General features: G+C 46.6%; 11 protein-coding genes, 1 long non-coding RNA gene, 1 other non-coding gene and 1 pseudogene across 15 annotated transcripts; 6 read left to right on the forward strand and 8 right to left on the reverse strand.

The window, feature by feature from the left end:
• Window positions 1-6,761: 6,761 nt before the first annotated feature.
• LOC100843649 (sphinganine C4-monooxygenase 1) lies at window positions 6,762-9,617 on the forward strand. Its single transcript, XM_003566905.4, has 2 exons — window positions 6,762-7,094; window positions 8,872-9,617. The coding sequence occupies exons 1-2, from the start codon at window positions 6,864-6,866 to the stop codon at window positions 9,430-9,432; spliced, it is 792 nt and encodes a 263-aa protein (XP_003566953.1). The 5' UTR covers window positions 6,762-6,863; the 3' UTR covers window positions 9,433-9,617.
• Window positions 9,618-24,641: 15,024 nt separating this feature from the next.
• On the reverse strand, window positions 24,642-30,521 carry LOC100841034 (G-box-binding factor 3). Of its 3 annotated transcripts, none has more exons than XM_024458214.1 (12): window positions 30,285-30,521; window positions 27,722-27,798; window positions 27,328-27,372; window positions 27,140-27,232; window positions 26,923-27,006; window positions 26,571-26,698; window positions 26,402-26,447; window positions 26,283-26,316; window positions 25,878-26,077; window positions 25,575-25,655; window positions 25,291-25,416; window positions 24,642-25,183 (listed from the first exon to the last, which is right to left on the reverse strand). In XM_024458214.1, the coding sequence occupies exons 2-12, from the start codon at window positions 27,779-27,781 to the stop codon at window positions 24,974-24,976; spliced, it is 1,107 nt and encodes a 368-aa protein (XP_024313982.1). In that variant the 5' UTR covers window positions 27,782-27,798; window positions 30,285-30,521; the 3' UTR covers window positions 24,642-24,973. The 3 variants fall into 3 exon arrangements, with proteins under 3 accessions (XP_024313982.1, XP_024313981.1, XP_010232100.1); XM_024458213.1 differs by having other exon boundaries at window positions 26,268-26,316; window positions 30,285-30,514; XM_010233798.3 differs by having other exon boundaries at window positions 25,575-25,652; window positions 26,268-26,316; window positions 30,285-30,507.
• Window positions 30,522-37,184: 6,663 nt separating this feature from the next.
• Window positions 37,185-41,449, forward strand: LOC100841638 (V-type proton ATPase subunit E). The gene is made up of 6 exons (XM_003569441.4): window positions 37,185-37,478; window positions 38,716-38,816; window positions 39,644-39,800; window positions 40,085-40,281; window positions 40,472-40,571; window positions 41,118-41,449. The coding sequence occupies exons 1-6, from the start codon at window positions 37,377-37,379 to the stop codon at window positions 41,142-41,144; spliced, it is 684 nt and encodes a 227-aa protein (XP_003569489.1). The 5' UTR covers window positions 37,185-37,376; the 3' UTR covers window positions 41,145-41,449.
• Window positions 41,450-45,973: 4,524 nt separating this feature from the next.
• On the reverse strand, window positions 45,974-46,163 carry MIR319B (microRNA MIR319b). The gene has a single exon (NR_126955.1). It is a non-coding gene; the product is annotated as a microRNA MIR319b (primary transcript).
• Window positions 46,164-53,782: 7,619 nt separating this feature from the next.
• LOC100842238 lies at window positions 53,783-55,492 on the forward strand. The gene has a single exon (XM_003569443.4). It carries the CDS (start codon window positions 53,895-53,897, stop codon window positions 54,813-54,815), a length of 921 nt encoding a protein of 306 aa, XP_003569491.1. The 5' UTR covers window positions 53,783-53,894; the 3' UTR covers window positions 54,816-55,492.
• Window positions 55,493-62,750: 7,258 nt separating this feature from the next.
• Window positions 62,751-65,911, forward strand: LOC100842550 (F-box/kelch-repeat protein At3g61590). The gene is made up of 2 exons (XM_003569444.4): window positions 62,751-63,041; window positions 64,463-65,911. Exon 2 carries the CDS (start codon window positions 64,488-64,490, stop codon window positions 65,703-65,705), a length of 1,218 nt encoding a protein of 405 aa, XP_003569492.1. The 5' UTR covers window positions 62,751-63,041; window positions 64,463-64,487; the 3' UTR covers window positions 65,706-65,911.
• A 4,748-nt stretch (window positions 65,912-70,659) lies between these two features.
• LOC100841943 (acidic endochitinase) lies at window positions 70,660-71,894 on the forward strand. The gene has a single exon (XM_003569442.4). The coding sequence runs from the start codon at window positions 70,773-70,775 to the stop codon at window positions 71,676-71,678; it is 906 nt and encodes a 301-aa protein (XP_003569490.1). The 5' UTR covers window positions 70,660-70,772; the 3' UTR covers window positions 71,679-71,894.
• Window positions 71,895-75,270: 3,376 nt separating this feature from the next.
• LOC100841333 (plastidial pyruvate kinase 2) lies at window positions 75,271-82,914 on the reverse strand. The gene is made up of 12 exons (XM_003569440.4): window positions 82,604-82,914; window positions 81,461-81,748; window positions 80,962-81,127; window positions 80,054-80,188; window positions 79,872-79,982; window positions 79,690-79,778; window positions 79,439-79,501; window positions 78,955-79,130; window positions 78,181-78,283; window positions 77,946-78,094; window positions 76,935-77,043; window positions 75,271-75,743 (listed from the first exon to the last, which is right to left on the reverse strand). The coding sequence occupies exons 1-12, from the start codon at window positions 82,844-82,846 to the stop codon at window positions 75,636-75,638; spliced, it is 1,740 nt and encodes a 579-aa protein (XP_003569488.1). The 5' UTR covers window positions 82,847-82,914; the 3' UTR covers window positions 75,271-75,635.
• A 1,562-nt stretch (window positions 82,915-84,476) lies between these two features.
• Window positions 84,477-85,181, reverse strand: LOC100844263. The gene has a single exon (XM_003566907.1). It carries the CDS (start codon window positions 85,179-85,181, stop codon window positions 84,477-84,479), a length of 705 nt encoding a protein of 234 aa, XP_003566955.1.
• An 8,561-nt stretch (window positions 85,182-93,742) lies between these two features.
• Window positions 93,743-94,751, reverse strand: LOC100844564 (Werner Syndrome-like exonuclease). Its single transcript, XM_003566908.3, has one exon. The coding sequence runs from the start codon at window positions 94,641-94,643 to the stop codon at window positions 94,032-94,034; it is 612 nt and encodes a 203-aa protein (XP_003566956.1). The 5' UTR covers window positions 94,644-94,751; the 3' UTR covers window positions 93,743-94,031.
• A 1,513-nt stretch (window positions 94,752-96,264) lies between these two features.
• On the reverse strand, window positions 96,265-96,736 carry LOC100844873 (annotated as a pseudogene).
• A 6,561-nt stretch (window positions 96,737-103,297) lies between these two features.
• Window positions 103,298-104,354, reverse strand: LOC100845179 (Werner Syndrome-like exonuclease). The gene has a single exon (XM_003566909.4). The coding sequence runs from the start codon at window positions 104,219-104,221 to the stop codon at window positions 103,616-103,618; it is 606 nt and encodes a 201-aa protein (XP_003566957.1). The 5' UTR covers window positions 104,222-104,354; the 3' UTR covers window positions 103,298-103,615.
• A 3,122-nt stretch (window positions 104,355-107,476) lies between these two features.
• On the forward strand, window positions 107,477-110,690 carry LOC106866256. The gene is made up of 2 exons (XR_002963746.1): window positions 107,477-108,457; window positions 108,935-110,690. It is a non-coding gene; the product is annotated as an uncharacterized LOC106866256 (long non-coding RNA).
• Window positions 110,691-120,956: 10,266 nt separating this feature from the next.
• LOC100845789 (Werner Syndrome-like exonuclease) lies at window positions 120,957-121,541 on the reverse strand. Its single transcript, XM_003566911.1, has one exon. The coding sequence runs from the start codon at window positions 121,539-121,541 to the stop codon at window positions 120,957-120,959; it is 585 nt and encodes a 194-aa protein (XP_003566959.1).
• Window positions 121,542-134,284: the final 12,743 nt, after the last annotated feature.

Consider the following 134,284-nt stretch of genomic DNA (forward strand, 5'->3'; position numbering starts at 1 on the left):
ATTTTTCTTAGCTGATCCGGCCACCTCTGGCCGAATTAACATCTTTTTCCCTTGCAGCTCCATAGTGTTCATAGGAAACGGCTGCTTGCCAATTTGCATATCGGCAAAGCTTAATCGTCCATCATTGATAGCCGATTGTATCTGTCGCCGAAAAACATTGCAATCATTAGTAGCATGAGAGAAAGAATTATGATACTTGCAATAAGCTCGCCGTTTTAACTCTTCAAACGGCGGTAAAGTATGAGATACTCTAATATACTTATCTTTCAACATAGCATCAAATATTCTATCACGCTTAGCTACATCAAAACTGAATGTCATCTCGTCTTCTCGATTCTTGCGAATCGGCTTAAGAGCATCACAAGTATAAGGTTTGGCCTTTGAGGACCAAACAAACTTAGCAGCATAAATCTCAGCTTCATCGTCCGAATTTTCACTATTATATCCAACCGCGTTTATATGAGGACGATCAGATTTAGACCTATGCAAATCTTTTGTTTCTTTGCTTCGGCACTCTTGAGCCAAAGGCTCTTTGCAAAACTTGGCTCACACTTAAAAACTCATAACCTTCAATCCTTTCTCTAATGTGAGTTCTCAAACCATTGAGCACTAAGTCTGCCATGTTCCTTTCAGTTATCACCAAACTATAACATCGGTTTTTAGTATCTCTAAACCTTTTAATGTAATCGGTAACCGATTCATCATGTTTCTGTTTAACCGATGTAAGATGTGACAACTTAAGTTCATTATCACCGCTATAAAAAGGCTCATGAAATTTCTTCTCGAGATGATACCAAGTGTTAATAGAACCATAACGCAAAGCAGAAAACCATGAAAAAGCGGTACCGGTCAAAGATAAAGGAAACAAACGCACTTTCAGTTCATCACAATTACTAGCTTCTCCTAGCTGTGCTAAATATTGGCTAACATGTTCCCAAGTTGTTTTGCTATCTACCCCATTGAATTTAGCAAAATCAGGCACCTTGTAACCTAGGGGATATGGCAAAGCATCAAAATATTCAGGGTAGGGTTTATGGTAGACCCGACTGGCTACTTTAACTCCGTATTTCTCAAAGAAACTTTGATCCAAATCTTCTCTAAATTTGGCTAGCCTTTCCTCTAATGTGGATGACTCTATAGATGGTGGATTTGCAGCGGGCGCCGAACTAATGTTCGGTGCTATGCTAGCACTTGGAAAACGCACACCTGAATTCGGCGGGGCGGCCGAAAAAGGGATGGTCCTATTTGTAGTAAAATACTCTGACGCACTCACGACTTGGTTGCTTTGGACATGATGTGGATCAATTGGCATGTTTGACGCCGATGGTCTAGACGGTGGTGTATTCTTTTTAGCCGTGTCTCTCTCCACGAGTACATCATAAACTTGCACGTTACCACGAGTAATAAGGCCTTGAATTTCAGCGATCTGCTCGGGAGTAAAAAGGCTTTTACTTGCAGAGGTACTTACAGAGGTCTCAGCAGATTTGCCGAGAATTGGCGGTAGTTTGATTTCCCCAAGCGGGGTGACAGTGCCTTGGCAGTCCTTCTTGAAGCTTGCAAGGTAAGCCGCCATATCTTCCTCCTCTTCCTTCTTCTGCAGAGCCATGAACTCCTCTTGTTGTTGCTCTTGACGATGCTTCTTGAGCACGTCAAAAGCTTGGCGTTGATCCTCCGAAAGATCATCGAAGCTAGGCTTGATGATGTTTTCGGCGCTGATCCTGGAGGGCCGGGGTATGCCGCCGTTCGTCATGATGATCTTCCCCTGCGGAGTCGCCAAAAAGTGTGTTCGCACACGAAAACGTCACGTGTGCCCCTGGCGTCGAGCGCGATACGCAAGACACGTCGCCGGAGGAGCCTCGCCGGACGCGCGATACGCAAGATAGCCGGTGAGATCTTTTGAAACCCGAAACCCCACACGCCCGGGAGGGACCCCGTCTGGACGCACGGCGGCAATGGGCTGCCCTAGGTCAGTTCGCCTGCCCCTAGGACTTCGTGGATCGAAGCTCTCCGGTTTGAAGAACGACAATGAACGAGAAGCAGAGAATATGATGGGATAGGTTTGTAGATTGGTTTTTTGCGATTGTGTGTGTTGTTTCAATCGGCTGTCACCCCTCATGTATATAAAAGGCGGCTGGACTTCCCGTGCAAGAAAAGGACTTGGATCCACGTCCAAAACCCTAATTTGAGTCTAATTCGGACGGTTGGATCCGAACTTTTCAAAACTGTTTGGTCCAAAATCTGGCTACAACTTCCGATCCACTTTTGACGTAGTAAACGGCCTCAGATCGTGATGATTCCAAAAGAAAAGCTATTTGTCTGACAAAACGAAGAACTTTCATGTTTATGACTTTTCCATCCGAGTAGATCTTAATTACTATTTCTCTCTGTTTTTAACTTCGATTCCCAGCACCGGAACTTCCGAGTGAACCTCCGGGTGCTCTCTGTTACTCTTCCAGAAATACGCGGAACTTCCGGCTGATCATCCGAAACTTCCGGTGAAGTTTTATTTGTAAGCCAACATTGGTCGCGAACAAACGGATATTGCATTATTATCCAAGTACGTAGTGCTAATGTTCAATAAAAACAAGTACGTGCACACGAGGCAGATCCGCCCAGCTGCTGTTGCCCAATGTGCTACGCGGTGGGGGTACGTGTCGGTGTTCCGTGCCGGCGTTTGCCCAAAGTGGGCCGCTAACGTATGTCAGTTTCTGCACGTTAACGCAGGTTGTACCCGCAGACATGAAGCGACAGGGGCACTATGGTGGTCTATGGTTACAACCCAGGAAAGTCAGGATCGACGCATTTACTCGCCGCCACGCCATTCGCGCACGAGCGCGCTAGGCCCTGCCGGCCGGCCGCGCGCCAGCTCCCATCTGCCATGCCGCGTCGGGTGGCCGGCCGGCGATCTCCTGCCGCGGCCCACTCGCCGCCAGTTTTGATTCATCAACTTGAACTTGTACCTGTACAAGCAAAACGTCGTCATGCCAAAGGAGTAGAGACAAACAAGGCGCAGGACGGCAGGAAATGGAGACTAACAAAAATAGATGCGCAGAGAGTGAGAATGCATACATGATTACGGTACTTTCTCCTGCCGGAATTACTTGTCGAAATATTACATGTATTTAGACGTTTTTTACACATAGATACATCCGTATTTTGATAAATTTAAGACAAGTAATATCAGTCGGAGAGAGCAAGTATATTCAGTACTGATAAGTACGTTAGCATCCGACCATTCCTACTACGGAGTACTACCTCCGTCTAACAATAGGGAGTGTATTAGTTTTCCTTTGACCAATGTTTTGACCACAGATTATTCTATTAATATATAATTATATGATATAGATTCATATCCGTTATATTTCTACCCAACGATGTTTGCTTATGGTTATGATTTTGATCACATTAATCACATATTCATGAAGTAATTTGTGATCAAAAACTTGATCAACCGAACCGTAATATGTCCCGTATTGTTGGACGAAGAGAGTATCAAAAATTCTCCCAAGAGTCAAAGGAAGTCCATTTGCAAAGTACAGTGTCCTTGAACGACGAGGATGGAGTTGGACAATCAGTGGACATCCATGATGCCATCATGCAAGCTTACATTATTGGTAGATGGAGCCGCCGCGTTGGACTTGGTACAGTTGGGCCAGGCCAACAGACGTCAGCATTTTTCGCCAGGGCTCAGTTTGGCGTTGGTGTTCCGAACTGCAACGAACATTATAATTTAGTACTCCACCATGTTACTAATTTCGCAAGTTTTTTCTGTTGGACTTTATCAAAAAGTACTTCTAACTAAATGCTATGTCCATACAACACAAAAGAGCTTTTGAAAAGTTGCTGCGATACCAAATGGTATTTGGAGCCCGACTGCGACACTACTCCCCTGATATATCTTACTCCCTACATTCTAAAATGTAAGATATATTTTATTTCTTTTGACTGAATCTTTAGGTAACAATTAGTTTATCGGTTTCGCTATTGAGAAGTCGCTTGTTTTTTAGTTAGAAATCAATCGATACGTTAGCATCGGATTTTTTAATCCAACGATAGCAAGTGAGAGACAAGAGAATGTAGATGACCCTTAGATCTTAATCCAACGGTTCTGAAACATCGATTGATATTTATGGCTCATTTCTTGAAAATCAGGTGACTTAGAAATAGCTACACCCTTAGTTTATTAATATATATTTTTAGCAAATAAAACTAATATCATTGCATTCATACTTTAAAGTATTTGTTTATCTTTATGATTTGCATCACATAAGTCAAATACTGAGAAAATTGCATGGCAGGTCATTTAACTTGGCAACGATGTTCACTTTCATTCATTAACTCGCAAATTTGAAAAGCGGATCCTTGAACTTCGCAAGTTGTTCAAATTAGTTCAAATTGACGAATTCAGTCCAAACTCAGCCATACTGGCAACCGACGTGAAGTTGGCCAGCTCAGGAGGGGTCTTTTCGCTATTTCCTGGTTCTGCAATTTTCCACTTAAACCCTTGGAAACCCTGATTCCCAATCCATGGTCCATCATGCCAAAACCTTAAATTCCTAACCCTACTGAGAAAAAAAAAATCCCCAAATCTCAAATCTTTCCCCGATCCACCACTCTCTGATCATCAAAAATCTCAAACCAAAAACCCCAACCATAGATGACGAAGTGAGAGGACGAGAGATCAAACCTACCTAAATATGGAGGTTCATGTCCCGGTTGTCGACGCCGTGGCTCTATAGCGGGACGTCGGGTGTTCAACGGTGGTGCGTCTTGTCGTCATTGTTGGCGATCGCCTTCCGTCGCTTCGTCTCCTCAAAGCGGTGGAACGAAAGAAGAGGGGTCAGATGGTGGAGAACAACTAAGAAGGGTTTTACTGCAAAAGTTTCGAGCAACGTAGCTGGCTGGACCGCGGATAGACAACCTAGGTATAGCGAGGGTAAGTGCAAAGTTCCGTCGCCCGCAAAATTGCGAATAACAGCCCACATGTCCACATCGGCAGCCATGCTTACGTGTGAATTTGACCGTTTGGACTAAACTGAATGTCCCCGCCAAGTTCATATGGATCTGCTTTTTAAATGTGCGACTAATTCTTAGTCAAAGCTTTGGTCAAAGTAAATGAAATACACCTAACATTTTGGAACGGAGGGAGTATCTGGTAGGGATCCTACTTATATCTTGCTTCTAGGCCAATGACTGGATTTCCAATGAATGATATTGATAGAGTTATAAAAAAGTTAGAGTGTCATTTTTTCAAGTCAAGTTTTTTAATGTCATATCTCCAACCGGTGGAATAGATAGTGGCATAAATCCAATTAATCCATTAGAAAAATATGAAGCCAATGATGTGTGAATAGCGAGGCAGTCACATTACCTATGGACCAAAATACAATATGCTACCGAATGATACAACCAACACATTTGGCTCTGCAAGGCCAACTTCTTAATGGGGCATACAGAATGTCCAGGGGCACTTCTCGTGCACAATATCTTAAAATGTATCATATAAATAAATAAAGCCATACGTTGATTAAGATATGGTATATATCTCTTGTTTATCATTAACATTTAATAGGATGGCACATCAGATTTTTGTCTAAATGACATGTCTTAAATACAATGTTTGGTGAAACATTGAGACTGTCCTAGCAGAAATATACAGGGTAGTTCCCCAAAGTGTGTCTGTATCAAAAAAAAAAATCGAGGAAGTGTGTCTGTATCAGTTAAACCAAGGCGGTGCTATTAAGTGTTGGTTGTACCGGCAAAATTTAGTGCTCCGCGATTTCGCATGTTGTGTCCATGACTAACGACTTGGCTACTCTCGGCGTACGTCCGCATATTTTCTCTTTCTTTTCCCTAAAGACCAAGGACCAAAATGTTCCAGCTTTACTAAGGAACGGTAGCACGATACCATAAAAAAACGGTTGCACGACACACGTTGGCCGGATGGACACAGCTTTGCAAGAGGACAGAGGAGGCACGGAACAAGAAAACGGCAAGTGACGCATCTTGGAGTTATCGACGTGCGCCTCGCTACCTGGCCTTTCTTGTGGCGCTCTGGAGCTGCGGTTGCGCGCGCATACATACATAGAACAGGTCTAAGACGCGTCAAGAAGCAAAACATCGATCAAGGGATCTGCATTAACATTGACTACGAATCTCCGTTACAAGGATCTGCGTTGCAACGAGTATATAGTTTGTGTTTTTTATTCAAGCTATTTTCTCGTGTCCCCTTCATGTCGCCCGTACGTAGCCGTGGCCCGTAGGCCGTAGGTGGTCTCCTTCGATTCGACCACTGTCTTTTCAGCTTCCATGACTGCTGACTTCTTCTGTTAGAAGTTGTCATCACATGGCTCTCTGGAGAAGCCGCGTCTCGGATTTATAGGTGTGTTCCAAAAATATTTACGCCGAACTAGTTTGGTAGTTTAATTAAATTTAGTGTGCGTTTTTTTTAATTTTTAGAACCGGCTTCTCCTAAAAGCTGCCCTCGCCTAACTTTCTGCAGAAGCCGCATATCAGATTTCAAAATTGTTTTGGCCAAACTAATTTGGTAGCCTAATCAAATTTAGGTGACAGCTTCTTCAGAAAGCTGGGGGAAGGCAGTTTTTCGGAAAAGCCGGTCCAGAAAACCGAAAAAAACTAGCCAACGTGACGGCTTCTCAAGGAAGCTGAGGAGAGCAGCTTCGCGGAAAAACCAGTACATGAAGCCCAAAATAACTGGCCCATATATACCTCCCGCGAGCACAAAGAATCTCCAGGGGCGAACTTCGATCAATATCGCGCTTGCTAGCACAACAGCTGCAAGTTAAACAGACCGGCCGCAATAACCGGGCAGTGCAAGTGTGCAAGCAGAGTGCCGATCGATCATGGGGTTCATCGGCGGCGAGGAGCTCCTGGTGACGCTGGCGCCGGTGGCCGTGTACTGGCTCTACTCGGGGATCTACGAGGCGCTAGGGAGCAGCGAGGCGCTGGACAGGTACAGGCTGCACTCCAGGAGGGACGAGGAGACCAAGAACATGGCCTCCAAGAAGGACGTGGTCAAGGGCGTGCTGCTGCAGCAGGCCATCCAGGCTGCCATCTCAGTTGCTGTGCTCAAGGTTAGTCGATCGATTCGATCCTACGTATGTTGAAAAGAACTGATTAACAACGCTAGTCGCTAGATATGCCCTGCATCTTGCTGCCTTCGTCTTCCTGTGTTTCGCTCATTCGCTGCATGATTTGGGCACTCGAGAATAAAACAAGAGCTTGCATGGAGCCATGGACACATTAATTTTTCTCTTGGGAAAAATAAAGTGCGCTGCTTGGCATAAATTAAGTATCCTTCCATTTCATTATTTCAATGAAGCGTCGATCGGCATGGTACTTGTAGTACTACATGTCTCAACAACATTGCCCAAGCTACGAACTCTCCTTTCTTCGATCTTGGGAGAAAGATATGTCAAACGTCGAGAGCGAGCGGCTAGCTAGCTAGTGTCCAGAAGTGGAATATGTTAGGCCCTGTTAGAAAGCACGCATGAATGCATTCAATCTTCTGAATGCCTGCGGCGGGGTCGAAAATCTTTTGTATGTGAAACTCGTACAGAAGTTTTGTGTTCAAAACATGCCTGGAAATTATGGCTTTTCGGATGAGTAGAGAAGTAGTACGAAGGTATACGTACACGTGAACCGTATGGTCTCTTCAATTCACCGGATTTTAATAACGTAGAAAACAGGAATATTGTAATTAAACGTTTGATTTATAAGAACAAAAAACCACATGGTTCTTTCTTCACACGGTCAAATCAAAGTCAACCCAGGTGGATAAGTATAATATATAGAAATGCTATCATACCGCCGGAGGCTCTCCCTCTCGTTTCTTGTCCTTAGAAATTAATAAAAACAGGTTCTAGCGAATTGATATATTCCATTTTTATCATTTAAAACAAGGTCAATTGATCCAAGGAGATTTTCTCTATATTTTTCTTAATTTGCCTATTTCTCAGAATCAAACGAGTACATAGTTCTGCGGTGGAAAAAACTTTTTCCCCACCGAAGACGCTATAGTGTTGTGCTTGCGCACCTTAATGCACGACAAGACGATAGGGGCTAGCTAGGTCGGCTGAATTGATATCTGATCAGACATTAGAAAAGAGAAGGTATATGCCTACGTACCTGTAGGTGCAGCTGATCGAAACCGATTATATAAACATTCACCGGAGAAAAGAATGGTACTCACCGCTGAGCGCGGAAATCACAAAATTGGTAGTCAAGCAAACTAGTGTACTTACAAATGACGGACTACCATGCATCAAACGATAATAGTGCAAAATGAAGTAGTACGCATGGTACAACTCCTGGTACGTACTCGTACCTCGTCTGCTCGGCTGTAGCCTGACAACCATTGAGGAGTGAGTGCTGTCGTACGTAGTGTGTCAATCCCTCGGAAACTGCACACATTTACTTACACAGGCATCTCTCTCGATCGGCCCTGACACACAAGTACTACAGTCCTCTCTTTTTTCAACAAAGTACACACCTCTTAATGCTGAGGCGATGCCTCAACGACCGCGAGTGGCCGGATGCCATGTACATATTGGCAGCAGCCACGCCTGTGTCGACTGCAAAGCACTGTCGTCCACGCGTGCACCGTGCGGCACGTTCAATTTACCGCATACATGCACACATGCACGGCCCGGATCAGCCTTTGGATCATCTCTCACCGGCCGTCGACCGACGCAACATGCATGCATGGGCCGGTCCAACCCACAGCGGCCGCTCATTCACGAGTTGTTGCAGTATTTCCGACGCATGCATGCATGCACGGACTCCCTCTCCCTCTACTAAATTTTGCATTGATGGATGATCAGAGTTCTCCGTCCTCTCTTTTATCCACAGCTGACAGGTGGTGACGAGCAAATAAGCGGTGGCGTCAAGGCCCATGACTCGTCGTCGTCGTCGTTCCTGGAGGTGGCGGCCCGGTTCGGGGTGGCCATGGCGGTGCTGGACGCGTGGCAGTACTTCATGCACCGGCTCATGCACTCCAGCAGGTTCCTGTACCGCCGCTTCCACTCGTGGCACCACCGCGTCGTGGCGCCATACGCGTTCGCGGCGCAGTACAACCACCCCGTGGACGGGGTGCTCACGGAGACGCTGTCCGGCGCCGCGGCCTTCCTGGCCTCCGGGATGGGGCCCCGTGCGGCCGCGGTTTTCTTCGTGTTCGCGACCGTAAAAGGGATCGACGACCACTGTGGGGTGCTGGTGCCGTGGAACCCGATCCACGTTGTGTTCCGGGACAACAACACGGCGTACCACGACGTGCACCACCAGCTCGGCGGAGGGCGCCGCAACTTCTCGCAGCCGTTCTTCGTTGTCTGGGACCGGCTGCTGGGCACCTATGCCGGTTACGCCGTGGAGCGTCGGGGTGGCGGCGGGCTCCGAGTCAAGATCGTGAAATAGTATTTACATGTGTGGTGGTAGTACTACGTACCAACATAATTATGTCAGGTTAGTTGCACGGCGCCTCGTGCACGCCAGGACGGGTGAGTCCACTATGGGTTGACATAGTATGTCGTTTAGTGACTAGGTGTACTATTTGTCAATGTTGTGTGGATCACCTCAAAAGAAAAATGTTGCCGGGATAAGAGCACCTCTAGCGGTTACTGAGAAAATCGAGTCGAAAAAACACGTATTCGGTCGGTGTTTTTTGGATTGAAAAGGACCCGTGCAGAACAGAATTCAAAAACAGACCCAAAAAGACGGGTCAGTTTTCGGATTCTGTTCTTCCGGTTGCGCAAACTGGTACCTCAAATAGAAATTGACAGTTCAACAGTTAAAAATCGACAGTGGATTCAGTTCATACATTTCAGACAATGTGAAAGCAAATTGAATCAAATTTAAATGTGCAAACATCACAGGAATAAAACAATAATTCAAATTACATCAAATTGTTCAAATCTGACGATCAAACAAATATATAATGGTCCAGCAGACAAATACAATGTTCAAATGTGACAATCAAACAAATAAAACATGAAAAATTTGGGAACCTATCTCCCATACAATTGCCCCTGATGCTCAATGAGATCTTGTTGAAGCTGCGTGTGCGTCTCCCTTTTCTCAATGTCTCGGTAGGTCTGAAGAAATGCTTGGATCCTGTCAGGGTTCCTTTGAAGTTTGACCCTTTTGCCAACATTGTCAAAGAAAAGCTCTAAATTCATCCCCTCTCATCCTTGATGATCATATTGTGCAGAATCACACAAGCAATCATAATGTTTGAGAGGGACTTCTTATCCCAAAAATGAGCAGGACCTCGCAAAATTGCGGACGTGCTTGCAAAACACCGAAAGCTCTTTCGATGTCCTTCCGGGCTGCTTCTTGTGCTTTGGCAAAAATAATTTGTTTCTTGCCGACAGGGTTCTGGATTGTTTTGACAAATGTAGCCCAATTCGGATATATATATATATATATATATATATACATATATATATATATACATATATATATATACCCCGTTAGCTAGATAGTACATCATGTTATATTCATGGCCATTGACGGTATAATTGCAAGCCGGAGCATCTCCTTTTGCTAGCCTTGCAAAGAGATGAGATCTTTGCAGCACGTTGATGTCATTTAGGAATTTTGACAAACCAAAGAAGCAATGCCAAATCCACAAGTCCTGCGAAGCAACTGCCTCGAGCACAATTGTTGGCTCGCGGTGATGGCCTGTATACTGCCCATGCCAAGCCGCTAGGCAGCTCTTCCACGTACGTCCAGTGCATGCAATCTATGCTCCCAAGCATTCCAGGGCATCCCATTGCTTCATTCATCGCCATCAGTCGCTTCATGTCCTCCTCATTAGGTGCTCGGAGGTATTGCTTGCCGAACAACCGGATCAACACCTTCACAAAGATGAGGGAAGATTTAAGTGTCGTATCTTCACCAATGCGAAGATACTCGTCAGTGTAATCCACCAGGACGCCATAAGCAATGACCCGTATGGCTGCGGAAATCTTTTGATACGCACTAAACCCAAGAAGCTGGCCACGTTTCTTCGGTGAGTGAAGTAGCGACAGTTTGCTTCACATGCCTCGACAATTTTCACGAACAGAGGCCTACGCATACGGAAGTGCCTACGGAATAGGTGTGCCGGGAAGGTGCATGGCGAAGTAATCCCGCATCAACATGGAATGGCCGAGCCCGCGATTGCGGGGAATGTGGTAACGACCAACCTTTGATCCTTGCCTCTTCTTACACTGCCCCTTATCTTCCACCTCTTTCATCGCGAGAATCATCAAAATGTTCTCGAGATCCTCGTAGCTCACTTCTTCATCGGAGGAATCCTCGGACGAAGAGGAGGACGCAAATTGCAGCGTGGATAAGGACAACATTGATGACTGCATCTGAATTCGGCAATTCAGAAAATCAACAAAGCCCTAATTTCATGAGATCCCCAAATCCGAAAGGCACGAAATCAATGAGAAATTTACCTTGTCCGGCGGGTGGGGAAATATTTGCTTCTAGATCCGACGAATTAGGCCTCTTCTGGCTAGACAGCGTCGGATTTGGATCCCTCCGAAGCTCCTAGACGGCGGCTGCGGCGACGGCTGCGGTTTTGGTGCTCCTGGCTCGGGGGGAACTAGCAGCGAAAGTTCAGGGGGCAGCGGGCAGACTGCGTAGATGCGTTGGCGGTGTGGGGGGGATAAACGGAACAACGACCGGCGGCGGGGATGCGGTGGCGGCGGCGCAAAATCGTAGGAGCGGCGTGTCGGGGAAGACAGGGGAAGACAGAAGCGTGCCGATGCGGGCTGAAATACCCCATCGCCAATTGTTTTCCGAGGCCACATCGGTACCAAGACGGGGGGAAGACGGGAGCGAGCATATCCATAATCGAGGGCTCCTTTTCGGTAAATCCGAACTTTTATTGTTTCCGCAAATATTCAAGTTCTGGTCCGGACGTTTTTTTGCCCTAAAAACCGATAACTGGCGGTTATTTGCCGGTTCGGCCCTCTTTTCGGTATCTGCTAGAGTTGCTCTAATAAGTAACACGTACTTACAGAGAAAGGAAACGGTGTGATCAAATACTGAAAGCGTATCGATCTGGAAATTTTGCATCTATTGTGCCGTAGCCGTGCTCTCGGCCGCCGCCGAGCCCTTCCTCTTCCTCAACCATCATGTTCGCTTCCTCTCAACACGCCACTCTCCACCACCGGTCCTCCCTCCTAGCTAATCTCGACAGTACGAGCCCCCTGCCTGGCCTAGAGAAACTCTATGTTGTTCCAATCGACCAGTCCTCCGCCACCATGCCCCGCTTTTCCCCTGAGGACCTGCCATTCGCCACCTTGCAACCCCCTCCCCCCATCCCCATGGGCCATCTCCTCAGCGGTCCTTGTCACTCGTCTCAAATTCATTCAAGACGAGTTGACGGGATTTTTAAGTTCGCCACAGAACTCTAGTATGCACCCGCCCAACTTAAAAGCTCGTTACTGTATAAACTAAGCTATTACAAGTGATTACCGAGGCGTAATGATATGGTTAGGGACGCAAGAGATTGACGCAACACTCTCTCGTATGTAGACCTCGAAGCTGGTGGGGGCATGACGCAACAGGTAGAGTGTGCAATACTGTCATGGCGAAGGAGTGTCATCCTGCTTCAAAGATCCTCAATGGTAAAACCAAACATATTAAATTCAAAGAAAACAAAGTAACCAAAAAAAAAAATAAGTAGCTCAAATAATTTTTTTTCCACAAGTAACGTAGCCACCCCCCCCCCCCCAGTTTTGGAAAATCCTTATTAGGTGTGCGCATTTTTATGTTTTGGTCCTCCCTATAATCGTATTTCTTTTTTTTTGGCCCTCGATATATTTCTTTGGCATAGTGGCCTAAATTAAAACCACCCTGTAATCCCTATGATTTTCTAGATAGCCCATAAACCTTTTCTTAATGGAAGATAGCCCATATACCTCTACATCTTTAGCCAAGACAAAAAAGAAAGAAAAACCTAGTCCAGTACTCCAGTATTTATCTGAGTTTTTGGATGAAATAACTGGGCTGAAGATAGCCCATATACCTCTACATCTTTAGCAAAGACTTCCTCTCGTATATGGATCGCTAGCGAGTATCGATTCCATCGGTAACTCCAACAGCTAGCCCCCGCCCATCCGTCCGTCCCGATTCTCCATGGGGAGCTCCACGGGGAGATGGCCCAATGGGGAGGGCTGCAGCAATGGGTTTAGGTTTTTTAGACTTTTTCTAATGTGAAAAAGTGTGGGAATTCAAATATGGATTTCAAAAGGACAATGCTAACGAGTGGCCGTGCACTATTAGGCTTACCAGGGCGCACACCCAAAAAAGGTTAGCATGATCCCCACTTTCCTAAAAAGGGCACTTTTGATCCCTTGTTCCTAGACACGCGCGTGTCCACCCCCCCCACCCCCACCCCCCCCCCCCCCCCCCGCCGCCGCCAACCCCACACGTTTTTGGCCGCGTTAGCTTTCCCATCACCCCCACGGCAGCTCCGACGTCCGACCTCAGGTGGAAAAAGTTGCCCCCTTAATCCTCCCCCGATCCCATCTTCTCCAAGGTTGGAGCAACTTTTGATCCCCTGTTTCTATTCAGGCAAGCAAAACCGTGAAAAATTAAAAGCATAGGAGCAAAAAACAACCCCAAAATCCTCCCCCCACCCCCATCTCCTCCAAGGTCTCGTGTCTCTCCCACCTCCTTCACCAATTTGCTGCAGCTCCTCCCTTGTTGCCTTCATGAATTCTGCAGCAAAAAATAGGCAAAGAACACACAAAAAATTGCATTTTTCTGAGATTCTTGGAACACTAGAATTGAAAAATCTGCTCATTCAATTAACCGGTATGCTGCAAGTAAAGAACGGTTAAATCCAGAAAAAAGGCAGGAAAACATTTTGACTCCTGCAATGTAGCACTGCGACTGCACATGGCACACCACCTACTTGCTTGCTTCCCCAAGAATACCCCTCTTGGTTTGATTCCGCAGAGAAACACACACACATATGGTTCAGCAACTTGAAAAGCAAAAAGAAAAAAACACAGCAGATTCTTTAGAACACTACGGTGCGACATCTTGAAACTTGCCAAGCTCCTGTTCATTGGGGGGGGGGGGGGGGGGGGGCTTCTAACTCCTTGTAGTCAGCATCCCTATTTCTTCACATCGTTATCCAGCATGTACAAAAGTACAAAAGAAACTTGCCCGAAAAGCTCCTGTTCAAAAAACAGAAAAAGATAAACAAAATGGACGCCGATGTTGAAAAATATGTGGTTTGAAAATAAAGATGTTCATGTTTATTTTTTGGGCATGCAAGTATATTAGTTTACTGCCAACTATATATTAAAAAAAGCAACTATAGTCTATAGTGTGAGCAACTAAAATAGTTCAAAGAACCTTAATTAGCTAAGTTAGAAAAGCGACTTCAGGTGTTGGAGTGGGCAAGTATATCGACAAGAAGAAACGACAAAATAATATAGATAAGCAACTAATTAAGGTTCTAAAAACGAACCTAAAAATAAAGTTGCATTAAAAAAAGCAACTACATTAGATAAGGCATGCAACTATATTAGCTTACCATTGACTATACTAAAAGAAGCAACTATAGTTTGTAGTGTGAGTAACTAAAATAGCTCAAAGCAACTAAATTAGCTAAGTTAAAAAAAAGCAACTTCAAGTGTGGGGCTGGGCAAGGATATCGACAAGAAAACGCAACAAATATAGATAAGCAACTAATTGAGGTTCTAAAAACTAACCTAAAATAAAGTTCATTTAAAAAGAGCAAGAACAAATGACTTTAGACGTGGGTGTGGGCAAGTATATCAACAAGAAGAAGCAACAAAATAATATAGATCAACAACTAATTAAGGTTCTAAAAGCTAACCTAAAAATGAAGTTGCAGTTAAGAAGAACAACTACATTAGCCATGCAACTATATTAGCTTACGACCAACTATATTAAAAAAAGCAACTATAGTTTCTAGGTGTCAGCAACTAAAATAATTCAAAGCGACAAAATTAGCTAAGATAAAAAAAGGGACTTCAAGCATGGGGGTGAGCAAGTATATCGACAAAGAAAAAGCAACAAAATAATACACATAAGCAACTAATTAAGACAGTGAAAACTAACCTAAAAATAAAGTTGCATACATTAGATAAGGCAAGCAACTATATTAGCTTACTGCCAACTATATTAAAAGAAGAAACTATAGTTTCTAGTGTCAGCAACTTAAAATGATTCAAAGCAACTAAATTAGCTAAAATAAGAAAGCGACTTCAGGCATGGGGTTGAGCAAGTATATCGTCAAAGAAAACGGGACAAAATAAATCTAGACATATAGATAAGCAACTAATTAAGAAAAGGTCCAAAAAACTAACCAAAGTTGCATTTTAAAAAAAGCAACTGTATTAGCTAAGGCATGCAACTATATCAGCTTGCTGTCAAAAGGAAAGCAACTATAGGGCGGCATGTGAGCGAGTATACTGGAAACCCAGTGCATTGAGTCTCACGAGAATGGGGGCGGGGAGATCACATCTTGCCCCCGTGCCTCTGGGGTGTCGATACTGGATCTCAGTATTCTCAGGCCCCTGCGCACAATAAACAGTGTAAAACAAGCAGAAAAAAAGCGATGATTAGCAACAAGGGCTTAAAAAAAGCCAGTTTAGGAGAGCTCGCAAAAACCAAACATGTAACATGTTGCCGACCTTTGAAGCACCTACAGCTGCATTTTTCAACTAGCTGAATTTGGACCCGTTGTGATTTTCCTCAACCGTGTCAAAGAATTAAGTCTGTGGATTTATCTTCTTCATGATTTCCCCCTGCTTTCGTCAAAGAAAACAGCACCCAAAACTAGCTACAAATTATTACATGCAGATACAGCAGCAGCTGAACTTCACCGGGAAGAAAACATTTCCATGGCTCCATCCTGTTACTCAAATCCTAGGACAATCTATCTTGGACAGAACTATGGGGCGACCGTGTCCCCGCTAACTAGCATATGGCGTCCCATGGTCCTCCCTTGCGCGTGCGTTACGTCTGCGTCTACTCAGCTATCGTGCATCAGGCTCCAAGCTGGCCCATTATCTCCCCCGTGTGGTGCGGCTAGCCTTCTGCATGCGGTGCCAACCTGGCCCATCAGCGTGAGCGAGGCCCAGCAGCACCAGCTCCCCCAAGCGTAATGGCACCAGCCCAGGTCCCGCTAGCTGATCGCACTGGAGAGCAATGCAATACCGCCCTGACATATTTTGTGCCACGCATAAAAATTGATGGACCGAACTTATATCAACAGGCTAATTGTGTGTACTTAGTTTATCCAAGGCTACGTCACGCGATTTAGCGTTACATACTTGTCGATTTATTCACACATATTTACTGGTTAACCCATGTCTGCTTACCAGGTTAGCTGCATAAACTTATCAGGTTAGCTAATCCAAACCAGCTTACCTGTGAGTACTTATCAGGTTAGTTGTGCCTAGTTATCAGGTTAGCGGTGCATACTTATCAGGTTAATTGGGCCTATTTATCAGGTTAGCTGTGTGTGCTTACCAGGTTAGACGTGCCTGATTACCAGGTTACCGGTGCCAACTTACCAGGTTAGCTGTGTGTACTTACCGGATTACCGGTGCCAACTTATCAGGTTAGCTGTGTGTACTTATCAAGTTAACTTTGCCAACCTATAAGGTTGATTGTGACTACTTAATTACCAGATTAATTAAGCCTGCTTACCGGGTTACTCGTGTCTAATTACCAAGTTGATTGTGCGTGTTTACCAAGTTATGCATCATAGTGATTAAAGGAGGAAAATATGGCAATTGAGCAGGGTAGAACAACAACAACATGACATCTAGGTAATACACGGCATCGTAATCAAGACTAAACAACATGCAAGTACTAGTTAGTACACGACATGGAAATAAGGAGCAAATGATATGGCAACAACTTCATGGAACACATTTGCGTCTCTACATGTAGCGGATAATGTAGAGACCACCATGGGCTCATAGACATCCGATTACAGGAGATAACATAACAATGACACAACACAACACAATGATGGGGAAGCTCGTCACGCGCCCCTTCTCCACAATCGCTGCCGCCACCGTCGCGCAGCTGCCGCCCTTCATCGTCGCCGCCGCCGCAATAGCAGCAGCCCAACCCCGTGCCGCCAATCGAGCATCCTCCGCCACCGTCTACCCTCCTGTACGGCGCCACTGCCTCGTCTGGCCTCTGGTACAGAAGCAGCAGCGGTAGAATGAAGGGAATCGAGGGAAGCCAGACAGAGAGAAGGGATTGGGAGAAAGAGAGCGAAGACCGCCCGCAGGATAGCTCCGTCCCGAATCACGGCACGCGCCGCACGGTAAGACAAGGCTGGGCACATCTGCCCATTAGATTGTCCGATCTATCTTACAAAGCACAAAAATAAATCTACAATCTGAGGTCTTCTTCAGCTGCCTGCTGCAATCTGTAATCACTTATTAACATCACCGATTTGAGTCAATTTCAGAGAAAATGAAAACAAAACAAAGAGAAAGAGGAGAAGGAACAGAGAGTGGAAGTCAGGACAGCAGAGGGCTAAAGTCACGGCCTGGGCAGTGTCCACCTTGCCGGCATGCACGGGTGGGATAGCCGACGAGTCGCTCTAGCCGTCGATTGGAGGCAGAACGTGGCAGCCGGACCTCAGGGGCGCGGTGGGCGGCGGGAATTCAGTAGAGCAGGGGCACGGCTGGAGCATGGGGCTGAGGGAGCTTGGGGCAGCATCGAGGGAAGGAAGGGAGGTGTCTGGGGATCCGTTCCTGTGCCAGACGAGGGCGCCGGTGACCGAAGATCGAGGGCGGTGGCCAGAGCAACCAGCTATGTCTCCCGGCACTGATACGGGGGCGTGATCTGCCCCAAAATTCTGCCCCCAAAATGGCAGAACAACAACCAAAAAGCAACTACTGAGGGATCGGAAACAACCGGCCTAATCTGCACCCCCTCCCGCAAAAAAACCAACTACCGCAAGGGATCAAACACTGCGGGATTTGCACGAGAGCGACCTAAAAACTGCTAGGTAAAACAGGCTCAAATTCACCCCACACTGCTCAAACTCCCATAGCTCTTCTCGAAAACACAGCCGAAGACGCCCCTTGACCTCCCCTTAAACATGCAGACGCCCCACCCCACCAAACCCTATCAAACTCACCGGAGTAGCTCCCATCGTTGCTGCGCAGAAAACGACGCCGACCACGACCGAAGCTCATGGTACCCCCGCGACGCGCGCCTCTCGCGTACAGCACCTCGTTCGCCACAGCGGCATCCCCTCGCCGTTGACCCAGAATTTGCCACCGAAATCACCTGCGCGAAGGAGGAGAATGACGAAGGAGGGAAAGATGTGGGGAAAATTGGGAAGAGGAAGACGAGCAAGTAGGACGCTGGCGGATGGGTCCAGTCCTGTCTGAAAAGCGGCGGTGTGGTGCGGACTCATCGCACGGTCCGCTTCACCCAAGATACATCGGATGTCCGTGAAGCATGTGCGCCGGGCGACCGCATAAAGTGCATAAGCACTTTTAAGCATTTAGGATTCAAAAATTATCCCGTCCTCCTCCCCCCGGTGAACACTACGAACATGTAAACTGATACTCCAACATCAGCGCAAGAAACCACAAGAGAAAACAAACAGCTAGGGTCATATAGATCGAAAGAACTCTCTAGCGCTCGTCTGTGCCGCGCGGACGAAGCCGACCACGCACGAGCTCCTTTCCATTTTCTCTTTCTGTGCCATTTCCTTTTCTGTCCCTGACTCCCGTTTTCAATTAGCCTCCCCAGGCGTTGTCTTCCCTTTTCCTTTTTTTTTCCATTTTTTTTCGCATCGGCCTCGTTCCTCCTTGCCTCCTCGACTCCGCCACTCTCTTCCATCACGGATTCTCTCCAAAGGTCTTCCAAATCCTCGGCGTTGTGGACGGAAGCTGCCTTCCTCCATCCGCCAGATTTCTCGGCGGCACGGGTGGGGGCAGGCGCTTGGTATTTTTTCAGTCGACTCGGCGTCATTGGGTGGCGGTCGCCCCATCCAGGCTAGTTGCCGCCGTGGGTCGCTGCCGACTCCGCGATTCCAAGAGCGGCGCGAATCCTCATCGTCGCCGCATCTGGGGCTTCTAGCCTGCTGGATTCGCGAAGCTTCTCGTCACCGGATTTTCTCGTGCCCGGCCATACCAAGGTAGGGGGTAACACACTTGGAACCCTCCCTTTTCGATAGCTGCTGCGTCGTTGGTGTTTTACACTCGGTTTTACCTGGCACGTTGTTCCTGTGCGTGCAGGACGTGAGATTGAGTTAGCTGCTCGCAGACCCAGGTGTCGAACGCGACCACACGGGGAGCATGCGGCTGCAGTTATTTTGCGGTTGAATCATCAGCAGGTGACCACTCCTTTTCCATCCCTGGTCTCCCTTACCTCTGATATGACTGACCTCTGAATAAATCCTGATGTTTGGTGTAGAATAATACAGCATGAGTGTTTGTCTTGTGGGCAGAATGAGTGTTCCAACACAAATTACATTGGTTTTCAGTTACGATAGTACTCGGGATGTTTCGTTTGGAATGATAGTAAAAATTTATTACCCATGCTTTCTGTTGTGGTTCTTGTTTTTTCCTGAGATGTCAGTGATCTCTGAATAAGTTGTCTATGTAAGTTCACTGCTGTTGCAAGTGCTCATGTTTCAGTTCAGGCTCTAACACTTGTATAGCTAAATAAACAGATCACTAGTCTTTTTTTGTTTTGAGTTAACTAATGTTTTTGCATGCTGGGACTAGCAGCAACCAGCAACAAGTTTCTTATTCCAGTGATTCTGTTGGAACTAGCAACATTAGAAATTATAGCCATAACTGTTTGTGGTTTGGATTTTCTATTACTTTTAGATTTAATTTTTATGGTTGCAATAGAGCAAATAGTAACTTGTGAAGAACTGAACAATCAATTAGCATTTGCTGAACCTCAGGGTAGTTCCATGTTGAGAAGCAAAATAAACCTCGACGGATGGATCACTAGAAATAGAAGAGATGGTGCTTTGGAAAGCGAAATAGCCACGCTAGCTAGGTGGATGATGAGAGGATAGGTAGATTTTTTGGGTGTTTACCTGATTTTCATTTGTTCTTCAGGATGTTGCCGATGAGGTCTAATCAATTGGTTAAATGCACATATCATATAAGTTCTTTTTTGAAGTGTTATTACTTTACTACCTATCAGCCATCATGATTTGGTGGCAGAAACCATTACCTTCTCATGATTTGTCGGTTACCTTTTGGTTGTTCCAGCTTGTGACCTTTAGTTGAGGAGATACATATATAAGTATGCTTGCGGCCTAGTGATCTGTTTATTTAGCCTAACTTACAAGTAGTTGATTCATGATACATGTTCTAGTGTCGTTCTAGATTTCTAACTATAGGTCCCCAGTAAGCATATAGTGATTTCTATCTAGATGTGGCTTTGGGGCCATTACACATGCTAGATATAATACACGGACGTGTCTGTATGTCTAACCATATAGTGATTTGTATCAAGATGTTCCTTTGCGGCTATTTTGCCACAAGTGGTAGTCAACTTACATCATGGTAAGTGACATTTGATTCAAGAAGCTATATTCCCAAATATTACTCATAGTTATGGCCTCACGGTTAGCTGAATCAACTAGTAGGTGCAGGTTGGGAAGTTTGTTTGGGTGAGCTTCATTTTAGTCAGGACTTCAGTGGGAAGTGATTTCCCTGTGCATTTCTAACAGGGAGATCACACAATTCTGCCACATATCTTGCACACTGCATGATCATGTTAGCCTCTGCTGCTGCTATTTATTCGTGATATCACATCTATTTTTAGACGAATCTTGATTGATAGCACTGCAATTGAGTGCAAACCTCGAATGGGAGCAGGTACTAAAACCGGTGAAATTAGCATCACGTGACTACGTGAGCATTGCTTGGCAGATTTTTTCAACTACTAAAGAGATGACCAGATTTTTTTCACTCCAAAGCTATGTTACTACTGTAAAGCCCACACTCTTGTCAAATTTCTATTTGACAATTTTCTCATCAAAACAGGGGTAGTGTTTCAAACAAAACAACATGGTGCATGTAAGATTTACAGGGCTATCTAGCAGTGGCAACCACAAATCAGAAGGGCGTGTTGCAAATATCATGGATGGCAAGGTATGCTTTGTGTCACTATTTTCTACTACTCCTGCTACTTTGTGTCTGCACTTAATTAGTACTAATACACACTTTTCATTTTCTACCGGTTTCATATGAGATCCCTATTTTTTTTGTCAGGAATAGAAGTTTTTATAGATCCTGGAATTAGTTGACTAATCATTGATTAGTTCCAAATTTCGAAATCAATCAGGGCCGTCAGTTCACCATCTTCACTAGCAGCTGTTGGTTATCCTCAATAGCTGAGTGAGCGAATCGTTATGTTTCTGTTTTAACTGAAACTTCTCAAGAATTCGACACTTGCACCAATATATGTTAGGATTAATCTTGTAGTTGGTTAGTTGTTTAGGAAAATCATGAGTTGATTAGTCAAGTTGTAATCGGCTTGTTTGCCAGCCATGTCCGAGTAGTAGTAGTTCCAGGTGTTTGACATGTATACGAGCGTGCATGAGTTTAGGTAGGATTAGTTCATGGATTCCTAATCTGTGTAGGTCTAGTCCTAGCTAGTTGTGCGTGTAAGCAGCCTAGCTTGTGATCAAGGTTGTAAGTTTTGTGAAAAGAGAAATAAAAAGAAGAGAGGCACTATCCAGTTCAGGTGTTGCCTGCTGCACATCTTCACTCTTTTTGTCCTGCGTAGTGAGTAGTGACCATGTGGAAACCAAAATTATCATGCATCCTCCGCACAAAGTTTCCAGCTGGAGCCCATTTCCACTAGTGGTAATTAAATTAGGTTTCTGGGACAGTAATGTCTGTGTACCAGGTAGAGTGTGAGTGATGTATGGATGGTTGAGATCAGGAGAATGTGTAATGGGACATATGATGAGCGTTTTAGCATTCTAATGCTCAACTTTCTTAAGGATTGCATGATGAGCTTTTTAACGAACGGATCATGTGTTTTTAATTTCTCCAAAAATCCTTGAGACATGCTTCCAATTACTTTTCTAAGTTTAACTTTTTCTACTCCATAGTAAATGAGATTTCAAAAATCCTTGAGCTTGTAACGATCTTAGGACGAGCTTTTTAAGGATTCCATGATGAGCTTTTCAAAGAGAGCATGATGCTTTTCGGATGCTTTCAATTAATTTTCTAAGTTCATGACGAACTTTTCGATGATCTCACCATGAGCTTTTTAACTTTCTCATGCTGAGCTTTTAATTTTCTCATGATGAGCTTTTAATTTTTCCTAAACCATTGAGCGTTTTAACTTCGAGCTTTTTAGCATTATAATAATGAGATTTTAAGGATCCCATTATGAGCTTTTAAAGAAAGCATAATGTGCTTTATTTTTTCACAAATCCTTTAGAGTTTAGACGTGCTTTCAATTGTTTTTCTAAGTTCATTTTTTCCTCGTCCATTCTACACGAGCTTTTAACGATATCATCATGAGATTTATATTTTTAACAATCTCATCTTTATGATCTTTTAACATCCTTGAGCTTTCAACGATCTTACGATGACCTTTTAGCATTATAACTACGAGCTTTTAAGCATCCCAAGATGAGCTTTTTAACGAACACATTATGAGCTTGTATACTCTCAACTATTTTTCTAACTTCATGATGAGCTTTCGACGATCTCATCATGAGCTTTTAGCGATCTCATCATGAGGTAATTTTTCCTAAAACCATTGATCTTTTAGCGATCTTATGATGAGCTTTTAAGGATTCTAACGATCAGCTTTTTAAGTGTCCCTTGATTAGCTTTTAACGAACGCATCATGAACTTTTAATTTTTTCAAAACCATTGAGCATTTTAATTTTATGTAATTAGCCTTTTAACGAACGCATCATGTGCTTTTAATGTTCTAATAACAAGCTTTTTATGATGCCACGATGAATTCTTTAGTAAACAAGTCTTGTCTATATATTTTTATTTTGAAAATCCTTGAGCTTTTAGCATTCTAGCGATCAGCTTTTAAGGATTCCATGATGACCTTTTAACGAACAAATCATGTGCTTTGATTTCCAAAATCCTTGAGACATGCTTTCCAATTTATTTTTCAAAGTTCATGATGATCTTTTAACAATCTCTTTACCAGCTTTTAATTTTTCTAAAATCCATTGAGCATTTTAACTTCCTAAAGATGGAATTTCTTATGATCCCACGATGAGTTTTTAACGAACAAGTTTTGTACATTTCATTTTTTTCCAAAATCCTTGAGCTTTTAACTATCTTATGATGACCTTTTAGCACTCTTAACAATCATCTTTTAAGGATCCCATGATTAGTTTTTAACGAACCCGTCACGTAGTTTTATTTTTTTTCCAAAAACGTTGGTCATTTTAACTTTAATTATAATGAGTTTTTCAACGAAAGCATCATGTCCTTTTAATGTTCTAATAATAGCTTTTTTTATGACGCCATGACGAACTTTTTAATAAACAAGTCTTGTCTATTTCTTTTTTTCCGAAAATCCTTGAGCTTTTAGCATTCTAACGATCAGCTTTTTAGGGATCCCATGATAAGCTTTTTAACGAATGCATCATGTCCTTTTGATTTTCAAAAATCCTTGAGACATGCTTTCCAATTATTTTTTCTAAGTTCATGACGAGCTTTAAACAATCTCCTGAGCTTCTAAGGACCTCGTCATGATATTTTAACAATCTTCCTGAGCTTTTAGTTTTTCCAAAATCCATCGAGCATTTGAACTTTCTAAGGATTAGATATTTAGCGACCACATGATTAGCTTTTGATGTTCCAATGGCGAGCTTTTCTTATGATCCCACGATGAGTTTCTAACGAAGAAGTTTTGTACATTTCATTTTTACCGAAAATAATGTTTTCTTCAGATTTTTGTGTAGGACGATGGCTAGAGAATCTGGTAAAAAAATTTCTCTCATATCAGCTTTTAGACTTTTATACACGCTTTTTAGATTTTGTGTTCTGTACTTCCAATAAATTATTCATACTAGCTCTGATGAGCCTTTTTTGTCTTCTTCTAGGAGGTGCTCGTTGGCGTTAGATAAGGTTTTAATTGTTTCGAGAGGAGGATTGCAATCGACTTTTTTGATATGAGATTGAGATTCCGTGACACAAGCTTGCTTTTCGCAGACTTCTCATAGAACTAAAATTTGGAAGTTCTGTGTAATGATTATAGAAGTTTGAATATCGGATCATAACAGTGGGATCTACTAAAATTTGTAATTTTTATGTCAGTATTTTGCATAAAAACCTTCTTATGTGATTTTTAATATCTCAATATGATTTGAAAGTGTCTAGTCTTCTTGATTGAAAGTGCTATTCCCCACCCGTTTTAGTTCCCTGAAAACCACTGTCCCAAAAAGGAAAAAGACAAAAAAAAGCCCAACGAACCGCACTTTTCTGTAGTAAAAAAGACAAAAAAATCAGACTTGTAATTGTTGGGCTTTAGCACCAGGCCCAGCATGGACAAAGCAGAACGCGTGCACGGGAGGAGGAGGCTGAACGGAAGTCGGAAGTCACGGACGAGACAAAAAAACAGGAAAAGGGAACGAGCCGAACGCGGGAGTGCGCGGGACCACACTTGGTCGGAATCGTCCGCCGATACAAAACCAGGCGGAGCTCCGCCACTTAGCTTCGCCCCGTATATATACCGTTGGTCGGTGGAGGTTCCAAAATATCTCCGTGGGGTGGTTAGAAGACCCCATCTCATCTTAACGGTTAATTTACAGGTGTACGACGATCAGATCGATCGTAACTAGCTCCAAACCACATGTTAATCTCGCCAAGCCACATGTGTGCGTTCGGTCGCACATCAGCATGCAGCTACTATAGGTGTACAACGATCAGATCGATCGTAACTAGCTCCACACACATGTTAATCTCGCCAGGCCACATCAGCGTGCAGCCACGGCGTCGCTTGCCAGACGAGAGCCCAGGAGTTGACGAAGCTTGGGCACGCCATGCGCCATGTGCCCGCTGTTCCTTGATGCGCTCGTGCTGTCCATAACTGGCATGAAATTTTTGGCAGCACGGGCTGACTGTTCAGCTGTTTGGTCTGCGGACGCTTCTGGCGTCTGATCTGGCGCGGCCTCTGTTAGTGTCGCCTGCGATAGGAGGTGGGACTGAAGAAAATGAGACCGGACTGAAGGAAAACACAAAACAGGACATCATGTATTCTGGTATTCACATTATCAAAGAATGAATGAAGTACCATTAGAGCAGAGTTCTCTGATCTGAGTTTTTTGGAGCTTTCTGTTAGCCTTCTTATGTCACGTCTAAGGGATGTGTTCTCTGCAGTTAGTAACTCTACCTTTTTAGCCAGTTCCTCAGTCTCGGCCTGAAAGAACAAAAACACGCAGTTCTTATATTAGGAAAGTTTCAGAATTCAGATTGTACTCAGGAAAGCACCCTGAGCTGTACAAGCAGGGTATAGATGTTTTAATTTTTTTAACTCAAGAGAAACACCACGGAACATATGTAACTATCTTAGAGTACCTGCTTCCTCAGCCTTGACCGTCGTGCAGACTCCCTATTTGATTGTTTTCTTCGTTCACGCTTTGACTCCTTGCGATCCTGCTAATTCAAGAAGGATTAATTCTTCAGAAAGCAGAGTGGCATCTGAATGTGCACCACAGAAGAGGTAGTGGTGAGTAGTTGACACCAGTTTAAGATACACAAGAGATATATAACAAAATAAATTATTTATTGCTTTATCCAAAAATATCCAGCATTTCTCACTTCAAAATTTACTAGTAGCAATTAAAAAATGAATGAATGAAAAAGCGAGAACAACGATACCTGGTCTGGAAATTCAGTTGATATTGGTGTGCCAATAACACTGAAATCACTAGCAGTGCTAGCATTCGGTTTGATTGCTCTATCTGGAATGTATAGACTTGGCAGATTCGTTGGTCTTCCTTGTTCTCCAGGTACATCGTTACCCGTCGTAGTCCCACCTGTTTCCAGGGCTGCAGAATAATGTAAAGCCTTCTTGCCATCTGTAAAATTGAAGGAATTATATTGTGATATAATTATAATACAAATTTAAAATATAGGTTGATAAATAAAAAGAAAATTATACTAGCACAAAGTTTGTGGTCGCCAGATTTGAACTGCACGGGATCAAGTAGGCACCAGATGATATGAGGACATAGTGTAAAAGAATAAATGGGTACCAGGGTTGGGTACCTGCTATAGGCGTACCATGTAAGCGCCTTTTCTTGGGAGTTCCACTTGCCTAAACAATGAACAAACACATTCATACGGTAACACTTTGCTCACTGATTCAGAGTATCGTGATGATACTAATCACGGAACGGTACCTTTTGGATGTTTCCATCACTTGATCCTCCTACGCTGCAATCCCAACTGCATTTGCCGCATAAGATGCACATGATCTCAGTTTAGTGAAGAAACAACAGCTATATGCCTATATGCCAAAAATAATTGTCGATGGGAAAAGCAATTCTAACAAAATAAATCCTGTATCACCTTGTTTTTTCACTGTGGCCACTGCCAGTGGACACAGCAGTCCCATCAACTTCCTTCAGTTTCTTATTTTGGTTGTTCTCATCACTGTTCACAGATTTTGCTGGCTCAACGCTCAAAGGGTTCACCATCTTTACATAAAGAAACAGTCAGTAAGAACACCATAATGAAATGTCAGTGCAATATTTAGTTTGTAGGTTGTATGTGGGCTGTTGAATGTTGATCCAAAGGATTAAATATGTGATTGAGAGTTAAGAAAATTCCAGGCAAGTCATAAATGGACAGTCCCTTTCCGAATTTAGTTCTTGGGATGTGAGTGAAAAATAGATAAAGGAGAGCACAGTCCCATACTTACTAGGGGCATGAAAGGATGTGAGAAACCTCCACCATGTGGGTGTACTGCAGTATATGGCTTCGCCGAAGCAGAGGGTAGCAGTGGCTGCAGTGGCAGAGAGAAAGAATTTAGAGATATCACTATACATGTAAAACAGCATCTGATATATGGAAAGAATTTAGAGATATTACTATAGATGTAAAAGAACATCTGATACATGGAAAGTAGACTAAAATACCTGAGGACTCCACATATATGGGGGAGGGGCATGTCCAGGAACTAATCCAGGACAAAAATATGTTGGTGGCATGATCCCTGGGCCATAATATGCCTGCACAGATGATCATGTTTTATGTTAGTTGCTCAGTTCAATAGCACTTGAATTTCAATGATCAGCGGCAAATACTAAAATACGAGGAACTTAACCTGCATAGTTGACCAATCAAGGCATGGATAAAGAGCTGGTTGATCCTGCAAACCAAATTCAGTTACTACTTAGACCCAAACCTTTAACTAGTCCACCACTCCACCTGCTTGTAACCGATATAGTTAATTTATAAAAATTGTGTCTTGGCGTTTCAGGGATATTTGTACAAATCCAGTCACTTTTGTAGTCTCACTAAACTAACTGCTGTGCTAAGCCTTAACATATATTTTTTCCTAAAAGGGAGCTTTATTGATTCTTATCCCCATATCAAGCTGATACAACCAAAGAAGAGTTCATCTAATCATCCACGTTTGCTCTTTTATAGTCTCTGAAATCATGTTTGATCCAGTGATCCAGTCAAATACTGCAACAACTATACTAAATAGCACTTACCTTGGGAGGTGATGGTGCTTTTCCTGAGTTCTGAATGACTACAGCTTCATCATGCCCCATGCCTTTTTTATAAATGCCTGCATATAGTTTTCGTGACAAAGTTGAGATTAACTAAAATCTGTGTTCTGCAAATAATCCAAAATGTAATGTTTCAATTGAAAGTACTGCTCACATAGTTGTGAGATGTTCTTGAATTTCTCAAATATCCCAGATATAACAATTCACCTCCACTGAACTTCAAATTTACCTCCCTTTGATAATATAAGACTTGTTAGGTTTCGTTCAGATAAGGTTTTGACAAAGAATTATTTTCTTAATATATGGTTATATTCCAGGAAATTCACAAAATTAGTTTTAAAAATTACTTACTGATAATTTTGATTTCATATCACATAAATCATGTATTAATGGAGTAAATCTTGGTCAATGCTGTCTTAACGAAACCTTACTAGTCCTGATTGTGATTTTGTGTCACATAAATCATGTATTAATGGAGTAAATCTTGGTCAATGTATTGTCTTAACGAAAACTTATTAGTCTTATATATATATTACGAAATTGGGGTAAACTTTTAACAGAGTAAATCACAGTAATGGCCCTGCTTCAAAAAACTTGAATGTGTTCTCCTAATTTGACATTAACCACACTAGCGTCCGTACACATCATTGGTTCGGCAAGTCAATTATGTGTGTTCAGTTTTTGTCTCAAGCTTCTACCCAGGACAATAGATTGTAAACGCAAAATTGCTGACTGGGACTTTTATTAACAAAAACACACATATTTTTTTAATATCAGGTAAAACAAGACACGGGGAACTTCTAGGAAATTCAGCTCCATCTTAAAACCTAACTTCATGCTGTTGACTTTGTACTAATTTTTTTATTTCTGTAGCATTTCTTCTTCACGTAAAAACTTTCTCAAAAAATAGCAGCAGATTAAGAAATGGATTTTTATCGCGTTAAATGATTTTTATGACATGACTACAATGTTTGTGAAAAAATCTGATGGTAAACAGATGATTATATCAAATGGTTGAGTTTGCAGTCCAAATGGTTTCACATGTCGAGTTTTTTTTCTAACAGGAGACAAAAATTTGCAACATTCCATTCGTTCATTAAGAGACAGGAGAAAAAGGAAAAAAAATAAAGAACATGCTAAAGATTTCTCTCCCGGGGTGAAGTTCAAATGCTTTAGGCCAGCCTTCACCCAGTTAGCCGCCCCATTTTTATTGTTGCGGATATGATTATCGCTATGGTTGATGGGCCATGGGAAATGGACTTCCCTTTGACTTTAGATGTTTGGGATGTGTTTGGATGGTGGTGAAATTATACCCTGCCATATTTTGGTTATGGATAGAGCTGGGCATGGGTAGCTCGGCCCAAAGCCCGGTGTCCCGAGCAGGACTCGGGCTCCATTTTTCTACCCGATGCCTGGTCCGAAAAAAGCCCTATAGGAATAAAAATAGTATTTTTTAAAAAAATAGATATGAAAACTTTTTTATTCAAAAAATGACTAATCTAAAAATTTTAATAGGCAAGAAGTCTGTTTTTCCATGTCTCAGGGCTGGGCAAGGCTTGGGCTTGCCTAGGTCTAGTTATGGCCACAAAATGTTTAGACGGATACTACTAACATTTTGGCAAGCCAAAATAATTTTTTCAAATGTAGTTTTTTTTAACCAAAGTTGGTCAATTTGTGGGCAAACGAAAAGTTGGCCAATATTTTGGCTAGCCAAGACAAATCTGGACCAAAACCAAACACACCTTTCACTTCTTTCTATCTAGTGGAGTACTTGTCCTGTCTGCGGCGTCCAATACCAATAGCAGAAAGTACACGCACCATCCCGTGTTACCGAATCCGTTTCGAAAAAAAAATCCTCGTGTTACCGAATTAACACAGGGCTGCCGGCTGGGTTGTTTTCGAGAATGAACACAGGGCTGGTTGATGTCAAAAAAGTTAACACAGGATTACGGCAACCACTATCCCCACTCCACGTGCCCGCACAACCAGATCAGCCCTCCCCTATCTATCCTTTTCAGGTGCAATTAAGCACGACAGCATCCACGTATGATCGCAGCGAAGAGGTGATTAGACAGGCCGAAAGCTACACCTATCCAAAAGGCCAAGTGACGTCTGGAGAGGACAAACGCGGTGTGAGTGTGACCTGTACTGAGACATCAATTTCACAATCCTTCTATCCTACTACTCGCGTGTGCTGCAAAATCTGCGCCGCGCCCCTTTATTTTCCTTCTTTTTCCTCACCCCACTATCTCCCCAAGCCCAAGGGTGCTTTCCTACGTATGACCGCACGATTCGCCACGTAAACCCCGGTACGGAACTGGCCGGCGCTTCCCACCCCGGCGACGAGAACCGATCGAAAGCAGCAGCAGCAGGGGTACCGCAACGCAATGGTATGCTGCGGACGGAAGGTATACACACAGTTTTCAGTGCAGCAACTACCCGAGGATCAGCTTGTGCTCTAGAACCTTCGGGGACGCCCGGAGGGGACCGAGCGGAATCGTACGAAGAACGGGAAGCGGAGAGATCGACTGAGCTCCGTGCGTACCTGGATCGGCGCTCGCGCACTTGTGACGGAGAGCCCGGCCGGAGAATTCAGGCAGCAGTAGGTCGTTTCCGTCGTTATATGAAGTGCAACACGGATGCGAGGGAGCGGATGCAGCGAGGGGTGGGAGGCGTTGCTAGCTTTGCTTGTGTTGTGTGTGCCGTGTGCATGCGCCCGGGCGGTGTTTGATTCGGGGGGCGAGGGACGGGGGGGAAAGTCTTGCCACTGAGATGGGGGGCGCGGAAGGAGCTGGTGGCTGCCTCGTCACAGGGCACGCGTCGGCGCCTGATACCTGCCTGCCGAAGCACGTATGGATCGAGGTGGGTAGTTTGGTTTACAGACTAAAGATCGGCGTAGCGTACCCGTATAGTGTACACCGGTTTTTTCATGCGTCCATCTCACCGTACTCTGGGATTGGTTAAGCTTAATTTAGGGAGCTCTTTTACGGTACACCGGAATAAATATGAGCCGTTCATATGTCCTGTTCTACTGGATAATCTTGCTTGGTACTCCATCACAGATTTTGTGGAGTACCGTCCCTGAAACTAAGGAGTGCCTGCGAATTAAGGTAAAATTCATAATCACGAGTTATTTAATTCATTGGGTACGGGCTAATATGCTAGTCATCGTCCAGTATCACTAATCAAGTCTTTGGAAGCTGGCGGGAGCAAAAGGTTTTTCTGAACTTAGAAAGATTGATCTAGCACTACTCGTCTGTTTCACGGGAAATGATGTTGATTCGGCCGAGCAAGTGCGGACAGTTTATTTGGCCGTGGGAGGAGTCGTTGAGAAATGCACTCGGTCGATCTGGGCGCGGCTGCCGGCCGGCGGCACCATGCGTCCTGTGATGGGAGAGCAGGAGGCGGTCGATCGCGGCGGCGGCGGCAGGTCAATCGCAAAGGTATCACAGAGAGATAGTCCAGATTAACGTGGAAATATGACTAATTTACCCTTACAAATGGACGGCTGATTTCTTTGGTACTCTCAACCCTAATAAGGAGTGCCAGGGTACTGTAAATATCCTCTAATTAGGTTTAATAATATTATGATTGTGTGCGTCGATTGATGCAGAGACCGGATATTCACTCCTTTTCGGAAAAAAAAATCCTCTAATTAGGTGTTTCCTGGCTGCTAATCCATGCATGCACGGAAGAAATGCATGATTCGGCTACCACTAGGTTGCCACAGATATTACTAGCATTGAATTTTCTAGTTTAGAGGTGGAACTTTTGGTGACCTGCAGAGGGCTAGCTGCCAACACAAAACAAAAGGTGATGACAATATACCAAGTTTCCAAGTTATTTAAGAGTGTTTTTCCCTTCATCTTAACCGCGCTGGACACAAGACCTGCTTGGAGTATAGTGTTCATGAGCCTGATTCGCGTCTGATTGTCTGAGCCGGGGGGAGGGAGAGTGTTCTAAAAACATGGATTCCGGCCGGAGACTCGGAGGTGAGCTGGGCAACGACCCGGAGTTGTTAATCCTGCGTCACGCTACACGCGTCATTTTCCGTGCCGACCTATATACGCCGTCACCTGCGCTAGACGGCTAGAGGATGGCCAGCTGGGTCACCCGGTCATGTGAGCGTGATGAGGTGTTGTTGCCACTTGGACCCCACCACGGCGAGGGACGATTGTTCTTAAAGAAAGAGAGGAAAATGAAGCTTCTTCGCACTGTACACGAATGCACGAAAGTTTAGGCGCCGTGGCATCCGAGTCTGGCTGATCAGCTGTGAATTTGGTGTCAAGTCAGCTCCCAGATTATCAGCAGATTATCGATCAATCACTCGCCTAGGTGACAGACATGAAAGTACTCCTTCTTTGAAACAACCAACCTTCTTTGAAACTTTATTGGACGGTCAGGACGGCGGTTATACCTTAACAACACGTCGGGGGATCAACCTCTCAGTTTGAAGTCATGTTTGTTTCATTTTGAATTATTCTTTGAATAGCGAGATAACTTTGTAAACGAGTAAAGCCTATTTAAAACCTTAAACTCGTAGACACCGTTGAAGTTCTTTGGCTTCGGGAGGGTGACGCTTGCACGCGCTTCTTTCACCTGCATGCGAGTCACAGGAGGAGGAAGAACTTCATCTCTCACCTCCTCATGGATGATGTGCTGGTGTCGGGGCACGAGGAGAAGGCCATGGCGATGGATGATTTCTTCACCGGTTTGCTGGGCTCGGTCCAGGATCGGACATCCTCTTTGGACCTCGATTTCCTGGACATCCCTAGCTGCAACCTGGAGGCCCTTGAGAGAGATTTCTCGGAGGAGGAGATCTGGGCCGTGGTTAAAGCCCAAGAGCTTGATAAGACGCCTGGCCCGGATGGTTTCACTGGGAGATTCTTCGTTTCCTGCTGGGAGGTCATTAAGCATGACGTGGTGGCGGTCTTCGATGCCTTGGCGAGGCTAGACGTGCGGGGTATGAGGGCCACTAATTCGGCGCTTATCACTCTCCTGCCTAAGAAGCAGGATGCGCATGAGGTGCGGGACTTTCGGCCGATTAGCCTCATTCACGGTGTGGCCAAGCTGTTCGCGAAGGTCCTCGCGACGCGGATGGCGCCTTCCTTGGCGTTGCTGGTTGGCCCTCACCAGAGTGCCTTCGTCAAGGGGCGTTGCCTCCATGACAACTTCATGCTGGTGCAATGCCCGGTGAGGAAACTCCCCCGAGCGAGGATTGACGCGATTCTCCTCAAGCTTGATATCACGGAGGCTTTGACACAGTGGATTGGGCCTTCCTATTGGAGACCTTGGTGCGTCGTGGCTTTGGCCCCCGCTTTAGGGCGTGGATCTGTGGGCTCCTTTCTTCTGCGTCTACAAGAGTCATCCTCAATGGTTTCCCAGGGGCTCCCATTGAGCATAGGAGAGGCCTTCGGCAAGGAGACCCCCTTTCCCTGATGCTTTTCATCCTGTTGATGGATGTTCTCCATTGCATGATGGAGAAGGCGACGGAGATCGGGCTTCTGTCCCTGCTCGCTTCGCGGGGATTTTCTCACCGCACGTCCATCTTCGCTGATGATGTGGTTACCTTCCTGCGACCGACTTAGAAGGATGTGGTGGGCATGTCCGCGATCCTCTCAGATTTTTGTGATGCCTCTGGTCTCCGCACGAACTTCGCCAAGAGTTCCGCTCATCTTATTCGCTGCTCCGAGGAGCAACGGTCGATGGTGGGCAATATTCTGCAGTGCGAGATTCGTGCCTTTCCTTGTACCTACTTGGGCCTACCGCTTGGGCTGAGGAAATAGTCGGCTGGGCAGATCAAGCCGCTGGTGGACAAGATTGAAGGCCGGCTGGCGTCGTGGAAGGCCCCCCTCCTGTCCAAGGGCGGCCGGCTTGTGCTCATCAAGTCCACCTTGATTGCTATGCCGGTCTACGCTATGATGTCGCTCGATTTGCCGGCTAAAATCTTGAAGGGCGTGGACAAGGTCTGCCGTGGATTCCTCTGGAGGCGACAGAAAGAGGCGAAGGGCGGTCACTGCATGGTGGCCTGGAAGGTTGTCTGCTCGCCGAAGCCCTTCGGTGGGCTTGGTATCCCCAATCTCCATCTGCTCAACCTTGCCTTGCGTGTTCGATGGAGGTGACTTGAACGAACGGATGACTCGAGGCCTTGGAAAGACTTTTCTTTCGAGGCCTCCAGGGAGGTTGAGGAGATCTTCGAGGCAGCCACGTCTTATAGAGTGGGTGATGGGTCGAGCACCTTGTTCTGGTCCGATAGGTGGTTGCGGGGTGTGCGCCTCCGCGAGGCTTTCCCGGTGCTTGCGGCAAACATCCGGCCCAAGGTGTTGCGCGAGCGCTTGGTTAAGGACACGCTGATTGGTGCGTGGCTGCTGGATAGGGGCCAAACTTATCGACTCGGGCGATCGGCGAGTTTCTTGTGTTGTGGGAGTGGATCCGCGATGTCCGGCTGGTGGATGGGGTTCCCGACTCCTTGTCCTGGAACTGGTCCACCGATGGGCGGTTTTCTGCCAAATCAGCCTATGCGAATCTCTTTGCCGGCCTGACGCATGATCCTATGGCGTCGGTGGTTTGGGGCTCTCGGGCGCCGGGGCGGTGCCGCTTCTTCGCATGGCTTGCGGCTCGCAACCGTTGTTGGACGGCTAACCGGCTGGAGAAAAGCGGCCTCCTGCGGCCCGACAAATGCCCTCTTTGCGACCAGGAGAGGGAATGTATTTCTCACTTGCTGGTGGGCTGCATGGTCTCGCGGCAGGTTTGGCTAAAGGTGCTCACCCTGGTGGGCCATGGTGATTGGTGTCCGAGCGCGGACGCGGACCTGCGTGGATGGTGGACCTCCCTTCCCTCCTCTCGGGGTGAACGGAAAGACGTCTACGATGGTTACCTTGGTCTTCTGGACCATCTGGTGCCATCGAAATGACGTGGTCTTCAATGGGGCGACCGCGTTGGCGCTGCGGATCTTCGAGAGGGTGAGAGAGGAGCTGAGTCGCTGGTTTCAGGCGGGGTTCTTTAGGAGTGGTACCCTCATTCCGGCCCTTGTGACGAGTAGGTGGATTGTTAGCATGTAATCTTTTTTTGTGTTTTGCCACCTTGTGGTGTTGTTTGCCGCTACGGCGTGCGTTGTACACAGCCTTCTGGCTCCTCTTCTTTAATAGATGATGCACCCGCTAGGTTGCATTTTTGAAAAAAAAACTTCTTAATCCATGAAGTGAGCATCCTGAGCTTGCTATCCCGGTCAATCGGTCATTAGCAACCCTTAAGAAGGTTTACAATACCGAATTACTGATGTGACCATGGTCAAGCCTCGGATTGCTGACAAACGCTAACTCATCTTGCCACGCTTGCTATGAAAGCCCCGTTACTAGAAAAAACATTGTGGCTATTTGAATCAGAATAGTCGGAGGGCGAAATCTCACATTCAACATCTTGGTTGGGTCCATGAATAACCGGAGCAAACTAGAATACAAACCGGAATATAAATTATTCATGTGTAATTAAACTAAGCAGAGACCTAAACCATCTTGAAGTTCAACGGACAGAACATCTTAAGATAAGTTACCATCTTGAAGTTCCACATACAGAACATCAAAGACAGAACATATCCAATGTCAATAAAACACCCAATCTATACCTATCTAAAAAATACGAATCGTTTCCTTCACCACGCGTTTTTGTCGTCTGTCTAACCCGCTTCCTCTGCCCGGTACCGCTTCGTCACGAGTCACGACTCGACAGCGCCGGAAATAAAACCTTCGCGCAGGGCCTCTTCTCTCTGTTGTTGCCGCACTCTACGGCTTTGCCTTAGCCCCGCGCGGCTGCTTCCTCCACCGTCACCCCGCGCCTCTCTCATCTGCAGAGGACGCCGCCGCCGCAGAGTAGTCCCTGCCCTTCGCCTCGAGGGAAACGAGGAGCCGCCCATCAAGGAGAGCCGTGGCACCCGTAACCTTCCCCTACCCCTTCCCGACGCCGCCTTCAAGGTCGCCATCCATCGCGACCCCGATAGAGCCCCACTGACCTGCCACATCTCATGCTGGCTCTCCATCCTGTGCAGCCACAACCACAACCGCCTGCCTGCCGCAGCCTCGCGGTCAAAGTCTTCCCAACCTGTCGTCCCCAAACGATGGCCGGGGCCAGGGGCCACCCCCAAACTTTGGTTCCTCCTCATCTTCTCCTCTGCAAGGGCATCCCGACCACCAGGCTTCTCCCTTCAATCAGATGGGACGGGAAGTAACAACTAGCTACTGCAACATGTAGATGTGATTAATGGCCTGCTGCAAGCTTATTCATGCCAACAAGGTGTTCGGTGAAATCCCAACAAGGATATAAACGTGAGTGAAAAGGGTTTTTTTTCATTACTTGGTATTACTTTGATCTATTGATTTCTTCCAAAATAGTACGATAGTAAATTTAAATCAGATAGTGTTTTTTCGCTTCAAAATAGTAAATTTATAGTCACCACTAATAATAAATCTGATTTTTTTACCCCTGCTTTTGCTACTAGAATATCAGTCTAGAAATAATGTGTGTTGTTTCTAGCTTGGGGATTCATGAATACGATATGTCTTGAAGTTTATAGTGAGAATAAAATATGATCAATAATCTTGCAAAGAGTTCAATAAATGCCTTCCCTTCTGCAGTAACTGGTTTATCCATGGAGATTTCAAGCCTTCTAATATATTCTTGCCATCCTTGTCTGAACTATAGTTTCAAATGACATATCCCAAGATGTGCCAAATTATCTGCAAAATAGTTGGTACCGAGAAAGAAGGGTTGGAGCTCAAGGAAAAAAATCAAGGATGAATATCACGTGAAATATAAGGACTATATATTTATTATCTCAGTTCGGTTCATGTGGTAAATGTCTTACAGGGTTTTTGACTTTTAGTTACGGAGTATATGTTGCACGCTGCTTTTCGTAACCTTTTTTATCAAACTGTAAGTGGGATAGAACATGGCACCATGAACTGTTCAATGTGCAAAATAAGGAAAGACAGGCGAAATGCCAATGCATAACGATGGAGAATTGCTGGAAATATGCTGCGCTAGGTGTGCCGCGGCAGCGCACGGGCAAAACGGCTATGAGTAGAAAAATCGGAATTCATTTTTATCTCAAAAATTATTAATTTATTGTTTTAAGAATTAAGAATGATCAGAAAAAAGCTTGTTTGGGCCTCAGGCTGGACCGCCAGGCCTGGGTTTTGGGTTTTGCTACCGGGCTTTATGAAGCCCGGACCGAAACCCAGCCCGTCCCAGGGTATGCGATGATCTTTCCCCTCTGAAATCCGCCAAAAAAAAATATTGCCCCTCTGAAACTGGAAAGGACATAATTTTAGACGCAATTTCTGCTTGAATGCTGTCAGGGAAACAGATGATAACCACCCAAAAGCAAGAAAAATCACGGATCTGTGAACCGGGTCCACGAAATAATAGCGAGCAGACAGACAGGCACCGGCAACGAAGGAACCAAACCGATCACGTTGCCCCGCGGCTCAGCCTACTAGCCCCCACGACTCCCTTCCTCCCCTCGACCACTCCCGTGGACTCCCTCCTCCTGCCGTGTCCTCCTCCGATCCCCCGCGCGGCGGTCTCCGGAAGCCGAGGAACACAGCAGCCGCCGGCAGTCATATACGCCGCCGTCACCAAGATGAACGACGCCGATGTATCCAAGCAGATCCTGCAGATGGTGCGGTTCATCCGCCAGGAGGCCGAGGAGAAGGCCGGCGAGATCTCCGTCTCTGCCGAGGAGGTCAGTCCCCCCCCCCCCCCCCCCCCGCTCCCATGCTGAAGCTTTCCAAAGCTTCTTGATCCGGTATTCCCTGTGCTTAATGGCTTGATCTGTTCGTTGCCCCCTGACACCTCGAAGTATCTAGAAGCTCCCGCCTTGCTCTTTTGTTTGAGCCTAACGCTTTATTTATTTATTTCTGGCTTTTGAGATGCTAAGGTTCCAAATTGTGATCCGAGATCTATGTCAAATTGAGGAAGCGCCCTAGTTCCGAGGTAGATCGACAAGCGTATAGATTCGGGTGTCGGTGAGGTTGATGCGCAGAACAAATCTAGACACATCAAGATCGCGGAGTTAACTTAGACTTGAAAGTACGCTGATGGTTTGCGCTCCACTTATATCCAGTCGCACGAATTTACTGAATCCATAGTAGGTGATATGTCACTTACGCTCTTACAGATAGTTAGCAAGCAAATTGAAGCTGGAGCTAAATCGAGAACTTATTGTTGTGTATTTGTTCTTCCATCCGGTTCTGATGGTGCTACAAACAAAAGTTGAGCTCAAGCTCAATTATAAAAGGCTACATGCGTAAAACTTGTCACAAAATCTTCGAAGCAGCTGACCACATGTAGTTTGGCATTCGCTGACCTCCGATCCACACCATACACTTGTAGTCCCTACAATTAACCATCCCAAATCAATTAGGTAACTGTAACTGTGACTAGATGTTCAAATACAATGCCACAAGTACCAACATTGTTTAGTTGCATGATGAGTTGGTCGTGTACACTGTACTGGATGTTGGCCAACAGACTTGCCAAATGGTTGTTAACTTGTTATTACTCATTAGTATTATGCTTTTCTTTATTTGTTTTAGTTTGTTTTGTACATGAATAGAACGAGTATGCTGAAGTTGTCTTTTACCATCCCTGGGTTTTAGTAAATTATGCCATAGGGAATACACTATCTTTAGGTCTAGGAGACATGATTTGTGGGCATACTGAGTTTCCCTGAGCTGGAGAACGCTCTACCCAGCCTTTTGTAACTGAATTTCTGTTTCATTTCCTGAAGCCACTCACCTCTGGAAAGATACGTTCGTTTTGTGTCACATTTCCATGCTTTGTGCCCCACCTATCATCAGTATTGCCATGTTTATGCTTGTGCTTTGCCAAAATATGATTGCTATTTCGTTGGAAAAAAAGTTGTTCGGTCGTCTTAATTTTCTTCTTATGGTTGACTCATCTGTCTAAGTACTTTCCAGGAGTTCAACATTGAGAAGTTGCAACTTGTTGAAGCCGAGAAAAAGAAGATCAGGCAAGAATATGAGCGGAAAGAGAAGCAGGTTGATGTCCGGAAGAAAATGTGAGGCTTTAGTTTTCTGAATGATCTCTTTCTCCTTGGTCATTGTGGAATAGTACAATGCTATCAACTGCATTTCATCTTGAGATTTTTAAAAACATATTGTACACTTTGTTTATATTACAATATGTTGTTGATAGAGTTAAGCAACGTATCGTAGCAAAATTATATCAGTGATGTTAACCAACATGGTAAAAGATAAATACAAATTGCTTCACACTCAAAGCTTCATTATTGGTAACCACTGGCACTGGTTAACTTTTTGAAAATTTGGGACACTTATATTCTGTATTAGTAGAATAGATGAAAATATGTGCGCATGCAAGATTTAAAAAAAAGATAATATGCCTACTTTACAAATAACGCAACAGATTGTACTCCTACTGAAGATATACAGAACATGACATATTATGCTTGACTATTATTTTTCAGAGTGCCATGTCTTCATATCTTTTGTAAGTTGTGTTCTTCTATTGTATGACTGGTGCTACTTACTAGTGAAAGAGCTCAATGATGTATGCCATTTAAAGTATAGTATGCAAAGGCCATATTTTAAAGTTAATAACCAATGATGAAAAGAAAGCTACTGCTGGCAATAAGGTAATGTACAAAGCAGCACAGGCAGAGTAACATTATGTAGTACTAAAAGTAGTATCATGTTACAACTTGCATACACAATTGAGTGTAATGCTGACTGTTTAGTATTAGAGTTTCCTTTTCCGTGAATGTAAACAAAACAATAGGTAAGTGCATGATTCACTGCAACCAGCATTGGTATTTCTGAGCTTATCCTTTTTTGACCTGATGAAGTGTTATTTTCCTTTTGTCAGTGAATACTCTATGCAGCTGAATGCTTCTCGCATCAAAGTGCTTCAGGCCCAGGATGACTTAGTTAATAAGATGAAAGAGGATGCAATGAAGGAGCTCCTGAATGTCAGCAGCAACCACCATGAATACAAGCACCTGCTAAAAGAACTCGTTGTTCAGGTATGTTTGAATATAACGTAGACAAACCTTTCTCCTTTGTTCCTAATTAAGAAAAGAATATCAGATTCCAACGCCCGTGTGTGTTGATCTATTTAAAATTCAAAATCCAGTTGTTTTAATGAATCAAGGTCTTGTAAGTCACATCTTAGGTGCTCTCTTGTATTTTTTTTATAAACTCGTGTGAATTTGATTTAGAATTGAGTAACCAACATGCCTCCTTATTCCTTCCTATTGTTGTCAAATTCATTTTTTATTAATATATTCTGTTACTGGATAAAATACAGGGTTTGCTTCGGTTGAAAGAGCCAGCTGTACTGCTCCGCTGCCGCAAAGAAGACCACCATCATGTAGAATCAGTACTGCATTCAGCAAAGAATGAGTATGCAGCAAAAGCAAATGTCCACGAGCCAGAGATACTAGTTGACCACAGTGTCTACCTGCCACCTTCTCCGAGCCGTCAGGATACACATGGCCAGTTTTGGTAATGCACTGCAATTTTTTCTTGGTTTTTTTCGTACTTCCTTATCTGCAATATATTGGCTTGCCCTACACATTTGTGCTTCTAGATTTGTCTGTTTAAGTGTCGACTTAAAATCAGCAGGCAGTCCAACTCCATAGTTTTGCAGTATTGTCATGATCACGCTCTTGATGCTAAAAGTATGTTTATGCAGCCATGGAGGTGTTGTGCTAGCTTCTCGAGATGGGAAGATTGTGTTTGAGAATACAGTTGATGCAAGGCTGGAAGTTGTTTTCCGCAAGAAATTGCCTGAGGTATGCTCATTTAGCTCAGCTTTCAATATTTTTTTTTCCACCACCCCTTGTGTCTGCATAATGCAACCTCCTGCTAGGATTAATCTCATTGGTGGAGAAGCAATATTGTAAATGGTTTTGCATTTCATTATGATCAGTCTACTAATGTCTTGCTAATTAGAAAATGGTTTGAGTATGACATCATCATTTAGTTTGTTGTTGGGAAAATTATACTGCCCCAGAAGTATGACATTTATCCGGATAAGTAACTCCCGGCGGAAATAAAAAAAACATCTTACACCTCTTTGGTGCTAAATCAGTTAACTTGTTTTTTTTTTAAGGAAATCAGTTCACTTGTTCCCTTTAACCACAGTAGATGATGTTTCCTTCTGGGGTTATGTGGAGAAACATACTACTTTTGAGGATTAGAATTTTGCCATGTCTTAAACATAATGAATACTGATGGCCATCGCCAATGGTGTTGGTGTATATTCACCTCACCTTTAGTTGACACCTATTTCAGACGCTTAACATGGAAAATATTTGAACATCCTTATCTCCTTGCAGATCCGGAAGCTTCTCGTGGCAGCCTAGTCTGCACTTCAATTTCGGTGATGGTACAGCTGCTTCTATGTAATGGCTGCCGGTTTGACCCTGCAGCTGTAAAGAACTCCTGTTTTTGCAAGACATCGATTGTTCAAAGTATTCATCCACTATGTAAGACTATATTTGTTCATTATTATCGCCGAGCACAAACTATCTGCACGCAGTTTGCTCTGAGGAATAAGAAATAAAGTACCGTCAGACTTCCGTAGCTAAGCTAGACATTGTGGCGACGGTTAATTTGATGAACTCTCCGGCTTGTGTACAGGTCTTATCAGTGTGAATTGTTTGATTCATGTGTGTTTTGGCTGCTGGTGTAACTTGTAAGGCCTTCCGCGTTGCGGAGCTACGACTGGTTCAAATCATCGCCGTTGCTGTTCAGAGAACGTGTAGGGTCGTAGGGATGCACCCAGCCGATGATCGTACTAGAATGGCACTTGTTTTTCCCTGCAATAGGCAACATTTATGTCAAGATCTCCTCGTCCACACGATAGCTCAAACGAAAGCGATCGGCACGATAGCTTTTTCGACAAAGAACCAATCCATTGAACAGCACACAGGACGCAAGAACGAGGACCGGAAAGGAAGGCAAAGCCCAAGCTCGTGGTCCACGCGAACGTAGCTTTTCGTATACCCCGCGTTGCGCCTTTCAGTGGGCCGACTCAATTCGTCTGGATCATGTGGGTGGCCTTTTTTACACATATTGGGCCGTGTTAGAGCGATGCTTGTTCACTCTGTGATTTTTTAAAGAAAACACAGGTGGCGCTGCTTGCCTGCTTCTGCAACTTGTATTTGTACTCCAAAATTTTATGCGGTACACGTGATCTTGTCCCTGACTTCATACAGGGAGTAGTACCAGCGGAGCATCTCCTTCGCTGACGTGAAGAATTTGAAAAGAGTGGATGCATCTACATCAGGGCTTGAGCTGAGGCCATGACAGCTTGAATTGAAGGACACAAAAACAAAGTTAGCCACTCACCTGCGATCAAGAGCGAATCTGCACGCCCAGCAGCACCAGGCCGCCAGTTCACGACCACGCCCTCGTGCTTGGAAGCATGCCATGTCATCGCCACAATTTTCTATTGGCTTCTCTGCACTTTGCTTACCATCGGTTGGCCACCATTTTTCTATTGGCTTCTCGTCTCCTCGGGAGAGCAGACGAAGTAGTGGCGTGAGAGAAAGAGAGAGGGGTTCCCGACGCGACGAGATGGGTCAGGAGGGAGGAGAGAAAGGAAAGGGCATCATCAAAACAAACGAAACGAAGCAAAGCAAAACCTCTCTCAAAAAAAAAAAAGCAAAGCAAAACAGGGCGGCATGGGGAGGAGTAAACAAACGGGAGGACAGCATAGGAAAAGACCACTACACCACACACACGGCCCCCAGCAGCTCCAGCGCCGCCCCGAGATTCTCCTCCCGCGCCGCCGTCGCGGGATTGGTGCGGCAACGGCCGCGCGCCGGCACGTGTTACAAAACCGGCCGTGCACCAGCCGATTCTTGGCACCTGCCGCGTCCCTCTCTCTCCCTGGCTTTTAGGGTTTTGTTCTTCCGGGAGCGTTCCGAGCAGCACCGCCGGGCGAAAATGTAGTTTTGCGCGTCGCTTTTGTACTTCCAAGCAACTTCTATGAGGCTAGACAGTGTAGAAACAAGAGATATTTAGTTCTGCTGCACAAATCTATATCATCTTTATTAAGGAACGAAGAGAGTATGTTTCATAGTTAAATAACTCATACAAATACAGTGTGCCTTAGACTAATTGCACACAAAAACTAGTTTTGTTTTCATGGACCATGATTCATAATCAAGATTCAATTTCATTTTCTCTTTGTCGTCTCTTTTTAGAATCAGAATTATCCTATATGGCGGGTCGAAGAGTTATGTCACGTATTTGTAGATATCCTAAGCTAGGTTACTCCATGAGTTGCAATGTAAGACACCTATGGCATGCATCTCAATATTTAGACCACTAGACTAATAATTAAATATGGGGTTGAGAGACACAAAAGTTATATTAATTTATTAAAAACAATGACATCATCTTTATCATGTAACTCATATCTTATTATTCTAATTCTTGATCAAACTTAAAGATTGACATGTATTGGAACCTTATATTTTGGAACGGAGACCATGGAATGACTTTTGCCTAGGAATATGTCCTACCATATACCCTAGACGTGCAATGTTTGCAAATGTTTCTCGTACCGAACTTGTATAAACTATCTTCTATGTATGTGTGATGGCTCAAGGGAGGAAGGAGGAGGGGGTGGAAGAAGCGGGAAGGTTGCACCATTGTCAGACATGGAATATATACCGGTGAGTGCCGGCATGGATGTTAGGGAGCCCAAGTTGATTGTGGAAGGGGATAGGGCTGTGGTGAATAGACAACTGGTTTGCTTATAATGCAATGTTAGCATTAGCCCTGACATGTAAATTTTCCGATGCCTGCATTAGAATAGAAGGTAAATTTAGAAACTTATTGTTAGGAATGTGTGATACATGCTATCTTATGACGGTTTACTTACATTTTTGCGTGCTACCCCAAACACAATATATTAAGAAGCACATAGTTAACCTGGTTATGCGAGAAGACTCCTTGGGATGGACTACAAGCACTGATGTTGCCTTTAGTATTATGGTGGATTCCCATAATCCCGTTTATTTCACCTATTTTTGGCTATTTTGTTCATTAGCTTGCTATCTCTCTTTTTGTTTGCTTTTGTGTTTATTTTTTCAAAGCAAATGAAAAATAAGTTTAGCACACAATGCAAAAACTATGCCTATAACTGTTTGCACTTTGGGCTTGCACCACTTTTCATCTCGTTGGTTACGAACGTACGAGGTCACCAATCTTTCCAACGTCTAAAACACCTATTAGATCACTATAGATTTATGCATTAGTTATGTGAAGGTGGATGGGATATTCATAATGCAACGTTGAAAATACATGGAACATATAAAAGTCATATAATTATGGTTTCGGTGTCTCAACTATTTACATAGTTCACTTTTAGCCCCTCAAGTCTTTTTCATATACCTTAGCTTTCATACCCCCCCCCCCCCCCCCTCCCTCCCTAAAAAGAAAACTGTATGTAGGCCAATGGAACACATGAATTAATTTGGTGCTACAAAAAATTGGATCTAGGAAAAGCAACCTAATTAAAATTATTTAATGGTCTCATATATATTCTGACCCCCAAAGTGCTACCATGAGAAAATTCTTACGAATTGATTTCTATTTCTTTAAAGAAAAGAAACGAAAAGGATTTCTAAAGGGCCCTGTGCTAAAAGTACGTATGCAAAAGAACAGGGTGTCTACGACCACAAAAAAAACGGATTTATATGACGTAGTGCACCAAGCAACGGATTCATAGAGTATCATGTAGTAGATCATTCATCTTAAAATCAATAGGGCTAGTTATAAGTCTTACGAATTAGATAATCAGCAGTTCAGCAGTACGAAACACATCCGTGCAAAGGTGCCTAGAGCAAGCAGCAACTAGGTATAGCTAACAGTACTTCTCAACAAAAACAGTGTGCACGCAACATGACAGGACTGTTTGATGTCGGTCATAGTTCACATCATTCGACTCGATACACCTATACTGGAGTCTTACAAGTACTTGTTAATTTAAGATACATTGCATCTTGCTATATTTGCACTAAAATGTGTCGATTTCAAAATAATCCAGTCAACAAAGCACATGTAACAACGAAATTCAGTCCTTATGCAAGTGCGGATCAGCAGATTTGCACAAATCAGACTTGAAATGCTGTCTTGACATACGTACAGTCAACAAAGCATATGTAAGTGTTAATATATATTCTGACACCGGCCTTAGAACAATGAAATATGTGAAATGAATATCATGGAACTTGGGAAGCCTAGCTTTAATCTGTCCCCAGGACTTTTGTGCAGGGGAAAATTCCAAGGGGATTCAAATATTTGGGCACTTCATCGAGGAATAGCATTATATTATACGCTTGAACCTTAATGGCTTCACATGGTCTTTCTTAACGGAAACATAAACACAATCCAGAGCTTGCCCGGCATTCCTCTTGTTCTGCATTGAAAATAACATAGGTAAACATATTTCTCAATTAATAATCTCGAGTAAGATTTAGATAGGGAGATCCTTGGAGAAATTACAGTGTTCCACAGTTCCTGAAAGTTACACAGAAAACTACCAAAATAAATTTACGGGGCAAAAATGCTTTATGTTATATGGAACAAAAAAAAGTAACTGGTACCTAGCAGGACCTCAACATCTAAATTAAAAAAAAAGATCTTTCAAAAGTTACATAAATTACATTGAAAAATATGGTTTTGTAGAAAGTGCAGCAACTACATCGAAACTGGTTTAGACAATCTCATTAGGCCTCCAAAGATGACTCAACAAGTACAGGAGGGTGAGCAAATATCCAATATATTGGCATCATTTCAGATTATATTGGCAACATGCATGATGTCAAATGCTTTAATAATGACATTTGGAAGGCATGCGAGCTCTCGACTTGAACCTTGCATAGAGTACTAGTTAGACAATATCCCTCCTCCAACAACCAAAAAATCAATTCGAATAAATCTGTATACAGTTTCAAATGTAATAAAAAGATGCAGATGGGAAACCTTTCCATACAGCCTAAAACCTTGCATGAATAGTTTTTCTTCTTCGAAGAACAAAGTCTAAATAGTTCACAGACAGCAGATTTCTTTTGGAGAAAATGTTAGTGAAAAAGAACTCCCAAGAATGTGCGGCCCTTTCTCAGAGAGGATTATTCATCAACATGAAAACCATTTCCAGACAGATGATTTTGTGCAGTATTGTAAGCAAGGGAGCACCCTTCAGTCCAACCACAAACAACGAAAAGCTTTTTGTAGCTCCCGTGCCATCCAGTCGGCTACCAAGACATATACGCCCTCATGATTCTTGGTAGGTGAATGGATGAATCGGCAGCTAATAAAACCCTACAGTCATCTGAGAGTGGACTGAAGAGAGCTCTCTTATACATGCATGAGCCACTAAGTAGACAGATCCAACTGCAAGAGAAAACATAAGTATGTTAGGGGAACCAAACAAACACCACTACAAAGAGAACCATGTGCATCTTATAAAATCAGGTATATCATCAAATCTCTCGGAAAGGAATTTTTTCCCAAATTGAACGTTCATACGAGGAACCAAGTTTTCACATCAAAATAGTATTAAAGCGCACACGAAGCAACTAGATTTAAGAGGGGAAACACCAAGAGGAACGAGCAAGAACACACAAGCGGAGAGATAAAACTTTGAGAAAAGAGATGTGAACCGGGGAGCGGAATAGGACTTGTGAGGTCTCCCGTGTTACCGTGTATTCCTCGGGCTAGCAAAGGTGGAGAAATGGCTCAGCTCATGGTTCCCTACAGAAGGGTGCTCCTAAATAGTCAGGGTGGAAGAGCTGACATCATTGCTACACCGCTAGTACAGCCTGTAGGGCTAGAATCCTATAGGACCGCACCTACATCTACGTGGATATGCTTTTTTTTCCGATAAAAGAAGCTTTTTATTAAATTTACAAGGGCGTCTCCAGCAGCTAGCAGCTGATCTGCCGTTACTTAACGTCATGCGTCAGATTTTTGCTTAGGTGAAAGAGAGTAAGTAGGAAAAAATATAGTACTAGTTACTTCAGCAAAAGACTGCTACCTCACGGGTACCAAAAAAAGTTAGAGTATGACAAGTGGGTCCTAATAAAAATATACTTTTTAATTAAAAAAAGAAATGATATATAGGAAAGAGAAGTGATGACATGGAATGCTAAATACCGACTCTAGTAACAGCCCGTTGAAGATGTCCTAAGTCGCATCAAAAAGATACATTAAGCAAATTCGCACATGTAGTGTTGGCATAGATTATTTCTTTTATTAACAAAATTCTATTAGCATATATTGATTGATTTGGAACAGAGGATTTTCACAGGAAAAAAATTGTTCAGGAAAATTTCCTATGATGTCCTTTGGATTGTAGATTGGCTACTTGGCTTTGAAATTTCTGTTGTAGTGCTTCCCTTCATGTTTTGGAGGATTTCAAACATTTGCTCAGCTTATGTTCTCGTTTCATTTGAGAACTCCGATGCAACATGTGTTTCTACCTTTCCTCTTCTCTCCGAGAATCTTTTTTCCTGAAAATTCATGTAAACTATCCAAACACTTCTAGGGCCCACTTGGAACACAAAATATGAAAAACACAGGAACATAAAAATCACGGGAAGTATGTCATGTTTTCTAGATTCGATTTCGCTTGATTTGATCAACATAGAGGATATGAATATCTTCTTGGTTGGCATGCAGTAGGTCCGTTTCCAATCCTATAGATTCGTTAGCAAGTTCCAACAAAAGCGCATAACTCTAAGCAAACTCTTGGACCGTTCAAGGAACTTCCGACGAGACTACTTTACCGTGAAATACCGCACTTAATCAACTCTTGTTGTTGGGTCAAGTCTCTGCGGCCTTCGGTCTGCTAGGAGACTAGAGAATCGCTTAATCTAGTGAAATCATCCGGCTGATCCTTACTTACTACTAGTACATAATAAAGTAAGGCACCGAGATGATGACTAGATGGGGGTCCCTGCTTAATTTGACAAGCCACGTGCAGCTAGGTAGTACTATTTGGTAGAGTAGGAAGCTAGGGCAAGCAGGGATGGAATCAAATCGGTGAATCAAAGAGAAGAAAGAGATGTTGTGTCGGGAATAAAAGCCGGCCGGAGTGACGTCGACATGTGTTTACAGTACACTGCACTGTGTGTGTGTGGGGCATACTACTGCCTCCGTCTCAATACATAGACACGCACGCATTTCAAGATTTTTAAATCTAATTAGCAAAATATAAATTATATTTCATAAAAAACATATCATTAGATTCGTAATCAAATGAGCTTTCTAATGATATATTTTCTACATCGTATAATTTAATTTTTGGTAGTTAAATTGACGATCTTGGAACGCGTGCGTGCCTCGTATATTGGGACGGAGGGAGTAGTTCTCTAGCTACGATTCTTAGCAGAGAGATATGATATCCTTGTTGGGTGATCTCGAATTTTGCCCCCGACCAACGTTTTTTTTTAAATGACCCTCTTAAAAAAAACTTATCGCAGTGTTTGTGCATTTGACTCTGTATACTAAAAAGCTCTTCCATGCGTCCTTCCACCAATGCCATTGGCGAAAGGACCTTTACTCCAATAGCATTGGCGGAAATGCCACGTGTCGCTTTACGGACTTTCCGTCAGACCATTTTTGCCATTTCGTTCGGGAGGGGGCCCATCGAGTAAAAATTCCGTGATCTTATCTTTTTCGCACTGCTCACTCAAATCGCTGTCGTCTCTCGTCTGATCCATCGATTTGATTAGAAGTAAGATTTCATATACTCCTTCCGTTCAACGAAGGATGTCTCAACTTTGACCAAATTTGAATGCATCTATACACTAAGTCATGTCTAGATACATTCAAATTTTGACAAACTTGAGACATCTTTTGTTGGACGGAGGGGGTACATGAAACGACACGCTTCGACCAATATACTGACTGCCGGTGATTGATGGCATCTGCAACAGTAGAGTCAGTACTGACTTTTCACATCATTTAGAGTCAAGGTTAAAATAACACGTGCAATGGTTTGTGTATTTAAACTGACTCTACATAATTTGTTAGCATTAGATGTGATGTTGTGTAATGGTTAAAAGGTCGACTATTAGTTAAACTCTTCGTTGATTCTTCCCTGAAGAGTCTGACTCTTCATGAAGAGTTAGTTTTTTTTTTCTCTCGTATTTCTCTTTCCTTCACTCAAGCAAATTTTAAACAAGAGTAAGTTAAGAGTCAACCATTTGCGGATACCCTTAAGGGTATGTTTGGTTGGTGCCGAAACTAGGTTTGTCAAATTTTTGCCAGCCAATACAAATTTGGCATTACTGGTTGAGTGCCAACATTTTGGTTGCTAAGGAATCTTGCAACCATGGGCCAACAAAATCTTAGCCAACTACTTGGCAAGCACCTTCCTTCACAAGTCTTATCTTGTTTCCTGCCCATGCATGCATGGTTTCGGTACAATATTTCCTTTTTGATTCAAACAGACGAAGAATTATGTTTCTGTAGAAGTTTTTCTAGAATGTTTTAATGATTATAAGTTTGAAAGGCCATTTCTATAGACTATTTTTTGCGTGCAGTTTCAAAGAAAAAAAAATCTATTGAGTACAACCTCATATAAATTTTCCCTGTGTTTCTATCAGTTTATATAGGAACGAGGGCAAACACCTAATGCTTTGAAAAATCACCGGTTTTTTCTCCGATGCACAACCAAACAGTGCATAGTTTCAATTACTGTAGGATTCAATATAACATAACATCTAATTTATGCCTTCTTTTAACCATCTTTGTGTTTTTTTGAATCATGTGGACCAGTGACTCTTCCCTAAACGGACCTTCAAATCATGTAAAAAGTGCAGTCATCATGGCATGCACATAAAAAAAAACTTCTTGACTATGGACTCATATTGTTATATTCTTAAATTAAAATTTGCATTTTCTTTTCAAAAAAGAGGGGGTCCTCCGGTCTCTGCACAGATCGTCACACACAACTTTCTGTACATTTTCTAAGTACTCAAAATTTTTATAACTTCAGTCTAACCCCAAAATGAAATACTAAGAGGATGCGATCCAAGAAGTATTTTATTGGGCAACAACCCCTGCACTGTTCGAGCATCGCGTAAACATGCATGTCCAGGTTCCCCCTGACTACGTTCATGACGAGATCCAAACGTACATATGCGCCAAACACGGTTTTTTTAGAGTAAAATACACCACTAGTCCATAAATTCTTAGCGAATGCACAGTTTAGGTCCACGAATTCAAAAAACGCACACATAAAACTATAAACTGATATTTGTCTAAAAGCAGTCCGGCGTGGTTAATTCCGGCCACGTGGCAGCCACATTAGCTTAACCCAGAGAGTTTCTTGGGGGAGATTTCGCAAAAATTTAACAACAACCTGCGAGTTTTATGTTAAATTTTTGCTACTTTAATGGCAACCTGCGGAGAATTTTGTTAAATTTTTCCTAGAATTAAGTTAAAATTTTCGGAAAAAAACCCAACAACAACCCATGGTTCTGGCTTAAACTGACGTGGCTGCCATGTAGCCGAAATTAATCCCGTCGAACCGTTTTTAGACCTAGATGTTACACTAGTACGAGTTTACGGCTTTATGCGTGCGTTTTTTCCGAGTTCGGGACTAAAATATGCATTCGCACGGAGTTTATGTGCTGGAGGTGTATTTCACTCTTAAGTTACATGTGCCTCAGCGACTAGAGCGACGATTTAATTGGAACTTGGAGAGCGACGTAGTGCTGGATCCGTGTCATGTTTCCGTAAACAAGTCGTTCGTTTGAAATGGTACAAATAGATCGAGCTCATCCGTTGTTTCGGCACAATCCTAAAGACTATCTATGCCAACACAACATGATGGTAATTAAGTACCCTCGTGATGTCTTTTCTCTCGCTGATCGACATGATTCTGCCACTTGACCATCAATCTGTTCCCTGGACCTTTTCGTCACGGGGAAATTTGGACCACAAACCATTTTCTCAGGCACAGCAAAAGGACTAGATTAAACGCAACTGGTGAAATCATACGAACAGGGACACGAACAGCTAGCTTAGCTATGGCTTTCGGCCTTTTGTAGGAGCTCAAAGCTTTAAAATAACCCTGGTTCTATGCGAGGTAGACTAGTTCATGCATACTTTGGACGGAGCAGCTGCCATATCTGCAATTTTCACAAATATAGTACTCTTCCAGGTTGCATGCAACTGCAAGTTCCCATGCAGCCACATGCACGTCCATCCGCAGGCAAGTTCCCAGAATAAACCCTCAAACTACAGCTGGTTCTGTCCCCAGCCTCCTCTCTCCGATGCATCTTCTTTTCTAAACTAGAGTAATTAAGTTCTACTCACACAGCCGATGCTACTGATCGATGATCAACGCCGACAACTCCTTCGAAGTAGCAATTCACACACTGCGAGAGCCTGACCCCGGGACCAGGAATGGCATGAGGAGATCGATCGATACGCGACGAATGAGCGTGCAGCTTACTATTAGCTTATGAAACTGTTAGTTAAGCAGCTAGAGACAGAGCTCCACCCGGAAATAGTTCACATCAAACCCGGCCAAGCCCTGGTGATCGGCAGGGCAATTATGCTGCCAGTTTATAGTATAATTTGAGGTAGAGGTGGACCCCTGCGAGAAGATCTGTCTAGGACCTTTAACTTAAGGCCGGTGCTGGGCTTGGCCAATTCGAGGCGTCCATTGATCCATGCACACCGGCTCCGAATTGCGCCTGCATTTCGTTGCATGTACTGTCATGTGGGAACGTTCTTGTTTGGATGCATAGATTGCCTATGAGCAGCATCGATTTGCCATTTTGCCATGTAGTGTCTCGTGTGGTTTAATTTGATAATTAGCTCCACGCATGCTGTCTTATTTTTTGTGGCCGAAAACTGACGTGCATTAAATGTATTTTTCTTGTTGATACCAAGCCGCGGTGATTCAGCTGGTACACACGGTGGTAAGTACATTGGCTGCTACCGTGCTCTGCGCGTTACCAAGAGCAAGAGCCCCTGGACAGTGCAATGCAGCGTTGGACACGGATCGAGCAGGCCCGGCCGGACGGGAAACATGTACGCTACCGGGGAGCGAGCGTACGACGTGCGACGGCCTGATTGATGTGAGCCGACGCTGCAGCGGCCTGCAACCTGCCCTCACTCGGCCGGCCGTACGTGTGTGTGTCAATGCACGCGCGCGTGCCGCGTGGCTGGGACGTTGTAGTACTTCCGCGTCCTCCTGGCCTCCCTCCCCGCTCCGCTTTCTCGCAACCGAGAGAATCCCCCGCGGTGTACCGCGGGAACACGGAGTTAACGCTGGAGTGGAGCATCCGTAAAAACGTAGGGCGTGGGCGAGCCGCGCGCGCAGGGGGGCGAGTTGTCCAGTGGGTCAAGTACGTGACGCGGATGGGACGCTGGAGTGGAGTGTGTTCCTTCCTTCCCTCTGCTGCTGCGCTGGTGTGGCGTGGGATTTCCCATCCTTGGTCCGGTCGAGCTCACACGTCCCATCCGGTCGAACGGTCGCGTGCAGTACGTGCCACCACGTACGATGGGCTCCGCTCCAGTGAGATGGCCGTTGCCAGATCGCAAGGCCTGCCCATTTCGACGGCACAAGGGAAAGTAAACATTGGCTGACCGCAAAAGCAACATTAACTGGCCGTCTGCAAAAGAGAAGCCGTGTGCGCTAGTGTTTGGCGTGGCGACGTCGATTTGCTGATTTATCGCCATGGAAGACACAGATTTTGGATGTGTGCCAACTTGATCGGTTGTACAGAGTACAGTTACCAGTGCGCTGATCGGGATTAAAAATCCCAGTTATTGCATCGCCACTAAAACTTCCAAATGACTTCGCTTTGAGTTTGATGGGGGCCCATATGGTCTCACCATCAAACAAGGAGTGGACAGGCTGTAAAAAGAAAAGAAAAAAGGAGGAGTGGACAATGGGAGGATACGATTCTGTATTTGACAAAGATTTTTCCAGTACCTACTCCCGGCCGTGCTTCTCCGGCCCAATATGGCGCGTGAATCTGATATGGCCCGTCGGGCCATAAATCGACCAGACTATACATGACGGACTGCGGCTACCACAAAGGCCCTACTGTGGTAAACATGGCTGCGCCCCTGACGTCTTTGGCCAGTAGGCCGGCCCAACAAAGATCCGGCGTCTTTTTTTCCCTTTCTCTGTTGGCGTTTATTATTTTCTAATTTTTTCTATTTTTAATATAATTATTCCTAAATTTTAACTCCGATATTGCATTAACAAGAGTCTTATTCTGGATGTTATGTTTGACACAAAACAAAATTATTTTGCATAGGGACAAATAAACGTACCGTCCTTACCGATTGATTCAAGAGCAACATTGGATAGTGGGCAACACATGTGGTGTCACGAATAAATGCACGTACCGTCCTTACCGGGGTATGTTTGGATTGAAGCCAAGATGTACCATGCCAATTTATTGGTCCTTGACCAAAATTTGGTCATTGCCTGGATTGTTGCCAATTACTTCGATCTTAAATTCTTGTCGTGTGTCGTGATTTTAGTCACAAATTTGAACTAAAACCATGACAAGAATGGATTGGAGTGAGTATTAGGCATGCTAACTTTAGTTCATTTTCTTGTCCAAAGTTGATCAATTCATGTGCAAGCAACACGAAGACAATATTTTAGGATATGAGATCAAACCAAACACACACTTTTTTTTGAGGAACCGAACAGTCGATCTCCGTCATTTGATTAGACAAACCAAACACACTCCTAATGACAAAATGATGGTATAGCGGGCTCCTGGTTCTCGATGGCAGTTGCATACGGAGTAGTTGCGTATTTCTTCATCGACATGGGTATTCTATCTGGAGAAGAGAGAAAAAATACTAGCTGTCAAGCACTGAAACCGCGCGGGCTCCCGCTCAGATGCCTACTCAAACACTATCGGTTGGCGGGGTTCGTTCATAACCATCGGATCGGAAAACACCTGCGCATCCGACCGCTCGTTCAAAACCCCGTCTCCTCACGACCAGCACGACACAAGGGGGCCGAGCCCCAAATCTCACCCGCCACCCTCGCTTCGCGAGCCTTCTCGTCCTCGAACAAGAAACCCTAGCGCCGCCGCTCGCCGGCGATGGAGGCGCCGGACGAGGAGGCGGGCCTGGGGCTCCCGGAGGACGAGCGGCTTCTGGAGGTCACCATCATCTCCGCGCAGGGGCTGAAGCCGCCATCTGGCCTGCGGCGGCGGCTGCAGGCGTACGCCGTGGCGTGGGTTGACGCGGCGCACAGGCTTCAGACGCAGCCCGACTGCTCCGGCGGCGTCGATCCGGCGTGGCATGAGCGGTTCCTCTTCCGCGTGCACGAGGCCGCGCTCGCCGAGGATTCCCGCGCTGCCGTCACCGTGGAGATCTACGCTGCACCGAACGGGGCCTGGCACATCGGCGGGGACTCCCTGATCGGATCCGCGCGCTTCCTCCTCGGCGACAACTGCCTCCTATCCCGCCCCGTTGGGTCCCCGGCTATGTTCGCGGTCGGCGTCCGTCGCCCCTCCGGTCGTGTCCACGGCCTCCTCAACGTGGCTGCCAGCCTCGTTGCTGCGCCGCCATCTCCGGCGGCCTCCCACGCCCTCAGCCGCTCCCCCGCCGTCTCTCTCAGCGGCCTACCCCCTGCCGTCTCCATCAGCAGCCTCTCCACGGCGCCCGTATCAGGCCGTGTGCTCCGCGTCCTCAACCGCGCGCACCCGACACCCCCACCTTCTCCTAAGGTGATCACGCCCAAGAAGCCGCCGGCTGCCGTGAAGCCTAACAATAAGGGAGTGGAAAACCAACAGGTCGCGGTGAAGCCGAACAACAAACATGGCGACGATGCCAGCGATCAGGACGGGGAGGAGGAGGAGATGGGGTATATGGGCGGGGTGATGTTTTGCGGGCCTTGCGTCTTACCATTCCCAAGAAAGATCCACACCAGCTCCTCTGATGAGAACCTGCAGGCCTTCGCTGGCATCTTCTCCGGCGGAGTTGGCATCGCCAGACAGAGCCTGAGCCCCCGTCACTGAGGAGCCTATGCAAAGCAGGTTCATTCTTTCAGTTGGTTACTCGAGTTGTCATGGAGATAGTCTGTTCTTGTGGGTAATTAGTTTTCTTGAGGCCGAGGATATAGTGCTGAGTTGTATCATAACATCTCTTGCCACTACTGCCAGTATATTACTGTGAATTTAATGGAATTGTAGAGTGCTAGTTCTGCAAGAAATGAATTTGAACTTTAAGGATTGTAGAGTTTTATTCTGTTCTTGATATTGGAAGAAACCTGCTTCTTGTTTAATAGATTGAGGATTTCACTGGGAGCAACACTTATCTGCATTGGACAAGTCTGATTACCTCCATCCATCTTGGCGGGGTTTTGTGGATGTATACCTTTTGCCTCATATCTACAATTCACCAATTACAGTGCTAGCTGCTGCTGAATTGTTGAGTTGGGTAATGCATATTTCTTTTAGCTTTCTTGATGTTACAGAGGTAATTGCATGGTTGTGCTGGTGGATTGGGTGTATTGTAGTGCCATTACACAGATGTCAAACATTTGTTCAAATGATAGGTGGAACTTTGGGCATGATATGGCAACATGTTCTGCTATTTTCATGTGATAACTATGATTTATATTCCTTTTGTTTTTGTTCTTGAAGGCGAAACTTGTTACATACTTACATCATGATTCATGTTTGGTCCTTTTTTACATGTTGAACTTTGTCATTTGCAATTCAATGCAGAACACTAAAACCTTTGAATGGTCTGACATAGATAGCACTGTAGGTGAGTGCATTGTGATCCCATGTCGTAGAAATTGAGCACATCATTGAACTCAGCTTGTTCTGAGGGCATGTTACGTATTTTAACAGATTTATTATGTTTGTTATGGAACGAAGAGTAGATTGCCAAGTCATAGATTACTTCAGACAGTTGTGATTGTTCAATTTGTTCATCTGCCAGCACTATGACATAGTTGTCGAATAAATGCTGATCATGCATCTTAGAATTGTTCGGAGTGATCCAGCGATGAAAGCTATAATCGTCCAATAATCATTCTTACAATACTACATGGAGATGCAATGATACTCCAACGTAAATACATAGTGCATCATTGTACTGAAACTCTGAACCCTGTCCCTTCTCTCCCCAAAAGTTCATTGCAGCTGCTTTAGGTAGTTACTGAAGGTCCATATTTTACCCTGTTCCCAAGAAGAAAGGAATACTATAGTATTGACCTGTTGATTTGATCTTCTGAAAAGTTGAGTTGTTTGGGGTAATGAGCATTGACCTTATTATTGAGTGAGCCAGGAGAGATACAGGATCTTTAATGGCAAGAATGAAAGAAGTTTCCAGTGATTGAGATGGAAGGATGTGTTGTCTGAAGGAGCGACACATTAAGTTCAGGATCTTGTTTGCAATTAATGTTGTCCCACTCCCTTCTATATGAGGTTATCTCAATTCCAAAATAGGAACTGAGTATATATATAAGCATAGGAATTTTTGTTAGCTCGTTTCAAGCCAATAATATGATCCTTCAGGGTGTAATAGCCCATGTTTAGGGCACAAATTCCAGGTGATTTCTTTGGAAAAGTATTGGGCTGCATCTGCCAATTGAGACCATATTCCTCTTACAACTTGCTCTAGGATCTAGATTTTGCGGCACACTGCCATCATGGAGCTTGGTAACACTAGCATGATCTTGTTGCATTTTATTTTAGTATAATCATGTATGATTCTGTGAAGCCTTTAATCCTTCAGGTGAATCTTCCAATTTCTCCTCTAGTTTTCTTCTTTTTCCTTTACATTTCCCATGTTCAATACACCTAGGTTGCACAAACGACATGTTGAATATCCATGAAGCCCACATATATATATATTCTGTCTTAGGCTGGACAGATGGAATTTCTTCAGCATTTTTATTGTACTTCCCAGCTTGACAATTTAAATTTTGAATTCCACCGTCAAACTTCAGAGGCATTGAAATTTGCAGCATGAGTTTTGGCCAATGTCTGCTATAACTTTTGTCTGCCTGGAAAATTTGTGAATGCAATCCTTTAGCCTGTTTTTTTCATTCTGTTTGCAATATACCGAAGGTGTCGAAAAGGCCATCTGAAGGTATTATCCAAATTCTGATATATCCACTGCCTCATGAGGCAAAGAAGATGGAAACTGGCGGTTTCAAGAATTAGGAAATTCAGTTCAGTTTCTTTTGTGATGAAGCAATGGAATGTAGACCGTTTTCTTTTCTCTTATCTTTATTGTTCTAAAAATCGGAGCTGGTAGTTGTTCATGCACACGTCCCAGTTCCCACCTTCCTTTACCATCTTACTAAAAATTCTGTAACAAAAGTAACTGAACTAATAGCAAAACACATGATGCTAGTATTTAGCTAGTCGTGTAGAGCATGCCTGATTTCTTTTTCGAGACCATGCAAGGATGCTTCATCTTATTTGCATGTGACTCAATTGTGTTATCCTGTTGACCGGGCCACTCGGTTTATTTTGTCTATGCACTAACTAATCTTCTGAGGACCTGAATCCTATTTATAATTTGGTTTAGCTTATGAGTTACAACTGCTGCAGCAACATTTGAGCACGTTTCAAACTGATTTCTATTTAGCTGCCAGATGTTGTATTTTGGGGCAATTTTCTAGATTCATCACTTCACCATGTTTCAGTTGTTTGTTGGTACACGTACACACATGAATTGCCTATGGGCCAAGCGCGCGCGCGCACACAGACAACGTGGCCCAACATCAACTATGCACGATCTGTTAGTCGATAAGCTGGGATACAGCCCCTTTCTACCGTATGCCTAATGTCATTATACTCCCTCCGACCGGTATTACTTGTTTCAAATTTGTCTAAATACGGATGTATCTGTGTGTAAAAAGTGTCTAGATGCATGTAATATTTTGACAAGTAATTCCAGCCAAAGGAAGTAGTTTCTTTTAAAAAAACACATTACAAACTGCTCACAACATACGTACACTCACACCCCTAGACACACGAATACACGCACACTCCTACCCTTATAAGCACCTCCGAAAGACTGAACCGGCAGATCTTTAGAGATTGACGAAGTCACCGTAGGCGTCTCGTTGTTGACGGGTACGTCACCTATCACTAAAAAAATATTGCCGGTTAAATCCTGAAATAATTGAGAAAAATGTGACATCCACGTCAAATCTGGGACTTGAACCTTGGTGAACTAGTTACTTCCATCGCAAGGAATCAGACTACCTAGTCAGGATCAGTTCACTAATGCCATTATAGTTTTCAACGGGAGCTGTCCAAAATCTGCCTGGTTTCTATGGTAGCATCCGATTTTCTGATTTCACTCATCAAATAGGGTAGGGTATAAACTGTTTGGCAGTTCAGGACTGAATCAGTCACTCGAGGCCATCAGGTTTATGTGGAATATGCTTCTCCTTCTCTTATTGCGCTTATTGGACACTGCATAAGCATAACCATAAAGTGCTTGGTGATTGTGACCATACATCAATGGCCACTCCTTCCACCTCACATATTTGCTTTATTTTGTAAGTCCTTGCCATGTCCTTCTTCCAATTGCGATCCTCATAATCCTGATTTAATTTGCTCCGCCGACGAAGCATGGTGTCTTTTGTTTGGTCCTGTGATTGCTTCAATTCTTTTCTGTATGCTTAATTTGTTGATTTGGATCCCATTCGTTCCTTCTCCTTTGCAGGAAGTATCACTCTCGTTTCTTTAACTTTTCAAGTGCGATGTGGGAGAAGATTTCGAGGAACGGTGAGCATCAAGCACCTCGCAAATTGTTCCAATATTCGATCCCCGTACTTGGCATTAGAGATGGACCCTTTTGCTTTTGCTGGCCATTTGCAAAAATCGCATTGGAGGGCTAGTTGCCGTCTCCAGGTTCTGTTCTTGATGCTGTTGCATATACGGTATAAATACTACTCTCTTCGATCTACATTAATTGTCTCAAATTTGTCCATATATAGACGTATATATGTCTAAAAGCGTGTAGATACATAACTGAGCGTAGTTCAGGTGGGTGTGGTTCTTTGTGGTGGAACCAGCTCATCCAGGTTTAAATCTCCGACTAGACATGGGTGCTCGCATTTCTCTGAATTTATTTCAAGACCTAACCAGCGTTGTGCTTTCAGTGGGAGTGACGTACCCGTCAACTACAAGACGCTTGTGGTGACTTCGTCAATCTCAAGATGATGTGCCGGACCAGTCTTTCGAAGGTGCTCATAAGGGTAGGGTGAGTGTGTGTGAGTGTTTATGAGCATCTGCATCTGTACTGTAACGTGTTGATACATGTAATATTTACTCCGATAATTAATATGAATCGGAGAGAGCAGATTCTTTGTCCCTCTGTGCACCATGCGAGATGTAGCTCTATTGAATCGAGATGTTTAGGACAAATGGTGTGCTTTCATGCCACAAGTGGAAAGCTTAGCACAAATGTGGCAAGCAAAGCATGCTGTGCATTTCCTCGTAGGCATGACAATATAAAGATTCCTCTCCCCACACACGCTTTTCCCTCCCATTTTTCAACTTTCAAGGTAAATTCTCTATCGTCTTGTGCTTCTGTATAACGAAAGATGTACTTAAAGTTGTTCATTAGTTGCATTTGGGTAATTAAAAATCTTTCCGAGGGGAGAGAGATTGTGTAACACTTGATGTGTTACAATTCATTAGTACGCAGTAGAAAAATATTCTGCCAATTTTGTTTCTCACGTGCACGTTTCAGATAGCACAAAATATCTCTGATATTCTGATACACCGAAGTTTTCAGATGAGATTTCTAGGTTTTCACTTGTGTTATACTCCGTGCTAATGTATCTGTTTGTTGTCCAACGCCGTGTCTGAATTTATAGGATTGGTAATTTGATAGTCAAAATTAGTAGCTCGACAGGTCTGGCCGTATGGGTACACCAGAGCTGATGACTCTCAGATATTCTTTGCCAACATATACTTCGATGTGCTGAAGACAATCCAATACCTCTTTAGGTCTTAAGACGAGATACGGTTAATCGTATATTCCATAAAAACACAGATTAATGGTTGCAGCACCAGATGCACAACCTGGACAGGCTCTGGTCGCTTGCTTTACGCCTATTTACCGAGCCCATGGGGCCGTTCATTCTAGCCATCGCGTACTGTGTACCTAAAGCTGTCACGCCTACGCGCGCGACATGGCTTCTGCTATATTGGCAACTCTGAAGCAGCTAGGCGGCTGCTGACAGCACTGCCATCTTTAGGAGGAGAGATATAGGCAGAGAAGCCAACCATGCTGTTAGATGCATGTGTACTATTGCTTACAGTAACATCTCTTGTTTCAAGATCAAATAGCCCGTAGGCGTTTGGAGATTACATTTGAATTTACTCAAAATCCAACCAGTTTACCATCGGCTGGTTCTCGCCAGGAGTATTTATTACTTCATCCGTTTCATAAAAATTAGCATGGCTATCAACTAGAGCTAGTTCAAAACCTTGCCAATATTTATGGAACGGAAGGAACATCTGGTGATATCTGTTTTAGTATGATTAAAGGTGAACTCCAAGTATTGTCATTTCCATAATCTAAAATTGAAAAGCGATCGAATGGGGGGGGGGGGGGGGGGAAGTCAATCGAACTAGCATGAGCTTTTGTATTGTGCATTTATTTATCCTATTCTTCCAAGAGGACCAAGTGTCGGCAGGCGTGGATCAACACAACATGTACAGCTTTGCGAATTGCGATCGCTTCGACTTGAAGCTCACTCCTTGCGCAGTGCAACGCGCATGCACCTCGTCCTCGCCTCCACCGTGGGACTGAGCTTTGGATCGTTACGGTTCATCGTGGACGTGAAACCGCAGGGGACCGAGCCCCAAAAGCGACGGATCACGCATGTGATCCAACACGTGTAGTGTGTAGACAAAGCACGGCCCGCGTGCCCGAAAAGAGAGAGAATTAAAGGGGAACGGGGGAAAAGGATGCAAAAAGACCAGGTAATTAAACAAGAACGCGCGCGGCGGCATGTGCCCGTGCGTCGGCGAGCGAGCGAGAGAAGAGAGAGAGAGCCTGTGGCGACGATGGCGACGTAGCTAGGCGCGCGTATGCATCTTGCAGCAACGGAGACGCAGCTCTCTTTCACAGAGCCTAAAAACAGAGGCGACCTGGCTAGGTAGGATGGTCCACGGCGCGCGCCCAGCTAGCTACGGCGGCGGCATGGCACGTTGCTTTCGCTCCTATAACTTAATACTGATACTAGCTCGTACGTGCTAGTGCTACTGTTAACGGCTGGCTGGCCGCAGCAAAAGCGGCCTTCGCTGTGGCCTACGATCAAGAGGAAAGGCGCGGGGCAGCAGTACCGCCCGGCCAGCGCTGGGCACCAGCTAGGTGTAGTACGTAGCTCGGTACTTCGTAACTGTAGGTCGGAGCCAGGCAGCGGCCGGGACAGCGCGTACGTACGAGATCTCATTGCTTAAATTGCGGTGCCCCGCCTCGTTGTTTCCGGTGGGGATCGGAGTTGGGCCGCAGACGATAGGTAGACCGCAGATTGATAGAGCGAGCTATCGCGCTGTGCAAGGCGAGGACGTGTCCGGCTCTGCGACTTGCGATTCTCGGCTGTCGGGATGCGAATTGATCATCGCTCTCGCGCGGCCGCGTTTTCGTTGGCGTTAGCGGCAGCGTGACCAATTAAGGGCGCTCTCGACGATTTTTTTTCGCGGTCGAATGAAATTGGCAGAAATGACCCTTTCCGAAAAGAATTTACAAAACTGACCTGACGGAACGCCTAGAAAGCATCGTATTATCCTTACTACCGACTGGAAAGGCGGAATGATGTTGCAGCCATCGACATGGCAAAACATGTGTTCCGCCAATTGGTTCAACAGCATACTTGTTTTCGGTGGCAGAAAGAATAAATTCATTTACTTTTTACTTTGTTTTTGAAACTTTCTCTATTTTGTTACCCGCAGGAGGCTGGCGCCGTTGACCACGAGACCACGAGCAAACATCTCGCCAATTGAGATGGCGGATGAATCCTTGACCATCGCACCTTTTTTTTATACCCTGCCGGCCAGTGTCCCTTGCCCGGAGCGGTCCAATCGGCATGCGGGAATCGTGATTTATCGCCAACCCAATTGGCTTAAGGATGCCCAGTCCAGCTGGCCTTCTGCCCGACAGAATGCGGTGTGTGGGGCCCAAGCTCCCTTTCCGCCCGGTTGAGGTATCTTCCGTCAGCCCAGTAGGCGCTAAGCGATTTCTACCAATCTTCGGCAAGGACCAACATACCAAAATATTCGCTCTCGCTAGGTTTGTGGCCCTTGCATGAACACGACACATATTGTTGTTATTTTAATTAAGTGTCTATGTAAGGGTTTTGCATAAGCACATTAGAGTGAGACTTGCAATGGAAAAAGGGAACTAGCTCAAGCCTTCTTAACAAACATAATACTCTGCCATCGGATGCGTTTTGGCAGCCCGCTGCTTAACTTGTAAGCTAGGTTTTTCCAGCAAAACATCTAAGCTTTCTAATAAAACTGGGTTGAAAGACCTATCTTCAAATAAATAAAAACTCAAGTCTACTTTTTTTTTATATCTCTCTCACTTTCCTCGAGTGAAATTGTTGCCGACACGAAATCCGTCGCACGCCGTAGTCAACGTCTCAGCCACTCCATAGAAAATCAAATCCCGGTAATCAGCAAAGCAGGGGCAGTTCTAACGCTTCGATAACTTTCTTACCTATCCAACTGCCTCTAAAATAGTTTGTATGGGAGGTTTGTGACCCTTACATGAACACAACACTAATATTGTTGTTACTTTTAAGTAACTTTCCATGTTAGGGTTTGCATAATAAGCACATTAGAACGAGACTTGCAACGGAAAAAAGGACCGTGCTCAGGGGCACCACCACGCAACCAAATCGGTGTTCATCTAAAAAAATGGTGTGCTGCTTTCTACGGCTTGACCACACTTATAAATAGAGGCCCCAAACACAAAACAACCCACAACCCCATTTACTCCTGCGATCTCACCTGCTGCAATCTCCCTCCGTAAACAACCAAACGCCCATCTCGGCACCACCATCCTCTCTCTCAATCCTGAACCGGGCGAAACTTGGGGTTTGGGGGTTGGGGCCGGTTCCTCCCCCCTCATCCATACCTAGTTGGATTGGATTACTCCGTCCAAATCACCGCACATTGCGTCAGGACGGCATTCGCAAGAACCGCGACAGGTGGAACTCCAAGAAAATGCCGAGCCGATCCGTCGGATTCTAGGTATGTACTCCGTCCGGGCAATTGTTTCTTTTCTTTTTTAGTACTATCTCTTATCCTTGCCGCTTTGCTGTTGCTGGTCGCCGGTGATTTCAACACCGTCGAACCGCCGCATCTTTGTGAAATCGTTTGAATCAAGAATATGCTGCTATGTATTGGACCATACGATTTGATTTACATCGGGGGCCAATAGCATCATCGCCGACGAGTGGGTGGGCAGAGTTAATTGGAAACGGGTTACTATTCGCAAAATAATTAAATTTGGAAACGGGTTACTGGGTTGGTTGGGGACAGGAATCTGAATCTCCCTGGGTTTCCTCCTTGCATTCTGTACTTGTTCCTTCCGATGCAAAGGTCATGTTTGTACTTGGTGCCTCGGTGGGAGGGGCTATTTGTTACAGCACCAAGTCCCCTTCTTTCCAATGGTGGAGAGGCTGGAAGAGAGGCCTCCTCCTCCACTATTTGTGTGTCGGGGCAACAATGCCGAAGCGCGTGATATTGGAAAGGACATGGCAAACAGGCGCGGCAAGTTGTTGATGGAAGCTATCGTTATTTAGGCTATGGTGCTATCCTCCTAGGCACCCTCCTGCAGATACATGGAAAGCCAAAAATGTTTGGAAGATTTGATAAAATTCCCCGTCATGCGTGTCACTAATGGATTATCAAAGAGCAGCCTAGACTTCATTTTATCAAATTTCCCAAAATCTTTTTGGGTAGAAATATTTCATTTGACATATGCCGTATATCAACAGTTCCATACGGCAAAACTAACACAGTGCACATCAATTATTTGAAAAAATATATTATTTTGGAATGTTTAGATGTTCTTTTCCAGTATTTGGCACAATATGCATGCCATGTGGCTAATGTGCAAATAATGGAAAAAAGGTAAACTAGCATTATGTCATGAGTATTAACATATACTCCCTCTGATCCTAAATTATTGTCGTGGTTTTAGTTCAAATTTGTACTAAAACCACGACAAGAATTTAGGATCGGAGGGAGTACTTGACAGTTGACACAGTTTTGATTGTATTTTCAGTTGAATGGTTTTGGATGTCATGTATTTCTTGTAGAAGTTTCTACAGTGGTGCTATAACACGTAGTCACACAATATTTATTTCCAGTTCAGATGTTTCCTTTCATTATACTGGGTGTAACATCGTTAAAGGATTTCTTGGACTAAATATTAATTTAACTAGTTTACGCTCTCATTTTGTTGTTATAGAATAGTATTTGGCTGGTGAGCTGTTGCATAATAATAATAATAATAATAATAATAATAATAATAATAATAATAATAATAATAATAATAATGCCAAGTATTCACCTTCTTTTCCATTATATTTGTGTATAGGGGGGGGGGGGGGGGGGGGAATGCTGCAGCTGCTTTTGTAAGAACACATCTCCTTGTTTTCTTCCAGGCCATCTCTGTGCCAGAATCTGTTAATGGCTGGTCTCCTGGAAGATGATTCTTCATGGGAAACTCTTTCAACTGAGCGAATTATGATTCCTGCTTTCAACTTTGGAGTTGTTTCTGAGGCCAACAACGGAGGAAAAGAATTCCCAGTTTCATTGGACGTTGTTCCTGATGACATCCTGGAGAAAATTTTCACCTTCTTGCCAATAGCAAGCATGATAAGGTCAACAGCAGTGTGCAAGAGATGGCATCATATTATCTACTCAAGCAGGTACCTTTGGACCCACATGTTGCCTCAGAGGCCATGGTACTTCATGTTCACCTGTAATGAGACTGCTGCTGGATATGCTTATGATCCCCATCTCCGTAAATGGTATGATTTAGAGCTTCAATGCATCATTAAGAGCAGCTGTTTCGTTTCTTCTTCTTGTGGGCTAGTTTGCTTCATGGATAATGACAACAGAAACGTCATTTCTGTATCTAACCCTATCACAAAAGATTGGAAGAGGCTCATGGAGCCTCCTGGTGCAAAGTTTCCAGATTACAGTACAGTTGCCATGATGGTAGATCGGGTGTCTCACAATTACACTGTTACATTGGCAAAATCCAATCAAGTACCTGATGATTACGTCCAATGGGATTTTTCTTTATACAAGTATGATTCACGGAGTAGTTCATGGGTAACTGCCGCCAAGGAGGTGTTCATTGGTTGGAGAGGGAGTGAGGATAGTGTGATATGTGATAGAGTCTTCTACTGCTTAATCCAGTCTACTGGTTTTCTTGGCAATGTTGAGCCCCGTCATAGACTGATCATGTATGATCTTGTTACCGGAGCTTCTGAAACTTCATTAATGCTATCTTCAATCCCAGTACCTTGTTCTCTTACCTGTGGACGTCTTCTAAACTTAGGAGAGAAGCTGGTAATGGTTGGAGGGATTGCAAAACACAATAGACCTGATATCATTAAAGGAATCGGCATATGGGAACTTGATAAGAAACAATGGCAAGAGGTAGGTCGAATGCCTCACAAGTTCTTCCAAGGATTTGGCGAGTTAGATGATGTCTTTGCCAGCAGCGGCACAGACGACCTTGTCTACATCCAAAGCTACGGTGCAACCGCTTTGCTTGCATTTGACATGAAGCTGAAGAAGTGGAAGTGGTCAGCAAAATGCCCTGTGAGCAAAAAGTTTCCTCTCCAACTTTTCACTGGTTTTTGCTTTGAACCTCGGCTCGATATCGCCGCTTAATTTGTACCAGTCTGTCCCTTTGCCTTGGAACCAAACCACCAATCTTTGTCTTTGTAAGAGATCATGGAAGTTTTATTGTCAGGATGAATGCAATAATTTGTAATTGCCTCTTTTCGCCAGAGTAGCATTTATAACGCCGTATCTGACTAATCACATTTATTTGCGATGATTCATTGCAAGGAACATGTAAATGAGCCCTTTTGCCATTTTTGTTCTTGAAAAGCAGAGCAGTCGTTTGCGGTTTACCCTGTTTTCTCTGAATCCCCACTTCGGCCTTGCACTGGCTTGACAACATCTGAAACTACACCTGATAACACAAATATCTTCAATAATAGCAAATGAATGAAAGTTGTCCTTGCATCACTGCCCAGAGACACTCCGACAGATAAATTTTGCAGTGCCTTGCAGCCTTGGTCCTTGGATAACGTAAGCTGTCTTTTTTGTGCTCTTCCTATACGCGATATCCAATTCTTTGTCCTTTTCTGCCTCAAGGGACAACCTCAACTGTGCAAAATCTGTATCCTGTGTATAACTCTCCATCAATGCTTGCCCTACCTGCGTCCCTACATGTGCACTGCTGGCCGGTCGCACCAACCTAGCGATTGAAAGTTGTTTCTCTGATCGGTGAGCAGTGCCTCGCCGATTCTTGTTTGTAGGAGAGGTCGTCATGGGCCAAGGGCCAGGTTTCCTCTTGTAGGGGACTGGCCCATCCTTCGCTGTCTCTCTATTTCGCTCTGAAACAACCATGATCCCTGCTGCACCTGCAGTTTGCTTGCGTGATGCAGGCCTGTGTGTGTGAGTCAGGTAGGCCATTGATGATGTCTCGGCAGCTCGGCTCTTGCCGCAGGTCTATCTGCAAGCTAGGCCATATCAATCTGAGGCATTCAGCCATTAATAGCTTAGCCGGCTCAGTTGATATGATGCTGTTTGAGTGTTTGTTTTTCACTGGTTATATTTGTTTTTTTAGCGATCATATAACCGTATTCCACTATCAAGAGATAAAGGAACAGCATTCACCCCCCACAGAGTTTTTTCATACTTGTCGCACTAGGCTAACAAGAACGCACCCAAAGACCTAAAAAGGTTCTGACAGAGTTTTAACAAAAGTGATAAACGACAGTCATCGCTGCATAGGGCCGGGATCAGGCATAAGATCGATTCTGGAGTTTTTACTGGTTATATATCGGGCGAAGCTGTTTGCTTGTATTTACTGGTGGGGAAGTAATCTCCTGTCATTTTGCTGTTCTTGTGATTTGTCACCGATGAAGCATTGGCTTAAATCTTAATACTGTTCAACTTTGTCCGATTTGGACTAATGAGTACAAGATGGAGCACATGACTGTGTAGTGTATGCAGCGTCAGGCGTCAGGTTCAGTCCTGATATTGTTTGTAAACAGGGGCTTTTGCAGTACGAAACAGTAGTGTATTTGTTTTCAGTTGTGGATCGGTTTTCCTTTCTGGAGGCCAAGTTTTTGTTTTTGTTTTTGTTTTTTTAGAATGACCACCTTTTCTTAGCGCAGTGAGAACGACCACCTATTTTTTAGAAACATCTCACTTTATTATTCAATAAACAAAATACAAGTAATCGAAATTGAAACGAAAACCAACGACAAAAAACCCTAATGAAACTAAAAGTTACATCAAGATTTTTTGAAGTAAATAACTCTTGATCTGTCATCCGTATCTTGAAAACTCTTCATGTCTCCGGTGATGAAATTGCAGAAGACCAAAATTGCACAAGTTGGACTAACCTTACAGGTTTTGAACAGACACATGATTCGCTCACCGCAACCAATGAGAACCTAATATCGTTGAATGCATTCTGGCCAGGGACACACCCCTTGCAAGGCAGGTTGTCGATCTGCTGATTCGTCCCCGAACCAACTAGAAAGAAGACCAAAATAACGGAAAAACAAACCGCTAGATCCGCTAGCTCCATGGAATAAATCATGTTGACTACACCAGGAAGAGAATGGAGTCAGAAGATTATTATTCCATACGCCGTCGCCTCCTCCACTAAGACGCCGTCACGAATACACAAAACCTCACAAAAAAGATAGACAAACTGCAGCCAGACGTTAATCTATGGTTCCACTCGTCTCCGACCACCGTGTGCACCGGTATATTCTCAAAGCAAACGAATAAAGCACACTCGAACCAATTGCTACGGTACGACCGCGCGTGCCGTCTCCTACCCGTCATGCATTAACACTTGGACTACTGCTGCTGCTGTTGCTGTAGTTCATTTTCTCAGGTCAGGAACGCGCCAAGTCTCCCTTCCTGGAATCTTTTAGAATAACCCGAAATAAATATGGACTGTCTATTTTTTCTGATCTAATAGTTGATCTTGTCCGGTACTCCGGTACAAGATTTGAGGAGTACCGTCTCTCTAAATTAAGGAGTGCCATGATCTTAGGGGTAAATTTGTAATCGTGAGTCTGTAATTTAGTTGATTGAGTTTAAATAAAATGGAAAGTTACACAAAAAATGAACAATCCTCGTAGGGTATCAACAACCTTGATCCTTGAATTCACTAGCTGCAGCGCAGTCACCGCCGATGGGCTCAGGGAGCAGCTAGCTAGGACGTACGCTACTTGCGTAGCCTAGGTTCGAGATATCCACGGTTTTGCGCCCGCGTGAAGTTGTCAGTAACGCCTCCGCTGGAGAGGCTCTCCGTGAACATGAATTACTCACAAGGTCTAAAAGCATTAGATCTCTCCTTGAGATTGTACTGGAAAGAATATGCACAGATTTTCATACTCTAATTGATTTTCGTGAGCAGAAGATTGATACGCCAATTGACTACATCCCACCCCTTATGGATCTAGCGGATATCATGATTAAATCTGAATCGATGTGGGAGAGAGATCGCATGGCGGCGGGGGAAGGCAGGACTGCATGAGGCCGCCACGATTGGAGAAGAAGCAGTTGCCACAATCTGACAGTTGCGTGCGATTGACCAGGAATCGCGGAGATGGTGATCAATTTTAACCCATCACTAAAAGACAAAATTACTCTTATAAATGGACGGTTAGATTTGTTAGCTACTCCAATTGTCATTAAGGAGACCGTAAAATTTTACCCCGTCCTAGTCTTCCAGTTGGGCAGAACTGCAGAAGAAGCCAGCGAGCGGCCCCGATTGCCACGTCCGTCAGGGTATCACACGTCGATTAACGTGCCCTTAATTTCCATGACTGAGATCTCGACTGGCCAGTCAGTTCGACTGTACGTTGGACTTGGTTCGCATTGGGACTCTGCTTCTTCGCCGTGTTGTCCGCTCCGCTCCGTAGCCTGACCAAATTGACCGCAACGTGCTGAGCTAGCCTACACACTTGTACACTAATGCTCAGGAATCTCACGGCTAATCTAATGAAGTCGGCCACAGAGCTGGTCCCCGGAAAGAGTCAAAGTCATCCATGATTAGCGGTGATGAGGAAATTGGTCATTGGTGGAAGATGACTTCTCTCGACTCCGTGAAAATTACTCGATTCGCTCTTTGATTAACATTGTTGCCAATACCACGTAAACTAACGTGTGTGTATTGCTCGATGATTTACAAGTAAACATGCATGCACTGGCAACTGGAGTATTTGCATGGTGCGGTCGTTTCTCCCTACTCTTAGATCATATCAAAGGCCCGGCCGTGTTTACAACTTGCAGCTAATTCAACTATGCGTTAGCAATTCTGTTGTCTAAAACGACATCTTCCGTAAGGGAACAAAATATACTTCAAATCTAGTACAGAAAAAATACGAACCCGTGGGAGAGTATATGCTAAATATATAAGAAGTTGGTTCCGTAAAAAAAAATGTACATCAGTAAGTGTAGCACAATCACAACACAACAAGTTATACGAATTGCTATTGCTAACGGGTGCATGTTTACCGGAACATAATTCCTGCAAACATTAATTTCTCTCAATAAAATGTGGTTGTGTGCATATCTTTGTGATGCAGAGGCCGGAGTTTTTAACTTCCTTTTCGAAAAAAATCCCCTCATTAGTTTTTCTATGTCCGATATTCCCACTGCTAATTTTTCGTATTTTGCTTGTACTACCAAATCATTCCTGTACGTCTATTTTTGTTGGTAGAAAGTAAAGTATCTTCTAAAATAGATGATTTTTTGGGGAACTTTTAAAAGTTACTGAACTCAAATTCCATATCTAAATTGAAATAAGTTTTCATCGTTGTGTTTGTTTCTGCGAGATCTTCAGGAAACTAGATCCTAATTATATATATTTTGCACTTTTTCTCTACTGCTTTTCCTACTAGTTTTCACTGGATGTTTTTTACAACTATATATTTATATTAATGTGAACCTCACTTGGAATCTATTGCATTTTACACTAGTTTCTACTATATATCTCTATTTGTTTTTCTGCACTAGTTTCAACCGCAAAAGCTCAAGGTACATTTTTGCACCGGCTTTTTTCTGCGCTGTTTTTTTACTACGTTGGGTGATCTACTGAATTTTTACACTAGTTTCTACATTGCTTTTTCATCTTTATTTTGAGTGAAAAATACTTAAAATCTAGTAGAAATAAAAATAAAAATATGGGTTCGACTACAGCACAGTAGACTCTCGGTTGATGATCCTAACCGTCCATTGACATCCAAAACACACGAATAAAAGCACAAAAACAGCTACTCGAATTTCAAGTCGATCGCACGGCTCATGCCGTGGAATGAGATGTTTTTATTTCTCATGCTTATTCTAAGAGGTATATTTACCTTTTTTTTTTTGGCTAAATTTTACTTCCAAGTCTGTGCCTTAATGATTTTACATAAGCATGTTGAACTAGCTTTCGCCAAAAAGAGAAGTCATGCTGAACTAGCGCTAGTCAAAGCTCAAGTCTTGTTGCCAAACTTCCTAGCACCAACGCGCCTGTCCGATTCGGGAAGAAAAAGGCAGCTCCAAACTTGGACCAATTCAACCATGCACGGTATAAAAGGTACCCACACCACCACTGCTCCATGCCTCCATCAACAAGTTGATCACGTACTACTACACCTACAGATAGCAGAGCACTCCTAAGAGTAAAAGCTTGTTATATCGTCGCAACTGATAATGGCTTGTGAGTTCAAGTGGTCTCCTCTGCTCCCCATTCTCCTCCTGGCCGGCATGGCTGGCGTCTCCCGTGCGGGCAACATCGCCGTGTACTGGGGCCAGAATGTCGGCGAGGGCACCCTGGCGGAGGCCTGCAACTCGGGCTACGCGTACGTGATTGTCGCCTTCCTCAGCACCTTCGGCAACGGGCAGGCCCCGGCCCTCAACCTGGCGGGGCACTGCGACCAGAACTCCGGCACCTGCGCCCGCTTCAGCTCCGAAATCACCGCGTGCCAGGCCAACGGCGTCAAGGTGCTCCTCTCCATCGGCGGCGGATCAGGCGGCTACGGCCTCTCCTCCACGGAGGAAGCCCAGAGCCTGGCCACATACCTCTGGGACAGCTTCCTCGGCGGCAGCGGCACCCGCCCGCTGGGCGACGCCGTCCTGGACGGCATCGACTTCGACATCGAGACGGGCAACCAGGCGCACTACGACGAGCTGGCCACGTTCCTGTCGCAGTTAGGAGCTCAGGGGGGCAAGAAGATGTACCTGACGGCGGCGCCGCAGTGCCCTTACCCGGACGCGTCGCTGGACCGGGCGCTGCAGACGGGGCTGTTCGACAACGTGTGGGTGCAGTTCTACAACAACCCGCCGTGCCAGTACACCAGCGGCAGCGGGGACGCCAGCAGCCTGCTGAGCGCGTGGAACACGTGGACGAGCAGCGTCAAGGTGTCCGGGAGCTTCTACCTCGGCGTGCCGGCATCCAAGGACGCTGCCCCGAGCGGCGGGTACGTGCCGCCAGGGGAACTGACGTCGACCGTGCTCCCTGGCGTGAAGGGTGCGGGCAACTACGGCGGGATCATGGTGTGGGACCGCTTCAACGACGTGCAGTACAGCTACAGCAGCCAGGTCAAGGACAGCGTCTGATCACCCTCGATCGGGACTGATCAAAACGTCCGCCGCTCGTTTGCATCGGTTTCTTAATTCTACATTTGCTATATAGATTTTGAAATTTCACTAGACGATAGGTATTCAATAAGAGCGCGCGGGCCGGGGCGTGCAAAGATAAGTTCATATGCATCCATTGTGTACCGGCACAACAATTGTGCTGAGATAAATAAACGGATCTACCATCACAGTTCATCCAATGTTTGCTCTACGGACTACGGTCCAGCCGAAGAAGAAAACTTCTTCAGTGCATAGTCGAAAATGATGGCCTGATTTCCTCCTAAGGTATGCTACGGTCCAGCCGAAGAAACTTAGGGACTGTGTGGTGGCCGGCCCACACATAGATTTGTACCCACCCACCGTATAAATACGGGTGCGGCTATATTATCCCGGTCGACTGATTTTTAAACAAAAAACTTAAATCTGCCAGCGGCCCAACTACCACCTGTCGCGGTTTGCATCTCCACGGACGCGCAACGAAGCGCCGCGCGGTCCGGTTGGTCCGCGTGGTCAAACCGCCTCGCCTCTCTTGTCCCCACCTGCCAACGGCCCAATGAGCACCTTTCGCGGTCATATTAAATGGGACCAGCCCTGGTCCCCATTTTCCCCACCCACCCACCCACCCACTTCGACACTGCCGACCAAAACCCCAGTCCCAAACCCTAGCTCTCCGGCCACCGTCCGCCATGGCCCCGAAGAAGCTTTGGCCGACGCGCAAGCACGACCACGAGGCAGGGTCCTCGTCGGGTGGAGATCTTGCGCCGCCGTGCGGAGCTCCCCGACGACCTCCACGACAACGACGACTTCGCGGAGGACAGTCCCTACTGGGGCGCTTGGTTTGAGGCGGAGCACGACCTCCGTCGGTGCTCGTACTTTGCAGGCATCCCAGCCCGGCGGGACGTGCCCCTGCCGCCCCCGCCGACCGCCTTCGTTGTCGTCAAGCAGGAGGAGGAGGACGCGGTCGCGTTGGTGCCGCGCACCGTGGAGGAGAGGTCATGCTAGTGGAAGCATTGGCCGAATCCGACCGGGAGGTGCTGGGCCGCTGGCCTGACCTGGGGGCGTCACTCTACGTCTCCCAGCTCCAGGAGGACGGGGGCGCTCCGCCGCCGCCGCCTGTGCCGCAGGTGAAGGAGGAGGAGGCGGAAGAGGACTGGTCTCCATGGTCAGATGACATGGAGGCCTGGACGCCGGAGCGCGAGATCAACAACTTGGATTCAGACTCCAAGTAGATGATCTCTTTAGTTTTTATTATTATATGTAGTAGTTTTAATCATCTAGTATTACTTTCATCTATATATGTTCGGCTTGAGACCCACAAGACCCTAAAGCGGCTAAAGCATGAGCCGGCCGAGGACAAAACACGACCGAAGAATACACGAAGGACATATGGAGAATATACTTGGCTTCTCTGAACAATTGAATATCGCTCCTAGCGGTGCCGCATCATAATCCGACGTAGATAGTGCCCTTTGCAGGACTTGACAATCTGTCGAGAAAACAATCTTGATAAACATATTCGACATGAAATGGACGTATAGTTGAGTGTCACATGTATCATTTTTTATTCCATTGCAACGCACGGGTACTTAACTAGTCTACTATATATGAGTATGCTACCTTTTGTATGTTTTTTTTTGTGCCTGTGAAATGGGTCGCCCCACTGGACGTGCGTCCCGACCCAAACGGACGAAGGCCGGACATGAGCATTTTTCTGTCCATCCTGCGATCCAAACGGACCAAACCGGACGCAAAAAGTGGTCCGTTTGGGTCGCGCCGCTGGAGTTGCCCTAACAATGGCTGCCGATTCCGTCCAACGTAAGACACGGGACTCAAGACATCCGTGTTCATTTGACTTGACATGATAGCGTCATAAGGTAAAAATCGAACCATTTCCAGAACTTGAATTCATCTTGCATCCACGGTGTTGACGCCATCTACAGTTATTAATCCCATATGTATAAGGTCAACTCCAGCCACGCGACCCATTTCGGACGCCTTTTGCGTTTGTTTGGGCCGGACACAAAAATGTCCATGTCCGGCATTCGTGCATTTGGGTCGGGCAGTGCATTCAACGGGGCGAGCCAAATTGGGGATAAAATATAGTTGATTTGCATTCATGGATAAAAGTTGATACATGCAAATCTAAAACTAATACACGAAATTAAAAGTAGTACTACTATACTACGATCTACTCTACTCCGAATTGGAGTCCAGGACGATCACCAGGCGGAGTGGTGGCGTCCAACACATCGGCGGCGGCGAAGACCAGTCCTGGTCCGCCATGTCCTCGTCCTCCTCCGGCTGCTCCTAACCTGTCCAAGGCCACCAGGGCTCGTCCTCCCACTCCTCCTCCTCCTCCTCCTCCTTCACCTACACCGGCCACCACGGTGCAGGTTCTTCTTCCCATTCGTCAACGGCAGAAGCGGCGCGGGGACTTCTTGGGCGGAGATGTGGAGCGCGAGCCCGAACTCTGGCCACTCGGCCAGCTCGTCGAGCATGGAGTCCTCCTGCGCCTTGCACAGAATATCCTCTGCCGCCATCATCCGCAGCGCCAGTTCCTCCTTTGATGCCTAGAGGGCGGCCTAGAGGTCGTCGTCGTCCTCCTCCGCTTGCTTGACGGAGGCCTCCCGCGCCTATGTCGACGGGGACGAAGCTACCCTCACGCCGGAGCTCGTGCTCGGACTGGAACTATTGGTCCCAGTATGGCGACTCTGGCGCGTACATGTCCTCATGCCGCTCCTCTGGCGTCAACATCGCCCGCTGCCGCATAATCTCCTCGGCGTGGGCGCGGCCGGTGAGTGGCACGGGTGTCACCGAAACCCGTTCCGGGATCAGGTGCCACCCGTGACGCAAGTGCACGTCCGGCCATGGGAGCGGGATGGCGCGACGCCGGCAGGGCAATGGTGAATGGCGTCGGCCGCGCCCCTCCCATTGCCTCCCCCACCCTCCCCCCGGCCCCCCGCGTAGCCAGCTGGAAGGACCCCGAGCGCATTGCCGCCGGTGCACTCCGGCGCGGCGCCGTCAAGTGCTTCATCTTCCTCCAGAAGGGCTTGGGCGCCATGAGCTGGAGTTTGGGGTTTGAGGGAAGTCGAGACGAGTGGGGTGTGGAGTGGGGAATGGGGGTGACACGGTCCCCATTTAATATGACCGCAACACAGCCGCTGGGTGGCCGACCGATGGGGATAAGGAAGGCGAAGGGGTTTGACCGCACGGATCAACCAGACAGCGTGCCATTTCACGTCTATGGAGACACAAACCCAGCCCAAATTTGGATAATTTGGGCCGAGTTTGCGTCTCCACAGACCGAAATCCGGACATAGAGGGAAATGGGTCGCCATGTTTGAGGTGCGTTTTGTCCGCGAAGGCCGTAACGGACGCGTCCGGTCCAAATGGGTTGCCTGGCTGGAGTTGCACTGACACATCTGATCTCTAATTGAACCATTTCATTGGGCTTCTACAAAAGCTGAACCGAAAACAAATAAGATAAAAACACTTGCTGCCACGTTACCAACATGACGCAACTTCTAGTTACATTGCCCAAAGCATTTCTATGGGTCCCATTGCACTTCTGTTGATGCACAATTGCACTTTATTAAATACTCCATAAGTCTTTGCCAGATACTGATAGAAAGATTGTATGACACAATTGAGAACCCTACAATACTCCCAAGCTACAGCTAAACCGGATTGAAGAAACGGTTGGTCAAACCCTTATACATGGAAGAAAGTTACTAGCAGACAACAACCAGAGAGAATACAGTCACAACGCTTAGCTCTCACACTATCACACATACATATCTAGCAAACAGGTAGCTCATGGCTTGAGGACATCAGTAATGCCGGTGCGGTATTATAATCAGACCTTTAAACTTACAGGAATCACAGAGATACCTTTCGTTATTGGCCGTGCCAATCAAATACTACAGATCATCCTCGTCAAACCTTCCTAACCTGAATATTGTGGGTGGATTGCGACCTCCAGATGGGTTGCCTGCCACTTTGAACGAGTGCAACTTCCTCACCTTCCTTCACCATTCCATGCTTCTGTAAAAGTGTAGCATATCATGTTAGAACACCATGCATCAACAAGCATAAACATTAGGCATGGGTGCATCCATGAGAAATTTGGAGGGCCGCGACGACAAGAAGTCACCAATGTACACCAAGACGAGACCGGAGCAAGAGGAGGCGATGCTAGGGAGAGGGGAGGGGGGTCAGGCTGGGACAAAGACGGAAGGCAGCGGCGGTACTCCCGCCAGTAGCAGCTAGGGCATTGTAGATGCCAACTGGCTGTTGTGGGATCTATGCGTTTACCGACATAAAGAGCATGCCTCTGCATGAACCACTTGAGTGTATTTTGGCAAGCAGCACAAGAGGGTTTGTGGACTACCTGTGGCTGCCACTTTCACCCTAGTACTCCTTCCATCCCAAAATAAGTGATGTGGATTTGTATATATACAAATCCACGTCACTTATTTTGGGATGGAGGGAGTATCATAAACAAGAAATAGTAGAAAAATGTATGTGAAATAGTGGATACTAGAATTGAACATGCACATTAATGAGAAAATCCTAGAACTTCTCCAACTAGTTTTTCCTATCCTTCTAATTAAGCACACAAATAATGGTCAAATGTGCTTGCTTGTTTAGTTAGTACTCCATCAAAATATAGAAATTTCTAGAGGTTTAGATTTAAAATTCTGTCGAGTACTTTGTATATCTTACATGTGTTTATGTTCATTTGATATGAAATCAAACTGTAGAGAGACAAAATGATGTGTAAAATGATGTGTCATCTCTTTAGCATCATCTTTTGTACTAAGACTTGATAGAAATTAGAATTCATGCATGATTGCTTTATCATGGTATCCGTTTTTAGGCGACAAATGATGTTAGTTTTAAGCAGCAAATGATGTCAGTAGCTGCAGTTTGCAAGTTTGCAGACCAAGTTATGTGAACACGTACGACGTTAGTGTGCATTTCATAACTGACGAACAATATGTTAGTGGGATGTGCAGCATAGGATAGAAATTCAATCCTTCATCATTCTTGACCACAATCGAGCCACAAGGGTAGACACTTAAAAAAAACTACTCCCTCCGTCCCATATTAAGTGCCGAAATATTACATGTATCCAGACGTTTTTTACATATAGATACATCCATATTTGGGAAATTTGAGTCACTTAATATGAGATGGAGGGAGTAAAAGGGATATGATCTGATCAGTGATTACCAGCAAGTAAGACAAAGCATCACCAAATGTCTTCTCTGCACAATCAGAAAATTCCATCTGAACTGGGCAAACGCCTTGGTACAGAGCCAATCGTTGTCTAACTCTCTCCCTGCAAACAGTAAGGAACATCAATTGCGTGCTCAGAAATACCAGATTTGTAAAGGAAAATATTAACAAAAGGAGCAACTATATGATAGTCCTAGAATTCTGAGAACTGATCCATAGCAAAGTAGTAGTATCCTAATGGTATGACCCTGCTACCAGGGTTCGAATCCTGCCAGGAGCAAACTCTGGTATGTCATGGTCACTTCTACCTTAATTAAATTCTGATGGGCCCCTTCTCCATTGGACTAATTTTTTTTATTATAATTCTAGAATACTAAATCTAGCGTACAATCTTCAGATCAGTTGTCCCCCACAGTATAACAAAAAATATATACCACCACAACATTATTTAAATTCAGTTTCCTCATTGATGACCTCTTCTCCTATTGAATACTAATGATTGATATTTCACCAATCAAATAGACTTTTATGAGGTTAACATTTCCCGGTGGAGGGTCTAGGAACATCTTAATGCACAATGTTAGGGATACTGGATTCATCCAGAATAAAAGGAACTTAGCACAGCTGGTTTCCAGCCCAGATGCTGGTGAATTACATGATATATATGATTCTGGTAATGAACTGAGCGATCATATATATGATTCAAAGCAAATGAATACAAGGGTTTGTCACTAAAACTAGTATATGGGCACACGATAAGCACACCATTTTTTTCTTGCTTGTTCCGAAGGTTATCTTTATGACTGGATGACAAGGCTAGAAAGATTGTGCATTCAGTATTGCTAATTACTAGAACTGAATAACCGATATGCTAACTTCTGTTTAGTTGATAATAGATGTTCACAGATATGAATTTTATTGTTGATTATTTTTATGCACAATAGAAACTATGTGCGTTTCATCTTCTTGGTGACACAGACTAGAGCAAAAGAACATAAATCTTACTGATCTGTGAAGGCAAATATGGTGCCTGATGGGCGGTAGTGACTAAGTAGGATAGACATAAATCCTGTCCTGGTGAAAACAACAATTGATGTGCCAAGTGTATTGGCCATCATTGTTGAATGATAAGCAAACATCTCGCTCATGTGATTCTACAGGGGGGAAAAGGTAATTAGAGAAATAAGAAGCTGGGTTAAGTACTTAAGTGACTTAGGGGTTGGAATATTGCAGTTCAGACCTTGAACACCTGGCCAAGGTTAGATGGTGTTTCCCCACCAGTAATAGTGGCTTCCGTTCTCAGTGCAACGGTGTGCATGACCTTGACAGCCTTCAATGGAAATCTGCAGAGATCAAGTGGTAAGCTTCGTAATTTATCTATCTTGAATACACGTCACAAGACTTTCAAGCATCTGTTACAGAAACCAAAGAAGTGACAAAGATTGCAACTAAACAACATCGGAACAAGTCATATATTCATGTTTTACAGCTTGTTAGTTCAGCAAGTCTAAAACCATGAAACCAAGAGCTAACTAGAAGTAAAACAAAACAACATGACACTGCAAGTTCAGAGTTAAATATTAAAAGTTTGAGTTAACTAGCCTAATTTATTCAGGAGAAATAGAATCAGAATAAAAGCATCAAGAGTTAAAAATGTACCGGTATTTCACTGCTAGATATGCATACTAAAAGTTTAGTTAATTTCTGGAACTTTTGAAGCATGCAATCACAGAACAATATACTCTACTACTAAATAATATGAATCAGTAACAAAAATTCAGTTAACTCTAGTTAGTTAAACTATGAAAAATCGTTTTCTTTGAATCATATATATTATTAGTTAAACTATTAAAAATTAAGTTAACTCTAGTTAGTTAAACCAGTTGATTATTTTTATGCACAAAACAGTTATCTCTAGTTAGTTAAACTATTAAAAATGAAATATGTTTTGCTCATACAGTCAGCTAAAAAATCAAACATCTTTTGCTATGCATAAGAAAAAGAAAACACTTACTTTCCATGTGCAGTTTCCCCAGAAAGCATAACTGCATCAGCACCTTCCCGGACAGCTATAGCAATGTCTGAAACTTCTGCTCGGGTTGGAGTTGGATGAACAATCATGCTTTCTAACATATTAGTGGCGACAATAACAGCTTTTCCCATACTCCTGCACATTCTAATAATTTCTTCCTGCATGAAGAGACATGAAATTTTATGAATGCCATGTGTATCTTATGTACAATCAACTAAGCAAGCACAGAAAGTTCAGATCAGATAGCTACCTGCATGCAATGTATAGACAAGCGAGTGCAAAACGACCCTCGGCTAGTAAATAATATATTTTTCAAGCAATTTGTAAAATACATACATAAAATGGGAAGTGGTTATTGTATTGAGTGCACTCGATTGCATGGCTTGTCTCTTAAACAAAATAGCTGAGCAGAGAAGTGGGCATTTAGTGCAATGGACTGTGAGCAATATGATCGATTACTTCATACCTGTAACAGCGGTACCTCCTCAATAGGGAGTTCAGCTCCTAAATCGCCCCGGGCAACCATAGCCTACAAAATTCACATTTCATTCATCAAAACTTCAAAAGATAAAAGTAAAAATGATAAATACTCGCACCACAAACCAGAATAGGAAAAAGAAAGAGATGAAACCCTTTTCATGATACCCATACAGTTCAAAACCTTTCGTATCAAATTCATCTTGCTTAAAGTCAATAATATCAAAATCAACTTCTTACCCCATCAGATGCTGTGATGATTGAATGTAAGTTTGGAATGGAATCTGCACTTTCAATTTTCACAATTACGTGTATATCTGCATTGCAGCCTGAGAATGAAAATAAAATAAATATGATCAAAATCATAATCAAACAGTGGCCACATAATTGTTTATAAAGTTAAAGTAGGGATTAATTATTACTTCTGAGATAATCCTTCAATTCATGCACAACTTGAGCATCTTTGACAAAAGAAACAGCATAGCAATCAACCTGATTTTCCACTCCGAACTTGATATCATCCCAATCCTTATCTGCAAGTTTGGAAAGCAGGCATGACACAAGAGCATCTGCATCACTCGATAAAAGATATGTTGACTATTACCAGTGATTGATGGCAAGGTTGCGCTCTTGCCACGAACATTCAGGTGACGTCTGGATTTCAATTCACCTCCATCAATAACTTCACATTTCACAGAATCTTCAGTTTTTGACTTGACCAAAAATGACATCATTCCTCCTGAATAAGCAACATGTTGATCACTAAAGCACAATATAAAATCACAAAAATTTGAAGTTACATAATTAAAATACATTCATCTCTCAAGTGGAAAAAAAATACAAAGAAGACAGGCAGAAGGATGTTACACAGGTATCTGGTGTTCTAATTTAACTGTTAATCAGTTGTGCACAATTAAGCAATAGCACCTGCAAATAAATGTTGGTGAACTCCAACTCAGAAATTTGGCTACGGCAAGTAACTATGCCTAAACATTACAAGCAATGTTGGAAACACTTTGTCTGCACATGGATACTTGCATAATCCATGACTCCATACTACTTCCTCCTTCCCAGTTTATAAGTCACCCACACATTTCAAGGTTCAACTTTGACCATCGCTCTGACCAATACGATGTGAATTATGTGCCATGAGAATTTGCATTTGAAAAAAGTTTCTAATGGTAAAACTTTTATGGTGAATAACTCATATATTAATTGTTTATAACTGATGGTCAGAGTTAAATTTGAAATGCACGAACGCCTTATAAACTGGGAACGAGGGAGAAGTACGCCGTAGCCGCACAAATGTATTCTACTAGGGAAGCAATAAGAGCAAGTGTGTGTGCCACTATACAAATTAATTTAATCAAGCTTCACTGGCTAATTTAGTACTACTAAACAATTCAGATAAACTGATTTGCTGCATTTGCACACGCTGTACACAATCATGTGTCAGTAAACAAAAGGGCTAAATAATCAAATGTCAGATAGGGAAAAGAAATACCCACATACCATCGACAAGGAGCATGTCACCGGCTTCTACATCATTAACAAAGTCATCGTAGTTAACACTAACACATGTCTCAGTCCCAACTCCCCTCTTAATTGTAAAGGTGAACTCCTGGCCTGGTTCCAAGAATATAGGCTGAGGCAAATCTCCACTCCTAACTTCTGGACCCTGAGGTGTAAAATCTAGCTTATGTCAGAGCAATCGAAGTACTCCCTCCGTTCCATAATTCTTGTCTCGAATTTGCCCAAAAATGGATGTATCTATTCCTAAAAAGCGTCTAGATACATGTAATATTTCAACAAGAATTATGGAACGGAGGGAGTATGATATAACAAAAGAATGGCAGCATCAAAACGTCCGATCCCAGTATCTACTAGTAGAGAAAATGGTGTGCGAGCATAGCATGGGCATGACAGATTTAAAACAAGACTAGTACCAAAAAAAGCGGCTTCTGTAGACATCCATCAGTGTGTAAAAGCTCCGAAACAAAGTAATACAAACCTTGGTGTCAACCATAATTGCAATGACATTGTCCTTTGTTTGCGCATTGTACTCCTTTACTAAATCGATAACTTTCTGGTGTGATGCATGGTCTCCATGTGACATATTAAGCCGAGCCACGTTCATGCCAGCCTCGGCAAGGTTCCAGATCATTTCCCTTGTGTTGGTTGAGGGACCAATGGTGCACACTATCTTTGTCTTGCGCCTAACATTTGGTTTAGACCACACACCATTGGCTGCTGTTGCAAGTTGCTGAATAGCCTTAAGATGCTGGAAGTTCTCTTCTTCCTGTCAAGAAGTATTACTGATAGTAAGTCTCAATTGATCGATTCATAAGGTTCCTTACATGACATCACCCTGTTATATTGTAACTGGCTAATTGCAACACACAGCACACCACAATGAATAACTGTTTGTCATAGTCAGAGCAAATTAGAAAACAAGAATCCAAATCTCCATGTTGATCGTAAATTTGTGTAGCTTATTGGACGAGTGGTTTGAACAAGACTTGCAGTTGAGATTTAACCAAAGTGATCAGAAGTAGCATATCCTTATTTGAAACATCTCATCCATGTTGAGATAATCTCAATAACAGTTCCCACTGTTAATACTGTTTGCGTCCAGGGAAACGTTCCTTAACTAATTCAACACTTCAAATGTCCATTCTGCAAACACTAACGTAATAAATAGCCATCAACTGAACTAGAAACTAACAAGTCAGATGTAAAGTAAGCCTAAAAGGGGAATGGGAATATACGGCGCCTTTACATTTAATACACATTTTACAACATTCTATAATCAAAACGAAACAGGCAGATTTTGGTACCAGCCTGGCAAGTTCCTACGGATGCATGCAACGCAAGAGCAAAAGCAGACGACAGAATTGAAATAACCAAGGCATGTACAAAAAAACGTGAGAAAATGACATCTCGAACAATACCGTGCTCTAAATTCCACCGCCAGACACGAAAATGATGCCCAAGGCGCGACAAATCCGATTTCACCGTCAAGGAGAAGTCAATTTCACGCCCGAAAGTAACCGGACACCACGAAAACCCCACCCCGGCCCCAAATCCACCGCGGTTCCCCAGCTAGCAACCAGGTGAGCTGCCGAGGTGCTAGTCAAGTACGAGGAAGAGCTACCTTGACGACGTCATCGTCGGGAGACACCGGCAGCACCACGGCGTCGGCTTGCGGCGCGCGGCTAATGACCGAGGCAACGGAGGACTCACGACGACCCCTCGAGGACACGCTCCACGCCACCCTCGCGTCGCGCGGCCCGAAAGGCAGCCTCGCCGCCGGCCGGAGCGAGTCCGTACCAGACGCGCCACCGAGCGGCCTGACCGCGCCCGCCACGCCCGACGCCGCTGCTGCTACCTGCGCCATCTGGATTCGGAAGTGGAGATGAGGTGGTGAGGCGTCAAAGGGGGGCGTGCGTGTGTGTCGTGAGCAGTGGGGGAAGATGTGTTTGGGTTTAAGCCGGTGGGACGGCTTCGTTTGTATCGAAACGGGTACGAGGTGGTCCGCGGCTGAGCTGGCTTTTCAGTTCGCGTAGCCCCTTGCTCGCCCCGTCCAGCTGGGCGCTCACTCGCGCTCGCGCCTTGGGAGTCCCCGTCGTGGTTTGGCTGGGGACTCGATCGGAGCCTGGGAAACTGCAGAGAGCTCTTGGTCTTGGGTCGCCATTTCCTCGCACAGTTACGAGTTCTTGAGCGTGACTTTTCCTAAAAGAAAGGTGCGACTTTGGAAGTTCTGCACCGGCATCCTCGATCGATGGATTATTTCGATATGTCACAGTCACACCACCACTGTCACACGTTCACGTCAGCTGATAGATTATCGTATCCTTGAGGCGATCACCTCCAAGGCTCCAACGACGATTGATCTTCCTCAGTGCCTCTCGCATTTAAAACTTGGCTTGCTCATGGGGATGCAAACGGGATCCTGCAAAAGTTTCATTTTTTTAAATTTTCTATTCAAAATTTTGTTCAAAATTTGAATAAAAGATTTGAGAATTGAACTAGAAGCGGGATTTTCGCGGAATCCCGTTTGCACCCTTACTTGCTCATAATTATTTGATCGATTGATTCTTTCGACATGTCACTCACAGATTCACGTGAGGTATACCATAAGGTGAACGATTCTTAATCTTAATCACTCTTTTGGTCCCATCACTAATTTATTTGCACTTCTAGTTTCTTGGTTCCGCGTCACACTTCAGGACGCCTTCATAACCTGAGGCTGAGGCTTTTGACATAATGACGCGCGCCCTCTCAGGACATGCCCGTTCATGTGGCCTCTAGCAACGCTCCGACACCCTCCTATGAGTGGTGTGCACCGTTTCCATTGACATTGCGAGAATATGTCAGTCAACTCCTTCAGACAATGTGTAGTCAGAGAGATGACAACCATGGAAAAGGGATGGCAGTTGGGGCTAGGGTTCACCTTTCAGTGCCCCGTGTGGGGCGACATGAGATCTTGTTTTTCAGTCCGTGCTCCGCTCATGTGCAGTACTCCCTCTTTTTCACAAATGTTGGCGTATTTAGTTTCGTTAAGGCAAGACTTTTACCAAAAAATACTTTATTAATACTTTTTCATTCCATAATTCTTGTCTCGAATTTGCTAAAAAATGAATGTAGCTATTCTTAAAAGCGTCTAGATACATGTAATATTTCGACAAGAATTATGGAACCGAGGAAGTATGTGTTTTTTAAGGCATGAAATGTATATCAATAAATTTGTTTTCAAAAGTTTTTGCTAATAACCCTAGTCTCCTATTATATAAATTGCATATTAATAAAGCTATTAGGATCAAAGTTTTGTTTTAACGAAACTAAATACGCCAAATGAGGAAATAGTTCTCTGGTTAGTGGGTGAAGGAGTTTGCTTTGCTTTTTGTTGGGACACAGTGTCTTTGCAAACAAATGAAGTCTAATTTAACACGTTGAATTGTTGGGAAATCATAAAGTCCAAGTTTTTACATTCGCCGGAAACAAGACACAAAGTGCATCTTGAAAACTCAAACACCGTGATTGCAGAGCAGCCGGCGGCCAACGTCGAAGGACACGAAGGCGTCGATGCAAGCGTAGCGGACCTGCTCCCACGTCAGGTGCTCCGAGGACCAGTCGCTCAGGGTCACCCGCTTGGGCTTGTCGATGAGCGCCCCCATCACCTCCCGCGCCAGGGTCTTGAGCCCCGACTGCCGGAGCTTCGGGCGGTGGAGCACATCCGCCGCGACCTCAGGCAGGTCCATCGTGTACGCCACCTCAATCCCGCAGTCCTCGCGCAGCCGCTGCTCGTCGCCGCCGACCCCGACGGCGACGAAGCAGTGGTCCGGATTGGCGAGGAACTCCGCGAGCTGGTGAGGGACGTAGTCGGCGTTGAAAATCTGGAAGACCAGGCAGCGGTCGCCGACGCAGAGCTGGAGGAGGGCGATTTGGAATGACTTGGCCCGCCTGCCCTTGTGGGAGATCTGGCGCCATTCCGTGTCGAGGCCGACGATGAGGCAATGTTGGACGTCGGCATCCTGTGGCTCAGCTGCTTGGACCTCCTCGTGGAACCGCTGCTGCACCTCTTTGAGAAAGCACTCGACGAGGTAGCCCGAGTTCGTGACCGTGGTGCGGATGCTGGTGCCGTCGTCCATGATGACGTCCGTGTGGATCTTGTCTGCCCTTGAGCGACGACCAGACGCCACCTGGCGAGGTGCGTGGTAGGTGATTGCCATTGGGTCGATTCGATCGATCAGCTTTGCGTGTTACTACGTGAATTGATCGCTCTCGTTTCTCGATCGGCCTTCGAGGTGTGTCTTCGCTTGATCTTAGATTTGCTTCTATGCTTGGGACCTACCTGACGATTTTCTCCGTAACCTTTGTGTCTGCTTGGATATGTATATATAGGGCTGAACGGCGCGCTAATCGACCGGTACTTAGTCCGAGTCCGAGCAGGGGTACTGCTCGGCGGCTAAGACAACTCGGCTCATACGCTGAGTCCGAGTAGGTTACGAGGTGGGCTAATTAAATTGAAGGGTGCAGACGTGCAGTACTCGATCAGCAACTTTCCGCGAGATTCCAATCATCAGGCTTGTGATCAACGCGCTTTTTTTTTCCAGACATTATCTATTGCCACCAAGTGGCTAAGGTCTCAAACACCTGTGTTGGCGACGTCCACCGAATACCTCTAAGAACAGGAAAGGAAACCCTACTTCTAAAGAGTCCAGCCACCTCCCAACGTGCCGCCTCCTCCACAATCCCGTGCAGCACCTGATGAACCGAGGGAGTAGCCCCATTGAAGACAACGTCGTTCCTATGACGCTAGATAGCCCAAGAGACCAATCCGAACGCCGTCCAGACGTCCCTCCTGTCTCCAGCGGGTACCGGCAGCAAAGTCCACCAGACTCTGATATCCACCTCCCCAGCTGGCAGCCATTCAGGATGGCCCCAACCCATGAGCAAAGGAGACCAAACCTGACGAGAGAACACACAACCCAGCAGCAGGTGAGAGATCGTCTCCTGCTCCTGGTCACACAGCGGGCAACGAGGCGGATGCTGAAGCCCCCTCCTCTGCAGCCAGTCGGCAGTCCAACACCTGTCACGAACCGCCAATCACAAGAAGAACCGACACTTGTTCGGCGCCCGTGAGCGCCAAACCATGTCAGCCATCGGGTCCACCATCCGTCCTGCGAAGAGGTGAGCATAAGCAGACCTAGCAGAGTATTGCCCATTGTTCGCCCAGTTCCACAACATGACGTCCTCCCCCGTCTCCGGTAGCTGAAAGCCCCACAGGCGATCCTAAAGGGTGAGGAATTCTAGGATGGCATCTGGTCCCAGGTCAGGCCTGACATCACTTAACCATGCGCCAAGCAAACCCTCACGCACAGTGCGAGAGCGCAGGAAGCGCGGCCTCACCCCTGCCGAAAGCCTAGGAAAGGCATCTCAGATGCGGACGCCATCCAGCCACCGGTCACACCAAAACAGCGTATTGCGACCATCTCCCAGCCTAGAAGAGGTGGCCGCCTCGAAAACGTCCTCAACCTCCTTCGTCGTACCAAAACCTAGCTCACGCCAGGGTTTGGAGTCATCCACCCTTTCGAGCCACCTCCAACGAACCCGAAGCGCAGTGTTGAGGGGAGCAAAGTTCGGGATCCCCAGCCCCCCCAACTGCTTGGGAAGGCACACCTGGTCCCAGGGCACCGAACAGTGCCCCCCCCCCGCACCTCCTTCCTCCGCTTCCACAGAAAGCCACGGCAGACCTTGTTCAGCGCATGCAAGGTCTTCCCCGGCAGGTCAAGCGACATCATTGAGTACACCGGAATGGACGCAAGGGTGGACTTGATAAGCACCAGCCTCCCCCCTTTGGACAAGAGAGGTGCCTTCCAAGAAGCCAGCCTGTTCTCCACCTTGTCAACGACGGGCCGAAGCTGTGCCGCCGACAACTTCCTGACCCCCAACGGCAGCCCCAAGCAGGTGCACGGGAAGTCTTTCACCGCACATTGGAGTTGCGAGGTAACCAACACCTTCTGCTCCTCAGAGCACCTTATGAGATGGGCCGAGCTCTTCAAAAAGTTCGTGCGCAGTGTTGGGAATATGCCCTAGAGGCAATCATGTATGATGTAATTCCCAATGTATTCATAAATATTATTAAGTTGTCCTTGTTTGAACATCTGATATGTATCATTGAATATGTGATTTGATTGTGGAACTATATATTCATGTTGTTCATACTAAATTGTCCTTAGTCATTGAGGTTGTGCTGGACACATAACCTAGACTAATGTGAAAGTTGGCTGATGACTCGGTTCCACTTGTCATGGGCATGGTGATGTCATTCCAGTTTACACGGACTCGGCTAAAGAGTTTAGCGAGTCGGACTGACCCATATTGAGATGCAACGAGTAGGTCGTCATTTGCATGTCTCAATCAATGTAATCCTTAGACCTGAGGTTATCGCACAATCCGAGTTGTGGATCACCAACTTAGGTTCTGTCAAACGTTGTTCCGTAACAGGGCAGTTATAAAGGCAGAGTTCGGGTTGACTGAGAATCAAGCTGTGTGATGTGGATAACCAAGATGGGATTTTGCCCCTCCGACTGGAGAGATATTCTCTGGGCCCTCTCGAGTGATATGATTCGGGAAGCATGGCCATGCGCGACTTGGTTAACTGTTAACCGGGTCGATCGACTAAGAGTTAGTCGGATGAATCGTATATCACAGATCGAGAAGAGAGTTGAACTATTAAAGGGATGACGATTAATCGCCTATAGTTCGACAAGGTATATCGTGAGGCAAAAGGGACTAAGACGTATGTCACATTGGAAGGTACGTCGTCATGACTCGATGGTACTTGGGAGTCGGCACGTTCTGCTAGGAGCCGCTACCGATTGATCGATTGTGAGTCGGACTCCAATCGTGTCCAAGTCACCATGAGCCTGTGGGGTCACACACTTAAGAGCGGGAGCAAGTATTTGGTCGGGTTGGACCCGAACTGGAATTGGGCTGACAATGCGAGTTGGACTCGCAGGGTGGATGGGCCACAAGGCTTGGAGCCCACTTCCACTCGATATATAAGCAGGGGCGTGGGATGCCTAAGGGGCACGGTTTTTCCACTCTCATGCGTTGAGAACCCTAGCCCGATTCAGTTCAACCGTCGCACCGGACCTAGCAGTCCGCCGCCGGAGCTCCTCCTCGCACGTGTGGATACCGGCAGAGGTGCTGTACGTTCAGCACTTCGACGATCGCGGGATTGGATCGGATCGAGGGACTGCACTGCATCAAGACGCCGCATCGATAATCCGCAACTGCGCGTCTAGTGGTAATCCTCGTGGCCTTCTACCTCGGCTAGATCTTGGGAGTTCGCGTAGGAAAAGTTTTTGTTTATCTCTACGCGCCCCTTCACGCAGCTCCGATGCCACACCAAAGTCCTCGACCAAGGCCGCACAACCGCAAATGTCCAGCCACGTCGACCTCAGGAAGGTGAAAGCCTTGCTCCGCAAACATCAAAGTGCGGTGCCGAAAGCCTCGCTCTGCCAAGCTCGATAGAACCCCGGCCTCCACCGCACGCTCCAGCAAGCAATGGAGCACGCCCATCACAAGAATGAACAGCAATGGCGAGAGCGGATCCCCCTGACGAAGCCCACGTCTGTTGAAAATCGTGTCCCCAGGGATGCCATTGAGAAGCACCCCCGTGGACGCCGAAGAGGGAAGGTCACAAATCAAAGCGCGAAATTTAGGGCCAAACCCCCTCTTGACCAGAGTCTCAAGGAGAAAGCCCCAATCCACCGTGTCAAAGGCCTTGGAGATATCAAGCTTTAGGAGGATTGCCGCAACCCGATCGCAATGCAGTTTGCGCGCCACCCTTGCACCAGCCTGAAGTTGTCATGCAGGCACCAACCTTTAACGAAGGCACTTTGGTGGGGACCAACAAAGGCGGGCAGGAAAGGCGCCACCCGAGTGGCCAGAACCTTTGCCACAAGCTTGGCGAAGCTGTGGATGAGGCTGACCGGTCTGAAATCCTTGACCTCCACTGCACCGGGACGCTTAGGCAACAGAGCGATCAAAGGCTGGTTGGCCGCGCCCAATCCACGAACATCCCCACGATCCAGAGAGTGGAAAGCCTCCATCACATCCTCCTTAATGATGTCCCAACAAGCCACATAGAATCGACCGGTGAAACCATCCGGCCCAGGAGCCTTGTCAAGCTCCTGAGACCTAACCACCGACCAAATCTCCTCCTCCGAGAACCCCTCCTCCAGCGCCGACAGATCACAGCTCAGCACTTGCAAGACATCAAGGTAAAGTGTGAAATCCCGACTCGGGGCACTACCCAATAGATCGGCAAAGAAGCCATCCACCTCGGCAGCCTTAGCCTCATGCTCCGCCACCAAGACCCCATCCACAGACAGGTGGGAGATAAAGTTCTTTCTCCGATGATGGCTCGCCTGAAGGTGAAAGAACTTCGTGCATGCATCCCCCTCCTTCAACCAAGTCACCCGAGAACGCTGCCTTGCAATAGTGCGCTCCAAGGAACCAAGACCTAGCAGCTTCCGCTTAAGAACCCGCCTCAGGTCCCTCTCCTCCTGCGTCAAGGGACCCTCGTCCATCGCCGCATCAAGCCGCAATATGACCTCCGTGGCAACAAGGATTTGCAACTTGATATTCCCAATGAACCGAGCGCTCCAGCTCCGAAGCCTCCTTGCCGCCACACACAGTCAAGAGCCAAGTCGCTTGAAGGGGTTACGAATGTCATGCCCCGTGTTCCAAGCCGTCTGCACCACCTCTAGAAACCCATCCACCTTGGGCCAAAAGCTCTCAAAGAAGAAGCGTCGGCCCGTTTGGAGTTGGGCCTCCAAAGCCACCAAGAGAGGGCAATGGTCCGAAGTCGACATGCTCAAAGCTGAAAGAAAGGAGCCAGGAAAAGCCAGCTCCCAATCAACGGTCGAAAGCACTCGATCCAGCTTCTCAAGCGTCGCCACCTCCCTCTCGTTCGACCAAGTATAACGCCGCCCGTTGAGGTAAAGCTCCTTGAGCTCAAGCTCACGAAGCCATCTCCTGAACTTACCCATCAATCTTTTATTGATGTTCTCATTGCTCTTATCTCCCGGGTCTAAGATAAGATTAAAATCACCTGCCACAAGCCACGGTCCAGCGTGAAGGTCCCTAATATATCGCAACTCTTGCAAGAAGAGGATCTTGTCCACATCCGATTGAGGCCCATAGACAATCGTGAGCCACCAACTCAGATTGACCCTGAGCGTGAAACAAGCCGTCACAGCATTAGTCGACATGTGAGGATTAGAGAGCGTCACCACGTCCCCTTTCCACACCACAATGATGCCACCGCAAGTTCCATCCGCAGGCAAAAAGAAAAACGAGTCGAAGCCCGGGTCACAACATTCCGAAACAATATACGGAGAAACCACGTTCAGTTTAGATTCTTGAGGTCCCACCACACAAGCCCCAGAAGAGACCACAACCTGTCTAACCGCCGTACGCTTGGCCCGAGAATTCAGGCCCGTACATTCCACACTAATAAGCTTGTAGACTCAGCCATAAGCAAGCCCACCACCACCGCGACCGAGGCCCAGCCCGGCCCACCACCAACTAGGCCGTGATGGCATCGCCCTCACCAGTCTCCAACGGAAGCACATCAGGCTCCCAGCCAAACAGCGCCAGGATGGCCGCAATGTGCTCAGAGCTCAATGGCCGCACGAAGAGCTTCGTGTACGCCTCGAGAGCCTCTTCCCCGATTTGCTCTCCCTCTCGCGCAATACCAAGTCGGTGCATGAGCTCTCTCTCCTCCCTCTTCACACCAACCGCCGGCGTAAGCCGGCCAGCAATCCGCCTGCTCCGACGGATGGGAGACGGGCTGACCACCTTACGCCTCAACCGTCGCCCCGCCGACCGCTGCAACAGAGGCGAAGGCGAACGCCGCATCGTCCCCCTGAAGTCCGCAATGGCCTGCTCCACATTTGCCCTCGAATCCACACCCGGGGAGGCCGGAGGCGACCTCGCCACCAGCGTGATGCTCACCGTGAATGTACTCAGAGCCGGCTGCGTCGTGACCGGCGAACCCCCCCTCGGAAGGCGTCTCCCGCCAACCAAGCCGTGCCGAGCCAGGCAAGACGGTGGTGCCGCCTGTGGAGTCAGCCGACCCCACCACCGAGCTCTCCCCTTACGTATCCATGCCAGCAAGTACGGGAATCGGGGAATCCGGGCCAGCAAGAACAGGAGCCGTCAACGTAGGGCAGGGCAAGATGCACGCCTCCAAGCGCATCGGGTCCCAGCCATCATCCACCACAACCTCGCAGCCTGGAAGGAGGGAGAGCATGGCGACAACCTCCTCCATACCCACGGCCAGAGATCCCTCCACCATCTCCACCCAGGGTAGCAAGGCGGGCACATAAGCCGGCGCCGTCGCAGAGAGGCGCGACCAGTCGGCCACCATCAGGCAGCCTTCCGCGACCCGACCTCCAACCCAGGTTCCTCGAGGCCGATTGCCGAAATCATCCGAATCCACTTGGCCCCTCACACATGAGAAGTAGTTCCTCCACGCCTCCCGGGCATCATGCGCGCCACCATAGGAGCACCCAGGATCCCCATCATTGCCACTATCACCATTGTCAGAGGGGCCATCCATGGACAAGGTCCTATCAGTCGATTCCCTCTGATTGTCCACCTGGAGTAGATGAATCAACACCTTGTATTCCAGAAGTTGCAACTCCTCCGGAATCAGATCCTCCGGGGCCAACATCAAGTCGTCATCCCCATCCACGAGAGCTGGCGGCTCAACGATCTGCAGGGTCGTCTCCCTCGGGACCAAATTCGGGTCCGGAGTCCAAGGAAAGACCCGGAACCTCCCCATGTCCTCCCTGCTTGCCGTAGTCGAACCCAGCCTCTCCACAACACATGACGGTCCAAGAATTGACGCCGCCGTGCCAAAGCTCCAGGCCTGCGACGGCACCCCGTCGAGCTCAAGATGAACGCGGAAATAGAGGGTGCGCCCCACCGCCTGCCGGAACCTGTTCCACGCCGAAAACCTCAGAGAAAAGCCCCGACCGCCAATCTCGCCGGCAGCCAGCACTACATCACGCCCCTCCCGTGAACGGAACACCACCAGAAAGTCATCTGGCCAGAATCGGTGCGCGGTGAAGGTGCCCTCAAGCCCCGGGAAGTGACCCACAAGGGCCAGAGAGACAGAAGAGAGTGGCACACGGGGCCTCGTCCCTGTCACCGAGGCGACAAGACTCCATTCCAGCGCCGCCTCCTCCTCCTTCAACTGCGCCGTCCGGGAGATGATGCAGGTCTCCACCCTTGGCCGGAGAGAGGCCGCGCCCCAGGGCAGGGCAGCCGGAGCCACCGCCGTCAAGGCCGATGCCGCCTCCTCCCCTGTCAGGTTCTCACACGCCGATGCCCCCACTCGCCCAAGGCGAGCCAGAAGGGCCAGCCCAGGCCGCTGCCCACCATGAATCAGAACCGGCGATGCTTGCGTCGTCGGCACCTCCATGCCCCGCGCGACAGGAGGCTCCTGCGAACGCACCGACGGTGCCACGCGTCCACGCCCACCTGGGCAACCACAGCGGGCCGCACCGGGCCCCGCGGAGCAGGCCCCTGCGCCCCCCCCCCCAGGCCGAGCCGGCGGGGAACCACTTGAGCTGCGACGCTCCCTGCACATCCGAGCCACATGGCCCTCCCCTCTTTGCATCGCAAGCACCTCGTGGGGTTGGGGCAGAGAGCCGCAGCATGATCGTCGCCCAGACAATTGAAGCACTTCCCGGCCATCTCCTGAGGGAGCTCCTGCCGGACCTCCGACGCGGGCAGAGGGGCGAGGTGCCGCTTCTTTCATTTGCCCACCAGTGGCCGCCTCGCCAGAGACCACGGCACCCCGGTTACCCCCAGATGACCCCTCTTTGGCGTCCACAACGACCGAGGCCATCCGTCGAATAGGTGGCACGCACCTCTCGACCGCCACCTCCAACGGACGCGCCAGGCCGGCACCAGACCCGCCGCCGCTCTAAAGCACCTCGCGGTACGACCGCTCTGACTCGCTGCCCGACGACGGGCTGCTCTCCCTCCACCGCCGCTCCATGGTGGAAGGCTGAGCACCACCGGGGGTAGAAGCCATCCGCGACAGGGGCGAGAGAGAGAGGGGAAGGGGGGAGAAGAGAGGGGAGCGCACCCCGGGAGGAAGAGGAAGAGGGTGGCCGCCGATGCCGGAGTGGCAATCGGCGGGAGACAGTGGACGCCGGCGGCGGAGTGGCGGCGGCGGGGAAACCCTAGTCGCCTACGAGTCGCCTAGTCACCTAAATTAAACCTGTTATTTTCTGCTCGTGATCAACGCGCTTCAGGACCCTGCATTGTGAGCTACGGGACATCTCCAGAGAGCCGTGCCGGCCGCCGTCGTCGGGAGCGTACACTACGACGTCTTCTTTGTTGGTGAGGTACATGGAATGGAAGCCTTGCTTCTGCTCGCTCCTGTGACAGGTCATGTCCTGGAGCCCGCTCACACGGAACTCGATCGTACGCGAGCCAATGCCAGTTCATCCGCGTTCCAGAACGCGATGTTAGAGGCGCTGGACACGCGCGCGGCGGCGGGGCAGCCCTCACAGGATGGCGTGGCCAGCATAATCGGTCGTCAAAGAAATCACCGATTCCACGACTTGGAATAATCGGTCGTCAAAATTAATGCATGATGCGAAGTCGCGAAATGCTCAGGCAAGGGGAAAAAACAGACTTTGCACGGGAAAAAAATGGTAAGCAACTCCTTGGTATGCTGTTTAAAGATCGAAACTTTTTGGAACATCCAATTCCGAACGGTGACAAGGAAAAGCAGCACGTCCATAAACACAGTAGTACTAGGCCACAATATAATTATAAGTTGAGCAGAATGTTCGTTCCTCGCCCCAGTTTGTAACCATAATCTTCCGTCTGCTCTGAAGCATCGAACAGCAGTAATTAACATTCCCCAACAGTAATTAAACATCACGAGAGCACGAACAAGATGCAACAAAAACTTAATCTAAAGATCAACGAGTTTTGCAAGGACTTGACGCGGCATCACCTCTACTGGATCGATCGATCTACTAGGAGCCGCCGTTGAACAGAATCAAGCCGGCCTGGAAGGAGACGAGGGCGTCGATGCAGGCATAGTGGATCTGCTCGTCAGAGAGGCGGTAGGCGTCCCACGCAGACATCCTAACACGCTGTGGCTTCTCGATGTTGACCCCGGTGACGGCGTGCGCCAGGCGCACCAAGCCGGCCTGGCGGAGCTCCGGCATGCGCAACTGCCCCGCCGCGAGGCCGCGCAGGTCCACCGTGTTCGCCACCTGGAGGCCGTAGTCGTTGCCCAGGCGGACGGCGTCCGCGTCCACGCCGACGCCCACGAAGCTCCAGCGGGGGTCGACGAGGGAGTCAGCCAGGGCCTGGGGGATGTAGTCGGCGTGGAGGAGCTGGAAGACGAGGCAGCGGTTCTGGACGCAGAGCTGGAGGAGCGCCGCCGGGTTGCGCGCACGGCCGTAGCTGGGGCGCCACTCCACGTCGAGCCCGGCGAAGACGTCGTGTTCGCAGAGGCGGTACGTTGAGCAGACCTGCTGGACCCAGGCCGCGGCGGCGTTCCCGGAGGAGGTGACGGTGCAGATGATCACCGACCCCTCCTCGAGTGGCGAGGCGACATGGGTGACACGCGTGGCGGCCATTGCCGGCTAGGTGCTTCTTCTTCTGATCTCCCGTGCGCAAACGACAAGGATACGGAGGGTTTGGGAAGGGTTTGCACTTTGCAGACCGGTCAAGGGAAGGAAAGATGAAAAGGCAGTCGAGAACAACGGCGGAGAAATGGGGCAGGAGGGGAACGTTAATACAACGTCATCCGTTTCAAAATAAAAGGTGTTTTGACCAATCTTTTGACCAGTTATTAATACGGAATAACAGTAAGGAGTACCAGTATTCTAAAGGAGTATTTGTTTATGACTGTAAGTAAATCAAATGTTAATGGAGTAACTCTGGGTCAAATAAAATAAAATATGCGAACAGTCACGCACCCTGAGCGTCGAGAGGCTTAGAAAATCCCGGGTATTCCGTTCCAAAACACAACTCATATAGATTTGTGCACTTGGACCAAGTCAGCTCTCGTTTGTAGTGACTGATCACTCATATTGGATTAATAATAAATGGATGTGAGTACTTATTGTCCGGGTGCGGGTACCAAGAGAAAAATGAGGTGTGTTTTGAAACAAATGAGAAAAATTTATATGAGTTGTGTTTTGGAATGGAGGGAGTATTAGGCTTCGGAGGTTATGGCATATATGGTGTGTCCTCCGGCAACTTTGAAGCATAATTGGGCGTTTGCAGATGATTAGGTTCGGAAGAGGAGATAACCAGGCGTTGCCAAACCAAATGACGGGTAAAACCCTATGTATTGAGATTAATTGCTGGTTTACGATGTGTCTAATTTTCTCTCCTTAAAGAAAGGATTTAGATCACAAACCAAATATTTGAATTATGACAAACAATACAAAATTGTTTAAATTCAATAAAACCACACCTTTCACAAAATGATGGCTGTTGCTAATGGTCTAAAAAAATCGCAACAATTGGGGCAATCATCCTCACAAAACTCAAATCGATAGGATTGAAACGCTTAATGATATTCCCGACAGGTCGGACCCACCTGTCCGACGCCACCGTTGCCAACCCGGCTCGGTTTCGTTGCCACGTGGAAGGCCGAGGAAATAAACCCCATGAACACACTTAGTAGCTAGCCGGGACGCTCCTTTAGAGCCCTCGGCCACGTGTAAACTTCGTTCCCCCGAGAGCAATCCAGACGAGCATGACGTAGGGTAGCACGCTGCCGAGCGGTTTGAACCTAGGTAAAAGGCATTGCACCGATCATCGTCAGAGTTTCCCACGCCACCACCGAACGAAAAGGGGCTAATGCCGAGCATCTCCGATGACGAGCTTTAGTCACAGACATTTGGTGCGTGTAAGTGACCCCTTAATGGGTCGGGTCGGAGGATGACATGGCGACGAACACAAGCCGGGTTGGCCACGTGGCGTCTGACAAGTGGGCCTGACCTGTCGAACTTCTTAATCCTCCTGATTTTCGTTTTGTGGGAACGGGTGTCTCAATAGTTGTGGTTTTGAGGTTATTAGCAACAATGTGGTTTTGTGGCACACTAACTGCAAGATGCGTGATTTTGTGAAATTTACTCTAAAAAGTTATCGCAACTCAGCTCATGAACAAACTCAACACATAATTTGTACACTCCGATAATATAATAGTCCAAGAAATTTGCAGTTTTTTTGCAGGTATTTGCAATTTTATATTTGAAGTAGATTCTTTACACAATCATCCATGCACAACTGCCCCGCCGGCATGCATAACTGCCTCGCCGCGAGGCCGCGCAGATCCAGCGTGTTTGCCACCTGGAGGCCGTAGTTGTTGCCCAGGCGGACGGCGCGTCCGTGTCCACGCCGACGCCGACGAAGCAGAACTGGGGGTCGACGAGGAAGTCCGCCAGGGCCTAGGGGATGTTGTCGGCGTGGAGAAGCTGGAACACGAGGCAGGTGTCCTGGACGCAGAGCTGGAGGAGCGCCGGGTTGCGTGCGCTGCTGTAGCTGGGGCGCCACTCCAGTCGAGCCCGACGAAGACGTCGTGTTGGCAGAGGCGGAACGTTGAGCGGACCTCCTCGAACCAGGCCGCGGCGTCATCGCCGGAGGAGGTGACGGTGGAAGTGATCACCAACCCATCCTCGAGTGGCGAGGCAACATCGATGACACGCGTGGCGGCCATATCTGGCAGCGCTCGGGCTAGGTGCTTCTTCTGTGAAATCATAGGTGATGTGTAACATTGGCAAGTGTTTTAGATGAAACATTGATGTGGATATTTTGGATAATATGGATATTTATGTGATGACATGTATCTTGTTTGGACTTAGTGCTTTACTAGTGGTGTGCCGATCCATTAGTTTCTTATGTGAAAACATGGCGTGAGTTGTGTGGAACTTACCCTGAGTCAAGTCGTGGACTTGTGCTCGTACTGGTTATTTGTGTGTTCGCTTTCAGGTGTTGCCGGAGCTAGAGGAACGTGGTCGATGACGGGATCGAGGGACGAAGCTTGGGAGAAGCTGAGGTCGAGGATCAAGGTCATGCGGGACGTTCGTGCGAAGAAACAATGGAAGTGAAGGCTACGATGATCCGGGAGGGCACCGGTTTGTCGTACGTTGTTTATACCGGATATGTACGGTATTGGAGATATTCGATACGTGATGGTCGAGTTTTGAAGACATCACAAGAAGAGTTGATGGCACGGAGTGACATCGACGTGAAGATATGTAGGTCCAGCCGTGGCTGAATGAGAGCTGTTTAAAGATTAAACAGTAGCGTCATCAAGATGGCGTCGGATGGAAAAGTGGTCTACATGAAAGTTGTGTGCGTCGTCGAGACGAACAACTTTGCTGCAGGTTTATCACGAGATCAAGAGAAGATTGCGATTAATTCATTTTTCTTGTTATTCCTCGAAATCGATTATAGATTAATTCTCGTAACTTTCTGTCAGCTGTTACTGATTTGATCATATCTTTTGATTGGTAAGTCCAATTGAGCTGATTCTTGTTGCGTTGGTTAGATAATTTCAATAGCTTTCTTTTGCATACTCATACGTATTTTTTGGTTCATCCAATCAAAAGTTACGGCTGTTTTACTATCACGGACAGAAAGGTGATTTAGGGTTTGATCTTTCGGGAAAAGTTTTAATTTGCTTCCGCGCAATCATTCATCCCCCCTCTGATTGCCTATCTTGATCTCACATCTTCCGATCTCTCCCGTGCGCAAACGACAAGGATAAAGAGGGTTTGCAATTTGCAGAAAGGTCAAAGAAAGGAAAGATGAAAAGGCAGATTGAGCGTTACAGAGAAGTCGAAAACCACGGCGGAGGCATGGGGATCCTGAGTGTGGTGGAGGCCTGGAGGGGAGGTGTTAAATACAACGTCATCCGGTCCAAATTATAACAGTATTTTGATCAATTTAATAATAGTATATGAAGCTGGTAGTTTTCAAAAGTATTTGTTTATGATTATAAATTTAAATTATAAATGAAATGTTATGGGAGTAACTTTAGTAAAGAAAATAAAATTGAGCGTTACCGAGAAGTCGAAAACCACGGCGGAGACATGGGGAGAGTGGGGTTGTGCGAGGGGAGGTGTTAAATACAACGTCATCCAGTTCGAAATGTAAAGGTTTTTTTCATACGTGACGGGCAAGACCCTACGTAATGCTAGTTTACAATGTAGGTCATTATTTCTCCTAAAAAAGAGAAATCAACTCCTAATTAAAAGGGGTTGCAATAAAAATATATTAAATACAACATTGTAAAGGGCCTTTTTGTTTCAAAGTAGTTATACAATATATGAATTTTGATGGAACCTAAGTCCTTAGGAAATTTCTTTGACAAAGCTGGTTTGGTTTCTAAGATTGAAATACATTTTCTTTTCTACAGGCTACTTTGCATGTAATTTCGAATGAACATTTTATTGAGTTCATTTCTAAAAAAAATCTTCTTCTCCGTATGACAATTGTGACAAAATCTCCGATGATGCCCTCTATCAACTTTTTTTTACGAAGTCTATCAACTTTTTTTTACGAAAGCGGCAGCACAAGTTCATTAATTAAGAGTTGGAATATACAAACACTACTAAAAAATGTTTATCAGTAACTGTCGAAAATGACTATCAGTAACGGGTGGAACGCCCTTACTAACTTCATGCCAGTGATGTGAGGTACATCAGTGACGGGCGGTTGGCCCGTTGGTGATGGTCTGCACATCAGTGGTGGGCACTGTAGCGACCGACACTGATGTCATTTTTGACATTTAAAAAAAAAGCGGACCACAGCCCGCATGCGATGAATCAAAAAATCACACACCCGCAATTTAATCAAACCAATTGATTAATTGATCCACGTCGCATACAACAAATCACAAAAAAAATCACGCCGGGGCTGCAAGGGCTGGCCCCCGCGGCGGCAGTAGGAAGAGGGAGGGAGCCCGGGTCCGCGGGATCCGGCGGCGACGACGTCGGTCACGATGGCGAAGTCCATCTGTGAGAGAAAGAGACGGTGAGAGAGAGGTTGAGAGAGAGAATGAGAGATGGAGATGGAGAGACTGAGAGAGAGACGGTTACCTCGGTGGCGATGGGGGCCGGGGCGGCCGGATCCGCAGGCGGCGGGGGCCAGGGCGGCCGGATCCTGGGGAGGCGAAGCCGGGCAGGCTTCGGCCAGTGCACCATGGTCCATGGCAGCACCGGGGTTGAGGGAGGCCGCAGGGGCTAGCGGAGGGTGAGCATGGGAGGGACGGGAGAGAGAATCGGGGAGAGAGGGAGAGTGTTCGGGAGGGAGAGAGAGAATCGGCCAGGGAGGAGGGAGGGAGAGGTGTTCGATCGGGAGGGAGAGATGAGGAGGAGGCGGCAACGGGAGGGAGAGATGTGTGGGGATTAGGGTTAGGGGGAGATTTTATAGGCTAAAAATTGGGTTGGGCCTAGATTGGGTTGGCCGGGCCTAGAAATAGCGAGTGCCGGGCTTAAATGTTAAACCCGTCACTGATGATGCTAGACATGATTTTTTTTGTATTTTTTATATTCCGTATAATACATAGTATTTTCCATAACTAAATTGGTCAATAAATTATCGATATGGTCTACATCTCTGAAAAATTGATAGTTTTCATTTTGAACAGTTTCACAAAATACCTTATTTTTTGCATTTGGAAAATGAGAAATAATTTGACATAACCAAATATTTGTAAATCTCTTTGACAATGTTGTTTGTCATCGCAAGATGCATCTATGTGCAAAAAATGGATACTATCATCAACTATGGCATGGAAATGAACAAATTTTGGTCATTTGGCTTAAAAACTAAAGTTCAACTATTGGAAAATGACAAGATTGTACTACATAGGTAATTTTTCAAATGTTACCACCTGATATTATTGTTCCACTATGTTAAGCAAATAAAAATAAGAATTTAGCCAAAAAAAACACATTTTTCTAATTTTTTATGAATTAGTTATAATTTTTTCAATCTTCAAACGTCTTCGGGGTATATCAGTGGCGGGCACATATGTAAGGCCCGCTACTGATGTTTATTTCGGTGAATTTTGCAAGTTTTCGCAGTGGACCATTAGTAACGGGCATTTCCCGCCCGTCACTGATGAGAGATCATCAGTGACGGGCGTACCGCGCCCTTCACTGATGAGTTGTCATCAGTGACGATTTTTGTGCGTCCGTCACTGATGAGGGGTCATCAGTGACGGGCATACCGCGCCCGCCACTGATGAGTTGTCATCAGTGACGATTTTTATGTGCCCGTCACTGATGGGGGTCATCAGTAACGGACGCAGTGGTCATCTGGCCCGTCACTGATGACACTCAGTGACGGTCGGGAAAATCCCGTCACTGATGACTCGTCAGTTATGTTGTGTTTGCACTCATCAGTGACGGTCGGGAAAGTCCCGTCACTGATGACTCGTCAGTTATGTTGTGTTTTGTAGCAGTGAAAGAGAAGCAAGAAGGGAAAAACACAACAGCACCGAGCTACGGGTTACAACTGGAGGAAAGGAAAGTTGTTCGTTCAGATTTATTTGTGTACCATATTTATTTGCGTTTCTATTCCTTCATATTACATGTCAATTTCTACAGTTTTACGGCCTTGGACTCTTGCGGATCAAAAATGCCCAAAATCTCGTAAAGTACCTCCCAGGTAAAGGAATCACCATACAGAAATCTATCAATAAAACAGAAAGCAGCAAGAAAAAAAGCAACAGTTATTAGCATCTCTCCAGATAGATGCCCACCAAAAGAGAGAATAGCCACAATACCATTGGTCAAAACTAAGAGTTCCAAAATAACACTGAAAAAACCAAATTTGCCAAAATACCATTACAACTTTGGTTTTTCCTTGCCAAAATAACACTATGCACTAACTGAGACTAACACCGATGCAAGAAAACACCAGAGAGAACATGCAGCAGAGTGACGGCCGAATAGAAGAGGAGAGGTCGAGCTGGACGGGCAGGCGGCGAGCTAGTCGGGACGAGGAGCTTGGCAGAGGGCGTTGCGGCGCAGGTCTTCTCACCCAGCGTCGGGGAGCCTGGGCACTGGGCAGCGACGGGCTTGTGCGCGCTGGAGGACGCCCCGCGTCGATGTCTGATGTGGCCGCGACGGGCAAGGAGCGACAGAAGGCGCCCGCATCGGCATCGGGCGTGCTCGCGACGGGCAGGGACCGGCGGGCATGGCTGCGATGGATTTGTAGGCGGCGGAGTACGGCGACGCCCACATCAGCGTCGGGCGTGCTCGCAATGGGCAGGGAGAAGCGGGCATGGCTGCAACGGACTCATGGGTGGCGGAGGGGCGTCGGGTGTGGCCGCGATTGGCAAGGAGCGGCGGAGTGCGAAGGGCTCTCGCGTGGCCGCTTGGATGAGCAACCGCCGGAGGAAAAATTCGTCAGTGAGGCGGAGGAGAGGAGCGAGGAATTCAGGTGGAAGATATGGTGGCCGGGGTGCCGGCGATGCGGTGGCCGGCACGCCGCCATGGTTGGTCGGGACGAGGAGAAAGGGATGGGGCTGGGAAGATCGGTCCGGGCTAGGTGATGAGGGCAATTTTGTCATTATAAAGAATTGACAAAGAATATCTAGTTTGGCTAACGGTGAAATCTCACGGCAATGGTAATTTGGCATGGATAGCCTTAACGGCAGTGCTATTTTGGCAACTTCAGTTTTTTCAATGGTATTTTGGACTCTTGATTTTAACTAGTGGTATTTTGGCTATTTTCTCCCACCAAAATGATCCAGCAAGGTGGCACAGCAAAATTTATTCATATATACCACCACAAGCACAACTACCATGCATCAGTTGAATGGATGAGGATCAGATCACCAGACACAAATATCAGAACCCAAGCAACATCATCTCTTCTCCTGTGCCACCTCGAGTTCTCCATGGAGACAAGTCACAGGCACACAGTAGCAGCAGCCCAAACCAAGCTGCTGGTCAAAAGTTATAGTCAAAAGTGACCGGTCTATAGCGCAAGGCTGCGAGCAGCTCACGCAGCACACGACAACCATCGCCTCTGCCCGCACACCCAGCCAAAGCAGCTTTGTCACAACTCACAAGCGCTTGCCCTTGCTGTCAGCCCCAGAAGAAACCACTGTGATTTCTTGCCCAACACACCAACACAGAGCTAATGACAGCTGTGAAACACAGACAAGCGCCGGGTCAATCACTACTGTTCACCCCAGGTCACAGGCCAAGTTCAGCAGCCGGGTGGGAGCAGCGACTAGCTCTGGACAACAGCGCTAGAGAGACGGAGGAGCAGGCTTTGAAAAAAAGAGGGGGCAAGACGGGTCAAGTTGTTATTCCAGTCCAAATTTGTCCTCCAATGTTACTTTCTGAGCAACAGTAGAAGTAGGAGTAGAACCACCACAACTCTGAGAGAAGAAAGAAGCAAACTAGCGAAGCTAGAGCAAAACGAAAGACCAGCAGAAGTAGCTCCAGCAAGGTACTGATCATATCAGAAAGGGGATCAGGACAGAGCAGGGGAGAAGCCGGGATGGGTTGGAAGGAGCGCTCCCCCTGTAGTAGAGTAGTCATTGTTTTGACATCATTGAGTACTTTCTACCAGAGTAGTATGCATATCAGTCTATTCTTATCAGCTAGGCATTTGAGTTTGGATTCTCGAGATGGGAGTACTACACTAGGGCAAGCCAGCGCATAGTCATGTTCTTGGTCAGTTTATCACTCAGTCAGATGAATGTGATAAGGGATAACTAAGAACTTCAACTCAGAAGAATAACAGATATTATTGAATGATGTGGTCAACCGGGAGTATGGTTTTCACAGATATGAATAGAGAAAATTAAGATGAAAATTTGCCAATGGTACAAATGAACATAGACTGATCAAACATTCCTAGAATAAAAGCTCGCCACTTATACTTTGTGATATCTAATCACCCTAATCAGGTCGTATGGCAAAGTTTTCTCAATCACTATAAACTCTGTGGTTTTACTCCCTCCGTTACATATTATTGTGTACTAAATCCGTGCCAATTAATATGAAACCGAGGGAGTGTAATACGGAGTACAAAGGAATCATCCTGCTAGTGTGTAGGTGGGTACCAAATATCTGACAATGTATTCCAGACCAACCACAGAGTTCATTACAGGATATCAGATGAATAAACGAAAAATTAGTTATTGCACAATGTGGTGTAGGTGGTACCAAATATCAAATTATAATGTCAAATGCTACTCATATTGAAATTGCACACAACTGGGTTAACTGAACTGCAAACTTCAGTATCATAATAGCAACGAGCTAATGGAAATTTGCAACATCCAATCGGTGATAACTGAAAGCATGACTGACATTAAGCACATTAACAAAATATCTGATAGTCCACTAAAACCGCACAGTTGTGCTGAAAAATTAAGTCTCGATTGGCATAAAGGCTTAATGCTCGCCGAATCGTAGCCACAATTTTTCCCCTGCTCTGAAGCTAGATATGATAAACTAGTTCTAATCAATCATCAGCACCAATTTCTGATTCTTCCAACACAGTTAAACTACTAAATAGACTTGCCAAATGTTACGAGACCGAGAACTAAATAGCTAGAGAATTAACCCATTGGAGGATAGTCGCCGGTGAGCAGCTTCCGGCCGATCTCGAAGGAGACGAATGCGTCGATGCAGGCGTACTTGATCTGCTCGTGGGAGAGGCAGTAGGCGTCCCACGGGCCCATCCTCACCCTCTGCGGCTTCTGAAGGTTGGCTCCCATGACGGTCCGCGCGATGGCCTGCAGCCCGGCCTGGCGGAGCTCAGGCATGTGAAACCCGTCCGCCGCGAGCTCGCGCAGGTCCTTCGCGTTGGCCACGTTGAGCTCGTGGTCATCGCTCAGGCGCTCGACGTCGTCCTGCACGCCGACGCCGACGAAGCGGACGTTGAGGTCCGCGAGGAACTCCGACAGGGCCGGGGGGACGAAGTCGGCGTGGAGGAGCTGGAAGATGAGGCAGCGGTGCCCGACGCAGAGCTGCAGGAGCGCGACGGGGTTCTGCGAGCTGCAGCGGCTGGGGCGCCACTCGACGTCGAGCCCGACGACGAGGTCTCCGAGGAAGGAGCGGATCTCACGGAGCCAGCCCTCCACGGCCACGCCGGAGGACGTGACGGTGGTGATGATCACGTTCTCTTCGAATGTCACGTCGGTGACGTACGTATCGGTGGCCATTGGGAGGGGATCGATCCCTTGGGTCTCGGCGGCGCCCGCAGACGACAAGGGTCAAACGAGGGTTGGAAGGCTGAAGGCAACGAAGCCGAAACTCTTTCCTTTTTCTTTTTTGAGAACCTGAAGAAGGCAAAGCAGGGGACGATTCGCGAGAGGATATTGCGTCTCTTTTCGTCTTATTTCTATCATGCCCGTTGGATTTTCGAAAATAATGCCCGTTGGATTAAAATCGAAGACTAATCATCACTCTCACGTCTCCAAACACGTCCACTGGCCTGTAACTAGAAAACAAGCAACCTTTCAATACCAAAACTGTTTTAGAAAAAAAAATTGAAAGGAAACTCCAATAACATCTTCAACGTAGCGTTTGAGTTTTTCCAAAAACAAAAAAGGTACAGTGCTGCACGCACTTTTTCAATTTTTCTTTTCGAGGTGAAAGAAACAAGTCTTAATTTACATCACATTCTGGGGATCTTTCTCCGTGAAAGATTCACAGTAAGGCCTCGTTTGGTAGCTCTGTATTTTACTACAGTTTCCAAAATTACCAGAGTTTGAATTACCTGTGACCTGTTTGGTTATCTTTAAAAACTCTAGTATTAATACCACAGTATCCTCAAAACTGCAGTATTATCTCTGTATAAAATAAAGACCCTCTGACATCTTTATTTTTTTCGGAGAAGCCGTCCCTAACCTCCTGCACTCCCGCGTCGATCGCAAGTCGTTGCACGACTTTGCTCTTCCTCGAGGCGCCGCCGCCGCCGCCGCGTGCTATTGCCTCCCTCGGTAGAGATGGAGAAAGAGAAACAGGCGCAAGGAGATAAAAAGGGTTAGCACAATTCCTTTTGACCTTTCTCTCTGTATATCTCTCACCATTGGAGGCGGGCCGCTGGGATTGGAGGCGGAGGGAGGCGACACGCGGGCTGGGGGCACCAGGCGGGAGGCGGCGCGCGACTGGGGTCGGCGGGCTGGATGCGGCGCGCGCTGGGGTCGACGGGCGCTGGGGTCGACTGGCGGGAGGCGGCGTGCGGCCTGGGGGCGACTGGCTGGAGCGGGCGGGCCTGCAGGCGGTGTGCGGTGGATGGGAGAGACTCCATTGATAAGAAGGTGCTGTTGTTGGTATACCATCCAAATGAGATAAAATTAATGAAAATAAATTCATGCTATTTCCGGCAGATGTGATTCCTCTATAATGTGTGTTATGTTTCCCCTTCATAGATGATTGTTCATTGATGAGGATGTAAATCATGCCATCTTCGAAACTAGGAAGTTAAAAAGATGCTATATGCAAATTTTCTTCATGATGTTCAGATTATTGTATCATGTTCATGTGAATGCAAGTTAGACTTATATCTTTTTTTTCCGCGATTGCAGAGAAGAAACCCAGAGCACATTGGACATGCAGTCAATTAGAATTCCTTGTTTATATGATGAAAGAGTATGCGGATACTGCTAAATATTATGGTCAGAATGGATTCACGAAAGAAGCGTGGAATCACATGTCAAGTCGCTTGAATACACAGTTCCCTAAAGCTGATTTTACCATTGTTCAAATAAAACATAGGGAGCAACGGTTAAAGAAAGATTACAATATTGTCAAGTCTATTTTGAACAAGAGTGGCTTTGGATGGGATCCTGTGCAAAAAGTGCCAGAATCCATTGATGAAAAATGGGATGAGTTGAGTAAAGAACAAAGGAAGTGGAGGTACAAAGCATTCCCTCACTACGATGATTTGCATGGAATTTATGACGGTACGTTATTTTCATGAGTAATGAATTTATCTTATGATCTCTTTGCCTGTGATTTACAATTTATTCCTCTCTACTCAGGTAAAACAGCGGAGGGGAAGCGTTGTAAAGGACAACAGATATGTTCGAAGAGAAGGACAGCTTGCCTGCTTTTGTACCTGAAGAAACCTACACATAATTAGTTCTACGGGCTGCTGGACTTAATTCGCCTACTCCAACAATACCTGGTCTAGGCTTGGATGGTCACCAATATGATTGGGACAGAGGCTTATATGGTGATGACGTTGAGTTTCCTTCTGCTGCTCATTCTCAAGGTGTGGAAAATCCTAGTAGTCAGTTTGACACTGAAGAGAACCACACAATTCCTGACCAACCACCAAAGAGGTATCAGCCTTCAAAAGGCAGTGAAGAACGCAGGCCTAAGAAAAGCAAGGAATCAGCGATTGACAATCTAGTGGCTTTTAGAAAGGAAGAACTCCAGACGTATGTGGATGTGAAGTCCAAACAAATTTAGAGCTACAGAGACGTCAAAATGGCACAGATGCAACAAAGTGATCCTGACAATGATCCTTATTGCATTGCCAAATGCATCGCTAAAGTGAAGACCGTAGAAAAACTTTCACCATGTGATCGTCTAAAGATCATAGAGTCCTTGACAGAGCATAGAACAGACCGTAAAGTCTTCATGACAGTGGATGATGAAGTGTTTATGGAGATACTGAAGAAAGTGCTTGGTCGTGAGGAGATCTGAAACAACATTTGGATCATGTTATTTTTTGGTGGATTAGAAATCTCTTTACACTCCAGCATAGTTTCTTTCTGCATGTCGGTTTTCTATCTTCTTCTACACGTTCAATATTATTATGAGTTCATATATGAACCATATATTTGAGGTAGTATTCCTGATGTTAGTATCAGAGTCTTCTTAATATTCACCTGATTTTTGCAACCACTTTGGTGCCGTCTTTGGTTAAATTTTTTTAATATCCACGTGTGTTGTTCCTCCGGCGACTGGCTCGCCGTCGTGCTTCCAACCACGTGTAGCTCTGCCTCCTCCTTCCTGCAATCCGGACGAATGGGAGTCTGCTGGCTGGACAGGGGAGGTTAACAGCGTTGTGCACTTGTGTTAAATGATCTCATCTGCAATTTAAAATCAAACTAACGGCTAGCTAATCCTTCCAACGGCTTGCTGCCATGCACCAACTGAACTAGCTAAAACAGAGCTGCCAAACGCATTCGTTGTTTTGCCAAAACTGAAAAAAACTGGGTATTTTACAAACTACAGTATTTGTACTCAGGACAAATAATACTTTGGTTTTGGAATATCACAGTTTAAAAAAAACTTTGTGTCCAAACATAGCCTAAATGTTTACCCACATGAAAGGGGGAAGAATTGAGGCCCTATTTTTGTGTCCACGCGTTTTGATCTCAGCCGTTGGCGTGTTCTAATCGCTACCGTTCGCGTGTGATGCCTCTCCTACCGTCGGTTCCGCCCGATCCCATCCCCCCGTCACCCCCGATTCCCTTCCCTCGGGCGGCTAGGCCGCACTAGACCGTAGTCCCCTCGAGCCGCTGCCTCCACGAGAACCCTGGCTAGGGTTGTTCCACTGCCGCCGTCTCCTCCAGCCCGCGGCTCGCCGGTGGCAAGCGCCTGATCCCTTTCCCACAAGACGCCTCGGACTGATCCAACATCTCCACGCGCCGGAGCTCCGCCCATGGAGAACACCCCCTCCACTCGACCCCATCCTACGCTTCGGCTCCCGGACAGCTTCGTCCTCTCCGCCGATAAGCTCCCCCCGGTCTCCACCATGGTGGCCGTCTCTCTTCCCGTCGTCGACCTCTCCCTGGGCCGTTACTAGGTCTGTCCCGCCGTCTTCGACACCAGCAAGGACCTCGGCTGGGCGAAGACTGCCAGGGCGACGTGCTCCCCGCGCACGGCCAGGTCGACGGCGAAGGCCAGCCCCATCGTGGCCTTGACCAGCACCAGGGTCGTCCGGGCGGCAGCCGCCGAGGCGTGGGCCGCGGAGGCGGCGTGCAGAATTGGTTGATTTTGGAGGTCGAGCCGGAGTTGGGGCCGGGGTCGCCAGATGCACGGCCGGGCGCACGAAGAACGCGCGCCAGATGACATGGGCCTTGCTCCTCACGGGCGTGGCCTTCGCGCTCAGGTGTGGCGGGGAGAGTTTCTCCCGGGAAGAACACGGCCCTGTGTGCGAGCTTCTACGTCTGCATCCGGGTGTTCCTCCAGCTGTCCATGCTGCTGCTAGCCGAGTAGCCGTAAAGGTCGCGGCCTACATCCAGGGGTGGCACAACGCCATCGTACGGGCTCTTTGCCGCCGCCTACACCTGCTGGATGTGTGTCCGCCTCGAGTGGCACTGCAGTTTAATCGTGCCCAAGGGCATCAAGCCCGTGCCTCAGGCGACAAGGAGGACGTTGAGGCCGGCAGGAGGACTTCCCATGGTTCTCATGGGCTGCCCATGTGCAACGAGCGGGAGGTAAGCCCAGGCTCAAACTCCAATCAGTTTCTTGCTACTTCATTCTTGCTATGAGGATCGAAAGATCTATCCTTAAGCTGCAATTGGAACGCTTCACCATGTGGATTTGATGGTATAAATTCGAGATACAGTGGGTCAGACAGGCTGCATATGTTTGATTCTTTGACCTAATGTTCTGCAATCACAAGGTGGTCCTTTCTGAAGTACTCTTGCTTAATGGGCATGCTAAAGCAACGACCAATTTTGTGTTTTGCATTAGAAAAGGCCAATTTTTGTTTGTGGTTAGAATCCATATCTTAAAGGCACACTTAATGACCTTGCTGCAACCATGGCTTAATCCAAATGTGCAGTGAGCAATGGCTATTACAAAATCTCTTCGAACAGTTCTACTTGGTGATTGCTTGCACATTTGAGAATGCATTAGGATGTTTTCTTTATGATAAATTGAGGCTAAGTGGAATCAAAATTCTAATTCAGGATCAAGTAATCAAGTAGAAAGGAGTGTCAAATTGTGAAATTATGTGCAATGTTGAATGGGGTGTTCACGTTGACCTAGCTGACCTTGGGGCGGGGAAGAGACCGTCTGGGGACAGAGGAAGTTAATGTCGCGGCGCTTCGACTCAACAGTGTCCTCGAGCCACGAGTGGTGGTCACTGTCGATTAGATGAGCTTCCCCGATAGGCCAATTGTTTTATAATAAAAGTTTGAGAAGCCATGCGAAATTCAGCTTATATGGAGGCTTTCCCAGTAGTAGGATCATAGGAGAACCTATTGAGTTATTTGCCAAATTAAGTTACTGATTTTACCTTGGCTTAGATGTATGGACTCGTGGTTGAAGCTGAACCAGTCCTAAGAGCTTCCAAATAAGCTAATCTTGATATGTCTTGCTCTTTCTGACATTATACTATAAAGTTCTTCAAGACAACAGGAAGAGATGGTTGGACTGCTCTGATGTACTTCTTGCTGTTACTCTAGCTAAGATTTTTTTTTCCAATACATGGTTATCTGTAACACATGCAAGCACTAAAGCTATGCTTGCTGATAACAATTTTTGCACAGATTAACAATGTCCAGTGCTTTGCTTGAACATTCCTAAGGTTTACTTCTTGAGAAAACTTGGAATCACAGTTGTCGTCAAAAGTGGCTGGATCATCTAACATTGTGGTAGCTAGCCAAGTTGGCACACTGGCTATCTTTTCATGTATATGACTTTTATTTTGGGTGGTTTATTCTTTCAAAACAGTTTTGATGTGTTTGGTGTATGATGTGAGTACAGGCTGCAGATGTCTCCTTTTATTTATTTATTTTTCAACCCTAATGTGTAACACTTCTTATCTTATATAAAGGCAGTTCTTGTGGGCTACAATACTTGAACATGGTTTATGCTATTCATGCAAATCAAGATGAAGAGGGTTGCTCCTTGCTCAGTTAGTAATGATTGTTCTTTTAGCATTTGTTTTAATGTTGCACGGTATCATCATTGGTTTCTCATGTCACATCATATTTGTTGGTTCTTTTTGGCTTACCTTCCCTATTTGTTATTGATTTAGGCAGAGGTCTAACTTTGTTAGTGAAATTGCATACCCCTTTGTTGTTGTTTGTCATGGTGTTGACCTATTAAGATGCCTCGACTTTTATATGTTTGTAGTCATTATGTACATTGTTTTCTTGCAGCTTTGTGTTGTGTGCCGAAGAAGTTGTTATGTTGGCTTTGGCAATATAGGCAGTATGGGATGAGCGGAAGTTCAGTTTTTGGGACAGCAGAATATTTTGCGTGTTATTAGAAAGTGAACAAAGTTTCAGTTTTTTCAGTACACACTGAATAACTGATGGTGGTTTGTGCATGTATTTGCATCTGTTTTTCTTCATTATCAGTTTAAACTTCTTTTGCAGGGATTGTGCAGATAAAACTATACGGATGCTCCTAACTCTCCTAACTATGATATATCTCATATGTATGTTGTTTGTATAATATTAATTTTCACAGAGTGTATAAGAATGCAATGTATCCAGACTATCGATCAGGGCAACTCACTATTCCTATACGAAACTGTCCGGCCAGGCCTTCTTCTTGTTGAGAATAATTATTTATGATCAATTAGATTAATTATTAGTTAGTTAATGAATAATTAGGCAGTTGGTTATGTAACTGTTCGTGTCCCAAATTTTGAGATGCGAAGGCAAAAGTTTGAAACACCAATGCATGTATTGATGCCTCTTCACTTTGTATAAATATCATCATCAATCAATGGAATAGAACACAGAGATTCGTTCTCATTTTCATTCACAGTACGTTATCAGCCACGTTTGTTCTACAAACACAAATGTTAGAATCATGGCAATCCAAGATCTACCCCTAGTTTTCCTTACCGTTCTTGAGTTCCCTGGCCATCAAGGAAGCAGTCGTCGGTGGGCCCCTTGCCGCCATTTGGCCTCACGCCGCCGGTGGGCCCTGCGCCGATGGTGGGTCCCGCCCTGTCAGTGGGCGCCTCGCCGCCCGCGCCGCCCCCGCGTGCCCGTGTGCGCCGCCCGCGCGTCACGCCCTTGGCCGGCGTGCCCCTGGACGTCGCGCCGGATCGCGCACCGCCGGCCCTAACCGCACCGGCCCCCACGCCACCGCCGGCCTCCGCTCCACCGACTGCTCTCTCACCGAACCAGCGCCGCCGGCCTCCCCGGATTACTCCCCAACAATGGCGTGATGCTCTCGGGTCCGGCGCCGCCAATGCTTGGGGAAGACGACGATTTCATCGTCGCCCTTGCGCCGCCACCGCCGCCACTCTACTGCCCGGTGCACGGCTTCGGGCCGTGCCCGACGAGGGACGGCACGGCGCCCCCTCGCCCGTCGCCTACTCCGCCCCCGGCCATTGAAGACGAAGACTTCGGAGATGGGATCGAAGATGTCCACCTGGAGGCCCGGCGCCTCCTTCGGAAGTTCGTGGCCGCCATGGCGGCGAACCGCGCCGGCCCGGCCACCGGCGGGTGGTCCCCGCGCGCCTTGGGCTTCTCCTCTCTCAACGAGGGGGAGCCCCCTTCTCTCTAGCCACTGGCATGCGCGCCGACGATGACAGCGGCCTTGCGGCGGCGGCGGCGGGACGGGGGAAACCCTAACCGCCCGCCCACACTCCTTCTTCCTTGGAACCGTCCGCGCCCCCCCCCCCCACTGTTTCGGCCATTTTGCAGAAAAGTCCAGAAGTTTCGGGTATTTGCGATTTGGTCTATGTATCTATTTAACAGTAATATTTTTACATACTTGTAGGTCCCCGCACTTATATTTAGTTAGATAGCAGTGTTTTTTAGGATATATTCCTACTAAAGACATATTTCTATGTAAATGTCAATGTAAATATTGTCGTGTTCAATGTGTTTGTATAATATACATCCCCTATTACATGTGATATTTACACTTTGCAATTGAGATCTTTATTTCTTGCATTTTGTGAGTTTTGATTCAACAATTAAGTCCCGAAAGGCACCAAAAATGCCAAAAAATTTGACTTGATTCAAGAAAAATCTCCATTCGTGATAAGCAAAAATTATCACCATGTGACTATCTCAATTTAATATATGCGAATCACAAGGTACTATAGACTTTCAATAACGGTAAAACGATATATTACGTTGAATGTTCTGTGGGAACATACACCTTATTGAAAGTAGCGAATTATTTCGCATAGTGCTGAGAGGTCTACATTGTGCAAATACGCACAATGACTACCTTCAACGTGCTCTTCCAATATTAAATAACACAAGGTGCTACAGTCTTTTAATAATGGTAAAACGATATATGGCGTTGAATGTTTTGTGGGAGCATACACCTTATTGAAAGCAGCGAATTATTTCGCGTAGAGCTGAGAGATCTACACCAATAAATCGGTGATTATCTTCAAAGTGTTATTTGAGGTCTACACTATATGAATTTAACATTGATTAAATTTCATGCATTTTATTGCAATTTACTTACAACAATGACCACAATATTTTGGCTTTACCTACTAGTAATTGACAAAATCAATGGTTTTTCAATCCCATGTAGGACAAAATGACCGGGAAAGAGTTTGACGAACTCGCCCTCGACGGTTGAAACTATCCAACTTGGGCAATGGACGTAAAAGTGAGCCTTGCGTCACGCGGACTTTCAACGGCCATACAACTCCTATAGAGGGACAAGAGCTCATCACAGATCTACACAAATATAATGCCTTATACATTATAAGGAACCACATCCATGTTGATCTCAAATTAGAATATCTCATGGAAGAAAATCCATACACACTATGGCTTGCCCTTCAAACTAGATATGAACAGCAGAAGGCCGTAATTTTGCCTGAAGTCACACATGAATGGACTCAACTACGCCTACAAGATTTTAAATCTATAGGAGAGTTCAATCATGCCGTTCATAAAATTTGTTCAAAGATGCAATTTTGCGATAAGGAACCTTCTGAAGCGGAAAAGATCGAAAAGACCTTATCTACTATGCTTCTTGCCGATAGGATCCTTCAGCACCAATATCGTGCACGCCAATTTAATAGATATTCTGATCTTATCCATGTTTTACTTCAGGCCGAAAAGCATGATGAACTTCTAATGAGAAATCATCATCAGCGTCCGGTAGGCGCTACTCCTTTACCTGAAGTACATGCTAATTTTCAGAAGAACAACAAGTTCAATGGATCGAATAATCGACCAAACAACTTCAAACGCAAGCAAAAGGGCAACAACAAGAAAAACAAGCCACATGTACAAGATAAGGGGAAAGGCAATTTCAAACCACAATACGACAAATCTAAAGTTTATAAAAAATGTGGGTGCTACAAGCACATTACAAAGAAATGTCGTACTCCTCGACATTTGGTAGATCTGTACCTACAATCCGTAGGACGCAAGCGACCTGCTCATCAAGGACCAAGATTTGAATCACACTTCAATTTCCAATCCGACAAATCCAAGGAAGCCGGTTGTTCGCATGATGTCAAAGAAGAACCAAGCAACAACCCGAAAATCCGATCGTCCAGGGATCCAATGAGCACGAAGAACATGATCATTGAATTCACTTCAAATGATGTGTTTGGAGACCTAGAATAATTCACCTATCTCCGAAATAGATATTATCTATATTTACGTTCATACGTATTGTTGTAAATAAATTATAATGATCGTTGTCATCTATATTGTAATATTACATTACTGTATCAGCACGTTGATACCAACATATTTGACATATGTATTGTAAATTACGATTGTATTATCAATTTAATAAATAAATAAATTTGTATGTATTCTATATATCTATTAAGAATGATATTAAATTTTTTCCTTTTTCCATATATAGTTTCCTACGGGAGTCAATCCAAAATGGATGAAGAACTTTGCTTTGTGGGTAGCGCCACCACAAACACTATACTTAGGGAAACAAAATATTTTCAAACCCTTAGTAAAACGCAAGGGAATATTTTGATAATCGCTGGACGTGGTACGTTAATTGTTGGTTCTGGACGAGCCATCATCACACTTCCTATGGGTACACAACTAATAATCGAAGACGCTTTATTGTATCCTGATTCAACTCGTACTCTAATAAGTTATAGGGATATCCGTCAAAATGGGATTCATATAGAAACCCACGATGACAACAATGAGGAATTTCTCCTATTTACAAAAACTAACGGATATGGCAAACAAATTCTTGAAAAAATTCCTTCCTTATCGTCCGGATTGTACTATACATACATAAAGCCTGTAGCCCATGTTGCGTATAAAATAATTTTTCAGAATGTCAATACATTCCAGACTTGGCATGATCGCCTTGGTCACCCCGGTATCGGGATGATACGAAAAATTATTAATAATTCTGTTGGTCATAAATCTCAATAAAGCAAAATTCCTAGAATCTCAAGATTTTGTATGCACAGCATGTGCACAAGGCAATCTCATTTTAAGACCTTCTTATCTTAAAATACAAGCGGAACCACTACAGTTCCTTGAACGAATTCAAGGAGATATTTGTGGTCCTATTCAACCATTGTCTGGACCATTTAGGTATTTCATGGTATTAATCGACGCATCTACAAGATGGTCTAATGTGTGTCTACTTTCCACACGTAACCATGCATTCGCAAAGATAATGAGCCAAATAATTAAATTAAAAGTTCATTATCCAGAGCATCGAATTAAAACAATTCGAATGGACAGTGCCGCTAAATTCTCCTCACGCGCTTTCAATGATTATTGTATGGCATTAGGAATCGAAGTTCAGCACTCAGTCCCATACGTCCACACACAAAATGGTTTGGCTGAATCTTTTATTAAGAGAATTAAGTGGATTGCAAGACCTTTATTACAGAATTGTAATCTACCAACAACTTGTTGGGGTCATGCGGTTATACATGCCGCTGATTTAATTCAATTGCGACCGACTGCATATCACACTACTTCTCCCCTTCAGTTAGTACATGGAAATCCACCAAGTATTTTCCATCTGCGAAAATTCGGTTGCGCTACATACGTACCGATCTCACCACCACAACGTACATCAACGGGACCACATAGAACATTGGGGATCTATGTGTGGTACAAATCACCGTCAATTAGCAAGTACCTAGAACCTCTCACAGGGGATCTATTCACTGCCCGGTACGCTGATTGTATTTTTAATGAGGACCATTTCCCGACATTTGGGGAAGATTTAAAGTACCAAAAACAAGAATGCCAGGAAATCAATTGGAATGTCCAAGGCATTTCCACCTCTGATCCACGTACTCAAGAAACTGAACAACAAGTTCAGAAAATTATAAATTTGCAACATATTGCAAACAATTTACCAGACGCATTTGTTGATTACGAAGGTGTAACTAAATCCTATAATCCTGCACAGAACGTACCAGAAAGAGTGGAGGTACCTATAAAAACCACTCAACCTCCTGCAGCTACCGTTCAAAGGAAGAGGGGGAGAAGTACGACAACTAAAAATGATCTAACTTCCAGCAAACAACAAAAGGAACAAACTAAGGAGCCGCGGCAAAGAAAACAGAAGAATAAACCTTCTAAACCTCCTTCAACAACAACAACAAATGTGAGTCAACATTTGATTGACCGAGATCAATTGGGTAATATACACCCTATGGATAACCAACATCCACAACCCAGCTCAATAGTGCACTCAATTACTGATGCTGGGACATCGAAAACCTAGACTTAACCGCAACGGGAAATCGCGAACAGTCACCAAAGGTAAAAGAAATTTCCATAAATTTTTTAGATACTGGAGAAACATATAATAGAAAGACTAAAATCATCGACACATATTTCTCAACTAAGATTGCAGACAACCTTCTAAATGATCATGATCCAAAAACCATAGCTGAGTGTGAAAAACGCTCCGACTGGCCTAAATGGAAGGATGCAATTCAAGCAGAAATGGCCTCGCTCAATAAAAGAAAAGTATTTACAGAAGTAATACATACACCTCCAAATGTTTTCCCAGTGGGATTCAAATGGGTTTTTGTCCAGAAAAGGAACGAAAACAATGAGGTGGTGAGATACAAAGTGAGAATAGTAGCACAAGGGTTCACGCAGAGACCCGCCATTGATTTCAATGAAACATATTCTCCGGTTATGAGTGGAATTACTTTCCGATATTTAATCTCATTGTCTGTTCAAAATCGTCTATTTATGCAGTTGATGGACGTCGTGACTGCATATCTTTATGGGTCATTAGATTCGGATATTTACATGAAGGTTCCTGGTGGAATCCAAATTCCGAATACTAACGCAAGACACAACATGTACTGTGTAAAGTTGAATAAATCTTTATATGGTCTAAAACAGTCGGGTAGAATGTGGTACAACCGACTAAGTGAGTTTCTCATTAAAAGGGGTTACTCTAACAATGATGACTGTCCATATGTATTTATCAAGAAATCCAAAACAGGATTTTTGTATTATCTCTGTATATGTTGATGATTTAAACATCATTGGCAACAAACAGGATATAAATGAGGCTCGTAATCATCTAATGACGGAATTTGAAATGAAAGATTTGGGTAAAACCAAGTTCTGCTTAGGTTTGCAACTTGAGCACTTTCCTTCAGGAATATTGGTTCACCAAGCTACATATATTTAGAAAATTTTGGAGAAATTTAACATGGACAAATCCTATCCATGCAAAACACTTATGATAGTTCGATCTCTAGACGTAGAGAAAGATCCATTCAGACCAAAAGGTGATGGAGAGGAAATTTTGGGATCTGAATTCCCATATCTTAGTGCCATTGGAGCATTAATGTACTTAGCAAATTGCACCCGACCGGATATTGCTTTTGCAGTAAATTTACTAGCTAGACACAGCGCAGCTCCAACAAAACGCCATTGGGTAGGAGTGAAGCAAGCTTTTCGCTACCTACAAGGCACTAGAGATCTAGGTCTATATTTTCAAAAGGAAAACCAAGATTCTGAATTAATCGGATACACTGATGCTGGCTATTTATCTGATACCCACAATGCCAGATCCCAGACCGGTTTTGTCTTCCTGCACGGTGGGACAGCCACATCATGAAAATCTTCTAAACAGACCCTAGTGGCTACATCCACAAATCATTCGGAAATAATAGCCTTATACGAAGCATCTCGTGAAAGTGTATGGCTACGAAGAATGATTAACCACATACAACAATCATGTGGTATTGGTTCAATTGAATCACCAACGATTATCTATGAGGATAATTCAGCTTGTGTTACTCAGATGCAATCAGGTTATATAAAAAGCAATATAACTAAACATATTGCACCTAAACTATTCTATCCTCATGAATTACAACAAAATGGGGAGATAAATAACTTGCAAACCAAATCATGTGATAATCTCGCAGATTTGTTTACTAAGTCCTTACCCAACTCTACATTTCAGAAATGTGTATATGGGATTGGTATGCGACAACTTAAAAATTTGCAACCATCAGGGGGAGTGTTCACCTGAGTTTAACCTGTTCACAACATCATATTGCACTCTTTTCCTATTATGAGTTTTACTCACTAGTTTCTTATAAAAGGTTTTTAATGAGACAATATTAACATAAGGTTGTATGTCATATTTTCTATTTTCCCCACTGCGGTTTTTATAGATAATATACAAGACATATTTATTGTCCACATAATTCAATATGAATTATCAAGAGGCAATATCCAAAATATGTTATACCATTTTCTCCTTAATTTTCCCATTGGGTTTTTAAAGGCAGTTTTCATAACATATCAATATTATTATTATTTCCTCAATATTTTTCCCACAGGGTTTTTGGAGGAGATTACAAGATTCCATGATGATTCGAGAATATACAAATCAACGAAGCAAATTGATCAAGGGGGAGTGTTGAGAATAATTATTTATGATCAATTAGATTAATCATTAGTTAGTTAATGAATAATTAGGCAGTTGGTTATGTAACTGTTCGTGTCCCAAATTTTCCAAAATTTGGAACGCGAAGGCAAAAGTTTGGGACACCAATGCATGTATTGGTGCCTCTTCACCCAGTATAAATATCATCATCAATCAATGGAATAGAACACATAGATTCATTCTCATTTTCATTCACAATACTTTTAACTACAAATTCCAGTTAAACAAATGTGAGAATAGAAGCCAAGCAGCCACCGGCACAGCGAAGTGCCCATATCACCCTAGTGCGTCAAATTAGGTCCAAACATTTCACTTTCAACAAAAAAATGTCATGTTTTTTCTTCTTGCAATTGTAGTTTAATGTGACGTCGTAGAAGGTATATTATGGGTATACCAATGGCCAAATGGTCTCATCCAAGTCCATATAATCTCTAATGTTGCCTAATTAGACTTGATCAATGGAAGCTCAAGGATAAGATATGAAATGACGCATCAGACTAACCTTTGTCCGATAAAAAACATAAGGCCGCTGAAACGGCCCATCAAACCTAAACCCTTCATCCAACATCACATCTATGCCAGGCGACGCGGCAAGGCGTGTTTAATCGTCTAGTTTATATGGAACTAGGAGGGTTTCTGCAAGATTCATCGTAAGTTTCAGGGAAACCAGAGAAGGTTTATGAAAGATAGCGCTGGGAAACTTTGGGTTGTGCTTCTGCATTATCACTACTCACTACCAGTCTGGCAGGAGATCAGAGCGAACAAATCAAGCTGTCAGTTTGACTCGTCCTTGATGGTGGGGACAGTGGGGTGCCTCAGCACCCACCGCACATATCCTTCTCTTAGAACCGGACAACTATGCCGACGCCATTTTTCTCCTCGCCATTTTTCTCGCCGCCTTCGCCCTCCTCTTTGAAAATCATGGCCGACAGAAACCCATGAGCGAACCGACGGTGGCTGCGCGTCGATGAGGCCGAGGCCTTGGCGCCGGCTGGCTACCCTACGCCGCCGGACTGTTGCCTGCCCCACGGATAGGTGCTTAGCCTGGGCGGTAGACTCATGGCGCTGCCACCGTAGGGAGCGTGCCGCCGCGAAGCCATCGCCGCCCACTACTACAGCGTGCTGACGAAGGCGCAGCATGCGACTCCGGAGTGGAGCCGCCACACCCGCAACACCGGGACGCCGTTCTTTGAGGCGGAGCAGCGGCGTCGCATCCACGATCTTCCGCACCCGATGGTGCGGATCAACATCGAGGGCCGGTGGGCCTTCTGGCAGCAGACGGGCCGGTCCCTCGATGCGGTGATGGCGCACATCGCCGCCGGCAACGAGCGACGCCTCGACGCCGGGGTGCCTCCTCCAGCGCTGGCTGGTCGCCCCCGCTACCTGGGTGATGGCTCTTCATCCTCCTCCTCCTCGGTGGCACGCACCCCGGCGCTCTGGCTCTCCTCCTCCTGGGCGTGGCGGGCCGCGTCGCCACCGCGCGGCCTCCTCCATCTAGTCCCTCCTAAATCGGAGGCCGAGTACGAGTGCCTAGCGCTCGAGTATCGGCACGAGGACGACCCGGAGGAGTTCCCGAGTTTTCGCGCCGCTCAGCGCGCCAGCCAGGAGGAGGCGGAGCAGCACCGCCACCTCGGCTCCCCCTCCAGCGAGGCCGACATCCAGGCCTAGCTCGACGAGGAGGTGGCGAAGGAGGAGGCGGCGACGAAGGTGAAGTTAGAGCCTGGCGTCATCGTCCTCCGCGACGACTTCAACTTCAACAACAACAGCAGCAGCGCCGGCTCCTGATCAATGGCCTCGACGACTAGGGTTTTAATTTTAGTTTTTTAAAATTTTGTAAATATTCACAAATTTCAATGATATGTCGCCGGGCTTAATGAAATGTCGTCGAATTTAAAGTATTTTGGAAATTCGATGAATTTTAGCCGAGATAGAAATTTAGTACCCATATGGGGGGGGGGGGGGACGAGTAGAGATGCTCTAAAAACTTTAACAAAGAAGAATCTAACATAATGAATGATGTGATCAACAGAAAATATATACTCGGTGGGAACATACACGGATACACCATTGCCCGTTGTGCTCAATAATGGATAATGAATGATGGGATCGAAGAACCCTATATGTAATGATGTCTTATTTAACGGGTATCTAATCAGATGGTATGGCAAAGTTTCCTCCATAGATAAAAACTTGAGTTAAGGATCCTTCTTGACAGTGCGTTTTAATACAAAGGAATCATCATGCTTTTTTTTGGACGAACAGAGGGCTGTCCCTCCGGCTTCATTAAAGGAAACCATATGTCTTACAATGTATTAAAGGAATCATCATGCTAGTGTGTTATAGATGTGAACAACGTAATTTCGGACAATGTATTGCAGACCAACCACAATGTTCGTTACAGGGTATCAGATGAAGGAACGAAAAACTTCAGAAATTCTAGGTACGCAAATGGGTTTACAGTTTACTGAACTGGCAAACTTCAGTAGTACTCCCTCCGTCCTATAACATGAGGCACGCACGCATACCCAGATTCTCAATTTGATTAATTAAATATGTATGTTTTTAACAAAAAAATACACATTAGATTCGTTATCGAAAGAACTTTCTAATGATATAATTATTTAATTTATATTTAGTTAATTAAATTGACGATGCAGGGATGCATGGGTGACTCATATTAGGGGCCGAGGGAGTATGGTAATAGCAAACGAGCTAATGGGAATTTGGAACATACAGTCCATGATAACTGAAAGCATGACCGACATTACGCAGATAAACAAGATACTCCGTATTTGATAGTCCACTAAAAAAGCATAATTGTGCAGAGTATTGCAGAAAACAAAGTCTCAGTCGGCAGAAAAGGCTTAACCGTCACCGAGTTGTAGCCAATATCTGATAAACTAGTTCTAAACTTCTAATCAATCATCAGCACGAATATCTGATTCTTCCATCACAGTTAAGCTCCTAAATAGACTTGCCAAATGTTTTACGAGACCGAGATCTAAATAGCTACTCCCTCCGTCCATAAAATGCGTGGTTTTGAACTAGATCCAGTTTAAATTCATGCCAATCTTTATGAAACGGAAGGAGTAGAGTTTAACCCATTCAAGGATAGTCGCCGGTGAGCAGCTTCCGGCCGATCTCGAAGGAGACGAATGCGTCGATGCAGGCGTACTCGATCTGCTCCTGCGAGAGACAGGAGGCGTCCCACGGGCCCATCCTCACCCTATGCGGCTTCTGAAGGTTCGCTCCCATGACGGACTGGCGGAGCGCAGGCATGTGAAACCCGTCCGCCGCGAGCTGGCGCAGGTCCTCCGTGTTGGCCACGTCGACGTCGTGGTCTTGGCTCAGGCGGTCGGCGTCGTCCTGGACGCCGACGTCGACGAAGCGGAAGTCGGGGTCGTCGAGGAACTCTTCCAGGGCCTCGGGGATGTAGTCGGCGTGGAGGAGCTGGAAGATGAGGCAGTGGCGGCCGACGCAGAGCTGCAGGAGCGCGACGCGGTTCTGCACCCTGCTGTAGCTAGGGCGCCACTCGACGTCGAGCCCGACGATGAGTTTGTGGAGGAGTCGGTGGTAACTGGAGTAGATCTCCTGGATCCAGTCCTCCACGGCCTTGCCGGAGGACGTGACGGTGGCCGTGATCACGTACCCCTCGAAGGCCACTGGGGTTACGTACGTCTCGGTGGCCATTGGGATTGGATCTTTCCCTCGAGTCTCGGCGGCTGGTGCTTCTTCGCCCGGAGATGACAAGGGTCAAGACGAGGGTTGGAATCCGTACGGAAGAAGGCGAACTCAACGTCGTCGAAAGGTGAAGGGGCAAGAGGATATATAACTCTCAAGCTATAGCCTCCGTGGCACTCCTATCTAGCCGTTCGTCAGTCGACCTGTTTCTCCGTCCATATCAATAGGAGCCGTATTAACTTTTCTTTGATTTATGGTTTGATACAAATTACTCTAATAATATATAATTATAGGACATAAGTTAATATCCATTATATTCGTATTCAATGGTATTTTTTTATGATTATGATTTTGATCACATTAGTCACATATTAATGAAATAATTTGTAATCAAAAGGTTGGTCAACCGAAACCTAATATGTTCCCTGTTGTTGGACCGAGGGAGCAGAAGATTAGCGCGCAGTGGGCTTTGCGCCTTTGCCTTATAGACCTATTTTTCTTTATTCTATGTTGGGCTATAGCAGTTTTGTTTTCTTGTTCAGTCAACATGCTTGACCTGACGAGGCCTGCTCGTTCACAGCTTTTGGTCAAAAGAAAAGAGAGTTCACGGCACTTGTCAAGAAAAAAAGAAGAGAGAGAGAGTTCACGATACGCCTATAGCATGAAAAGCACTTACCCATGGCCACTCCATGGGAGCAGTGCGATGCTTGCTCGGGCCGCCGGAAGAGGGAAGATTGGTTCGAGTCGATCGACTGGGTGACGTCTTGTGCCTCGTTGCGTCGTCCAATCCAATCACAGTACTCCTTCCGATTCAAATGTTAAATGTATAGTGACTGTCAATTTATTAGTTTTTTCGTTTCTAAATACACCTGTTGCAGTAAAACAACGACAAGTATTTAAAAACGGAGAGAGTAAAAAAATTTGACCAATTTTATAAAAAAAAAATCAACATACATAATGTCAAATTAAGATGCTATGAAAATATATCTCACAATTGATCTAATGATTCACAGTTGACACCGTGGATGTTAACACGTTTTGTTGACACCTGAAGGAGAGCGTCTGGAAGTTTTTCATTTCTGCTTTTTTTTGGTTTTATTAGTACTCAGGCACGAGATCAGAGCGAAGGAATCAAGCTGCCAGACAAGATGTTTGACTCATCTCCTTCTCTGGCTAAGTGGAGTTCTTTTTGGAGGCGGGGCCGGGGCGCCGGTGTTTATGATGGAGTTGATTTGCCATGCTCCACACTGAAGTAGGTGTTCCCGACGTCAAAAAAAAGTTCTCATAAAGATTTGGATCCGTAGTAGGTTCTCTATTGTGAAAAGCAAAATTGGAAATCTGCAACTCTTCGCTAAACCTGCTTTCATTTCTCGAAAGCTCTTCATTTATTCCTCGTGAGAGCTGTAGTATTGTCATGTGTTTCTCAAGAAACTAATTCTAACACAATATTTAAACTTTTCACATGGAGCAATTTCAAAATAAACCATGTCAAGCTGTGATCAGAGCAATCTAAAGACACACCAAAATAATAACCATATAATGTGAAAAAAAGCAGGATCATAATGCTCTCTCTCAAAGCCATTGTGCCCGCAACCTACGGATCGTGCAAACAAACCATTTTTGGCATGCATTTTTTTCGAAAGATTTTTCTGGCATGCGTGAGGAGCAAGTGAACCAAACCATTTCTGGTTGATTGAGCCGATTGGTTGAAACTTAGGCTCTACATTGATCCAGGATTTTCATTAAGTTAACGGGCTTTTGTTCTAAATCACTAAAATTATCAGGACCCGAGCCAAATCTTCAAAATCACCTAAATTAACAAAGAAAACTTCGAGAAATGCATGTGGCACTGTTGGTGGTGCAGGGAGAGAGAGAGAGAGTAAAAGGAATGCACCGACGTGTGTTCGTGACGTCAATGGTACTGGCGATGTGTTGTAGGCCAAAAACGAAAATAAAAAAAATTAGGGAGTGCAAGAAATGTGATTTAGGTCAATGAATGACTACTTAGAAAAATTATACTATTCCCTCCATCTAAAAATACAGGACAAACGCTAATATAAGAGCTCCAAAAATGCAAGGACAAATTGTTCTCTGAACACAAATCACATGCCTCCATTTCATTGTTACTTGTTGATGAATTGATTTTTAATTGCAACTCTACACATACTACCTCCGTTTCATAATTCTTGTCGAAATCTTACATGTATCTAGACACTTTTTAGAAATAGATACATCCATTTTTGGGCAAATTTGAGACAAGATTATGTAACGGAGGGAGTATTACTTTACTAATATGTGTTTTCTAATACATGCAATTTATATCGATAAATTCGTCTTCAAAAGTTACTATTGATAATTTTCCTATCATACGAATTGCATATTAAAAAAATTATCGTTCGACAAAATGTTGTTTTAACGAAACCAAATACGTCAACCTGTGTGAAAATGAGGAAATACATTGTAGTTGGTCTACTGAAAAATTTAATCAGAGTAATAAAACTCATTTGCTCCAACTTCTTTCTGGGGAGGATGTTTTTCCTCCGTATTTCTAGGAAGGATAATTTTCATGATATATACTCGGTTCTCAGTTTGTTGTACCACGGAGTATGTTTTAGGAATGCCTACCTCTCAGTCGACTGAGAAAGTCGATGGCCACTCAGACAGCCATGCATGTGTGATTAAGCTCCCCCTCCGCTTGCAGCCAGCCGTGCATGTGTGTGCGCCATGCACGTGTGATTAGACTCACCCTCCGCTTTCAGCCAGCCAAGCACGCATGTGTCTGTTTTTCAGAGTTTGAGATCACAATAAAAATCATTTGTCCTTGTAGTAACATAAAACCAGTGGCGGAGCTAATGTACAACCATTGGGTTCAAATGAATCCAATGGAATAATCAAACCCTTCACTAATTTGGTGTTTGTGTGTGCTTATTAGTGAAAAAGACACAATCAAAAAGGGGGTTGAACCCAATGATTCGGTTCTCTACCTTCGCCATTGCATAAAACAAGACCCCACTCATATGCTTCTCATGTGTATTGCTACAAACTTTAAAACGGTGCTAAAAGCTTGAAATTTGAAAAATGACTGATTCCGACAAAAAGCACACTTGCACAGCACACCAACGCCACGGAAAAAGGAAAAATGCAACAAAAATAATAACAATTAAATTTTGAAAATTGCTTATGTGTGATTCTAAAATTACAGGTGAAACTTTATGCACGATTCTAAAAAGTGCGAGTGAAACTTTATGCGAGATTCTAAAAATTGCAGGTGAAGGGTATGCGTGATTCTAAAAATTGCAGGTGAAGGTTATGCGCGATTCAAAAAATCGCAGTTGAACCTTTATGCGCGATTCTAAAAATTGCAGTTGAAGTTTAATGCGTGATTCTAAAAAATTGCAGGTGAAAATTTATGGGCGATTCTAAAAAAATTTCAGGTGAAAGTTTATGTACGATTTGTAAAATTGTAGGTGAAAATTTATGCGCGATTCTAGAAATTGCAGGTGAAATGGGAAGGATATTTTAACATTTAAATGAAAAGATTTCACATTGTTGATATGCGAATTACCCGTGGGGTGGACCCTCATTTTTACTAATAAAAACAAGTGTAAGCGATACGAACACTAATACATTGGGCTAGGTATTGATATAAAAAATTTGCACATTCCGTACAAGCGCCGGCGTGCACGTCTAGACGTGCTCCTTGCACTCGCCGCCCAGCAGCCGCAAGGCGAGGGCGCCCCGGCTGGGTCAGGCCGGGGGCCAGAATTCGGGACGCGGAGACCCGCCCCGCGTCTCGGGGCACGGAGAACACCCTCCCCCGCTGGGAGGGCAAGGAGGCAAGGATCCCATCGGTTCCTCGGATTCGTCATTGACCGTTACACGGGGTGACGCGCGAGGCGTCCTGAACGCCCGCCAGCAGGAAGACCTCCGCCAGTGCTTGGAGCGCCGGCGCCGGCGTGAGACAGAACGCCAGCGCCCAGAGGAGCAGGAGGATGCTTCTATGGACGCCGAGGACGGCTGCGCCGCGTGTATTCGCGAGCTGCGCCGGGTGACGTGGCCCCGCAAGTTCCGAGCGCCGACGCTTGGGATGTCCGACGGGACCGTGAACCCCAAGGATTTTCTCCTGACCTACACGTTGGGCATGCACGCCATTGGTGCTGACGACAAGGTCAGGGCCAACTGGTGCCCGGTGGTCCTCGAAGGATCAACGAGGAGTTGATTGCTCAACCTGCCCGCCGGGTCCATAGCCTCCTGGGCTGACCTGCGCGAGCAGTTCGTGAACGCGTTCCAGGGCGGCTACAAGCGCCCGGGAACCATGGCGGAACTGCACACGGTCGTGCAGAAACGGGGGGAGACGTTGCGGGACTTCACCAACAGGTTCTCCAACCTCTCCTACTCCATCCCTGAGGCGGAAGCGGCCGCTATCATCAACACGTACGCCATCAACGTCCGCGACCTGAAGATGCATGAGAAGCTCAACACGCACCGGATCCGGACCAGAAGGGATCTCTACGCTCTCGCGCACAAGTAGAAGGGCGCTTGGCGCCCGAGCTTGCCGCCAATGCAACGACAAACCCACCAGAGGGCTCCGGATAGAAGGGCTCCGAGAAACGCGGCGGGAAGCAAGTGCTTGCCGCGGAGCCGGGGGCTCCCCAGAGGCCCGCCAAGAAGGCGGCGTCAGCAGGAGCATCGGGCAGCAAGCCGGCAGTGGCCGTGCGCTGCCCCATCCACACCAACGCCACCCACGACGCACAGGACTGCCGCACTCTCCAAACCATCAAGGAGAAGCGCGAACAGGACTACCGGGGCTTGCTTTAACTCCGGGGACATCGGGCACCTCTCTCGGGACTGCCCGAACAACCCCCGCGGCGGAGTAGGCCGGGGCGCAGCCGGCAACGACAAAGGAGAACCCGCGAGGGGTCGCGGTCAAGCCAGCGGCGGCAAGGACCGGCCTCTCCGGAGACGCGACAAGCCTCGTGATGAGTAGCACGGGGATATCTACAGCAACGACGCCGCCGACGAGCCCGGCTTCCAGGGACCTCGCGACGTCGCCTGCATCCACGGGGGAGCGTATGCTCTCACGTTTCATGCCGCCGTGAAGCGGCTAACGCGTGAGGTTTGCGCCCTCCTCCCCAGCGTGGAGCCACAACAGCCGTTGAGGTGGTCGCATGTGCCGATCACCTTCAACTCGGACGATCACCTGATTCGTCCCTTGGGTTCAGGGGTGCTCCTCCTCGTAGTGTCGCCGAGCATAAACAACGTGATAGTGACCAAGGTACTGGTGGACAGCGGGGCAAGTCTCAACCTTCTGTCCGCCAGGCTGGTGGAAAAGCTTCAGTTCCCCCTAGAGCAGATGAAGCCCACCGACCCGTTACGGGTGATCAATCCCGGAGTGGTGCAGCCCATGGGGCGAATCACGCTCCTGGTGACCTTCGGTTCCCGGGAAGCGTTCCGGACTGAGCACATCATTTTCGATGTGGCTCACACCCCGTTGCCGTACAACAGGATCATTGGTCGGCCAGCGCTGATCAAGTTCATGGCGGCAACGCATGGCGCCTACGGCGTGATGAAGATGCCGTCAACATACGACGTTCTTTCCATCAAGTGCGACCTGAAGGACGTTGCTTGGTGCGTGGGCGAGGTCGTGAAGACCTCCGCAGTGGCGGATCTCGGTGACTACGACGTTGCCGGGAGCGAGGATCCACTTGTGGGTGAACAACCCGCACAAAAGAAGGCGCGAGCCGCTCCCGGGCAGGATGCCGGGGGCCGTTCCAGCTCTAGCCCGCGCGTAAGCAAGGGCACAAAGCTGAAGGAGGAGAGCACCAAGTTCAAGAAGGTGCCCCTGCATGCCGGCAACGAGGCACGAACCGTCTCCATCGGTGCGAGCCTCAACGATAAATAGGAAAGCGCCCTTGTCGCCTTCCTCCGAGAGAACTCTGACGTGTTCGCTTGGAAGCCGTCAGATCTTCCCGGAGTCCCTAGGGAGGTGATCGAGCATCGGCTGGCGGTGCGGCCAGATGCGCGGCCCGTCAAGCAGAAGGTTCGCCGGCAAGCACAAGAATGCAAGGACTTCATCCAGTAGGAAGTGGAGAAGCTCAAGAACGCCGGGGCGATCAGGGAAGTGTTGTACCCTACTTGGTTAGCAAACCCCTTTGTAGTCCCTAAAGCTGGAAATAAATTGCGCATGTGCATAGATTTTACTGATCTTAACCGTGCATGTCCTAAGGACTCCTTCCCTGTACCCCGTATCGATCAAATAGTAGATTCTACAACGGGTTGCGAGTCTTTGTGGTTCCTAGACGCCTTCTCCGGCTACCATCAGATCAAGACGGCAGTCGAAGATGAGGAGAAAACAGCGTTTATCACCCCGGTTGGCTGCTACTGTTACACGTGCATGCCTTTCGGGTTAAAGAATGCGGGCTCGACATTTTAGCGCGCCCTGCGCGAGTGTCTGGGACCCCAGCTAGGCCGGAACATCGAGGCCTGCATGGACGATATCGTTGTCAAGTTGCGGCGTAGGGAATCGCTCATCGGCGACCTGCAGGAGACATTTGACAACCTCCGGAGGATCAAGCTCAAGCTTAACCCCGAGAAGTGCACGTTCGGCGAGACTCGGGGCACTTGCTGGGCTTCTTGGTCTCTCACAGGGGAATCGAAGCCCAATCCACAGAAGATCGAAGCGATCGAGAAGATGGAGGTATCCTGCAAGGTTAGAGACGTCCAGCGCCTCTTCGGGTGCGTGGCGACTCTAGGGCGTTTCATCTCAAGGCTGGGCGAGCGAGCCCTGCCTTTCTTCAAGGTGATGAAGAAGAAGGGTCCAATCAATTGGACTCCCGAGGCGGAAGCTGCGTTCCAGGACTTGAAGAGGTACCTGAAGTCGCCGCGGGTCCTCGTCGCCCCCAAGCCGGGCGAGCCGTTGCTGTTGTACCTGGCAGCGACGGACCAGGTGGTGAGCTCCGTGCTCGTCGCCGAGAGGTAAGAGCAAGTCCCGGGGGCTGAGACGGAAGGGCCGGGGGCTCCCGACGAGCCGAAAGAACCCCCGACTACCTCCTCTGCCCCTGGATCTGAGGGACAGCCCATGCAGACTGCTGGAGGCATCCTAACGGAGTCATGCTCCTCTGCATGCCCCAGGAGGAAGGGCGCGCGTTGCTGGAAGATATACATCCAGGCACATGCTTGCACCATGTGGCCTCCAGGGCACTAGCTGGGAAAGCGTTCCGGCATGGCTTCTACTGGCCGACAGCACTAGCCGATGCCGAGCAATTAGTCAAGACCTGTGAAGCATGCCAGTTTCACGCCAAGAAGAGCAACCAACCAGCGCAAGCCCTGCAAGTCATCCCGTCCTCATGGCCGTTCGCGGTCTGGGGGTTGGACATCATCGGCAAGCTGCCGAGAGCAGTTGGCGGATACGAGTACCTGCTCGTGACCATCGACAAGTTCTCAAAGTGGATCGAGGTGGAACCTGTCCGAGCCGTCACGGCGCAGGCAGCCATCAAGTTCTTCAAGGGCATTGTGTGCCGGTATGTTGTGCCTAACGGCATCATCACCGACAACGGAACGCAATTCACTAGTGCGGTGTTCCAAGCTTACTGCGAGGACATGGGCACTAAGATCCACTTTCCCTCCGTCGCTCATCCGGAGAGCAACGGGCAAGTGGAGCGAGCCAACTCGGAAGTGCTGCGGGGGCTCAAGACGAGAACCTTTGATAAGCTCAAAGGCCACGGGAAACACTGCGTTGAAGAACTCCAGCCCGTGCTGTGGTCACTATGGACCACACCGAGTCGGGCGACGGGTCAAACTCCGTTTACCCTCGTCTATGGGGAAGAAGCTATACTGCCCCTCGAGCTCACGTATGGGTCACCTCGGGTACGCGCGTACAGCGACAAGAGCCAACACACGTAGAGGATTGATGACCTTACCTTCATCGAGGAGATTCGATGCCGGGCTGCTGTATGAGCTGCAAGCTACCAACAAGGACTCCGTCGTTATCACGGCAGGAGAGTCCGTCCCCGGGGGTTCGAGGTTGGAGACATCGTCCTGCGCCGGATACAAGGAACAAAGGCTGGGAACAAGTTGACTCCAATCTGGGAATGCCCTTTCCGGGTAGTGCAGGTGACCAGACCGGGGGTTGTCCGGCTGAAAACCGAAAAAGGCTTGCTGGTGCCCAATAGTTGGAACATTGAGCACCTACGCAAGTTCTACCCGTGAAACGGTGGCGCCTTACCCATAGGTGACGCTGCAGCAGCGTGCCTCTGTAAACTAGTGTAGCCGGGCAAGGCCCGATTGTAATCCGCTAGCACAAAGTTGAATAAAGATAATTGTTGCATTGGTAAATATTGTGCTTTGCTGTCTGCGAATGCTTCTGTCTCTTGCTCTAGATGCACAGAATTGTCTCCTCATCCTTGGCTGTGAGCAGGGGGCTGCAGGAACCCCGAAAACCAAGCTCGTTGCCGGGATGCCCCGGAACGAGGCCTAGCAGTTGACGGACCCGTCCGCAACGTGCTACGTGCTAGCGAGGCACCGTGGAAATTTAAAGATGCTCACAACCAGGTTTGAGGTCGACTCTTGTGCCCGGGGGCTGGGAGGCAGGAGGTTATCCAGTTAATACTGTTTTTCGTACATTTCTTTCGTACATTTCAAAATTTTTGCTATGTACGTTGGGCACTGCAAGAATCTTACATGCAGGATAGAGATAAGGCGAAGGCACACTGTGATGCTCGTGGGGTGGTCACGGGTGTCATCGTCTTGCGTGTAAGTTGTACATATATGGCAATCAGTTCGAGGATTGATGCGGGAAACTGAGACAGGGTCAGTGCCTCCATGCGGCGACTGGTGGTCCCGGGCATGTGGAGGCAAGAGCAGCGCTTTGGCTATTTAAGTAGACCAAGGCAAGTGCAACACCAACGACAGGCGAGAAAACAAGAGATGTTGCAGAGAGGCGATGGTGGTGCATCCCTCTGCGTTTGTCGCTGAGGGTGTTCCCACCATCGCGGCCCTGCCACATCTCTTATGGAGCGACACCAGAAATGGCAATGAGACAAGCGAGAGGCGTCGTAAAGACGCGGTGGTGGTGCATGCCTCCGCAGCTCCAAGGGTGCTGCTGGAGGGTGCACTGCCACCGCGTCCTTGCCACGGCTTTCAACAAGCCGCAACAAGACTAAAAAGAACGGGAAGCTAAATATCTCATTTTGGATCCTTTGTTTTCCCCTTTAGTAACACTGGTCTGCTGGTGTAAGCTCGGCCCCTGTGTAGCCGGAGCGTAGGAAGGACGCTTGCGGAGTGGGGATGCCCCCCACACGTGGCTCGTGGGTCCATCCCGGAGGCGTGCGTGCTGGGGTAGTTAATCCGCAGGCGGAGTGACTAGCCGCTGCTGTTTGGTCCTAGGTCGGCACCGGGGTCCGTCCCGGGTCCCTAGTTTGGCCAAGCATGTGGTTGGTGAGTCCCCGGGTACGCAAGGCTAAAACCCGAGAAGGACAGAGCCCCTCCCCGGCAAGCTAGTTTTAGGCAAAGGAGCAAGTGAAAATAGCATCGGATATATATTAAAGCTTGGGCAAAACAAGTTGACAAATAACACTGATAATGGCGAGGGAAAGCTAACATAAAAAGTTCTAAGGCGCCACGCGCCACTTGCAGGGAAATAATAAAAAAAGAGAGAAGGAAGGGAACTACGCGGGAGGTGCTCCTGGGGTGGCTGCGTCTGTGTCAGGGGCATCCTCGGCATCGGGGGCTTCTCCGGCAACCTCCTCGGCAGCGGCTTCGTCTTCGTCGATCTTGCCCTGCATTCACATTACCATCTCGTCCACGACGCCCTGCACCGCCTCCTGGTGGGTCTTGGCCTCTTCCTCGTCTGACCAGACGTCGAAGACCAACTCGAACGGGAAGTCGGGGTGGGCGGAGTGGACCTGGGTGAGAATCTACCCGGCGACCTGCTCGGCCGCAAGGCCGACTTGCCGGTCCCCGAAGGCCGTGACACGGCTCTGTAGGCCGCTCAGCCGGCCGACGAAGTCTGCGAAGAACGAGGTGAAACTCCCCATGTGTGCCCCATCGAAGGAAGCCACAGGGATGTCGAACCCCTGCAGCGCCACCATGCTCCTCCTCGCTCTTGGCGTGTGTAGCCTTCACCAGGTCGAGCTCCCGCTGGTGCTCTTGCTGGAGATCCCATTGCTGTTGGAGAACCTGCGCCTCCGGCACCCCTTGCACAGCAGGCATTGCCCCGGCTTGCCGCGCCTAATGGAGCTCCTCCCAGAGCTGCTGCAGCTCGGTGCGCTGCTCCTCCGCCTCCCGTCGCACTGCGCCCATTTCCGCCCCTACGCGGGTGTGGTGCTTCTGCGCGTCGTTGAAGAAATCGACAAACATCCGCTGCTGCTGCTAGATGTTGTCGATCACTTGGTGTCCCTGCTGGAACTCGCTAGGGTCGAAGTGATCCGACCCCAAGTCCGCCCGGCGAGCTCCCCTACTCCCAGGATGAAGGCGGCTCCGGCGGAAGAGGAGGACCCCGCCGCGACCGTCTGCGACCCCGAGGGCGCATCGGGATTTGATGGCGCGCCCCCGGCATGGCCGAGCCCCGCTACTCCCTGCTCGTCCGAAGGGGCGAGCTGGGGGCTCGGGGGCTTCTCCAAGGCACCACCGCCCGCCCCGGCTGGCGGAGGCTTCTCTGTGCCGCCTGCCTCAAACGGCGCCCCCTGCTTGGCGTCATTGGTGGCAGCAGTCGCGGCCCCGGCAGGCGCCGTGATCGATTGCTGAAGGGCTCCGACGGAGGCAACCTCCGCCAGGGCTTCGACGTCGACCTCGCCACTGAGGTCGATGACCCGCCCGTCTGTAGGCACGGGCGCAGCCGGAACCCCTCTGGCAACTGCACGAACGGCTCCTATGTCAAGCGTGGGGATTGGTGCGAATAATAAGGAAAGTGTTCGAACTTGCGCGTACCTGCCGCCGGGACGGTGCCCTGCGAGCTTGAGTCAGGGATTCTTGGGTCCCCCGTGGCCGCTGCCGCCGTCGCAACCGCTCCGCCCGCAACGTCTTGGTCGCCGCTTTCTTGGTTGGGGCTGCCGGTGACGCGCTGGTCTGCCCCCTCTTCCTCGATGAACTGGAAAACGCGAAAATGGATTAGTCAGGCACAAAATAATTTCGCGAAATCGAAGCTGTTCTGAACGACATTGGAGTTACCCCGCCGGCTTGAGCTTTAGCACCCTATCCACCAGGATGCTCCTCGCCGAAGAGCCGCTTCGCACGGGGGGAGCCGTCGGAGTTGTTGGGGTGGTCGGGGCGGCTGCTGCGGACAAGCCCCCGCGTCGCCGTGAGGGCCCTGGAGCTGCGGGCTGGTCTCCCGCCTGCCCGCCCGCTCCGGCGCGGATCACCTCACCAAGGAAACGTCGTCTTCCTCGTCCTCCTCCTCTGGCACAACTTCGCCGGCTGCCGGGGGAACGTCGTCGTCGCTGAGGTCTCTTCCGACGCCCTACGAGGAGTCGTCGGAGTCCGAGCCCTCTGCCTTGGCAGAGGCCTGGCCTTGGCCTCCTTTCCCCGAGTCGGCAGCCGGCCCCTTCCCCTTCTAGGACCGGGGCTGCGGGGGTGAGGGTTGCGCCGAGTGGTACTCCACGATCCCCCACTCGTCGCAGAGTGGGAGATCCCAGGCTCCCGGGTTCGGGATCCTGGCATGGAGCGCGTGCGCTCTAGGCGCAAGCAGCCGGTAGGGTTCGTCCTCGCTGGTGATACCCTTCACCCAGAACTGCACTTCCTCCGGGAGGAGGTCCGTGCGCTGTAGCCGGGTCCGGTAGCCGGCCCCGGTGTACATCCACGCCGGATGCGATCGCCACTGCAGGGGGGCCACGCGCCACATCCATGTCTGCGAGCCCGGCCTCACAGAGCGCCTTGATCTTCGCACAGATCGGGGCCAGCTCCTCGTCCTTCGGGTCGCGGAGCGTCCAGTCGTCAGAGCCCTTCGGAGGCCCGAAGGGCTCCTCGTGGAACTCCTGGAGCTCGTCGGTGCGCACCCAGCACCAGTCGCGGCGCCATTTGTGCTCAATCTGCTTCTTCCCTGGCTCGATGAATTCCGATTTGATCCTGTCGCGGAGTCGGAACACTACCCCCGAGGACAGGGGGGCCTTCTTCTCCACCCTCGGGTAGTAGTAGTGGTGGAATAGCGCCACCGACGGCATCACCTCCACGAACGCTTCATAGAGGTGTTGGAAAACGGCCAATGTGAAGAACAACGTGGGGTGAAGCTGCGCCATGAGGAGCCCGTAGGACTCTATGATGGCTGAGAGGAAGTAGGAGTGCGGCGGCACGAATCCGGCAAGGATGAACCTCCCGAAGATCCGAAAGTAGTGCCCGTCGCGCTCCGCTCCGACGGGAAGAACCTGTGTCGGCCCGTGCTCATTGTGCTTGGTGGCCATCGCCAAGTCCAGCTTGTCGACCCACGGGCCGTTGTACCCGAGGGGGGGGGGGGAGAAGGCGAATTTAGCCCGCATTTCCTCCTCCTTTCGGGCCATGTCCGACAGCTCCTTCTTGCCGGCCTTATCCCCTTTGCTGGTGCTCCCCTTGGGACGGTTCTGGCCCTTGGAAGACATCGGGGGAGGTGGAAAGGTGGTTCAGTTGGAGTTGGGGAGCGGGGAGCTTGGGAGGAGGTGATGGCGAGAGCGAGAGACAATGGGGAGTGCCCCGCCGCCGGCCTTGGGTATTTATCGGGGCTGGAGGACTGCAACGGGCACCCCCACGATCGGCAATAAAGAGCCCTAAAGAATCGGAGATTAAGA

The sequence above is a fragment of the Brachypodium distachyon genome, chromosome 2 (genome assembly GCF_000005505.3).
Source record: "Brachypodium distachyon strain Bd21 chromosome 2, Brachypodium_distachyon_v3.0, whole genome shotgun sequence".
NCBI classification, from domain to species: Eukaryota; Viridiplantae; Streptophyta; class Magnoliopsida; order Poales; family Poaceae; genus Brachypodium; species Brachypodium distachyon.

Excerpts from the sequence above, each read along its gene's own strand:
- LOC100843649 (XM_003566905.4), top strand. The coding sequence starts at position 6,864 with ATGGGGTTCATCGGCGGCGAGGAGCTCCTGGTGACGCTGGCGCCGGTG. Across the intron at positions 7,095-8,871 it reads TCTCAGTTGCTGTGCTCAAG|CTGACAGGTGGTGACGAGCA; the intron begins GTTAGTCGATCG and ends TTTTATCCACAG.
- LOC100841333 (XM_003569440.4), bottom strand. The coding sequence starts at position 82,846 with ATGGCGCAGGTAGCAGCAGCGGCGTCGGGCGTGGCGGGCGCGGTCAGG. Across the intron at positions 79,502-79,689 it reads TCATCACAGCATCTGATGGG|GCTATGGTTGCCCGGGGCGA; the intron begins GTAAGAAGTTGA and ends TGAATTTTGTAG. Across the intron at positions 79,131-79,438 it reads AGGAGGTACCGCTGTTACAG|GAAGAAATTATTAGAATGTG; the intron begins GTATGAAGTAAT and ends CTCTTCATGCAG.
- LOC100841943 (XM_003569442.4), top strand. The coding sequence starts at position 70,773 with ATGGCTTGTGAGTTCAAGTGGTCTCCTCTGCTCCCCATTCTCCTCCTG.
- LOC100844263 (XM_003566907.1), bottom strand. The coding sequence starts at position 85,181 with ATGGCAATCACCTACCACGCACCTCGCCAGGTGGCGTCTGGTCGTCGC.
- LOC100845789 (XM_003566911.1), bottom strand. The coding sequence starts at position 121,541 with ATGGCCACCGAGACGTACGTAACCCCAGTGGCCTTCGAGGGGTACGTG.
- LOC100844564 (XM_003566908.3), bottom strand. The coding sequence starts at position 94,643 with ATGGCCGCCACGCGTGTCACCCATGTCGCCTCGCCACTCGAGGAGGGG.
- LOC100841638 (XM_003569441.4), top strand. The coding sequence starts at position 37,377 with ATGAACGACGCCGATGTATCCAAGCAGATCCTGCAGATGGTGCGGTTC. Across the intron at positions 37,479-38,715 it reads TCTCCGTCTCTGCCGAGGAG|GAGTTCAACATTGAGAAGTT; the intron begins GTCAGTCCCCCC and ends AGTACTTTCCAG. Across the intron at positions 39,801-40,084 it reads TAAAAGAACTCGTTGTTCAG|GGTTTGCTTCGGTTGAAAGA; the intron begins GTATGTTTGAAT and ends GATAAAATACAG.
- LOC100841034 (XM_024458213.1), bottom strand. The coding sequence starts at position 27,781 with ATGGGGCATGATGAAGCTGTAGTCATTCAGAACTCAGGAAAAGCACCA. Across the intron at positions 27,007-27,139 it reads CATATATGTGGAGTCCTCAG|CCACTGCTACCCTCTGCTTC; the intron begins GTATTTTAGTCT and ends CTGCCACTGCAG. Across the intron at positions 26,317-26,401 it reads GTGATGGAAACATCCAAAAG|GCAAGTGGAACTCCCAAGAA; the intron begins GTACCGTTCCGT and ends TTCATTGTTTAG.
- LOC100842238 (XM_003569443.4), top strand. The coding sequence starts at position 53,895 with ATGGAGGCGCCGGACGAGGAGGCGGGCCTGGGGCTCCCGGAGGACGAG.
- LOC100845179 (XM_003566909.4), bottom strand. The coding sequence starts at position 104,221 with ATGGCCACCGATACGTACGTCACCGACGTGACATTCGAAGAGAACGTG.
- LOC100842550 (XM_003569444.4), top strand. The coding sequence starts at position 64,488 with ATGGCTGGTCTCCTGGAAGATGATTCTTCATGGGAAACTCTTTCAACT.